This window comes from Halictus rubicundus, chromosome 9 (assembly GCF_050948215.1).
Source record: "Halictus rubicundus isolate RS-2024b chromosome 9, iyHalRubi1_principal, whole genome shotgun sequence".
NCBI classification, from domain to species: domain Eukaryota; kingdom Metazoa; phylum Arthropoda; class Insecta; order Hymenoptera; family Halictidae; genus Halictus; species Halictus rubicundus.
In genome coordinates this window covers 12,242,952-12,387,130 of record NC_135157.1, presented here as the reverse complement: position 1 = coordinate 12,387,130, position 144,179 = coordinate 12,242,952, and the positions used below count along the sequence as shown (strand labels likewise).

General features: G+C 48.8%; 2 protein-coding genes, 3 non-coding genes and 3 pseudogenes across 5 annotated transcripts; 3 read left to right on the top strand and 5 right to left on the bottom strand.

The window, feature by feature from the left end:
• Window positions 1-6,770: 6,770 nt before the first annotated feature.
• Window positions 6,771-7,034, bottom strand: LOC143356993 (uncharacterized). The gene has a single exon (XM_076793108.1). It carries the CDS (start codon window positions 7,032-7,034, stop codon window positions 6,771-6,773), a length of 264 nt encoding a protein of 87 aa, XP_076649223.1.
• A 24,635-nt stretch (window positions 7,035-31,669) lies between these two features.
• On the top strand, window positions 31,670-140,176 carry LOC143356932 (uncharacterized). The gene is made up of 7 exons (XM_076792999.1): window positions 31,670-32,184; window positions 96,051-96,336; window positions 125,390-125,492; window positions 127,505-127,527; window positions 135,901-136,059; window positions 136,493-136,847; window positions 138,956-140,176. The coding sequence occupies exons 1-7, from the start codon at window positions 32,152-32,154 to the stop codon at window positions 139,347-139,349; spliced, it is 1,353 nt and encodes a 450-aa protein (XP_076649114.1). The 5' UTR covers window positions 31,670-32,151; the 3' UTR covers window positions 139,350-140,176.
• LOC143357586 (5S ribosomal RNA) lies at window positions 41,395-41,514 on the bottom strand. The gene has a single exon (XR_013082861.1). It is a non-coding gene; the product is annotated as a 5S ribosomal RNA (ribosomal RNA).
• Window positions 41,988-42,110, bottom strand: LOC143357589 (5S ribosomal RNA; annotated as a pseudogene).
• On the bottom strand, window positions 45,357-45,477 carry LOC143357596 (5S ribosomal RNA; annotated as a pseudogene).
• On the bottom strand, window positions 45,949-46,068 carry LOC143357585 (5S ribosomal RNA). Its single transcript, XR_013082860.1, has one exon. It is a non-coding gene; the product is annotated as a 5S ribosomal RNA (ribosomal RNA).
• Window positions 77,196-77,316, top strand: LOC143357592 (5S ribosomal RNA; annotated as a pseudogene).
• On the top strand, window positions 77,790-77,909 carry LOC143357560 (5S ribosomal RNA). The gene has a single exon (XR_013082837.1). It is a non-coding gene; the product is annotated as a 5S ribosomal RNA (ribosomal RNA).
• Window positions 140,177-144,179: the final 4,003 nt, after the last annotated feature.

Genomic DNA, 144,179 nt, shown 5'->3' with positions numbered 1-144,179 from the left:
GATGAATATAGTAGAATACGCTAGACTCTCTGTACTATAACATACTCCAATGCACTAGAATTTATGTGATCAGAAGAAACCCTCCAACTGCAAAGGGTTAAGAATGATTATCATTTCAATCGAAAAACTGCCTCGATTAACCGGTTCGCAATTTTCTCGCGCGCTCCGTAAACGCTACAACGCATAAATATCACCGGGGACCGGTAACACGCGGAAATCTCCGTCTTCCGATTCGCGTTTCCGGCGAGGACTATCCGAGGGAGCCAATCCGCAGCCCCGATATTCGTTCGGCGAGAAGATCGGCGCTTTCGACACGCGTGTCAAGCTCCGATCTGACGGCGCAGCGCCGCGCCGCCGCCGCCGCGTTTGATTAACGCCCGAGCGCCGTCCATTAAGATCGATTATCTCGATACATAGAAATCCACACTCTATTTGGATGAGATTGCAAAACGGCGCGGCGGTTCTCCCGTAGCCCGTCGGCCTTGAGGAATTCGTGTGGTACGGCGCGCGATCATCCCGGGGATGGCTAGCCGGGAGCGTCGATCGAGAAGCATCGGGCCGGGTCGGGCCGGGCCTGGGATCGGATCGGTCGGGCGTTTATCGTGTCGGGAAGACAAATCGTGAGTCTGGTAATTTCCGTCGATCAAGGTCGCCCGATTGTAATATACGATCGAGCGATCCATCGATCGACGCCCGATTTTTACCGGGAACCGATTTGAATGAAACACACGCCGCCGCGCCGCGCCGCGCCCTTGCGCGGAGGTTTTCAGGCAGCTGGCCAGCAGCCGCGCGCACCAGCCCCGGTCCAATTAGGGTCTAGACGCCGAAGAACCGAAGCAGAAGCCTCTTCTCCACCTCTTTCGTTTCTCCGGCGCGGCGCACACCTGAATCGCCGCTGGAGAACCTCGCCGCCGCGCTCGAGAAGGCGAGAGAGACAAGGGAAGCTTTTAACGGGCCCCGCAGCCTCCTTACGGGCTTCACACTTTATTTATCTACATCTCTGTTGCGCGCCGCTCGCGACGCCCTTTCGGTGCGCATCCGCGCGCTCTTCTCTCTCTCTCTCTCTCTCTCTCTCTCGCCTTTTCGCCTTGCTTCGCCCGTTTGCCTGCCTCCGCAACCTACTTACGTATATGGCGCACCGGGGTGCAAATTATGCATGTCGCAAGTAGCCTTTGCTCGACCCGTGTGTTTGCGGCGATCGTCTTCTTATTGCCCGGAATATCTTAAACCCGTGGATCGGGCCCGCTCCATGGAAATATATGGAGATACCCGGCAGCTTACAAGGGGGAATCGCGGTTTTGAGGATGTCGCGGGAACGACCATGCGCCTCGGCCGGCTTTTCGTGTTAATTGTGGATCGCCGGGACGGCGATTCTCCGTCCCCGAATGATATTATAATAAATGGTTGCGGGGCTGATTCGTTCTTTCGAGATGTTCGCCGATTCGAATGGGGACCGCGTTCGCGGATCTCTGCGCTGTTGCGCGGCGGAACGCGCTCCGCTGACACTCGATTCGAACCAGTTTCGGTGGGTTCGTTGATGTCGACCAGTACCGGATAATCGTAATATCACGTTCAAGTTATAATTATTATCCATAAAACGATGCCGTCGGATTACACAGGGTGACACAGAACAGAGAAACCAGTTCCCCCTTGAGGGGGAAACACCGGAATTATTAACCGTCTGGTGGCGCTTAAGTTATCATTAAGCTTCGATAAAAAATTTATACGTTGCGCGCATGCGACGATAAAGTCTGTCACTGTTCCCGAAGAACACGTTGTTTCCTCGCGAAATCACAAGCCTGCAGATTTTTATGCGTTCGTTTGTAAATTACCAAGGTGCTCATGCCAGTAAGCGATGGAGCGAGAGAAACGCGAGTCTTTCGCTGACGCTGATCCTTACAAAATGGTTCATCGCGGTCTATCGATTGCTATACCAGGAAACCGCGATCGGTTCCGCTCGCAGAGACCACCTTGGTCGGCCCACCCTTACCCTTTCGAACGCATCGATAAAAATGAATCCTCGATGCATTGCGAACCCCATACAGCAACTCGATCCGTTCCCTCGGCTTTTTCGCAGTACCCTCGCGCAGCTGCGTCGCGGCGCGTCGCGCTCGTCCGCGAGGGAAATGTATGCGGCTCGGCGGACATTAACGTGGCATCGGCATAAATTTGTACGCCGCCGATACACCCTGCGCTCGCCGGGGCCCGTCCGCCATTTTCTTCCTGTTTCTCCTACTTCTGGGCCCGTACACGCGAGACCCAGCACGCAGACGCATAAGTCTTCCGTCTGGCCGCGGGGACAGCCAGGGCCGCCTTGCGCGATAGACAATCTGGGGCCCCCGACAATTTTTGGACCTCCGAATAAATCGTTCGTGTGGCTGTCTTGTTCAAGAAAAATTTGATAACGAAAAACTGTTGTGTCTGCGAAAAAGAGGACCTCGAAAAATGCAGCTGGGGCAATCTGGCGCTGGAAGAAAGCGGGGGGAGGTGTTGAGTGTGATGATATACGCAAGGTCCTATACTAAAAAAGATCCTGGGAGTTCGAGGTGCCAGTAAAGTGGAAAGAACACGGCTCAGGGTCCCCGAGTACAGCGACGCGTCCCTGGTTTCTCGTGTATAGGATCGCGATCGAACATTTTCCATGGCGACGTCGCGGAATAGGCGCCACGGAACAGGAACGGTCGCTTGCTGCGGCGTCCAAGATGTCCTTCCGCCCTTAGGCGAAGCTGTACCCGTCTGTTTCGCAGGTTGTCCGGTTTCGACGTTAACAGTTCGGCCGGTGTACCCGCGGACGCATAAATACGTGTAGGCGACGTGTTACCGGGGGGCTCTGGCTACGATCCTGAGCAGTTTTCGTGTCGCGCGGCTTTGTACTAGGACCTGCCCCGTGTAATCGCCTGAATAAATCTAGACGGTCTGGTAATTGGTCTCCGCGATGAGATCTTGTGTCCTATCACGTGTATTTACTGATTGGTCTATCCGTTTCTCTGGGAATTGTCTTTCGATCCCACCTCCGTGGGTGGGATCCTCTGTTGACCGGTGGGTTTGTGCACTCTAGAATCATTATGCCTTGCTATTACTTTAATTACTATGCTCGCTAGACCTTGCTGGTCACTTTCATCAATTTGCTGAGCATTTGTATATCCAGAAAATGTAATTCGGTAGGAAGATTTTAGATAAATTGGAATTTTTAGGTGCTTGTCGAAGCTCTCATCTTCTCTAGTTTTAAGTCTATTTAAAAAGGTTATAAAAATTAGAATAGGAAAGCATTTATCGATTCCTCGCGATAAAGATCAAGATGACAATAATACTTTCCAAAAGCACAGTGTAGATTCATAAAGTCTGCTGGCATCATTTAGCCGCTCCGTTGGCGCGCGTGAGCATAATTTCTGACGGTATGTGTAGCTGCGGTCAAAGTGACGAAACTAATAACCAAAGTCATATGGCAGTGCGAAAAGTACGACGTTCAAAGACTCATTGGAATCTTTAGGTAAAATGGGCTACCGATTACCCCTAAACATTGACATGTTCATAGCGGAACCTAATATTAAGGCTTGTAGTTATATCGATTTGTATTTTAGAGATTGTAAATTATCTATTTGAATAATCATTATATCTTTTAATATTGTAATACTAACCTGTTCAATTGTAATACCACATTGTAAAGCGAAATGGACCCGTTTAAGGGTCTAAAGAGCTTCAATAAAAAAAATTTTAAAAATCTGCTGGCTCCATTATTTCGCCGGACACGGTCGCGAAACAGCGTTGACGTGTTCGAGGCCGACTCGTCGCGAGACATCTAAACATCCGGAGCCGGGCCGGGGGGGGGGGGGACGTCCGCGCGGCGATGAGACTTATGAAAGGGGCCGAAATTCTCGCAAAAAGATGCTTATCAGTCCCGGCCAGCTCTCCAATAAGAGGAGTCCGTGGAACGTGTAACTTCCCGACAGTCGTATGCATCTTGGGAGTGCTCGGCTCGGCGCAGCTACGCCGCAGAACGTCAGAGACGGAGATTTAGAGGCCGCGACGGCGGACAATGCACGACACCTGCAGCACCTCGAAAAAGAAGAACGCGGGATCGCCGGCCTGGGAGAGAGAGAGAGAGCGAGAGGTAGGAACGGGGCGAGTGCAGCGCGAGGAGGACGCCGAGAGGAGTCTTAGGCCTGTTGCACAGGAAGAGTATCCACGATCTGCGGAAGATTCGACGCTCCCTGCACGATGGAGCGGGGCCGTCTGCGATCCAAAACCGGCCGACTATCTCGGGCTCTGCGCGTTTATTATACGCCACTGGCTCCCCTTTTCTAGCAACTCGCAGAATGTCCTGCAGTTTTTTTAATCTGGCTGACGTGAGGATATTTTTGTTCTAAGGATACTATAAAATCCCATCTTCAATTGAAATTTCTTTCTGGAAAACTCCCAAAGGGCTCGGAGACGAGTTAAATCAAATTATTCAGAAAATTCGCTGCGCCTACCGCAGTAGGTCAGACAGGAGAGCATAAACTCGCATAAATTCTATGTTCCCGGTATCGGGCGTAGAATCGATCGGCGAGTTAGTTCGCAGGTGTTACAAGACACCCCGGGTTTCCGGAAAAGAGTCCCACCCGGAAATCAACGAAATGAAATATGCACGGTGCTTAGAACGCGGATACTCAGGCGAACTGTGCAACAGGCTTTAGAGGGTAGGCGAGGAGACAGCGAGGCGAAGGAGGGGCTCGGGTTCATCTTGACGACGAGGCGATGCAGCTTGGCTTCGCCTATGTGTAGCGTGCGACGGGGAGCGGAAACTGGTACCGGTAGCGCAGCGGGGTAAACTCGAGGGACGTCTTAAAAGGTCCTTAACATACGTACACCCGGGAGAAACGAGTTACATCGTTCCGGTGAGAGGCCACGATGCATGAAAAACGCTTATTCAACAAAGGGACACAAATCAAAGGACGTGGCGCGGAGCGCGGACATTCTCCACATTGTTGCAAAGTGCCGACAACGATCCCCGGTTGAAATATAGAGTCGCGGGACTCGCGGGCCCCGTCACGATATCCCCCGGGCTCGAACGGTGGCTGCACAGGCGAATCGTAAATGAAGCGGTCCGATGTTATTCATACGGTTTCTAGAACCTCTGGTCACTGTGCAAATTGGGGTGGAACGAGGTTTCATCTCTGGTATATTAGCCATTGTTTCGCGCCGGCTTCCTGGGACAGCGTCCACTCGAACTTTAATTTTTAATCGCCGCGCATAGTGGATTTCATGCGTCCGCGGTATGCCGATTGTCTGCAATGACATCCTGCCAATAGTTAGGTATACGTGGAGAAATATTTTTCCACGAGATGAAGCACCCCTAGAAATGACTCTCCCCTGCGACGTAGCTTCCTCGAGCATAATCGTGGTCATTTGCATCAATTCTTTGACATTTGTTTGCGAATATGTAAGGAAGCAAAAGGGGGCAACAATTTTTCTTCAACATCTCGCCGTGTCTCAAATATGAAATCAATTGATAATCTGAATAAAATATGTGAACTATTATTGAACACTGCCATCTATTTAGATGGAAGTCTAAGTGGTTGTGGTATTTTATGTTTTATATGCTAGTATCTGAAAGTTTTACAAGCAATGGCTAAAATTCAATCCGAAAGGTGAGGCTAAAGTATCCATCATACTCAACCATCGAAGAGCGACTTCGCTAACGAGAAGATTCATCTCACTTAAATCAATTTGCTGGGAAAAGGTGCGTTTCGCTTCTCGGGAGATGATAGCTTCATCAATCTTCAGCATTTCTGGATCCGCGAAGATTCGTCAAAACAAATATCCTGATGATCATTGCGTATCCCTGATCGCTGAGCTGCTAGGGTTAAGTTCTGCAGCGTGGCATCGCCAAATTACATGGGATCCCGTCCATCAACGGGGACCGAGCTACGAAAACCCGTGGTTTTCGGGACTGGAGATTTCGGATTTTTCATGACATGAAAATTTTTGGATGAATTCCACCTATTTTGCAGAAACGGGCCACTGTGCGAGGGTTTGTGGGCAAGGACGGGTTAGCTGAAAAATCAATTATCCAGCCGGTGGTCGATGGCGGTCGCGGTGTTCTTGTTTTGGTGTGCCCCCGAAAGAGTTTTCGGTAGTTCCGGACCCCCGCTGACGGAGCACGCGGCGACTTCGGTGAACGGTGAAAAGGAGCAAACGCTATGGCCAGCGTCTGGAGCGAAGGGGACGGCGCCTGAAGGAGCCGGGAGTAGGGTGGCAGGATCTCGAGGAACGGGGAGTTTTTTTATCGAGATATTAATTGGACAGCCAATTATATCTTACGCGGCGAAGGCATAAATTCATAACCTTTAAGCTCGCAGTTAAAACGAACCAATTACCGGGAGCGGGGGCCGATGCCGGGCCGGAAATCTGCCCACGAAATTGCCCGCAAGAACTCGACGGCCTGGCGGGCATGATTTCTTCGCCGCCGACGAAAACGATCGTTGCTCCCGGTTCCGTTTCCAGCCCGCGAGGGCGGGGGGGGCACCGCTTATGATCGCGGAGTCATTAACGGCGAGAGGAAAACGAACGGATAGCCGGGGTAATTAGCATTACGGTGACGGGGACGTGTAACGACTCCCGAAATAATTATTCAATTACCAGGGCCGGGGCTAATGAGGCGTTCGTTTAATTTACATTCGTCAAGCGGTAACACTTTGTTGATGCTGCACGGCCGAAGGATAGGTGAAGGGGATCGTGATAGGTTGAAGACATCCCGGTGGGAATGAAGAATGATCCACGGCCGATGATCACAGGCTATCGTCCGTCGAGATCTCGTCGTTGCTGTTGTCGCTGAACCTCGGCTGCCTGATCCTCTGAGTCGCCGGGCTGGCCGGCGTATCCGAGGCAAGGATATAAGTGCCGCGGGGTGTCCTTTTGATTCTTCCCAGAGCAACGCCGACTTTCAGGACCTCCATCACCATGTAGCCCGCCCGCGAGCGAGTTATCCTCATGTTCTTCGTCACGTAGTCCACGATACTGTCGAACGTCGCACCCTCACTCATCCCGGACATTGTTCCCGGCCTCTGGTCCGCCGACACCTGAAGGGGTAGGTCAGTGTCCATTTTCATTTGTAAATCTGTACGCTCAGGCGAAGTTGCGTGCTTAATAGCCACGGTGATGCATGGACTATTCACCGTTATTTCATTCGTTAACTCGCTAAGGACTTTCTGCGTCCGAATCATTATTATTAGCGGTTTGAACGTAAAGGCACTCAAAATCGGGAACGTTTCATCAAGTCCGCACATACTCAAAGAATCAGATTAATAGTTTTTGATTAACGTGCCTGGTCAACCAGTCAATAGTAAAGACGTTACATGATTTTGAATAACCCTGCCAAATCCAAGGGGCGATTTTCCCCGAGGACAGAAAGGGCCAAGCGGGGGCACGAGGTCGGGACCTTGGTCAGTCGTCGGTCATACTAAATTCACTGTTCTCGTTTGCACATCGACAGCACAAGTCACGTGGAAACACTGTGTCGCCCGATAGAGCGGTATACGCTTTTAAAGCCGGTCCCAACGAGAATCACGGCGAGCACGGTTCTAATTGGATTACCCAGCGTCGCTTGCGGAGGAACGCTTGCGACGGAGAGGAAAAACGGTGGTGGACGCGCGGGAGGCCGCCTCGTCGGGAGACAGTGTTATCGGTTTTATGGGTCGTATATTAATCCCGTAATTGAGATATGGTTCGCAGCTGTGCACGCAATGCCCATCACCGGCCATTATCTGCAGCTAGAACTGCCTTCTGCCGACGAGGAGAGGAGAAAGAATCGCCAACAAGTTGCAAATGAAACGTCACCGCGTAGACGATCTCCCGATTACGCTAGACGTCCCCGTCGAACGAGCTCCCCGCAGGCGACATCGACGACGATTGGCGTCGTCGAGTTTAGAGCGGACGCGCACGACCGTCGACGGTGGAATCGCGAAGTTTATGTCGGCTCGGAATCGTCGAACGGGAGCAGAAATTGCGCCGTCTCGGATACGCAGCCGGTCGCAGGACTAATTACTTTTTTGCCGATTTTTTGCGTTGACCTACAGCTAAGAGAGTTCTTGCGGGCCGCGGCTCGATTAGGGGAGGGTATGAAGCAGAAAAAGGTTAATGGGGTTTCGTTTTATGGTAAGATGGCGCGTCCCGATCGTATAATTTTTGAGTCCTACGTCGCTGCTCATCTTCGACGAACTGGGGCCCGTCGGGAACGAACGTTATTAATTACAGGCCGAGCTAAACGTAACGACACGTTCGACGCGGGGAAACGTCGCGTCGCGCTCCGACCGCGCCGGGGTGCTTCCCTAGACTGATGGTAATCGCGGGATGGTGGAAGATCAACGCGGACGTTGATGCGCATTCCGCTCGCTGGCTCGGTCGTTTGCATCGAGGATATCGCTGCTATTCGAATCCGAACGGATTTTATCGATCCAGTGTCTTTCGACTGGGACGCTTAATATCCTCGTTCGGACCGTTCCTGCGAACCAAATGTGACTGGATTAAGCCGTTGCGAACACCTCGATTATAACCAGACACTTTTATCTCCCTGAGAAACCAGCTATAGTTGAATAATCTTGGAATACCCTAGACAAACGACATAGTAAACGCTGAGAACGGCACAATTCAGATTAAACGGACCACAGAGTGGATTTTCTTGATCCGCTAAACGCTGCAGCAGGGATGGGCATTCTTGTCTCCATCGAGGAAACATCGTCATAGACCATCCCCCACCATAGCGGCCACTGTCCCCTTCGAGTGAGAGAGGTTGACGGGAGAAGCAGGCGTTTGAGGGGCAACTTGAAACAATGAAGGGAACGAACGAGACGAAGAGTAAAAGACAGTGGTCTATAACCCTTTGTCCCGTTTTACGAGGGAAAAAGGGGCAAGATCAGCAAACCGGGACGAAGATGATAGCGAACGGACAGTTACGAGACCGCGATGACGAACATTCTTGAGGGGTGTGCGGGTCGGTTCACGGTCGGCGACCAAGCAGAGTTTTTCGTCGAGCGGCAATGGAAGCAGGTGATTCCTCGAGCTAATTGAAGGGCGCCCAGTGTGCTTCGGTAACGTGTAATTATCGGGTAGAACGAGCTCGAGAATGTGGCGGCTCGAGCGAGAATAGAGACATTATTCCGCTGGTATCCTACCCCTTCTTTTCCCTTCCGTTTCTTCAGGGCGAATAGGAGGCGGAGATACCGGATCGGTTGCTCCACTTTGCCTTGTTCCTTTCTAGTTTCTTTCTTGGGCCACGGGGACCGCGACTGCCTCTGCCACCGGCTTTCCGCTTCAACGATTCATTGGGAACGACAGTTGCCATTGCTGTGCTCCTGCCTTGCCTCGGCTCGCTATAGTCGCCCGGATTACGATCTTCGATGTCCGATCGCGTCGCCCAATGATAAACATCGGTAACAGTCGACAGAATATTTTCAGATGCCTTTGTCTCGCACGACAATCTTACTTTTACGATTGTCTCCGATTCCAGTCGCGTTGACATAAAAAAAAAGATCGTTCGTTGCTTGAGCCGAGAGGTCGTTCGTACGAGTCATTAACCAGACCTCGCCGCAGCAAATTATCGCCTGTTCCGGTCGCTCGTAGATTACTTGCTCGATACACGATTTAAAGACGTGCAAAAAGGCATCGGAGATCACCATCTTTCTTTACAGATTCTTTAGCGGTTCCCAGACTTCTTTCTGCTCTTTAGTGAAGCACAACTTGTACACAGCCTAATGACGGCACATCAAGGAAAACAAAAGTGATCTAGTGTTTTGAAAACGTCTCGATGTCGACTTCGAGAGTAGGTAATCGAAAATTTCCACTGAAAATTGTAACCTCTACAGAGCGTTTCAGCAGTAACCTTATTGCTTCGACAAGCAAATGTAATTATCGTCTACTGTTTTCTGTGACCTACAAATTTCGTCCGAAGCATTTCTTCTTATAATGTTCGAGGAACGTCGTCGAGAAAACGGACTTCGCGACGCGTTGAGCAGCGCGCGCCAGGACGGATACACGTCGGAAGGTGCTAAAACGGTCAGCGACGATTAAAAGCGGCCAGTGATTCGCGGAGGCGCGAATAGCTCGAGATACGGTCGGCGATAAGATCGCCGATCGTGGGCGAGAGCAACTGCGCGACAAAGAGACGTGGAAACGCGCGGGGAACGTTTGTCCCGAGACGAAACGGACGAATCCATTTTTGCGCACGCGGGACAGGAACGTTCCCCTTTCCTGGAAGAAATGGTTTCGGGCCGCAAAAACTGCCTGGTGTTCCCCGGCCGATCGTTTCACGCGTTATTACTCCCGAGGAGCCCAGTGTCCGTGCGAGCGGACGGACACACGTCTCCGTCGGGGAACAGTTTTCGTTTAAGATAATGCCTCGCATTGTTTCGCTGCTAATTTATCTTGACGATACTCGCAGGAATCCGTCGCGCGTTTTTTCTTTTCCTTTTTATTTTTTCGTCGGCCCGGAGACATTCTCCTCTTTCTCGGAAGAGTTCCGTGGCATGAAATCTGCCTGGTTTCTCGGAGATGATCGCGACGCGGTATTCCGGTAAAAAGCTTATGATTTCTTTGGTAGGAATATGCAGCACCTTGAGATTTCAGAAGCTGCGATGCTCGACAAATGTCGTTCCCAGAAGGAAGGGGTGGCGCCAATCAATTTTAATGGGATCGTGTAAATACGACAAAGATTGCTTTTGATGGACGTACGAAGAATCGATCAGTGATAACATGATCGTGCACACAGCGCGAATATTTCAGAGCTGCTACTTCGAGGAACGTTCTCACCTCGTTAAGCTGTTAAGCGTAAATAATACTTGATAGTCTCGTATGAAGACGTTCGCATTCAGCCAGCGAGTTGCAGTCAAGATGTCGTGTTATGCAACACCGTGGTCGTCGTGTTATTTCGTAGTGTCAGTTGTTTTAGACACTCAGACATCAGCGCTGCCCTTTCTACGTTCCATTATGAAAGAATCTTCCCATCTAAGGCTCGTCACGCAACGAAAACAGGGAGTGTGACCAATTAACTCATCACTCACGCTAATTGCCTCGACACGATATACGTAGGCGTTCTATGCAACCACGTTACTGGGCCATACAATTTCTGAGAATTAAATACACAATAAACAATAGCTGGCGACCTCTGGCTTGCATCGTAGCAAGTGATTCTTTTTTTGCTTCGGGCCGTATCTTATCTTTACAGTCATTTCTTAGGCGGGACCGGAATCACTTATTTGATTTCATAATTTGATGCGGACATCATGGTCATTTTTCACTGGAACCGAGCCTTTGAAACACGACTTTAGGGTGACCGAGAACCTTTGCGAATTCCTTTTTTCTTTTAAATCCGGAAAATACGAGTTCTTTATTTCTTGATTTTTTCGCAACGGCGGGGTCTCCAGCTGCGAAAGCCGACGATCATAGATTATCTCCCACTTCCTCCTCGCTATCGGGCAACAACTCACCGCAGACAATCGTGCACCGGACGGCAGGCGAGATAGATCAAGCCGCGCGTTCACCGCAGCGCTAACAAATCGGTATTACATTCGTTACGTCGAACCGGGCACGTGGTCGGGCATCGAAAGCCGCAGCGGCATAAACGAGAAAGTAAGCGCGGCCGGCCAGGAGCGGGCGACGGATCGGGAACAGCCGGGTTCCCCGTTCGTACGTGTTCGAGGAACGGAGGGAAGGCTGCCAGAGAGCCAGCCCGATCTCTTCCGAGCGGAGGATAGTCGCGGTCAACCATATAGTCACGGACTATTACCGTAACACCACCGGTTCTTCGTGGCACGGTCCCCGCGAGGAACGCGCCTCCTCGAGATAGAGTCATTACCTCTGGCTCGGAGAACTTTCCACCTGCGCCGCATAACTCGTCCAGGTAAACACCTGTGGCTAGACAAGGAGGCTGATCGGGGCCGGATCGGGGAACGTTCATCATTCGACGGTCAGATATCATCGGTAGGCGTTAGCGAAATTCGAGGGCGTCTCGAATGATCAGAAGGTTCGCGGCAACTTCGGGATTCGCGCGAAGATAAATGAGAAACGCTGCGCGACGCGATGATTCATCTTGATCTCGTCGGAGCTGGTGATTCAGTGTTAGCACTGCGCGAATTGCGGCGGCTATGGTGTACTTCCGGGCTCGTCGTTGCAACAGGCGTGCACGAGAACAGTTTTCTTCGGCGGCGAAAGACGCGAGAAAAGAGAAAACCGAATTGAACGTAATAGAATTTTAGAGCGCCAAGTGAGATACAATCTCGCCGAAACTTTGTTTCGCTGGAAGTCTTTGAAAATCTGAATTTACGATCGAGCCAACGATAAATTCGACTTTAATGATAAACTTTTAGGGCTCGTTCGAAGTGTTTCCCCATCGCCGTTCGCAGCGAGATCACTCGGAGGTGGAGGCGAGAGGACGAGGAAAAAAGGAGCACGGGAACACGGGAAGCGGACGCGCCGATGAAGGTATCCCCTAAATCATCGAGTTTACGTTTATCGGTTCCCGAAACCTCGAAAATGGCAGTTTTGTTGCAACGATGACGGGCAACCGATCTCGGCCTTGGGAATTCGCGAACCGCCTGCCGAAAATCCCGATGCACCTGCGGCCACGGTGACGTTTATTAGCCGAGCGCGGATGTGGCCGAGTGTTTTGAAAGCGTGTTGGATCCTTCGCCGCGCTCAAATCCCCCTGACACGCGTACTTTATAGGTGTAATTACGAGCCTTAAAACTTAAGCCGCGCGTATCGTGACAGCGAAATTGCGCCCCGGACGATGATACGATAAGGGTCTTCGGCCTCATAAATTACCGGCAAGATAAGGACCTCTCCGTTCGCGGCTTTTTCTTTGCCCGAGGAACTCTCTCGCCTGCCGCAAAAATCGACGAACTCGCCCCGATCGCGAGCCACTTATTCCTTTTGACACCATGCAACTTCTGTTCGAGACTCCTTTATGTGATCGACAAGCAGCTCATTACTATGTCCGACTTTTACTCGGAAACGGCGCAAAATATCTTCTCGTTGAAAAATAAGAAATGGCCAAAAAGTCAAAGCATTTTATTCGATGAACGGACCACGGATTTCTTGCATCCATGACAAACGTGAAAAGACATTAGAGGGAATTACTTATTAAGGGGGCCGGCATGGTTTGAAATCCATATACGTATGCAAGGATCAAAATCTAGACAAACTGCCGCTTCAATATTGCAATGAGCAGTTTAGAAGTGGTCAATTGTGTTTCCTAAAAGTCCAATCTACGTCTGTATAGAGCCCGAATTGCGAATTTCTACCTCATCGTGGAGTAATTTGTAATATTCGGCAGAAAATTCGAATTCTGAAGCAAGTATGACGTCACAAGATGGCTGCCGCTGAAAGATTCTCTTAATTTCGAGAGATTTAGTGTTCGTATCGAAAAAAAAGGTTCTATACAGACATAGCAAAGACATGTACAAACACGGTGGTATGCATTTTTAATCGATTACTTACTTATTTAAGACGTAAAATGTCTAGAAAAAAGGCACAGGATAACATAGCGTGACAGTCAAGGCCAAATGCCTGCCGGCCCCCTTAAGATTAAAAGTTCTACCACGATAATTGCTTTTTCGACTGGTTTACATTGAGGTTGATGCACGTGCATAAAGGGAACAAAACAGTGAGCCTAATAGTGGTGAGAAAGTGTATGCAACGCGACCACTTGTGGGTTGAACACGATTGGAGTTCGATTAGATAAGAGAGGAATTTCCGTTGAAGTATGAGGCTCGAGGAAATTGTAATTATGGAATACTCCGAAGGCTGAGATAGCGAGCCCGCCGCTCGGCGAAATGGTCACCCGAGGGTCAAGCCGATCGAATGATTTTCCCGGTGCATCTTTAATCCGTGTATCGGGATTTTTGCCGGTTTTTCCGATTCTAATCTGTTCTATGGTGTTCGCCGGGAACAGTTATACTCGAGCTCGCGGAGGCGATTACGCCGGCATTTCCGATTAGCTACGTTTCCCCGCGTTGCCAATACCCTCTATCGTGCCTTTTCGGATTACCATTACCGTCTAATGACTGCTTTCCCATAGCCCGTGCCGATACCGTGGAATTATGTCCCGCTCCTCGGCCTCTCTTACTCGCGGCGACTCGCTATGCCATGCGATGCCATGCGATGCCATGAGGCGCCATCCTCGAGGTCGGCGTTAATGCAACGATTCACGGTCGCCCCGGCCGTCCTCCACGGTGAGGTCATCGCGTCACGACAGCCGGGTAATCGGAATAGAGTCATTAGCCGGCCGGTCTACGACGCCGGATCGGGATATGTAGGTAAACCGTGCGTGCGGTTGCGGTTTACGTGCGTGCCGCGTCTCCGCCGCGCTGGTGAAGAAAGGGAATGGCCAGCTGAGGTATCAAATTGTGAACACGGTATCGCGGTAATTGCTCCATTATGTACGGCGTGAATCGTGCCATTCCCGCCAGTTCTTCTGCGCTAAGCGACCCGTTTTTACGCCATCGCAGGTCTGAAAACGTCGGATCGACTCCAATTTCTTTTTTCTTCTTTCCGAACATGTTACCACTCATTTTCGTTTCTAATGAGAGGGAAAGAATGTAAAGTGGAGCGAACGATTGTCCGAAATAAAACTATTGAAAACCACCTATGCAAGTGCTCAGTACATACTCGAACTACGTACTTAACGATATTTAAAAATATTTTTAAAATAACATAAACGCAAAGAAATAAATTTGCTAAATTATTTCTCACGTATGCAATCTTGGAGTCTTGATAATCTTAAATTAAAATTAGTAGAACCCGTCATTTTGACCAGAAGCTACGAGCCGAATACGCTTATATTATTTGCGAAATTTAATTCGACTTGATTTAAGTGCTTCCTGCACGTTGTTCCTGTTCATTTGAATAGATACTTATGTTCTCCGTGTGCTGCGCGAGTAATCACGAGGTAAGCATCCAGAACAAAGATGGCAGTAATGAGAGAAAATGACACGATTCCGGCCGTAAAGAGCCGGTTAATGGTTATTAGTTTGAGAAACGGTGTCGTGAAAAAATGTACCTAATTTATTCGTATAACTCATAATCTTATACGAGCAGTGAAGTGGAAGCGCGCCGTTCAGGGACAGTAGCACGCACTATGTCCGTAGCGTTTCGCTTCGGTTCGGTGAGTTCGAAAAACGGAGCCGACCGTTGTGCCCGTCGCGCCCGTCTTCGTCTCTATTTATCCTTTAATTGCCGCGTCCGTGGAATCAAATGACAGTCATTATAAAATGAAAGCGAATTTCCTATGGCCACGGATGCAAAAGAGCCGCCGTCATAATGGTTAGACGCGCACGCACGTCAAACCACCGAAACGATCCCGCGTTTCCGAATCTCGTTCCTGCCATGCCAACAGGAAAAGGGCAATAAACAAAATTGCGACGATAATTGACGTATCATTGCAACCCTGCACCGGTAGATGTATTGAAAAGACATGTGCCCCGCCGTATGCTTTCGAACGAGCCGCCTGTTCTTCCCTGATTATATGAGAAAAATCCACGGTAAGATTTCCTTCTGAAGGTCGCATTCCTTCAGACCGGATAGTCGTCGGCACTTTTTTATTTTTTATGCTTTCAACGACATTCTTCGGAAAGCGGCGAAATTCAAGAATATTTACTCCGCCGACCAGAGAAATCAATTGAAACCGTGTGTTCCCTTCGTTAGTAACCATTTTATTACCGCACTTCGAGTTTCACGGGTTTATAACGCATTCGTGAAAATTTAACGGAGTTCGGGGTAAACTTTAATGAAGCGAATATTCGACCATAAATATTTATATTTGCATAAAGATTCAGAGAACTTTTCCAGAAAGAATCACATTCCGCCAAGAGACGCTCGTCCCGCATGATTTGCACAACTCTAGGCACCTTCGCCGCCGCAGCCACGGCTATCAGCCTCATCTCGAACGAACGCAGGTTTAAACAATTCACTGGCACGACGACCAGGCGAGGATCCTCTCCGGCCGACGAAGTCGCAGAACGAACGACGAGAAACGAACTTTTCCGTGCTCAACCAGTTGCCCACGATTATTTGTCAGTTTCGATGGCAGCGCTGCCAGCGACGCCCTCTTCGCCCTTTATCTCCGGCAGCGACGTCCGACCGGTTTCTCCGCTCGAAAAATACCGATTCCTAGCGTAATAATGAGCACCTTGCGATGATCGCCGGTGTCGTACAGAAAGAAATTATACAGGATGCTTCATAACACGTGCTGCCGTTTCACGGGGCAGATTGTACGGATTTGGGTCATGGAAACGGTTCCTGCGTAAACCGAACGCTAAAATATAAAGGAAAAATATAAAGAAGAACGGAAGAAAATTAATAACACAAAGTACCAACACTAGAACTACCGAGCCCATAAAAATGACGAATTTCAGATTTTTTCTTTTACATTTCCTGAGGTCATAGAAATGATGTAGCAGTGTGTATACATATAGTAGTAGTATATTTCGCTCTCAGTGACCCGAATGCAGCTCAATTTGGCTACATGTATCTCGAACTATCAAAGTATCAACACTAGAACTACCGAGCCCATAAGAATGACGAATTTCAGAGTTTTTCTTTTACATTTCCTGAAGTTATAGAAATTTTCAGATGTAGCAGTATGTATACATATAGTATATTTCGCTCTAATTGACCCGAATGCAGCCCAATTTGGCTATATGTATCTCGAACTGACTTGTTAATCAACCTGTCCATCCACCGTTGACGCGGTCGTTCTGCAACCTTGGGAACGCGCTTGCAATACAGGCCTATACAATGTGTCGATAAACAATTCGCTATTTTTAATCTCGTTCGCCGCGTTTGAAAATATCGGTCGGAAGGTAGTGAAATACGTGCACTCTTATGGAATCTGTGCAAGTTTTTGACGTCCCGAAGAAACGATATTAAATGCGATGGAATCTAACGGATTGCTTATCGGTACGGCTAGTAATTAACTTTTTCCCGTGATATTTTACAATCCCGGGAAAAAGCCGAGGTTGTACAAGACGTTCTACCATTATCCGTCTCAGGTAGCACGCTTCAGTACCACCCAAGATACTTCCAATCTCCGATACGACGCGATGAAACCGGCCAGGTGCGGCCGTCCGATTCGAAGCGAATCCAAATCTAACGCCGTTCCAGGGCATCTGTTCGCATGTCCATAAATTGCCGCGCTATCGGCAATCAAAAGCAACCGGCCGAGTCCGTTCGGCCGGGACACCAATAAAATCGCCTGGATCGTTTACGACCTCGCTAGGTTCGTTGCCGCGGCATCTGTAACGAGCATCGTAATCGCGAACACGACCAGTGAAGGAGGCACGTACGGCGCGGCGGATATCAGCGATCATGTTCCTCAGCGGTGAGAAAAAATCCATCGCATTCCCTGGACGCATAAACGCCGCGATTAATTTCACCGGCCGCCGTTTAGTGTCGCCGGCCGATTTCAGAATTGACGGGACGGCGCGGCGCGGCGCGGCGATCCGCGAAATAAAGAAAATCGAATTCCCGGTGGCACGGGGGCCCGGACTGGTTTTATTAGAACGTTTTAACTTGGCCAACCGGAGCGGGCCGACGCGGCGCAACGTCACTCTCGTTACCCGCTACTGTCGTTCCTGTCCTCGTCAATGTCTATTGCCGAAGGTTTCATAATGTAGACGTGAGGATCCGCCGTACTGTCGCTTTTTTCTCTTGGTCGCATTATTTCAATGGAGCGCACACTGTTCCCGCAAACGCGATCCCGATGCTTTCCATCAGTGCCGCAAAAAGTAAATGCAGTATTTCTGGTTTTGCATTCTCAAAGAATCGATTTTTCGTTTCCTGCGTTCTCTTTAACACTAGCTCTACGAAGCACTAGAAGCGAATATTTTACGTTACTTTATAATAACAAGAAGAATGTGCCTATTCAAGTTTTTCAGCCATCTTTTAGATAATATATACCTAAAGAAATAAATTTGTTGAGTAATTCCACGTAGGTGTATCTTCACAATCTCAATAATCGTAAATTAAAAATATTAGAATCCGTCATTTTGTCGGGTCCCGTGAACCTAGTGTTAAGTACGCGTTGTAGACTATGCGTTCAAAATCCGTAAATCAAAATGCGTAGACGCTCAGCAGTAGCACAGGCATGATTTTTTCCAGACTTTTATTATTATGGGTTTAAAAATAATGCCAGTCTTTGGGAGAGCTGAAAGCGCAGTATTAAATAAAAATAATGTAAAATAGAATCGCCACGGTTCCTCCAACAATCGTTTCCTTCGGTTAAATCACAGGGGTTGTATCCCACACTATTTTTATCATAGTGTGCTCGAACTGTTAGATTGCTTAATCCCGGAATGGAATGGCAGCTTGAGAACAGAATAACGCTTCGATTCCCTTCGGATCGAAGGGAATAGGAGAGTGGCAGTGCGATTGACACGGAGGTCGGGCGAAGGTGAAAAAGCGCGAGAGGAGAAAGGGAGCGAGGAAGACGAAGAAAGGAGCCGAGTAACCGAGTAACCGAGAACAGCGAGGAAGGAAGGAAAGGGAGGCCACCCTGCTCGGGGATTACCATAAACACTCGACGGTCGTGCATGCGCGTTAGCGCAACGCTAGCAAATACACGTGTAAATCCCGTGTTTCAGCTCTTATTCCGCCTCCTCCGGCTCCAGGCCGGGCTCCCTCCGCCGCGGCGCAGCGCAGCGCACCCACGGCCCTTTCGCCCGGTCTAACCTTCCCTTGGATCGTACGCGACCGCCTCTTTCCTGCCCTTTCCCTCGTCCTCGATCGGTCGAGCCTCCTCGTGGTGCTCGTGCCGGTGCACGAACGAATCGGCAAAAAGAAGCCCCGGTGTATCGCGGTCGCGTGACTTTCATGCTCGCCGAGCCGTCTTCCCTCTCCGGTGATCCCGAGCGTACTCTTTCCGCGGCCCAGTGCCGTATTATGACTTAGGCCACTTTCCCGCGACGCACGCCCGAACCGATTCGCCAACGAAATTTTTCCTCTCTGGCCGAAATTGCCTCGAGACGACCATAAAACTAGGAGTGAACCGAATACTTGACAAAGTCTTTTCTAGACACGTAAGTGTTCAATAGAATACATGGAACAAGTGAAATTGTACAAGAAGAAAGATGAGAGATTTTATGCATTTACGAGAAAAAAGGGTGTAATTTAAAACTGTGCAAACATTAGCAGAATTTAAAAATAATATTATTTTCAACTCATTCAACATTCATTTCATTTCTTCATTTTCCATGAATATTCGCAGTCTACTCGTTAAGAACTTCGTGAAACTCGCACAGTACAAAGTTCGTTGAAATCTCGTACAGTTTGACTGTATTGGAGTGTGATGATGTCAGTAAGGAACGTCCGACAAGATTATAAAATTCCTCACTAATCCGGGAACCAACTCGCTGTTCTATATTCTCGTTGGGTTACCTTGGGTTGCAACAGAAAATGCAAATTTGTCGGCGGACCGATGCAATTCCCCGGGAGCACATCGGTGGGGAGCATTAAAACCAAGATTTCCAGAGAAAGGAGCGTCGGCTCGCCTTCTGGTTGCCAGGAATTTTCCCTCGGGAATGTTTCAGCGAAATGAAATATCGTAACCCATCATCGGGACTAGCCCGCGCCATTGTTCTCGATCGGAGCGTATCGATACGGTTCAGCATCTCGTTGGAGCGTTTTAAGTGGGTTACGAATGCAAATCCGCGCGGCGGGAAAATTACGAAACGGCGCGCGGTGCGGTACAGAGCGGAGCGGCGGCGGCGGCGGCGTCGGCGTCGGTGGCATTCCGTATCCATTGGATTCAAAACAGACGCCTCTCCGCCATATATTTCCCCGGGAAAGCATTGTCAGCTTCGAAACGGGAATACAAAAGCGAACGATGAAAGATAGCCGGCAGTCGCCGCGAACAAGTAAAACGCTATTACGCGTAGCTCCGTGAACGGGGCATTAAGGCGAGCGAAATGAATGACTCCGCGCGGCGGAACGCGCTCGAAACCCGTCGCGTATAAATAATCGAACGGTCGCTGGGCCTGTTCTCGTTAAAGAAGCGTAGGTACGCTACTGTCGGGCCAGACCGGGCCGGGCCGGGCCGGGCCGGGCCCGCGCCGCGGTAGGTTTCCTAGATCTGGAACAAACGATCGGCCAAGGAATCGCGCGCGAGCCTTTCCTTCTTGCGGACACGATATCCGTTTCTTCTTGCGCGCCGCGATATCTGTTTCACGGAATTCCACCGTCGCGCGATCGTATCGGGGAAAACGAGACAAAAGCGCGCTAACGCCGCCGGATCGGACGCAATTAGGGGGATCGGCCACACACCGCTCCGCCGATTTGTCCATTCGGTGGTTAATGCTTGTAATTAACACTCGGAGACCGAGCGTGATTTATTGACGTGGCGATCGCGCGCGGACCGGTTGCCCGTTCCTCGAGCCAGCTCGTGACACAAATTGTTCTGCATCCGATCGTCCTTCACGAACATGTGCGAACCTTGAACCTGCTACTTACTTTTTCTTATTTCTTAAAAACAGTAAGTTTGTGAATTTTTGTTTATCCGGTCTACCGAACAGAATCCAGTAAACTGGATACAAGTTTTAAACGCGGTGATCAATTAAAGTTTCTTTAAATAAATGTATTGACATTATTGATCGAAGGACCAGAAAGCTTAAAAACTGTATGGAAATATTGATTATAATCGAATAGGATCGGTATAACGAGTTAGTTTGAACAAACTCGACAGGCTGCTCGAAGCCGTTCCTCGAAGTCGCAAACCCGGCTCCGGATTTTTCCGTTCCGATCGCGGCTTTCGGTTAAGTAGCTTTATTAACCGGTTATTAAAACCGCCCGGTTTCGCAAATGTCGAGCCATCTCGATTTTATCGACGACGCGACGTACGGAGCAAAACGAAGGTGCGAGGCGGATCGTACCGCTCGGATTTTCACCTCGGTGGCCCCGAGATCTTATCGGGGGCCCCGGTGTTATCTGCCGCTGGATCCTCTGTACCTTCATAGATGCGCAATCGTGACGCACCAATTAAAGCCGATGGCCTCCCTGTGCTCGAGACCTTCGGCCACGCGTCCTCTCGCCGGGGAAAACCGTCGGGCGATAAACTATCGCGAACATTACCGGGCACCGATGACTTATTGCCAGACGAGGGTTAACGTATAGTTACGCGGGGCTGTAATCATTCGTACACATGTTATAATTACCGTTGCGTGGCCGATTAATCACGTATGGACGCCGCGGCCGGCCGGCCGGCCCGAGCCCGCATTTACTTTGTTGCGCGGGCATTTCGATCGTGTCGTGGACCGCGCGCGCGACGACCGACGATTTCGTTTGTCCCAAAAAGGCGGCCACGGTTTCGCGCACACAAACACCGAGCCCGCTCGTAATCCCGCCCGCTGTAATAACGGTAACGATGGTTACAGCCTCGTAAATATTCCGCCGTCGCGATTATACATTCCATCCTCCGTGAACATCGACACGGTTTAATCGTGACCTTATCGCGTGTTTATCCCAACTACTATTTTCCCGGTGAATTGTGATCTTAAGTGGACGCGGCGGGCGTTGCTTAAGCTGAACTTAGTGCAACTCCGGCGCTATTATCGTTTATATTCTCGTAAGGCAAACGTGGTGCATGCGAGTGGAACCGAGCAGTATACTGTTGGCCAGTCGCAAAAATTTAGCGCACAGTCTTGGGCATTGCGAGTTACGATCATTTAACAGCGGGGAAAACGCGCCGTAAGATACCAGGCTCCACTAGAACCTTCACTGTCTTGGTACCGCGGTTTTCTAATCGGAGAAACTCCCGAATCATTGTCACCAGACCGGGGCAATTGAGGGGAACACGGTTACCCCCTCCCAGTCATTAGTCACGTGATATTGTCCCAAATGCACGACAGGAAGATGGAGGAATAGCGTCGTAGTAGGGGGAGACAAGTCTGGGGTGCGACCGATGCGGAGAAATTAACATACACGGTTGTTAAATTTCGAAAATTAGATCCTCCGGGCAGTCACGAGGCACGGTAGAGAGACGCAAGAACGATTTCGTGTCTCTAACCGTCGACGTTGATTACCCAGCCGTTATTTCGTTGTAACTGTTCCGTTTGCTTCCGCGCTGTTCGCCAACACCCTCGAGATTCCGCGCGGCGCGGAACCTAGTCGTTTGGATAGGGAAACGCGTTCGAAGTCCGCCTATTAGTCACGTTAATGTGTCGCAATCCGCTCCGCTGGGCGGAGGGAGCGGTTCCGCCACCGGTTACGAAACCCGTTACGATTGTTATTAACGCTTCCCACGCGAAACCTTGTACAATATTTTGCCGGCGCGCCGATACCCGAGCTCGGGTTTCAGTAGCCGCGGATTGCCGGTTAAGTAATACAGTTATTGGACACCATCCCGATTCACCTGCGTGCAAGGTGAAGTTCACGAAGGTACCGGTCGACGCCGATTCGACTTATCGAACGATCGTTCCTCGCGACGCCCACGCGATTGCTATATTCCTGGTCCGAGACCTGAATTTCTAGACACGTTCACTGTCCTGCCAATTGTCTTGTGTAAACTCTATTTCCTTTACAACGGAGATTAATAGTCACTCTTTGCGGACGAAGAATTTTTAACGCATTGTTAACAAGATTTTTGTGCACTTTATACAAGTCTGTTTCATTCGTATAAACGATCAGAGGTATTAATTGTTAGTTGGTAATGACGTTTGCGCCTTAGATTATAATTGAGTTGATTAGAGAGCGAATGAATTGATATTCAGTGCCACTAATTTGATGACCATTTTATGCAAATCAATAGTGCCGGTCACCGGTGACCACCCTGGATTTAATTGCTGATGGGAGTACACGTTAAACGTCGATGGACACCTGTTACGGCTTCTATTGATTTTCACGTATTTTTGCTTTTTGTTGGATTGTGAAGAGATTTTTCTCAGCTGGATTGTGTAAAATATTGAGAGATCAGAAATGTGTACTGATCTTGTATTACGTGGATAGTTAGCAACCTTAGGAAGTAGATACATAGTTCTTAATAACATATACAGTTACCGACATATTTCTTCATTTTCACTATGAATTATTCGATAATGTCCGACCTGAGCCGAAAACAAACACATGTTTTTAACGTGTATGTTAATTCGATATTAACAGTTCATGCATATTGCAACCGGAACGGACAATTTTTCGAGCCGGAGCGTTAATGAACTTGGAAAATGACAGGGTGCTGTAAGCGGATGCACAGTTCTAGATATTTATAGATTCACTAGCCTCGCTGGGTGGCTCGTCCCGTGAGCCGGGACGAGATCGTTTATGGCGACGCTGGTTATAAATTACGTGTACATGCTGTTTAAAATATCGTAATTTGCCAGCATCGAATTGTGTACTATGAATAATTAATACGCGGTCGCTTACTTTATACTTGCTCGGAAATTAGTCGAGAGTGTTGCAGATTTTCTTTGGCCGAACTGTTGAGAAGTTGATGTAATGTGGCAAAATGAGTAGGTTGATAAAGCTTATCTAGCCTGTTATGACACGAACAACTTCGGCACGGCACCAACGTGTACGGTCTACTAAATTATGCTTGCGATTCAATCCACGGTGTCCACCGTCAACTGGTTCTCGGGCTTCCCGGTTTCTGTCCAGACTTCGCTTCAACATCTCTTTCCCATGTTGAAGTCGTTCGGGAGTTTCAAATTTATTGTTCTTCGAGCGCTATGCGTCCGGGGCTTGATTTTTACTCGTGAGACGCCCACGTGAATTTCACGACGGGTAATCACGACCGCGGCCAATCAAAATTCAAATCGGAACCGTTTAAACCGCGACAACCTCGACGTGGTTTTTTGTCGTCCGGGAACGGTCCTGCGTCGTAAATCGTTTATACATATTAATTCAGCCTCGACGACAAAATTTACGACAGACACGCAAATGTTATGTAAGGGGGAGCTGGTAGAACGAACTTTCCATTTTGTGAGCGCGAGATTATTTCTCGGCGGCAAAAATCCGAGAGTGTCACGGCAGAACTTTGAACTGGATCGATCGTTCGCTATTCGAAATTTCATGGAATTTAAACATTTGAATTTGAAATTGCGGAGCGCACGCTCGAATTTTCAAGTTTTACGCTCGCGCAGCACGATTCGGAAATTTGCAAGGTCCAATTTCGTCGGGCCGATCCGCCGTATCTCAGAGCCGCGGCCGCAAACCAGCTATCGATGAAAACAGAAAAATCTCTGAGCGCACTCGAGCCACAATCGAGCCATGCATCTACCACGATCCAAGAATTACGCTCGAAGGACAAAACGAAAAGGTCCGTCGATTCCATTGAATTCCCTCCGTCTTCTTCGCCTCTAGAATCGAGCCGAAGTTGCTCATGCAAGGCGACTCCGATATTAAAATCGAGAGGCACATGGGAAGCTCTCATACGAACGCGCACACACGTGCAAGTAAAGGTACACACACACACACCTGGAAAGATCCTTCGGTTCTCGTCGAATATAAAGAATTTCGTTAGCATGGATCCGCAGACCGCGCGATCCGACAGCGTCGAACAATGGCTGGATTTCTCAATCGTCCTGGCACGTAATCGATTACGGGTCCTTCTCCGCGAAAGCTGAAGTATTATCGGCAGTATCACCGCATGCGCAAAGGTGCGCCCAGGCATTCGGCCAACCTAATTGAATGTGAATCGATGAAACTCCACGTGTGGGATTCGCGTATAATTAACGGCGATCGCGGCGATCGGTCCGGAGGTGTGTCCCTTACGTCATTCGATTTTCTCGCTGGACAAGAGGGATCGGAATCGCTCGTTAGCCAGCAACTTGCTTTTCATTTCCGAGAAGCTTCCAATATATTAGATTAAAGTTCACCGTAGCATATCTCATTATCCTTCCTAGGCGTCACAAGACGGAGGAGGTCATCAGCGGCTGATCATTTGTGGAATCGTTTCGACTTTCTTCCGACGAGAATGATTATCGACTGTGCTATCGATAACCAGATCACGGATTAACGATTCAATGGTTTTATAATTATCAAGAAGCAGCTTATTAAGTTAACATTCGCCGATCTCCCAGCTCCGTTGCGTTCGATGCACCGGAGAGTAGCATCGTCTCCAATCCCTAACGAGCTCTATTGTTTACCCGAGAGTAACATGTGTAAGTACGAGTATCACCATCGAGAGTAGCTTCCAAGAGAAACAATCGAAGAGTCTTTGACCTCTAATGAACTTTCGAGTGCGGTACCCGAGGGAAGCAATATCAGACGTTTGACTTCGGGTGACCTTTAAACTCATCTGCAAAAGTTTCATCGAGGAGGACCAATCAAAATGCTTGATCCCCAAGGAACTTCCAAGTACAATTTTCAAAAGAAGCAACATCTGAGTGTGCCTCAGTTTACCTTCAAAAGTATCTTTGAACAGAGCCGTTCTCCAATTCCTAACGAGCTCCATTGTTTGTTCAATAAGCCCGTATGTGAGTCCGTGAATCACCATCAAGTCTACTTCCGAGAGAAACAATCAAAGTCTTTGACCTTGTGATAAACTTCCAAAGCACACTGCGAGAGAAGAGAACATCAGACCTTTGACTTTGGGTCTCCCCGAGCCTCTGAAATGTATCTTCGAGGTGGACGCTTGACCTCCGCGGAGCTTCGAAGCGCAATTTTCAAGGGAAGCAATATCAGACCTCTGACTTTAGGCCCCTACGTTGAAGAGTAGCTGCGAAGAGTAACAATCTCGGGTCCCCGACCTCCGCTACCTTCCACCTGAACAGTAGCTCGGTAGAAGTAGCCCTCCTGAGAGGTCTCTGACCACCAGTGACTTCGACTGGCTAGACCAGCTCTCACGGAGCCCCGGCGAGTCGACGCGTAGCACGACACGTAGCAGTCGTCGCGACGACGAGCAAGGGGAAGGTACCCCTGAACGAGCAATTGATTTTTTTCCTGGATCATAGCGTTTCCCGTCACTCGAGCCGCATATTGCAGACTTTGAGCGAGCCACATGGCGGCTCGGCACAGGTACACCCTGGCTATGCTCAGGTGTGTTCAACGTGTAACGCGGCCCCGCCAATAAGCGTAACACGACGTGGACGGAACCCTCGCGCCACCCTCGCGCAACCTGCGGAACTCGGACGTTACCGAGCACCATGTGCGCTTCTTCTCTCATTCTCTTTCTCTCTCTCACTCGCCAGCGCACACGGACTCACCTGCGCCGCGTGCACAACACGCGTGCACCCGACTGTGCGTGGATCGCGCATTCCCGATGGAAGTGCACGCGTTGCAGTCGCGCACCGAACCGTTCCACGCCGTGCTGCAGCTATTGCTGTTGCCGGTGCCGGTGCCGGTGCCGGTGCTGTTGCTTCTTCTTCTTCTTCTCGTCCTCGATGCTCGCCGGCAACCCCCCCTCCAGCCCCTCCTCAGCATCGGGGCCGGTGTACGCGCGTACATAAGCAAACCTGTTGTTACCGCTCCTCCCCGCCATTATCTCTCTCACGCATCGGCGCCGATTTTTATAGGCGAGGTGATTCACGAGGCAAGTTCATCAAGTCTCCTCCCTTACCTTCCGTGGGCACACAGCGCGCACGCTTTCACGGGGGATTACAGGGGACGAGTCTACTATTTGTAACCTCGTTTCCACCGGCCCGGGATGGCCTCCCGAGGACCGATCGCACCGGAAATCGCGAAGCTACCTCACTCGCAAACCTGTCGCAGCGCTGCGAATCGATGCTCCGGCTGATATCAATCCGACGATCAACGCGCGATCTAATCTTTGCTGCTAGTTACTGGGAAAGATTTGGAGCTGTAACATCTAGAAATTGATTCTAGGAAGCCTGATAATTAGACCGTGGATTTTTATGGAAAATCAAAATTTTCTGTGTCGAGCTAGATGAGTATTTATCTTTTCTTTTAATAATTTGAACAAGTCCGAAATGTGGTACCTTCCTCAAACCACAGAATCTCGTTCTTTCAATTATACAAGACAGAACCGACCATAATGAGCGATTGTAAACTTGCTGTACGAGTATTTTCGCTCGGTTTTCTTCGCTGTGATTTCCTGCGTCGACGTTTGCTGTCTTAATCTAAGATTATCTGTTTCTTACGTTCGCATAAGTTTCCCAGAACGATCGAAAATTATTGTATTTCGCGAGCGAGGGCTATTAAAAGTGAAACTTCTGTTTTATTTTTGGCGTGTATATTTTATGAACAATTCGTGCACCCCAGTGGCCGTCCCATGCCGATTATGTGGGCAACCAAGGACACGGGGATGGATCGACACATAAATTCGCCCAGCAGTAATTTAATTGCCTTGCACGATAGAAAAGAGGGTACTTAAAGCTGGACCTAACGAGATCCGTAATCCTACACGCGCATTACTATGCTATAAAATCGTAGATAAGTATAATTACGCGTCCAATGATTAATTATATGCTTATGAATAATTAGTTAAATGCTAAATGGTGGTCTGCGGATTTATGGACGAGGTGCTTTACGTCTCATTAAATAATTCATCGTCTACAAAACGTCGCGCGCCGACAGACGGGGAAATCGTTGGAAAAGTCGACGATACTTCGCGTTGATACCGCGACATGTCGCGCGCGGCTCGTTTCTCGCGACGTTATTGCGACAGGTCATTGCATATTGTTCGTATAATTGCGATCCTCGCGATAAGAGTGTGCATACATAACCAGGGTAAATTGAAATCGTTACGACGTTTCGTAACATCCGATGAATTCTCTTTTCCACTTGAATGCTCGTACGAAGAACCGTGTGCAATAAACAACGTGTTTTTCTACGATGTGTTCAGCCCGCGAGAACCATGATACATAATTCAGATTTCTACTTTCTTCAGCAACTCTCTCGACTGTACGCAAGGAATAGCAATTCTTTAATCTGCATGCAATTGCTGTGCATTTTTAAACGGTCGCTAATGCTATTTTTGAAAATTCACTAGGAGCTTCAATAAAATACGCAATACATTTGCTGGATCGTAAGGGATACTAAGAACCTGAAGACCCATTTACCTGCCACGTATAACACCTCTATTTTTGTCAACGAATTTTGCGGAGTAAGAACAAACTAATACTGTTCTAGATCGACTATCATCGTTCCAAATAGGAATAAACTAATACTGTTCTAGCTTCTATTAGACGTCGCGTTGTATAACTAAAAATAATATTGTCTCCGTCTGAAAGTGCCAGACATCGTCATATCATTTCAAAGAGGATTATAAACGATGGAGCTGGAGCAGATCGCGCCCAAAAAAGGTACGAGCCAGAAATTATTGCCTCCGCCTGAAGACGCCTAAGATCGACTATCATCGTTCCAAAGAGGATCACAAACGACCTAGTCCGGCACGGAGCTAGAACAAGCCCGCGGCGAAAAAGGGTACAAGCTCCGTAGAAAATATTCAGCGTCGAGGCGTGTCACGGAGGCTATCAACATCGTTCGATTCGGTGTCGAGAGGAGTCGACTAAAACCAACAATGGAATCAATTTGATCGTCACGGCGAGGACGGCGACACCGGCCGAGGCGGAGACGAATCGGAGGCAAGGCCGAGAGGAGGACAGAGAGCGGAAAGGGAGCCGAGTGGGAGGACACGGCCGAGATACGATATCGTTATCGTTACAGTTAAATCTAATACGGATGAAATTCCAAGCCGGGGCAGCGCGCGTACAAATGGACGCGGTTACGTCCGCGGCTTCCTGCTCCGGCGTTCCGATCAACGGCGACGATCAGCTGTTACGCGGCCCGCCCACCCACACACCTGAGCGAACCTGGCCGAGGTGGTTCGAGCGCGCGTGCACCAGGAATCCGCTCCCGGGACGCGAGAGACGGGACACTTCTTTGTGCCGCGACTATTACGATTTACAGCCTGAATCCGAATGACGTCACGAAGCTATAGTGTAGTCTATTCCGATACTACTAGGTTCCCCCCATTATTGGCACGTTGGTGGGACAATTCTCGGAGCGTGACGTCATCTATTCCTCGGAGGGTGTTTTCGTGATAATGTTCCTCGAATTTAGAAAAATTCGTTTTCGGTTCGGGGCGGCCTCTTCCCTTAACAGCTCGTAATCGATTGCGAACGACGTAACGGTACGACGTAGACGCGGAACGACGCCAGTGCTTACTTACGTACATGTCCGTATGAAATGGATACCTGGACGGCCGTTTCAGCCCGGCGATACCACTTATCGCAGCGTTGAAATCACTCGGCCGATGCGACGGTAGCGCGTAGTAGGTACTATTAGGTTGCGCGCCGGTGGGTTTCGTTATTGTTTTATGAATGAAAATTGAAGATCGGCGCGGTGGTTTCTCTGTTCAATTAAACCGTGTGTTTTATTGCGCCGGCCACGGTAATTGGTTTTGATAATGGTAACCGACGGAATGCTGCTCGGGCGGAATTAAAGCGATCGCGGATTCGATTGATTCTGATACGAGCAATTTAATCGAGGATGCATGGACCCCGGCGGGTTTTATTGCATCGCAATTTGTTTAATGTTCGAGGCTGAAGAAAGATCACTAATTACGTAGGCAACGGTCCGGCATTATACCACGTGGTATTCCCGTATAATCTGCAACAGGTTCGCCTATTTATATTACGTTTAGGTGCGGGATGGCTGTTGAAGTAAGAGCCGTATGAAATTTTCGTTTGATTTCGTATTGTGTTTTTATCGATCGGAAACTATGATTTCAACTTCGGTAATCGGTGGTGTGTGAATGGGCAACCGTTCCTTCGAAATGAAATATGCTTCCACGCGTATGGCGGACGGGTTCGGGAGACGAACAGAGACATCAAAACGGAGGATTATTTCGCTTTCGTCGCGGCCGAGAAGGCGGCACCGTCGTAAACCAGATTCCATTTCTAATATGACAATATGTATTCCAAGAGGACGGCATAATAGAGTTCACCTAAATCACCGGCAGAACACTGGCGGGACGGAAACGAGAACTGGGATTATAAAGACAACGACCTCGAAAGCAAGTCGGGTACGGGTCGGCACGATAATTCAAAAAGGCGTCTAACTCGTACGAGAAACTCGTTTTTATCCCTACTGCGGGGAAAGAAGTCATCCTCCGGTGCTAGATCCACGGAGCTACGGGAATAGAGCCGCTGCTGCCAGACGAAGAATAAATTACCGCGTTTCACAACTTCCGCCGCCATGGGATCGAAAACGTCTCGCTTACAACCACCGCTATCCAGTAGAACGAATCTAAAAAAAAAAAAAAAGAAGAAGAAGGTCTCCTCCGGCGAAGGACACCCCTATGTTCGCCCCGAGAATCAACACGAATTCGAGTAAACGAAAACCCGCATGCACCTCTCGAAATCGAGACTGCGCTGACGGAATTCACGGAACGACGGGCTGCCAGTTCTTGCTGCGCCCGGGAGCGCTTTTGGAGAAACAATGGGAACTCTGGAAAGACGAAAACAATTGGAACTGGACAAAAATGATCCCTTGAAACTCGTTTCGGACAGTTTAAGAGACTTTCTTTCTTGGATTCCAACTTTTGATAACATTCGCACGGCCATTAGACCCGGACATGTTCTGTTCAATGTGAGAGGGCTGTCGAAGGACGAGCCCCCCCGTGGCATAGAAGCAAGGGTTGGTCAATTGACACGAAATGGAACTATGGCGGTGTTCGATCACGCCAGGGCCGCGAGACATCGAGCGTAAAGAATAAGGGCGGCGCGAGCCCTCCGGTAGCGTGCACGCTCGGTAAACCTGGTCGAAAAAGAGGGTGTGAGCAGGGTTAGCGGAGGGAGTCGTGGCCTGGGCGTTCTTTAAGATGGCCGATCTCTTCGCGGCGCGGAATCAATATTGTTGGATTGCCCCGATAACGCCTCGTAAATATAATAAAGCCCTCGGAACCCTTTTGCCTGTTGGTCAAGGGGACGGAGTCCGCGGTGCCTAACAGAGATAATGGTCGAGGCCCTAGGCACCCGGTAGGCCGTTGGAGGGGTTCGGTGGAAGGGCCCCGGAGTCCCCACTCGATTTCCAGGGCTCCGGTCTCTCCTTCTCTGTCCGATCCACGGTTCTCGTCCCACCGGTTCTCTCCCTCTCCATCTGGGCGCAACACGTCCGCGGCCAGAACCGGCGGCCACCGCGCGACCATAGTCAGTGAGATTCAGCCCGAGCCGGCGGACGGTTGGCTCTCGGCGCGTCCTTTTGTACTCGATCGCGCGACTCGCCGGCTGTGTTCTACGAACTCTCTTCTTTCCGTTCAGGACTGTGTGTGTGGTCCGGGTACCTCCGCCACCGGCCGCGGTGCCCCGCGATAAAAACGGAGCAGGCCCGATCGAGCCAATCCGGAGGACCCGTGTAGAGTGTGACATTGTGTCCCAAAGGGGTTCGAGCGGCCGCGTTCAGGATCGATCGGTTCTGCTCGGTAGCAGCCGCCGTCGCCGTCGCCGCCACCGCCGCTCCTGCTTCTAGATACATTGTGCATCCGACGATTATTACCCGTCGAACGACCATAGGATACGGTGGTGCGATACGCAGCGGTGTAGCCGGGCGCAAGAGTTACCCGCGGAGACTTCGACGACCGGTACGAGGATGTCGCGGACCGAGGACCACCCTGACTGTCGTTGTCACCGTGCACCGGTGACGACGATCCTCGCGGCGATCCCGCGGTGAGATCGCGACCCCGCGCGTGTGCGTGTTTGTCTTCCGGGATTCGTGGGTGCCGTGAATCGACTATCCCCCAGCGATCTCGTCGAGCTTTCACCCCGGCTGAACGTAAAATCGAACCAGAAAGTGCTTCAGGTTTTTGTTTCTTCTTCTTCTTCCTCTTCTTCTTCTTCGTCTTGTTTTGCTCCGTTGTATAATCTCGTCGAAGTGTGATCGAAGTGAAGGTGTGTCTTGTGGCACATCGATCGGATTAAAGATTCTTTCGTTAAACCGGAGAGAATTGGTGTTATGAAGCCGAGGAGGGTTACACTTTTCGAGCGGAAACGAGGAATACTTGAGGAATACTTTTAGTGACGAATGTTCCGCGGTGTTGCGTTCCGAGCGATGATCCCGCGGATGACAGCGGGTCGGCCGATGTCAGGTGAACCAACGAACGCGTGATTACCCGGTGAACGAGGGGGAGAAGGCGATTGTCGAGAAGTGCGATCCTGGTCCGATAGTAACGCGCGTGTGCATGTTGCTACGCTTCGCACGACGCCCGTGGGAAGCTGTACGAATCACGGATTTATGCACGCCGGAAATCACAGCATGGAGGACATTGTGAGTGCAGTCATATATTTTTCTCTTCCGCGAGACGCGGGCGCTACCATTAACCCTTGCCGGCGAACAATTACTCGATAAGACGTCGCGCAAACAGCCCGAAAAATTGTCCGTTTAACTAGGTTACACGATTTGCTATCGTAGTACTGTTTTACATTATCCGCGTCTGTTAGGGACGACCATAAACCGGGGCGAATACGTATTGGAGCAAACGCTGCAACGAATCCTCAAGGGAAACATATACATATCTTTTTGCATTTGTGAATGCTTCTGAGTGCTCCAATATTGCTGCTAGTGGACATTTTTTTTCAAAGTGCTAGAATGCTATGCTAACGTGTTTCAGTGAAAATCAACCCTTTGCACTCGGAGCTGTTCTAACTCGAACACCAAACATTTCTTCCGACCTAGAATTTTACTATGATCTTTTTTTCAAAATTAAATACAGTAAGACTTTGAATAATGGTATAGCAAGTTTTAGTGGAGCCTCGGAATCGCCATTCGAGTGCTAAGGGTTAAGTTATTTAGTCGGGAAATAGCAATTTGATAAAATTTAATAGACACCAGTGTGCATCGAAGCATTGCACTTTTTGAACATCACTGAAATACTTTTCTAAAACCAATTTCAACTTGAAACCGGTAGAGACTTGATACGTTCTCACCGGGAAGAAGATTTTTGTAAAATCCACAAATTGTCGCAGAAATTATCGACAAGAAAGTTAGGCGAAATATGGCTGACTTTTCGCGTCGCGACCCGCCGAACCAGCCGTCTAAACGTGGTAATCACAGGGCACCGCGAAAATGATGTACGACCGCCGAACGCGGCATAGTTCGTAATTACGAGACGAAAATTGCGCAGGCGTATAAATACGGCGGTTGGCTTGGAACAAGCCGAGTAATTATTCGAAAACAAACATGGTTACGCGGCGCGACTTTAGAGCACGGCCACGGTTGTTTGATTATAGATGCTTGAACCCTCGACTATCTTAAAGTGCTCGAACACTATAATCATCGAGTATTTAGACTGTCGCTTGACGAAGGTCTCGGCGTTATGGTAACTCGTTGGTAGGAGATGCGAACGGTTAACATATTCAGACACGGTAAGTCATGGCGGGAGTGGACCAGTTATCAAGCCATTATCGATTTGTATAGTAACCAAATTGGGGGGTCAAAGATGAATCGTGTTCGATCTTCCCGATACGTAGACTGCGAGTTGTGCATACTAAAAGTTTACTGCATCGATTGCGACATACAGGCGTTACAAAATTCTTCTAGTGTAATTAGTATTTTGTGTTTGAAGATTTCCCTATATTCAGCCACTCGAGGCTTTTCGAGCATAATTCAATTGTGGCTACATTCGGGGTAAAACGAGAATTCATTAAGGAGTTCTAAGATAATTTTCTCCTAGGCCAAGCTCGAGCGCTGGGGGGGGTTGTTTTACCGTTTTTGCTAATAAGATACGCGGTCTACCGGTATGTCGCGCGCGTCGGCGAGCTTAAGTAAGAAGTCCAGCAAGGTCTGCGGCTCGCAAGGTGAATCTTTTTGCGGCAGACTGATGGGATACGATTTTTGGCGTACAAATGGTGGAAGTAACGCGACGCCGGGTACTTAGCGCGGCGCAAAGCGAAACGAGCCCGCGGGTCGGCGCGTCGGAGAAATCGCACGTGGGAACCGGCAAATTAAAGCGAAAAGAGGAGGCCGGAGCCTCCTCTCGCGGTGGTTGTACCTGCCAGAAGTACTCTGGATGGATGAGCGTCGACGCGCGTGACAGCCGGCGTATTAAGGCAGCGACAGACAAATTTCCGAATCGCGCCGGCAAAAAACGCGTTCGCTCGCGGAGACGAAATTCTTCGGGCGAAGAGGGATCGTCGCTCGGTGGCTCGTTACGCCCCGGTCGATTAGTCTTCCTTCCTTGCCGCCTGCTACACGCGTGTGCAACCTGCTCTCCTCTCGCGTACGCTCCTCGCGAGGACGAGCAAATTCATTAAAACCGGTTCATTTAATACGCGCGCGCATTACGCGCTCGCAGAAATTCGAGAGGGACGGGGAACGAGCTCGTTCCGCGACCTGTTGCGGCCTCCTTGATGGACGTAGATCTCGCGGCGAGATCGAGCCCCGGTCCCTTCTGGATCCCGAATCGACCCTTCGCAGATTAGAACTCGATTCTCGGGGCCCACCGGTGGCGAAACCCTGGCGCTAGATCCACCCGATCAGTCAAGATCATTGGACTCGGATAATTTCGGTTCGGACCTAATTTATGCATCGTAGTTAATTCGCACCACTAGTAATACTGTAAGTACTTTTCTTGGTATATGTGTGGTCAAACTTTTGAAATATTCTTCTTCTTCAAAATACATGGGGGTTCAACCAATCTCTATTTTGGAATTTCTTCTGAAGTTTGGGAATATATACATGGTTATTTCGCACAAAAATGGCCAAAAACGGCGTCCACGGTTCCGATTTCTCTTATTTCGACTGTTCCGAAGAAGCAGGATCCAATCCAGAGGTCCTCGGCGGCATTGTCGGGTCAATTAGTCCTGGGAGAGTGTGCCCGCGCGATAGTTCTCGGCGTCTTTCTGCCCGAACGTCGGGGCGTGTTCGCGCACGGCGCGCTTATTAGTTCGCATTGGTCGGCCCTCTCGCGCCTTGTTCGCCGGGACAATGAGCCGGGGATTGCATATTGTTGTTTATATTTACGCGCCGCGGCATAAATCTTCGTTTAACTCGCATTCAGCGGACACACGAGCTCGCGCGCGGCTACTCCCTCCTCGAGGACTCGCGCGAGTACCTACATGCTGAAGTCGAATCGCTCGCGAAGCTCCACCGCAGCGGACGCGTCGCGCTCTTCGTCACGGATAAAGCGCGGTCTTCATTAAACCTAACCCCCTTTGCGTGCCGGTTGACCATTAAGGACCAACGACCGGCCTACGACTAATTTGTACTGTAAATGAGATCTCGGGGATCGTAAGCCCCGTGAAACAACGCCGGTGCCGCGTCCGCCTCGGAGAAACTCCGAGCGGCATTCCCTTGGGAATTTTGAGGCCGACTCCACGCTCATTTGGCCCTCGATTGTCCTTCACGGGGAGTGCGATTTTTTTTTTTTTTCAATGCAATTAGCTTCGTTTTTTCGATCCGCGGGGGGCCTCGTAGGAGGCGGTGCCGGAGGTGGAGCGCCTGCGCCAGAAATCACACCGGAGCGAAGCCTTGAAGCCATAATCAGTTTTCGGCTGTAAGAATGGGATGGTCGACAACACTAGATTTACGGGGCACTAAAAGTTGATATTTCACATTACTGTATAAAAATAAGGAGAATCTGTCTATTCAAATTTTTGGCCATTTTGTATAGAATATGAAGAGAAATAAATTATTATTAGACCACTATTAGAAGAGAAATAAATGTGTCGAATAATTCACAGAAGGTTAAGATAACCACTTAAATTAGTTGCCAGGAGTTAAAAAATTAAATCCTTTAGATAGCTAGATAAAAATTGAAATAGAAAAAGTAAAATGACATCTCTAAATAATAACTGAGGACACCACCTCCAAGATCAGCTACGTACCTTAAAATGGTGCAAAGGTAATATATAATATGGTATACGTGATAATATTTCTTGACGAAAACATTTCAAAACGCTTCATAACATTTGCATTCTAAAATCGGGTATTTCGTATACAACAAGCTAATACTGCGTGACATTGTGCCGCGCGAGAAGATATGTTGAGGGTAACATTGTAATGGAGGAATAGACGAGTCCATTGAAGAACGGCGTGCAGAAGCAGCATTAAAATTCGAATAGCAATAAGAAATCCCGGCAAACATTTCGACCCGTCCGACAGGTTATTCTGGTGTCAAAGAGTCAGCTTCCTCCAACAGCGCAGAACATCGTATTTAACGGACGCGTGATCCATCGAACAAGGAACGGTCCATTGAAAGGCTTTCTACCTTTGAAAGCAGCGATCCTGTCGACAACCACTAACCGACGTAAACACCGTAATCTTCGAATCATCGAAGTTCCTAGAGAAAGTCAGCGCGCGGATAACGCGCGAGTGACGGCCACGGGCTGTGAAAGCGTGAGTCCGGGTCCTGGCGGAACCAAAAATTCCCATACGATTCCTCTCCGTTTAGGAGGTCGCGGGAGAGCGAGACGCTACGGGATTGACGCGAAATCGGCCGATAAATTAGCCTCGCGGAACAACTCGCTGGGAGGAGAAATACTAGGCACGATATTCGTAATTTTCGCGACGGCAATTTACTGATAGCTGTATTCTCCGTGGAGAGCTACTCGTGGACAGGCGAAATATTGCGCACGCCTCTGCGTCCGCTCGCCGCGATATAAATGCTCTTGCCCGGGAATAGGTGTATCCTGATCGGCCGGCGAACATAAGCAGGTAGGTCGCTCTCGGTGGAAATTGCTTTCGGAGCGATCGCCGAGGGTAGTCATCAGCAGTGTCTCTACCAGCTCTTATTCCCCTATCCTTTCCTCTTTCTCCGCCCCGGGTGGAAAACTGGCAAAATCCGACGAGGCTCAGCGATTGTACCTATGTCTTCGCTGAAACTAATGTCTCAACTCGCGGAAACATTACACGAGTATTACCTGGCGGGAACGGGATCGGGATCGGGATCGTCACGGAGAGCGTTCCCTTGTACTTTGAAAGTTCGAACGACCCGCTATCGTGTCATTATCCGCGCCGATTTAGACGTTTGTCGTTCGAGCGTGTGCGCGCGCGCGAGCGCAAACGTGCTCGATACTCGGATGATTTCGCACTGTGCCATCATTCTCTTTGCGAAATCATCGAGGTGGGAAGACCCGTCGGGCTCTAAAGTGACTTCCTCAAAGAACCCGGCTCTCTTCTGTCCGCTTCGAGATTGCATCTTACGAGTTCCGACTTGTTTTAATGCTGCTCGGATTTTCTACGACTGCTATAGCTATCATTTACCTGACTCGCGGCGGAGATAAGTGGTATTAACCCTGGTACGCTTCCCGGAAGTCGCACAGATTCTCGGGTGATGATGTTTCGCTCGTTTCGCTTATTAGCTCAACTGTGCGGTTCAGTTGTCGTTCCGTTTTATAACGTCGAATTATGATGCGATCGAAGAATTGATAACATAGGATCGAGTAGGAGTTCCACCGATTACTCTAGATTACCTTAAGCTTCGTTAAATCCTATACATTACAGAGAATAAGCAACACTGGGAATTACATTGTTTTCAATGCTGAAGACTCGGTCAGGTTACAAGAAAATGGATAAACAAAAAACTACACTGCAAATTGCAAAGTTTTACGCGAGGTGTCCGAAGAAAGAAATACGACGGCGTGTGCGCAGCTGGGGATTGAATGAAACATTCGCGGTGATGATCGTCAACAGTTTACGGACGATGCGCACGTATCAAAGCCACGCGCCGATCGTCGCGTATTCCGCTCACGCGTCGCATAATCGTCGGGCTTTTGTTCGCGGGAACGTCTACGTGTAACGGTGCGGCGATTACGCTTCCGTTTTGATGTTTCCGCGAGACGAGGATCTAACGCGAATTCGCACGGGAAAATGGGGTAATGGGAAACGAGGAAGATTAAAAACTTCATTCAACCCATTCTCCCCTAAATCCGGCGCGGCGGCGAAGACACAAACGCGCCTCCGAATTCTGATCCGAATCGGGACCGATTCTCTCCTCGCTGGTTCCTCTCCCTTGTTCCTTGTTTTTCGCAGCCCCGGTGTCTACTCCCGTCGCATTCGGAATTCACCGGGGCGATCGGCGAAGAGGAGGGAGCAGGCGAGAACTCGCAAGATAAATCTTGCGCGCGATCTGCCTCCGGGAACATCGTTATCCGCGCGCGCACGCACGCATGCTTGTCCTCGTCGCACGAAAATGGAGCGTCGCGTATCGGGTTGCATCGAGCAAGGGTGGAACAGCGATGGGAACGACCACGTGGATTGCACGCTGTCGGTAATGGGGGCTGCTCCGAGGGTGAGTCTCGAGAGCGAACTCGACAGTGTGAATTAAAATTCATGCGAAGTAATCGGCGGAAACTATTGTTGCAGCGAGCAGTCCCTTCTTTCATTGGACGAGTTTCAGTGGAAAGAACGGGGTCGGATGAGGAGGGGGTGCTTTTCAACCGATGATTCGATGATGGATCGTTTGAGAGATTATCAGGGGAAAATATTTTGCGGCGAAGCTTTGTGTTCTATCAGCTTTAGATGCTTAACAGGTCATCTTCAAAATTAACCCTTTGCACTCGGCGCTATTTTCATTCTAAAACTAAAGTTTTCTTCCGTCTTAGACTATTTTCATTTTATTCATACGAAACTGATCCGATTTCGACATATAACATTTAAATGTTTAGTAATCTATGAAATACAAATTTTGTAATGTAACAAACATTTTGAAATTTTTTTTGTAATTTCTTTGAGATAATGCCACAACAATTACCAGTGGTGCTTCAGAGTCACCACTCGAGTGCTAAGGGTTATTATCTGCAGTCTTTTAAGATTTTTAGTGAAATACGTCCTGGTTAAAAGACTTTTAAAACTCATTTTTTCTCTGTTATTTTGTTTTTTCAAGTTCGTCAACCGTCACGTCTCCGTAAGCAAAGATACATTGGTTCGATTTAGTTCGGGGACACGTAGGTAACCTTATCGCGGCACACCCTTAAACTATCTTATCAACAGTTTGCTCGGCAAACATTGCGCGACCTTTTCGAAATACTTTCCGTTCCTCGCCTAAACCTCGGACCCTCTTCATCCGATATCAAAGAGACATAAATAAAGATTATCATCGTGTTCCTCGCCTAATCTGTTCTCGGTATTAAGTGGAGGCTTTAAAACAAATATTTCACCGTGGAATACACTGCGCGTCCCGAGACGAAGTTTCAACAATGTTTAATCCCGCGAAATCTCTGGTAATACGGTTTCCGAGCAATTCGATGTTTGACTGCGTCCTATATCACAACGGTCGCGAGCAGATTCGCTTTTATAGCGGGCAGAACCGTTCATAAATATGAAACGAGTCGGCGGTCGGTCGCGCTAGAAACCAGCGGGAGTTGCCACTACGGGGGTTGCTGCGAACGCCTTAGAACCAGAATGCCGTTCATAAATAATTTATCCGCTTAGAAAGAATAACTGTATGCGCCGCGTACTCGCTCCTACGCTTACCGTCCGCGAGCCGTTTCGCCGCAAGAACTCGACTCGTGAATGATCCCCGGGGATGAAAGACTTTCACCGCAAACTTGAATGAAACTGGCCGTGAGTGTAAAACTATCGTTGTTACGAATGTACGATACTAAGTAATCTTTCACCCTGCATGTATTTTGCACATCCCAAATTTGGTACACTGGATATACTCATGAATCCATTTTTAAATCTGAAGAAATAATTCAAAGTGTTAAAACGTGACGGTGTAAAATGAAACACAATTTGTTCATTTAAAGAGTGAAGGAAAAGTAGGTGAATTATTATCCGACTATCTTCGAAAAAAAAAAAGGAATAGCCATCGCAAACGTTTCTTTACGGCCCGTTAAATATTGATTTCATTTATTGCATTTGGCCCATTTATGTTTACAACGAACACGCAAAATCCGGTTGAAATTGATGTGTCGTTCTTTCACCTTCGTTACTTCTTCTTAATTACGGCGAACGCGGAGAATGTAATTACCCGGGTTCCGGCACGGCCGAAATTGCATTGACCCCTCGCGCCCGGACACCTCGAATCATTCTTTGCTCCCCGGTGGGGTTAATTACGCCAACTGGATTTAATTATCGACGGGAACTCGGACAGGCGGTCGATTAACCGCGACACAAATTACACGCAGTTTAACGATTGAAAATAAATAGAAACTGGAGTAGGAGTGGTCCGTGTAACGTATCGATGGGAGAAAAATGGGCCTGGATCACGCGACGGCATATGCCGCGGCGAACTTTATCACCGTGGATCACGAACGGGCACGGGACCGTCGAGTTGTTCCGTTTCGTTCCGGTATCAGCCCCTAATCATAAGAATTTTCCGTGCATCTGGCGGTGCAACCGCGCGCAACCATCGAGCTTTCCCTCGGATGCATTTCCCAGCCGCTGCGCTCGAAAACAGCTGCGTCGATTCTCAGAGGGAGGGTTATGCGACATGCAACAACGCACATCGAACGCAACCCCGCCCTCGAATTGCGGGAGATCATTAGTATAAATAAACCGGGGTGATATGACTGTAATTATTTGGGTTGAAGCTGGCCCCGGTCCCCTTCACAGTGGGAATAAACTTTTGGTTGATCTGGGCTTTCATGCCCTGTGCATGTTCTTTTTGTGCTTTTATGAGAATAATATGCTTGGAAGATTTATAATAGGGTCGGTTTGATGGAAGAGAACAATTGTGTTGCGTGTGGTGCTAGAGCCGTAATCGTAGAGCGGATTATGTGTGGTTTTGGTTTTTGCGGAGGTTGCGGAATTTAATGTTGAAATCGATTTGGGGATATTTAATGGCGTTTACGCGAGAGCGAAAGTTGTAATAAAATCTCATCTACCAGGAAAATAAAATTTTATTTAATTCCAGCTTTTCGAAGTCTTGTAAAAACGTAATTTTGCATAAACATACGCGGGGAGACCGGCCACGGGTTTCGTGTTTGAGATTTATGAGATTGCTTTGCAAGCCTGAAGCTCTTTTATTGCGGGACACTTTAACGTGTAGGTTATAACATGTCGAGTCGGCTATCATTCGTGTATTGTAACGTGAAATACAAGAAACCTGTTTTCGCTGTGGCGAAGAAAGAACACGTGACAACCTGAATTTAATTATTCAGCTTGCGGTAATCATGACAGAAATTGCACTGATTTAGAAATCTGTTTACGGTTGAGGTGTTACACGAGCCAGTTACACCGTTATTATAATGTTATTGCATCGCATTACGTAAATCTAATAAAATGTATTGAAATGATTTGGCCCAACTGAAACGCTTGCAATATATCTAGTATGTAACTACTAATTTTATTAGACATTAACGCGCACCTCGCTTCCTGTCCGCTAACTCACGAGAGCGCCGAGGTGTGATAATAGCAATTAGACTGCCACTAGGCACAAATTGTAGTATACACCTACAGCCGCAAAACGCTCGAGCGGCTCTTCTGCAGAGACGCCGTTTTTTAGAAGTGCATACGACCTAACTTTGCTCCTAGCAATTTTAGCGCAAAAAAGCTATTGATGTGAACAAAAAGTGGATAAAAGTACAAAAAAAGAGCCAACAGCACGCGGTGTTCCCAGGCGGTCACCCATCCAAGTACTGACCACGCTCAACGCTGTTTAACTTCGATGATCGGACGAGAATCGGTTCATTGCAACGTGAAATGGCCGTTGGCGGTTACAAACATGATAACAATACGATTTTCCTTTGTTCCTCCTCTCATACCCCATACCGTGAGCCCTAAGTTGAGCAATAATCTTGACAATTGCCAGAACCCGCGGCCCAGTCATAAAGGATGCACCGACACGGTCAATTTGTACAACTCGGGGAAAGGTTTTCTTACTTTAGCCTTCGGAACATCTGGAAACACTTTCACTCGCAATTTTTCGTAAGCTCATCACGTGTTGTCGAAAAACGGCAGGGTATCCTTGACTGCAGCCTTGACTTTTCACATTCGAGACACCGAGTACATGTACTTCGGAAGAACTTCCAGTGGACGTTGCGTACTTTTCATGAAATCGAATAACGCAGTTTGTTTAAGAAACTTGTGTTTAGCGGTAAAAAAGATTGTTGAAAACTCATTAATGTGAGAAAGAAATACACGCAGCTTTTCAATCATTTTAATGGTGGACAGAAATAAAAAAAGAAAGCCAACAGCACGCGGTGTTCCCAGGCGGTCACCCATCCAAGTACTGACCACGCTCAACACTGTTTTTTAACTTCGATGATCGGACGAGAATCGGTTTTTTGCAGTGTGAAATGGCCGTTGGCTGGGTGATAAGGTTCAAACTACGAATTTGTAAGAAATTAGAAACGAAAAAACAATCATCAATGCGGGTTAGGCAACTAACATGTGTACAATTAACCCATTCATTACGAGTCACGACTACAGCCGGCATCCACGCGACGACCCGTGGATACCATCGCCGACTGTTCGCATACTCCACTATTCCACAATAGTCTGATTAAAATCACACAGTATATGCACTACTTCTTATATCTACACAAAGTGTACAATCGCGGCCGGCTGTTTCCTCCAGAGGGACTGTTGAGGATATGATAGGAATGGTGTTTCTCTTATCACATAGCACAGCGTTAGTGAATAACGAACTTTCTTTAATATAAAAAACTTGGAACTGTGAACATATTATATATGCCAGGTATGTCCTGCCTAAACCGACTCTTTTGTCGAACTGACTCTTGGGCGGACACGCAACTAACGTCTCCCCCACTCTCGTCTCGTGCCGATCGTCATTTCATCTCCCGATCGTCATTTTGACTTATGACGCACACGTCCATTAGGCTTTCTTCAAGTTGTTACATTGTAACAGCCAAAGCGACGCCGCGCCGCGCCGACGCCCCGACATTCCCGGATGTGAGTTCTGCTTACAATGTGACTACTTTATTTCAACAGGGACCATAAGTACGGCCGCGTGTGCTGTGTATCGAAAGGACAGAAGGCAATTGGAGCTTAATTTTACGCAGTTGATAGATCCGTGCAAATCGAAGAGACTGTCGAACTGTATGATTTAAGGTCTCATTTTTCCCGCGTGTTTCACGCAGCGGAACAACCGTCGACGATAAAACCGCTCTAATGCCGCGGTAACAGGTTCGGGGCTCACGGCGTGGCCGAGAGATTCCCTCTAAAAACCAGTTTCATCGAAAGCTACGACCTCAGGTGTCGTCCTTTTTACGATCGCCCCCGTGTAAATCCACGAATCCTCGGAAACACCCAATTCGACGACACAACGTCGCCGCCGGGCAGCGTGCATATATACAATGAAAAGTGAGTCACCGTCAAGAGCGGGTGAGAGAGGGAAAGAGAGAGCGGAGGCGGTCGGTACTCGGGTTTCCTCCGTTGGGGGCTGCCGCTAATTGGCAGTTATTTCCTATCCGACGTCTACCGGCGTCGCCGTGCACGCAGCGGCCGCGCATGCATATGCATACGAGCGGAGAGTGCATCTCTGGAAATTCTTGGAGCTGGACGCGCGCGCGACGGTGCACGGATTCGCGCGATAGCGTGCCCTCCGCGACCCCCACGGGCCGAACACCGGAGGAACACTGGAGGAACACTGGAGGAACACTGGTGGAACACAGGAGGGACCTTATCCAGTAACGTGCAACCGATGCACCCGCGCCGCAAGGGCCGCGTTGAAACCGCGGATCTCTATTTACATATCGCGGTGGCCCTTTGAACGCTGACGACTCGATAACACGGACACGACTGTTCTCGCGGCTGCCTTTGTCGCGATCCCCGCGGATTGAGTTGGAAACCGCGGAACCCGGGATTGCTTAACGCTTCGCGGTCTCGCGATGATAACCGGCCGAGGTTTACGCGAATTCACGCTCACGGCAACAGGAAATTAAAGGAACGTCTACAATCTGCATCGCGGATTGTTCGGACCGGAGACGCCGCGACGGGTTTCGTTAACGGTTCGACGATTTTTGCGAGTTCCCAGCGGTTTTTCGGTCTCCGGAATGCTTCGCTGCTGCGAGGCGTCGGTACCATCAGAGAAACGTTTTGTTGCCGACGTTGTAATCTCGTTCGGTACAAGTAGAGTCTTAGAATCCGGTGAATGTTGCAAACGCATTGCTGAATGGCGAAAACTACCTTAAACTGCGAAGCATTGATAATTGTAACCTAAAAGAAAAAGAAAGTACTAGATCTACCTAGTGTATCTCTTGATAACACGAGACTCGACTAGGAACATTCATTTTTACCGGAAGAAATCTTACACAATTTGTAAAAAATGTGTGTTTCCTTATTGCAATTCGTACCTTCGTTATATGCACGTTTAAGGTAATCAATGAAAGGAATTCGCATAAAGATTCACAATCCATACCCACCCGTAGCGATCGAGTATCGGCAATGCGCATCCCTCTACGGACATCTGCGTTGGCAAAGAAAACGAAACAGCGGATCCGGCGATGATAATTCAAGAGGCGCAAGCGGTTTCGATAAATCACAATGCAACTATGTATTCCTAATTCGAAAACCCGCGGCAGAATTCGCGTCGACACGGCGAATTTACGATCGTGTCGCGTCATGACCGGTGATATATCGGTAACAGGATTCGCTCCGCGCCGTCGCGGGAGGGGAGTCGAGCGGTTCGTGCAATTTTTAAGGTTCGCGTATTAACAAAAAGCACGGGGGGGAACGGTGTTACAAGAGCCACCCGGCGGATGCATGCATATTTATGCGCGTTTCTTTTCGCAGCGCTGACGGCTTATGGCGGACCGCGGATCATCGCGAGCGAGAACGCCGGATTCGCCAGCAAGAAACGCCATTAGCCGCCCCGGGAAAATTTATCTTGCTCGGCGGCGCACGAAGTTCCGCGGAATCGGCGCGGAGGCATCGCCGCGGCGTTCACTCTTAATCGCGTCATTATCAGCAGTTAATCATTGTCGGTGCGCTTCGCGACACCTGCAGCGACTCCGGCGAGCTCGTAGGCGTTGGCGATCACCTCGGGTAGCGAGATTATTACCGGATTCCTCGTTAAATCATTTCAACGACTTCCCAATTAACGGGATTGACGCCTGCGAGCTTGGCGAACGGCGCTATATACATAGCGCGTAAAACTCGAAGCGCATAGATTTTATGTGGTGTGTAATGGTACCTGCAGCCCTCTGTGTTGTTGCTGTTATTAATAAACTATAGTTGTCACGGTTGTTCGCGATCGTTACATATTTATCGAGTCTATAAGCAATCGAACGAACATTATTCGTGGGAAATAAGTGGCCCCTGGACGCATCGAGGTGTTGTCTCTTGCTCCAAGGATTCTTCAGAGCGAGGTGCATATGAAATTTTGCGGAGTTAGAATAGTTGTACAAATGACACAAGCAATTGATAAATGTCTACCGCATTCTTTCTCTAGAGGATATGATAAGAGTCGAGTTCTTCTAATCTTGAAACAGAGATTAGCGAACAAAGAAACTTTGATATTAAAATAGGAACGGTGATATTACAGCAAAGAAACTATCGACAAGAATATTGTGAGCAAAAATAAAAAAAAAGAGAGCCAACAGCACGCGGTGTTCCCAGGCGGTCACCCATCCAAGTACTGACCACGCTCAACGCTGTTTAAACTTCGATGATCGGACGAGAATCGGTTCATTGCAACGTGAAATGGCCGTTGGCGGTTACAAACATGATAACAAAACAATTTTCCTTTGCTCCGCCTCATACCCCATACCGTGAGCCCTAAGTTGAGCAATAATCTTGACAATTGCCAGAACCCCCGGCCCAGTCATAAAGGATGCTCCGACACGGTCAATTTGTACAACTCGGGGAAAGGTTTTCTTACTTGAGCCTTCGGAACATCTGGAAACACTTTCACTCGCAATTTTTCGTAAGCTCATCACGTGTTGTCGAAAAACAGCAGGGTATCCTTGACTGTAGCCTTGACTTTTTACATTCGAGACACCGAGTACACGTACTTCCTAAGACCTTCCAGTGGACGTTGCATACTTTTCATGAAATCGAATAACGCAGTTCGTTTAAGAAACTTGTGTTTAGCGGTAAAAAAAGATTGTTGAAATTCGTCACTGCGAAAAAGAAATAAACGCAGCTTTCCAATAATTTTAATGGTGGACAGAAATAAAAAAAGAGAGCCAACAGCACGCGGTGTTCCCAGGCGGTCACCCATCCAAGTACTGACCACGCTCAACACTGTTTAACTTCGATGATCGGACGAGAATCGGTTTTTTGCAGTGTGATATGGACGTTGGCTGAAATGACTATATTCGTAATTGAGTGATGTGCAAATAACAGTACTTACAACAATTTTTGAAGAAACGGATCAGTCACACAAGTCTGGGTTATCATAAAACTCAGAATCAAGCATCACACTCCAAGAATTCACAAATAATCGACAGAGAACATACTATGCCTTCCTGTGGTCGATAATTCTACGAAGAACTAACTGCATCCTGCGTTGCAGTCGCAGGCCAGTCCTCTGGCTTGCGACGTAGTATTGGGAAGGGTCTAATTTATGACACCTTGAAGGGTCGACCATGCTTTCCCGTTCCGAGTCCCGTGGTGACGAAAGCCACACGAAGCCAATTTGTGGATCTGTCTTCACTCATGCTACGTTCCTTGTGGAAAAAACGTTTCCGCAGACAAAAACCACGGTTTTTTCTTCGGTATTTCCTATATTCCTCTTGTCAGTTCAATTATTTTATCGTTTTACCCGGCACGATAATAAAATAACATTTTACGAGTCATACTTATCGTTTGAGAGCTAATCAAATTCTTGATTAAGAAATTAAAATTCCGTTGCATGTCGACTTGGCGAAGTTTGCTTATAAAAACTGGAAAACGCATTACATCCGCGTTCTAATTAAATCAGCTTATTCCGCGTATATCTGGGAATTAAACGCTTTAGCGATAACAGGATGTGGAGACGTTCTATACATAATACGGTTGCATAGGTGCACCCACAGATATCCGAAGATAAAGCCAGGCGGCTACGCGGAGGGCTCATTAAACATTCCGATTCGCGCAATAATTCGATGCTGCGCGGCAGGTTATTACGCGAAAGAGCGTATACCGAGCTAGGCTAATTACGCGCTGCTTGCACCCTGGCCCTTTCACGTGTGGTTTCCGGCGTTTTCACGGCTAAACGAGGCGCAACCGGCACAATGGGGCCCTATTATCCGCGAAATACGTACGGACCAGCACGAAAACAATTCGGTGTACCGGTACCGATCGCGCAGTACCGTCCGCGTTACGCGACGTGCAATCGTTGTTAGATAAATCCGGCCGCTTCTTAATTAGCGAATCGGGTGTTCGGCCGAGAGAAAATGGAGGCAAGGAAGCTGTCTCGCTTGCTCGCACGCTCGCTCGCGCCGCAATTCACGGGAACGAGGAAGAGATGCGACCGTATACCGGCTCTCTCATGCATTATGTATAGTAAGGTATACACCCGGGTGCCTGGACGCCTAGGAACATTTAGCCGGCTACTCGGACCGTCGGTACAAGCCACCACACCGGTACCTGCATTTATAGAAGTACGCAAATTGGTTGCAACCGCCTGGCGCGAACGCCTTCTCCGCCGAGCCGGCGAGAGTATGCGACCGAGCCCGGGATCGTTTCCAACGTCCTCCCGTATAATCTCGTGGGGATAATTATAATTGTTAATCGCCACGAGGAACGTGGAAACCGGCGATCTTCGAGGTGTCGCGATCCCCTTGCTATTTATGACGACCGCGCGTCCATTATCCGCCGGGGGATTTAATCGGGTCGAGGACGATGTTGTTGTTCCTTTTACAAGCAGCAAGCTACCCCTAGTCAATGGAATTTCGAGGATGCTGCGATCTTCTCGCTCTCTTCCCTCGAACCCGAAAGCTTATGGTTGCGAAAAGCGTGGGACTATTAACGGGGAATTATTTCTCTATATTTTTAGGCTGCTATGAGCAAAAAATGTAGGAGCACTTCGAATCCGGAGAGCATAGAAATAACCAATATGACTTTCAGTAAGAGGAATCTCAAGTTGTTGAATTCTGTTCGAAGGAATCTTGTCCGTGTAATTGATTTTAGATCAGACGCGGATTAAACGTGACTCGAATCGAGAGTCTAATAAAAGCCTCGACAAACCGATTATTTAACTCGACAGGTTCGCGTGTACGCGGCTGGAGCGGTTTCCTGTGAGATAGCTGATCACCAATACGAAACGCTCGCAACATTGTATGTGCCCCCCCCCCCCGTCTGTTGCAGGGAATACGAGCATTTACACAAAACCCGTCATTAAGAGCCTCGCCTCTGCAACACACGATGATCGTAAGAACTTCTCGCATAATTCTAGTGCCTCTTCCACGTCTTCCTTTTTCGCCGTAGAGAATGAAAAGGATTCTGAATCGTTAAATTTCTCGCGGGTCTCCCCGCATGTGCCAGCAATTAAGGGGAGCTGGCCAATAAACGACATTTCGACGTACAATTCCCGAATGGATAAGTTCGCGCGCGAAAGCCGCGGGAGTACGACTTCATGAATTTATGTAAAACGCGGTCCGTTATCTCCGCGGTATATGCTTATCGGTCTGTGATAATAGAGTCATAAATGAGCCCCGCGGACCACTTACGAGGCCTGTTACGCGCGTTGCATAACGAGAAGAAAGTGTGTGAAAATTCTTATGCCCGAGATATCGATCTATTGTGCACTAGTATGGGAATACTCAATTAGGCCTACCCTAAGTGCTTGTAATCCCAACGAAACGGCCGAGATGCTAGAGAATTCTAGGCTCTGTTAAGATCTACTATTTCCGTGAAATATCGCCCTCGGGTCACAAGTTACCGATCAAATTAGCATGCATTACGCACCGCACTCCCACGTATCAATTTTTCGTTACAATTTCACGTTAAAACTTCCGTGACGTTTCATTCTCCCGAATATTATAATATTCACTTCCGCCTCTGTAATTCCGGTGCTTTGTATTTACGAATTCCGCGGTCGCAACGATCCCATTTGTCGCGCTTCCATTTGGTAATCTCAATTGCCAACGTCCCTAATCTCTGCGCCTCGAATTCCTACATTCCAATTCCTCGGTTCTCCGTCCCGTACGAGCCGGTACAACGAAACCACATATTCCATTCAATTCAGTACGCAGAATTGATTAGTCAACCGGGTTGGACGGTGCCGTATCTGTTCGCAAAGTGGAACAAACGAACAATAAAACTGCTTCGACGTTGCGACACAGCCACCCCGTGAAATGACGACGATCAGCGTAAATTTCCTTAATCAGATCCCGTCCGGGACAGAAACGCATTGTTACCGGGCTCGACGTCCCCCCGCCGTTTGATATGCATCATCTACCGGGGGCCGCGGCGAGTTATTCCGATCGTAAAACGATGCGATCGCGGAAACTCCACGGCCAAATGCAGAAATGCGTGAAATGGAAACGCATTGTTGCCCGCGTAACGATTCCGCCTCTTGTGTTCCCGTTAAAAACCATAATTTCCCACATTACGAACGGTGGAATAGCGTCCGCGCGGATTCGTCGTGCATCTCGGCATTCTCATGCGATCTTTCGGACAAAGCGCGTGGGCGTGTGTCTTCTTCTGCGATCACTCGTTTGCGTTCGCCAGCCTCGCTATAGGTGTTCCCGGTGAATATAAAGGAATTGGATTTTCTTTGCGGATCTTCCTGCGCCCGTTCTCCCATCGCCGAGTCCTTCGAGCGTTATGCAACACGGCATTGCGTTTCAGAATTTTTCATCCTTTTCTTTTTAGAGAAGAGAGGTCTCACACGTAGATAGATTTGATACGGTTTCGTATTTTCTACTCAACGAACAAGAGGTCTTAAATTCTTTTGCTTGCTTAGAATTACTTGCGATATAAATTACTGTATAAATTTCAACATGAATCAAGTTCGTCCGCTGGGAGGTGTTCATTCGCAGGTAACAATTATCATTTAACACCGAAAATACCAAAGAGTCCTATAGAAGTCCGAGCGACGCGTTAATTGAGATCTCAGAACCAGGGGGCTATGTATTTTGCTCTGAAACTGGACGGAGCCAGCACAGCGCCCCACGGGGCAATCCGCAGCCACGCCTACCTGAAACACCCGTGTGTTCAGCCCACTACCACCGTCGATTTATCTTGGCTATATATTTCTGGATATTTTACTCCCGTAGACCCGAAAATTTTGTGAAAAGTTGCGTCTAAGGTGCCTGTTAAGTTCAGATGAACCTACGTAGAATCTGCTATCAGAATAGCAATTTTTCTCGTGGCTGAGCTCCGAGGCTATCTCTCGCAGTACCCGTTTGCGACTAGCAGTGCATCCTCGAAGGCGGAAGGTTCTCATTAATCACGGGATACGTTGAAATATACGAGTCAACGCAGAAATGAGACGCATGGCTCGCGAATCGACGGTCTAATGGTAGTGCGGGGCGCGTGAGCGTCTCGTATCAATCGTTAGCTGGCGCGCGATATGCGATCAGCGTCAGGGCGTAGAATTATTAGCTTTATCGCGTATGAAATTAAGACGTAGGCAGCGGTTTGCCGGTGTTAGTCCGGGGTCTACGTGCGTCGACTGCGCTCCGAAGGTGTAACACGTACAGCCCCGTATTAGGGACGGGAACACGTGTATGCACGGTGTTTTTTCGTGATCGGTGCAAGCACGTCCCTGAAGTCACGTTAGCGGTTGCCATATAAACCGAAACCGACTCTCGTTAGCTCTCGGCGCAGCCACCGTTCGCGAGATTCCACCGAACCCCGGCCGCCGCACGGTTTTTGTCCGAATATAATTATGTTGTTGGTTTAACGAGCTCTGATTATGACAAATGAGGTATTACAAGTCGGTTCGGTTGATGAGTACCAGCGAAAGAGACATATTACAGGAGACGATAATCTCTTCCCGGGAAAAACAGCCACTGCCTGGTTTCCATCTCGGTTTTCTAAACTTTCGTTCTTCGTGCGTGAGGTTTTAGGTTATGTTTTCCTGCCCGCCAGGAAATTGTTACCTACGGGGAATTCCATTGCATGAAATGAGACATCCGGGAACGTGCGCGTTTCTTTTGTTGATACAAATGGAAAAGTGCTGCAGCGTTTTGCAAACTACCGCCTCGTTTCTGAGGTAATGGCGGTTTAGAGGTTAACTTCTGCGGCACGAAATTCGAACGCTAAGCTTCGACGGAACGCCAGACATAATTGGACGGAGATTTAGGTTTCAGTTCTGCCTACAAATGATTAACGATTTCAAATCTCTTTGACAGCGTCGACATTCTATAATAATGTAACAATTGCCATTCTGAACAATTGTGGAAAACGTTGAAACATACCTTAGACTTTGATATTCTCTTCTAGCAAATCACATAAATTCAATATTGCGGTTTGACTATTCTTTTCGACTGGATTGGCGAAATGCGCGAAGACGCTCTGCTAGTTTCACAAATATACCCTGTGTTTTGTAAGTATCATCATCACAAACTCGTCTAATTGTCTCAAACACTTGGTACGATCGATCTAAACAACTTTGGAACTTTGATAGCACAATACACTTCACAATAACATACAATAACACTTTCATGATTTAATTGAAGAGCACTGTAGCCATTTTGGTGCATCGATCACGTGGCGCAAATTGAGAGGAAACAGTGTGAAATTGTTGGTCTCCAGAAAGTCAACATGGCTGCGCGCAGTGCAGAAGGCGTTCGGCGCAAGAGGCGGTCAGTGTCCTTTAATTAACCGAAGAAAACGTATTTACTGTACTGCAACTGGAATTTCGAGCTTGCTTAAAGTAACCGTCCCGTGCCAGACAATCTCTCCATGTTTGCGTTTATGTGTCAAAGCCTCTGACGAACGAGCGAAGCCTGTCGAAGAAAGACTGTTGCGTAGGCACAGTTCGCGAGACTAAAAGAGATTCCACTGTTTCTATGGGAATCTGTAAGTTGCTGTAACAAAACTTCCAATCCGTCTTCGCAAACCAGTGAAAGGTATGTCTCAACATCTTCAACAGTTCTTTTGTATACAACACTCAAAGCGTTGTTTCCTAACGTGTATTAGCAATAGGTTATTCCCGTCGTGTATAATATTCAACCCGTTAAACTGACAGTTGTTTATGAACAAACAGATGTACAAACGTAATTAAAGACTTGCAGAATGTGGCTGAAAATGCTAGGATAGAGTTAGGTGGTTCCAGAAAATACTTTAAAGACATTTAATATCAGCTGTTCTAGGTAGGTTGGTAATATCTGGGAGTACAAACGAATTCCACAATGTTGTAGAAGGTTTTGAGATGAAAGAAAAATGCTTTGATAGCATAAAGATTAATTGCATAAATGCCCAAATGATTATCCGAATCATCACATTAGAGAACGTTCTCTTTTCAAGAGAAAAAGTGAAGAGGTTTTCGGGCAGTTCCGTATTCCTAGAGCACGAAGGCTGCTCATCAGGGTGTACGCATCGCTATCGATCTTCTAACACCTCTCGCATTCCAGGAGGAGGAATTGCAAAAACGCTCGACCCTTTTACTACCCCGATCCGCAACCCCTTGTAAATCTCCGTCGAAGCTTGCCGAAGCCCTAGCCCAGATTCCAACATTAACGAGTGTTCGAGCACTCGTAACCCGAAGAATGCGCCACAGGATAATGAGGTGAGTATTAGCGGCGGGCATTATCCTGGAAGGTGAAATCATTCTCGGCCGGAGGAACGCAGGTCCAAGATTTCCTCCGGAGCGATTAGCGGCCGAGGCACGAGAGGGAACTTCCTTATGTCCAAGGGGGCCCTCGGATGTTAGGGTTCGCACTTAGCCCGAGTTAGGCGTTAGTTAAGCCGGCCAACGGCGATGCTGAAGAGCTGGCCAGCGGCGAGCGTGTTTTCGCTCCGCTTTCCGCTCTTCTATTCGCCGCGATCAGAAGCCGCGAGCGTTCCTTTCCGCGCCGGAAAACGTTGTTCCGCGGCGCGAGCGAAAGGGAACGCCGCTTAACACGCGGTATATTTATACATCATCGTGCTCGTAAACCGTTTCGAAGAGACCTGCTCGAGGATAGACCGTGCTCGGCTTTTTCAACGACGCTCTGCTCGGAAACGTTTTACAAGCGCCACGGCTCCGAGCTCCCCGGGATCTTCGGTGCTAAATTAATGGGCTCGAGGTGGTCCGTTCTCGAGGAAACGCAATCCTCGTGATTGCGAAACTGGTCCGAGTCATACTCTTCGAAGTACTCACTGTTTTGCGCTTGGTTCTCCTCCAAAATGTTTTCTCAGTGTACAGCAAAATACTCGCTCTTACAATGTCGGTATTCCCTCTACAATTGCTAGCTCTTATGCGTAGCTTATGAACCAATACTGTTTAAAAAAACTTGAGAAAATGAAAATATTGTATTTATGTTTTAAGCATTCTAAAGTCTGCTTTTCAAATTGTAGCTACGAACTCCTGGATGCTCTTAATCTCTTACAACAATTTCGGTCTTCCTTTGGTCGAAAACATTACGGATTTCTTTAATGGTATAGATCCCAAAGTCAGCTTTAGAGCGTCTCATTGTAAACTAGCAGACTTCCAAACAGGATTTAGCGCTAGACAGAAGAAAGAGATGAAAACAAACGATACTTTGCCAGGCAGAACGCCCACGCAAGACCCCAGCCAAGGTCACGTCAAGTTCAAGGGGGAAAAAGGCGCCTGCGATGCTACGGGGGACCGATTGAGATCGATATACGGTATCGAGCGTGTAAAGAGACGGCGTCGAGGGCTTGATGTTTGTAGCTCGCGTTTATGGTGACGTTAAATAGTAATGGCATCGTGGCGAGGGTAATAAACTCTATTAATGAGTTCCGCTAATGGCGCTTGGCGCTTTGAGACGCCGTGAAACGCGCCGTACTTTGTTAGTCGCACTTAGCAAGAATCGCGTAGAATGGCCGAATGGTCGTTTTGCGATTCTTTTTACGCTCCGTGTTCCGCTCGTTCTTCGGTAGGAAACGTGATCTTTCTCTCCGTAGTGGTGTATGCGATCAAAAATTGTGCACACAAACAATGATGATCTTCGGAATTTGATCTCTCCTGATTACGGAATTAGTGTGATGCGTTTAGGATGTATCTATACATAAAGATAGCAGTATAAGATGAGAACGAATTAATTGAGGACGTAAAATATAACGAGGATAATCGTAGCCTGGGAATCGACATTATTGCAGTTCCTATTACGCAGATTGAATAGGTTACATAGAATGTTGAAAGAATTCTATTAAATATTTTGTTACATATTAAAAACGTATATGCTATTACAAAATATTGCTAGGTGTAGCTATCATTATAGAAATATCATTTCATTACGCAGAATATTGTTCTCGTACAGTCTCGTTACACTTTGCAGCTTCTGTGTGCCTCCGTTGTTGATTCAATTAATTCTCGCGTCAAATGCATAAATCAGCTCATGTTCATCCGTGATTTGGATGAACGTTTCCGTTGATTTCGCGGAGCTACGCGACGATGATTCGCGGAGGTACGCGACGATGATTCGTGGCTCGGTTCCATCGTGAACTCGTGATCATGCTCGCGCGGACTATTACTATGGCGTGCAGGTTCGCGGCCTACCTTCGCACGGTGTTATTTGCTGGAAACGGCGAGATCGAAACTGGCCAAGGAGCACGGAACCTCGCGAGGCGATTTACGCGGATGGATCCCGCGATGTGGGACACCGGCGAGATTTCTTGATCGCACGTAACTGCTTTCCATGACGGCCGATTACCGATTTTCATACGCGCTTATCCCCCCCGGGGAAAGGTGAAATCGGTGGCCAGGTGATACGCAGCGTCAGCTGGAACTCGTTCCGTGCGTGCACCGCGATGCGTGATGATCAAAGTCCTGTTATTTTCATCGTATAGGAGGATTCATTTGCGTGTTAATGCAGGGATACTGAATCTGCGAAGATCGGGCAACATGTGCCGCGAGCTTTCTGTTTTTCCGCGGATAGATTATAGAGTGGATGTAATAATTGTGTACACTGTACCCGTTCGCATACAGATTTTCAGGAAAGTCATTAAAGTACCGAGAAAGGTTAAACTTTCTATTGCAACGAGCTCCAAACGTTATCCGCGGTGATTTGCGACACGTTTCTCGGTGTATTTCGCCTAAAAAATACACGATCGAGGAAAGAGAAAATCGTTTGAGGAAAGGTGGACAGAAGACGATCACGAGATCACGCGAGTGTAACCGCAACCGGTCGATTGGACGGAGACGCGAGTCGGTATAATTCGCGGAAACGGATTATTGAGACATCGCGGAACCCATTGATTCCCGATGAAGATGTCCGGTGGTTAACGAGAGAGATGAATAGGTGGCTGGCACGGGGTCCGGGGGGAGCAGCCCGCAGGAACCGCAGAGGAGGCCCGGTTCCAGGGCCCGACAAAGCGTTCGCGGAGCACGAAACGTGTACGAAGCACGCCAAACGTTCAAAAAATAAATTGCTCGGTGCAAGCTGGGCGTCTTTCTCGATGATGGCGTGGCCGAGGCATCCTCTCGTGCTACCCGGAGCGAAATCGTGCGGATCGGTAGGCAAATTAGGAGACCGCGAGGCCCGAAGGCGCGACGGCTTCTAATGGAGACGTTCGTGGGACGGGAACAGAGCGAACCGAGCCACGTGAGACTGAAACGAACGAGAAAGACAGCCAGATAGAGAGAAAGAAAGTGAGCGAAAGAGAGAGAGAGAGAGAGAGAGGGGGGGGGGGAAGAGCAAGAGAGGTGGGCCGCTTTGGGCGAAAGGACCGTAGTCGTTTTCCCAAGCGAGGTGGAAGAAGAGGATGAAAGGAACCGCTCCTGGCTGGACCACTGAGCAACGAATAAAAAGGGGATGCGGAGCCGATTCGTAGGTAATTCGTTTCTCCTTTTCGAACCTGTATTTAGCCTCTACGCCGAACTCCTTCCCACCTCGACCCATCCCACCCATTCTCATTCTCTCTTCGTTCTACACGCGCGAGCAAATAGAGGAGGAGCCCCTCTACAGACTTGAAGCGATAATCGATCGGGGAAAGGTTCCGAACGATCCCCTCTTACGATTTATTGGGAGACGCTGGAATTGGAATTTGATTTGCGGGACTGAATGATTTTTCTCGATTCGGGAAAAATTGGTCGAATTTACTGGGTTGAACCTCGTAAAGAGTCCGTAGGATTTTATGGAAGTGTATCTGTTTAACGATTGGCATCAAATATCCTTTGTGAATGCATTGGATTCCTCCATGTATTCATTTCTGTTAAAAGAAGGAGAAAGGAAAAATGTAATGCATTTTGCATTTTATAGAGCACATATGTGTTTGTTTTATTTAACTTAATGCCACTCGGGGAACAAGAGGGCTACGTGTTAATTTGTTATATACAACACGGATTCACAAATGTCGGCAGCACTCGCTTCTGGTTTGTTGTTCCACCGTGCTCGAAACTTTTTTTTTTTAATAACACTTGACCTCGTAAAACCCTCTTGAAAGGAGAGCAAAGTCTCCGGCCGGCCGAATCAGATTATTTAACTCTCAATTCACAGCCACTTGTGGACAGACCAAGACCATAAATGCAACGACTCTTGTGTCACGTAGGAACACGTTGGACACATTTCATACGCGACCGCGTTCCGTCTCGGTGTTTACACAAACGCGATCCCTCGAACCCTTTTTTGGCCGGTCCCCTGTGGCCGAGGAACATGTGGAAGGACGACCATGGTCGGTTAAAATATCGTGAGCAGCTGTCTTCTTATAAACAGTACAATTTAATGCCCCAACTTTCGCCGCGTACCGCACGGCAACGGAATATGAAAACGCGGAACTGGGAATTACCCCCTGCTATCGTTGCTCTAAAATTATACTATTCCATCTCACCAGCATGCTACATATAGAACAAATAATTGTTCCAAGCAATCGACCTTCCTCTCTTCACCGAACCTCGAAATACATTTTATTCTGATTTTTACTGAAAAGCTGTTTTTTCACCGGCTCGCGTTATCGTGCAGGATGTTACACAATTTCCAAAAATGCCGGCAGGAGTTACCACCGAGTTTCCAGTACCCGCGGTGCCATAAACTTCGACGGGTATCAGTTTTTTGGCGAAGTAAGTCGTTCAGATAAAACAGAGGCCGAACCAGTTCGTCCACGGGTTCTTCGAGTTTCTCTTCCCGAAACGGAGCCACGGTCACGTTATTTTACAGTCTCATAAGAAACAAAGTCTCGAGAAACGTGCTGTCGGGAACGATCAACCGCGCCCGCGGCCGAGCCGGAGGAATCGAAATTCCTCGAGGACAATTTTCGCGCAGCGGAACACGCCGTACCCGCCGGCCGACAAGCGTTCTCGCGAGGGAAACACCGCTTAAAAGCCGCTATAAAAGGACAGAACGCGGCGCAGGACAAGCGACGCGCGACTCCACTTAAAACCCCTTAAAAAGAAACAGATCCTGCGAGGGGAGCGAGCGAGAAAGAGGCAAAGTGAAAGAGAGAGAGAGAGGGATATTGCGGTCTGTCCGTGCCTAATTAGCGTTATCAAGGCTCGTCGGGAGTGAGATACGACCGCGCAATCTTTCTCTCTCCCTCTCTATCTATCTCGAACCAGGAACCAAGAGCACGCAGGCGTCCGGTACACTCGAAAAGGACACTCGAGACCGTTTCTGTTCCCGCTGATCCCGCTTAACGAGAACTCTATCTCCGAGAGGAGGTTGGCCGGCCCTCCGCGTCCTCCGAGGTTCGTAGAGTTTCGGGAATCCGGCGCAGATAATGGCGACCGTAAAACCGCCGTAAAAGCGCCGGTAATCCTCCCGACCGCCTCCTTTTCCCGCGAGCACCGTAAATGCGCCGGCAGCGTCGTTTCCACGGTGGTGGCTCGCGCGGAAATCACCGGCTAAAAAGTCGGCTTCTAACGCGAAACAACCGGCCGTGCAGCCCCGGTTTCCTCGCTTGCAGCTCGCAAAATGGCGGGTCGAGGACACTGTTTACGGTGCCGCTTGCGAACTGTTTCTGTTCACTGAACTCGCCGGCGAGCCCTCGGCCTCGTTGGTGAAACGATACTCTGTTTGCCGGGAGAAAGAGAAATTGAGTCTAATTGGATGTGGGACGAAAGTTCTAATGATTTTAAGCGATCCGCCGGCGTGACAGCCCCTATGAAAATTTCTCATGGTTCAAATCTATTGTGTAATTAAGCGAACGTTGTGTTCGGGCCACCTCGACATTCCTTTACTCGACCACGTTACTTCAACGCTTCAACTTTCGTTCGTTAAATATGGAGATTGCGGGTAATACCGCGGAGGAGAGAACGCGAAGATGTTGCCGCGAGATACGGGACAGCATAAAATGCAAACCTAACGATTGCTAATAGCAGATGCTGCGCGAGGCAATCGTTGGCTTTATTTTTATTCGATCAGATTTGTTGGTGGATGCACGAGTAAACTCGATAGAATAAATGTGAGCTAGAGTAGAAATTGCAAACATATTTCTTCGTGTTCTTAAGGATTCTATCACACTCCAAGGATACTAAAAACCTCGTTGCACCCTTTGAAATTGTTGAATAAAAATTTCATAAGCTCGTGCGTGTTTAGTATACTCGAGGCCCGATAGAATCCACGATAGGTTTACCTTGATACCAATTTCCCGGGGGATCGCCGCATAAATATTAATATGTTGATAAAGATCCGCGCGTTTGATAAAAAATGAATTAAAGGAAGCGTCGTATGCAATGCCGAAGCTCATCCATTAATCATGATGCAACAAAATGGTGGCTATCGGCAAAACCGATCGAAGAATCGGCGGTATCCGAGCGGCGCCCGCAAAACGGTAACACCGTCGTGGGCTCGCATGTTCTGTGTGTCCACCGGTTCGAGAGCGGGTCGATCTTGCTCGCGAAGATCGGGCCACGGTAACGGGAGAAAAGGGGGAGAAAAATCGGCGATAATCGAGGTGAGAAGAAGATCCCAAGGGGCCGAGAAGCCCGAGATCGGTTCGCACGATCTCCCGGCGCACTTGGTCCGCGGGAGTGGAGGGGAGCCGGCCCGAGCACCCCGCAATAAATATCCCATTAGGAACGCTGTGTTATGGGTAATATTATGTTAATTGCCCGTACGCCCGCCACCATTACGCATGTTTGTGCGGCACCACTACACGGGGAGGCTAGCTTTTGCGGAGTATAGTCGCGCCGCGTACCCAAACCCCGATCCGAGATTCTAGAGGAGAATTCCGAGGAGAAATTATGGTAATTAACGTTTCTTAATCCCCTGCGCGTCGGTTTACCGCGCGATGAATTATTCAAGCATGGATTATCGACCGGGATCGAGAGGAATCCGTGGATAATTTCGATGATCGATAATTCGCCGCGGTAATGTCATAGAGCACGCCACTGTCTCGGCGATATTCGACCAACACTCGCGGCGAATTATTAATACATTATAGACACGTGCAACCGCGCCTCCATTATTCTATCGGTTCGGTTTTGAGTTCGCATCATTTTCAGATCGATCGCGATGCTCCGCTCACCGTAAACGGAAACTCACTCGACGACTTCTCGCCTGAGAGACCTTCCGCAGTCTTAATAAAGATATTCTTAGTGCTCTGTGACTCCCGTGAGCAAGGGACTTCGCGATGCGATAAGAATCGTCGAATTTAAGGAGCGATCTTTTATGGTTGAACGCTGACGGAATTGCCTATAGTCGTTTCTACTTCCATCGGTAGGTACCAGAACGTGTACCGTTCGGCGTTATTCTCCGGCTCGGATACCGATTACGGGGGCATAAATAGCATGGATTTGGTATTTAGCCGTTTATGGGTGATTAGCGGATGGTTATTAAAGGTTTTATCCGATGCTTCACAGCATAACAGAATCGTTGCCACGCATTCTCCGTTCGCGCAGGAGTTCACGGGTGATATGGAAAGTATTCTCGCGGAACATTAATTTACCGGTTCGAGCACGTTCCGAACTTGTAGAAGGAAGTCTCTGTACCCGGAGACTATAAAACTGCATCGAAGAGAGACTGGATTCTTTTGAAGTACGCGAACCATGAATCATGTCGAATCAAGTGGAAGCTGATGTTTATCGGAAGACGTTGCGCGTTCCTCAGAGTTGCACGCATTAGATAAATGAGAATACGTTTTGCATTGTATGGTCGATTCACAGCGGTAAGAAAAAGTGTATTCTTTCGCATGCCAGTCTCGATAGGAACTGGGTATCAGTGTTTCCTATCGGTAACCGAGTACAGTCTTTTTCCCGTATACTTAAACACATCAGCGATAGACGGAACGTCTCGCGTTCGATTAAATTCTTCGACGCTCTTCTCCCGGGGAGAGAAAGCGTTTACGCAAAAATTTTCCACGGGCAAGCCAGCCGATCGTATCTCGGGGCTCGCAGGAATAAAAAGGAGCAGGGTTTCGCTATAAAAGAAGATCTAACCGCGCCCGACGTCCGAAATAAGGACCTCCAACACGATCCGATCTGATCATCGAAATTCCGTCGACGGGTGAGAAGTCTCCTCGAGTCTTGAAGAAACCACGGAATTCTTGCATATATATACATTTAAACCGAGCATCTTGTGCGATCAAAAAATGCACGGAAATGAATGCAAAGCGGCGAGGGAGAGTGAGAGGGGGGCCAGAGAAAAAGGAAGAAGATCGGCGAACCAGAGTGGAGGAGGTCTCGCAAGAATCGGAGACACCGGACGTCGATGGGCCGCGCGATAGATCGGCTCGCGCACGGGTACCTGCCGAGGTCCACGGGGGATTCCTAATTCCCATGCAAATCAGCCAATTTATTTGGCAGACCGGCCTCGAACGATTAGGCTAATGCGACCTGCTAGCCCCACCGCGGACATCCTCCGCTCGTAAAATCGTGTTCTCCGCTCTGCCGAGACTTTAATTCGCGGCTCCTTCTGGCACCGGATTGGCCATGGTGGTCTCCGCTTGATCAACAACGATCGCTATACCGATCTCCCTCCTTCTCGCGCGACATCCGCCGACCGGCAATTACCGAAAATCACGCGAAAATGTCCCTCGCCGCGTCGAATACATAAACACAAAAATTCCGAACATTTCCAATTTTCATCCCTCCTTTTCAAGCCCTAAAGATATCCTCAGGATCGTCTAAATTCTTGCGTGCAAGTTCACTGGTAAATATTTCCAACATGCTTCGTCTCTTGTGCTAATCAATTGGTACAAATATTAGACAAGGCCTCGCGTGCTAGATTACACGCACAAGACTGCATTTTCAATCTGTTGCACTTCAATTCACGTTGCAATTCCTTGCGAGGGTCCGAGGGGCGTGATTGCGAGGCAAAACGAAATCGGAGGAGACCGATTTTTCTCGTGATAGTGAAATCGTTGCGTGTGCCGTTGGCAGGCCTGTCCCGAGATTAGAAGTTAAGGTACGCGATTGAAATTTATGGCTGGTGCCTTGTCCCGCGATTTAACCGAAGGAGATCTCTCGCGATCGGCAGCCAACGCGAGCCGATCGACGCCCACGCGGGGCCCCGCGATCTACCGGCATTCCCCAGGGCCCGCGAGCCAGGAAACGTCGACCGGGAACAATGGACGGTACCGGTGATATTCTTAAATCAGAGTCGCCGATTAACGATACCCCCGCCGGCCCGTTATAGAAAAACAAGCCGAGCCGGCACGCGGCCCGTTCCACGCGGATTCTTTGATCGCTAGGCGTTCGTGGCTCGCCAAGAGAAATGTCTGCCTCGTCCCTCTTCGCCGAGTCCGTGCATTCGGATTATACTCTTGTCGAATATGATGTATGAAACGACGTCCAGCCGAGCGTACACGGGCCTCCTCGGAACATGTGATACACATAATTTCAAAGCCGATTCGGGACGCATCGGTGAAACTCAAAGAAAAACCTTCTGGATCGGTTGGACACGCTCAGAAGTAATATTTTCCGTAAAAAAAGACATCACACACGATCTCTGTCGAGTAGACTATTATAAACGCTAAAGTCCTGAAGGGAGGTGAGAAAACAATGAAAATGTAAAAAATACAACACGAAGAAATCAAGAAAATCATGTTTATCGCAAGAACTCTCAACAATGTTCACGTTGGAAGACGATGAAACAAACATTTAACACATTCACGGCGGGATGTACCACCGGTGGTACAAATACAACTGCCAAAACACGGCCGCGTTGTGAACGTGTTAATGATTAATTTGGAACGAAAGAATTTCTAATACTACCAAATTCTGCAAGCACAAAGAGCTAGTTTAGTATTGTAAGAATTATTTTGAGGTGTAGTATAGCAATTTTTAGTGTACCTCGGAGGGAACAGTCGAGTGTAAGGGATTGGTCAAAGATCGACTAGTTTCCAAAAAGAGCTATCTCGTAGCAACGAGATGAAAAAGAAAACAGGGCCGCGTTGTGAACGTGTTAATGATTAATTTGGAACGAAAGAATTTCTAATACTACCAAATTCTGCAAGCACAAAGAGCTAGTTCAGTATTGTAAGAATTATTTTGAGGTGTAGTATAGCAATTTTTAGTGTACCTCGGAGGGAAGAGTCGAGTGTAAGGGATTCGTCAAGGATCGACTAGTTTCCAAAAAGAGCTATCTCGTAGCAACGAGATGAAAAAGAAAACAGGGCCGCGTTGTGAACGTGTTAATGATTAATTTGGAACGAAAGAATTTCTAATACTACCAAATTCTGCAAGCACAAAGAGCTAGTTTAGTATTGTAAGAATTATTTTGAGGTGTAGTATAGCAATTTTTAGTGTACCTCGGAGGGAACAGTCGAGTGTAAGGGATTGGTCAAGGATCGACTAGTTTCCAAAAAGAGCTATCTCGTAGCAACGAGATGAAAAAGAAAACAGGGCCGCGTTGTGAACGTGTTAATGATTAATTTGGAACGAAAGAATTTCTAATACTACCAAATTCTGCAAGCACAAAGAGCTAGTTTAGTATTGTAAGAATTATTTTGAGGTGTAGTATAGCAATTTTTAGTGTACCTCGGAGGGAACAGTCGAGTGTAAGGGATTGGTCAAAGATCGACTAGTTTCCAAAAACAGTTATCTCGTAGCAACGAGATGAAAAAGAAAACAGTTCTTTTGGAAACGTGTGGATTTTTCGTATATCTGAACGAGTACGGAAAGCGGTTGGTCGTCACCTGTTGAGGGATAAAATGGCGGCGAGCGGGGCCGTTTACGACATCGATTAAACCGTGTACCGATAGAAGAGGCCGATAGTGTGCGCTAGGCCCGAAGGTACGGCCGATCCAGTTCTCGGTTTCTGCGTCGGCTAGTCTCCCCAGGCCTCTTTCCACGTAGCCGGTGACGCAGGGTCCGAGGTCGTCTGCGATGCCTCGCGACCCAAGATCGAATGTGCGATCGAGTGTGTAAGTGCGAGAGCAGGCCACCAGCAGAGCTCGGACCACCTCGACCGCCGGTGCAGCCGGCGCGGCGTATAGCCGCCCTTCTCCCTCCTTCCCATCCCTCTCTTCTCTCTGTCTCCCCTACTCTCTTTCTCTCTCTCTCATTCTCTTTCTTCGTCTCGTTCGTTCTCTTTCCCCCCAATCTCCTTCCTCCCTCTGTTCTCCCTTTCGAGCCTCGCGGACGTTCCTCTTTTCTCCGGGCGCGGTGCAGCCGCCTCGGCTCAACTCTCTCGACGAGAGACCACGATCAAAAAGAGACGCTGAGACCCGGGCCTCCTCTCCGACCGCTGCGGAAAGAATGCGTGGGCCGGACATAATGATTCGGACTTTGTCGGGCCGGTGGCGAGCCACAGTCGCCCTCGTGAAACTAGATTAAACGGGCGAGTGTATAAATATTCATGGGGCCAACCCCCGATTTCCGGGGAAACGTATTCTCCAATAGCGGCCCGTGGTTTCTCGGATTGTCTGGATCCTCGGATCGTTTCGGGGAGGAGTCGTTTCGCTTCGGTTATACTCACACCCTCGTTCCCTCGCATTGTGTTTTTGACGAGTCCACTTCTCGCTGCCGTGAGCAGCTCTGCTTTGTAAATCTGCGGCAACCGAAGTGGAATGTGCGGATCTCTACTTTCGAAAAACGTGCGATTCCGTTTCCTTAAACTGCCTACTCTGCTAGGAGATACCTGTAGATTTTGTCACAGTGTATTCCGGTGTTATAAGTCAGCCCGAGTCCGCAGAGTGAAGGATCATCAGATGCTAATCTCTGGTCAGGTATACGCCGCGGTGGTTCCCGAGCGTACGGCGCGGGTCGAAAGTATTAGGACGTTTGACTAATGAACGGGACTAATGAATGTCTCGATCGAAATCAAAAATATCCGTGACTGTCCCGTTCCCGCATTCCAGTCTCTTTCGGTGAACGATCACGGCGTGCGCTCGCTGGAGCGTTCCGCCGACGGTGACTCGCGCGGAAAATTATAGGGCTCGCAGGAAGATTCTCGCGACTTCGCGGGATCGAAGATATCCTCGACGCGGCGAGGACTCGTTACCCGGGTTGAAAGTCTGCGCGGATAATTCGTCGTGTTACAAAGAGGAAGCGGCGCAATCTCCGATCGCGGCTACGTAATTTCATCGGGGGAAGAGAGTAACCGTTAATGACTCGAAAACGGTTTCCCTAATGAAGCGCATAGAGCTCGCGATTTACGCACGCGTTGCCGTCGCTAACGAGAGGTATAACTCTCGAAAGTAGGATACAGAAGGTAGGCGATCAGTTTTCCAGATATCCCGTGCGCGGGGAACAAGAATTTTCACGAGGCTCGAGAAACCACCGACTCACGAACCGGCAGCGCCGTGTCGCTCAAAGTAATCGCAGAAAAGGGCCCGAGCTAGGAGGAAGTTGCTATACGCTCTAATCACGGAACGGCCCGATGGGTTTCCGCGTATCCGATCATCTCGAGGCGATACACCGGACAGGGGGCTGATTAAAACGGTGAAATATCGTCACGATCTCGCAGGTGCGCCCGTGCTCGTTACGTAACACAGTCCGAGTGATGCCCACGACAAGATTGTAATTACTACGCCTAACGAGGCTGAGACGCGATCGATGATCGCTCGTAATTCGGCTCGCAACTTCGACCAGAAGCAATGCGACACGCGGGGCCGGATACAGTCGGGCCTCAAAGACCCGAGCACAGAAATCCGGGACACACAATCTCGTGCTGAATAGAAATCAGCCCTGAAGCAAGAAGTCGAACTTTTCCTTTATTTATTAACACGGTTGCTACGTCACGGATACGCGACGTCCACAATCTCGCAGTTTGCTTGAAAATAGGCAAATTAATTTCTGCTGAGTTGTTGCCGAGTTGTTTTACTACTTTATACAGGAGGTACGTTGCATTTCATAAAACATTTTGATGACGAAGATAGCCTTTATTTTAACTTGTTTTTCTTTTTTAATTTCTCAAATCGATCGTTGGAGGGAATTGCGATGGAATCCAGCAAAGAACTCGAACTGTGGGAAATGGAGGTGCTCCAGTATTCGAACTGGAGACCTCCCTAATCTGCATATAGACCTAACCTACATAAGCCAAGGGATTACTGGATCCAAGGACACAAGACTCTCTCTGGATCGAAAGATCTCTGGGCTTCAACGTATAGATTCAGGATTCTTTAGCTTACAACTCGATAGATGCGATCGCCGGCTAGGAAGTCTTTTACGTAGGTCGTGAAGAAAGTGGGGTTAGGTTCTTCGACCGGGATCTTTGAAATTAAGACTGTTATTCCATCTTCGCTATAAAACTTACAGACGCGAAGGATCGCCGGTATTGAAATCAAATCGCGATAAAATTGACCACAGCAAGATCGACAGATTAAACGCGGATCGTGCTGGGAAGAAGAAGTACCTCAATGGTAATTAACTAGTTCTTAGCAGCTGCAAAGAGGATGACCTAGCTCCTCTGACGGCGTTGACCCCGCGGAACTGAGATGCGAGTCAAAGATACTAGAACGGCTAATTAAAACGTAGGTAATGCGAGACCGAGGGATTTCCTTTGGTCATCGGTGTCTGGGGATCATTAAACTTATTCTCGGTCTTCTATGATTCTAACTAACTATTATCAGCGCCACGAGAGGCTCGCTGCTAATGGTACCTATTTATCGAACGATCTAACAAATTCCAAGAGAGACCATTTATTTCGAATCTTTTTCTCGTTGCCGACGTTGATCGGTGACCAATCAATTAAACAGTCGGAGACCGTAAGATCGGCGCAGAACGCATAACGACACAGTTTCTTAAGTAGCGCGATAGAAGCGCGCCGAAGAGCCACGGCACGCATTCTCGGTCGCTACAAAAATGGTCTCCGTCAAACGGAGAGAATATTGAAAGCGGACGTCGATGATTTACAGTCGTCACGTAAATCTTCTCAGCTCCGAAAGGGCTTCGATAGGCATCTTAAATCCTTTCCGGAGCTCGAACGTGGAACGTGCTGTTAGGGGCTTAAACGTCGTCCCGGGCGAAGTTGTCGCGCGCGGAAATCAACTTTGACAGGTCCCGGGGCACCTAAAAACGCGGGTTCTATTTTCGGGAGAGGGAGCGGCGAGGAAACCCGCGGCGAACGTATTTTTACGGTCCGGGCGGAGGAGCCACGTCGGCTATAGTATTAGCGACAGATGCGTACCCCGAAGAGCCAATTTAACGGTTGCCACAAAAGCGGATCGAGCGAGCCGGAGGATGCGTGCAGCGACTCCGAGGTCGCGCGAAGAGAGCAAAACGAACACCGCTCAAGGGGGGACACGAGGGGGAACTGCATTAAATCTCACCCTCTTCTGGCACCCTTGCCCCTATGCACCGCGTCGTGTGACGTGTATCGGCCTCACAAAAGGAACCGACCTGATCCGCGACCTAGAAGGGAGACGAGGACCACGTACAGGGTGTCCCCTTTCAAACGATTCCCCCCGTGGTCCACCTTTGCTCACGAACCCGGGAAAACTGAAACGCGTCTTAGACAATGCCCTCGCGGCTAACGTGCACGTTTCGGTTGACTTTTTTCCCTTCGAGGGGCGAACTTTTTGGAGAAAACGATTCTCCGGTGAGAACTCGGGCCGCGTCGCCTTGAGAATTTTACTAAATCGCATGTTTGCGCAGGTGACACGGCAGTGCATGGATTTTCCATTCGTGGGGAGCACTCGTGCTGTCAATCGCTTACAAATTGTATTGAGAGTACCTTTTCAGGGTCTCATTTTTATTGACAATTTTGAAGAAAGCGGAGGTCAGTATTCACGTGATAATCCTTGCAAGACGAATGCTTTTTATTCCATATATTCTTGAATATACTTCTTCGAGATGAACGTTGATATTTTTGGTACAGACTACTAGAAAATTATAATGTTTTTAGCTCTGGATCAAAATGAATATACGAACCGCAATGCGTGGGTTAAACCGTATCGAACTTTCCGTTCTACTGAAAATGCACTATAAAACGTTCACCGTAGCTGAAGAGCTGCGATCCGTGCATAGTGTAAATATTACCCATCAGTTGTCAACGTGTCAATCAGAGATGGCGAGCGGTGTTCTCTTTAAAATTTGCACCGGAGCGGAGGAATCTGAAATATCGAATCCCGTTTCCCACGCGGGGCTCTTCTATAGCTTCCCACCGGTTGTCCGTCAAACTTCTAGCATGGATCGCTCATCGAAAACACTCTAAACACCGGCGTGCACGTGCACGCACGAGGCCCCGGGGATGGAGGACCAGAATACGTACTCGCGGTTGACCTATCCCGACCCAGCCCTTTGTAACGTCGACGCGTCGTTGCAGCGCTGGAACGTCGAGGATGTCCCCCCGGATCGCCGAGGGGGAGCACAATGGCATTGCTCGCGTGCAGAGATACGCGTCCATTCTCGTCGCTCCCTCGAATAGATACGTTTTGCCGGGCTGACGTGCACGTACACGCCTTCTACGGATCTGGACGGACGGAGGAACGCGTGGACCCGACGGCAAACACACACAGAGAGAAAGAGAGAGAGAGAGAGAGAGAGAGAGAGAGAGAGAGGGAGAGAGAGAGAGCACGTAGGGTGCCCGGTTTGTCCTAGCGACCCGCTAGACCAGCAACACACGTGAAGTTTTTGACGTGGAGGGCGCTCGAAAGACGTGACCGGGCACGCTGATTAGGAATTCGGAGAAATGTTTGGTGTACACAGAGGAACCAGATCTTCCGAAAGTCTCAATGGAGTCTTTGTTCTTTGTTGGGACGTTACCCTCCACCGGGATGAAATATTTAACCCCTTGCGCCGCGAGGTACCCTCAGACAATGCCTAGGCACACGACTTTGCTTCACGTAGGTCGTCATTGCCTATTTGGCATAGAAACCGGCCAGCAGAAGAAGAGGTATTCTTGGAAAAGTGTACTGACTTGCAAGCTTGTTCATCGCACCAGGTTCTTGTAAATCTGTGAAGCGCATTATTCTCGAAAACGTTCGTACGCACAACTCTCTACATTGTGAGAAGTCTCGCATGTGAAGAGAGCATTCCGCGAACACGGCTCGGAGGAAGCATATTGCAAATAACCCGGAGGAGATGCCCTTCATGTAGAGCGGCATACCGAGAACTCATCGAGAAGTTCAAGTCCGAACACCTCGGCGGAAAAAACGCAGGTTTGCCGTCTAGCGATCTAACAGCCGGACGAGCATCGGGAGACCCGAAACGTCAGGAAAGCGTGTGTCCAGGGGAAGCATGCGGATCACGCGATTTCTCGAGGTCGCCGCTGGCGGCCCGAGTCCCGTTGATCAAAGCCGGCATCCTTTGACGCCGGCCAATCCGCGGTACGTACGAATTTAAAGGATTTCGTGAAACTCCGTCGAGCAGGCGGGAGAAAGAGAGCGAGAGAGCGACCGGATCGCGTCGTTGCTCTCTCTCTCTCCCTCTCTCTCTCTTGCTCGCTCTCTCGGAGCACAGCTTGAGGCAGGATGAAGACGTCCAGAGCTTCGTGGCAGCTCAAGGTCTGCCACTTCTCCCTTCTCCTGGGAACGCTCGCTGCCCTCTCCTTCGCGGCTTGATCTCGCTCTTTCCTCTTTCTCGCTCGGATTCCTACCTCTCTCCGGGCACTCTGGGCTCTCTCGTTGTCTCTGACCGTCTTTCTCGCTCTCCCACACCCTTCGTCGTTCCTCTCGTTCTATCGGTTCGTGCCGCCCTCGGCGGTTCGGCGTTCGCCGGACGAAGACACCGCGATCCCGAAGGAGAAAGAGGAATACGGGGGGCCCGGGCACCGGCGAAAGGGTGAAAAGGACGAGCGAAGGTGAAGCCAGGCGGAGGGAACGAGAGGGATGATGACTAGCAGAAAACAGGGAGGGGGCAGGAACCCAACCGACTGAAATAATAGGTTGCGCCTGCGCGCTCATTAACCTTTATACCCCGGCTGGCTACAAGTACCACCGACCTTCTTCGTCTCCTTTCTTCTTCCCTAAGCGATACGTGTCTTCTGCCCTCCACCAAACCCCCTTTCCGCCTCGGTAGACGATACGTGTGTTTGCTTTTGCCATGATCGGGCACACATGAGCCGCCGATTTCTGCCGTTCGACTCTCTCTCTCTCTCTTTCTCTCGCTCTGTCTACCTCTTTTTCTCTCTCTCTCTCTCAGCACCTTTTGTCGGGACCCGCGCCCGAATCGGTGAGCTGCCCCGATCCCACCCAGCGGGCTCACCTTGAACACGGGATTATGACGCGGACACGCCGCGGGAGTCGCGAGATTTTCGGGGGAATCTGTCCGAGCCGAATCCCAAATTGAGATGTTCAACGGACCGGTGCATGCCCGGCTCGCGGGGGGCTGGACCTTGCCCGGGTCACTGGAGATTCGCTAATGATCCTGCGGTCACTATGTGTGCTAACCGGAGACCTACACAGGAAACTTTGTTGCCGTTCGAACACTCTGCCTCTTCGTTTACTGCTATCGTTGACGGTGCTATTTTAACTCCTTCCTGTCGGGTCACTTCGACACGTTCGGTTGGTCGTGGTCGTTGCTTTTAGCTACGGAATTTGTTGACTAACTGGCTTAGCGGACCAGAAGTCTTTGATTTATAAGGAATAATACCGGACCAGGGTAATTGTTCCAGCTATTTAAATAAAATTATATTCTACGAGATCACACATATTAACACTAGAACTTTTAACTTTTAACTATTAACACTAATTTTTTCTTTTACAATTACTGAAATTGTAAAAATGTTTTCATCGGAAATTTTTTAATGAACCTCTTCATTGAAGCACATATTATGATAAAAGTTGTACGAAGTCTGAATGAGCACAGTCTTGTCACTGTTCCAAAGCAATATACGTCAGTCGCATTTATTGCTCGGTCGTTCTAGTGTTAAACACACATATTATTTAGTCTTGTTGAGATATTTGGTAAATCCGAAAAGTATGAACTGTTGGAAATACCTTGCAGCCCCTATACAATTTCGAAAAAGGGATTCGGTAAATTGCGAACAGCCCAGCACGAAGATTAAAATATTAGCATAAACAACCAAGGACACAAAATTGCAAACACTGACACGTGTCCATCAGCAACATGTCCTTGCTCCAGGCACATGGTCAACAATGGATGAAATTAGGTGAAAGTGTTCGTCCTTCGATCTTCGCCAATTTGCTGCCGAAGGCCGCTACAATTTGATTTTATTTTTAAATGACCGAGTCAGAATTATATGCGTCTGCTTCCATAAACGTCGCTCCAATTGAGTCGTTTAACCTAATAAAAATGTCTTCATGGCTCATTCAACAAACACCCTTAATTTAGATCTTCATGGTCAAACGGAAAATAATGCTTCATTCGCTTCTTTCATAATCGCTGGGCAGATACAAGAGAAAAGCAACGCACACACAGGTAATTGGTACCGGTCGAATTAAGTAATCCCGAAGGCGGTTCAAAAAATAGTAAATCACACTGAATGATAGCTCCATTTCCCCCAAACATTTAACTTTATCCGTTCCCTCGGGTCAATTTTCACATGTTTCCATCGATTCTAAATGAATAGTAAATGAATTGTTCTAGAATAATTTGATTTCAAATTTATCTCCCATTTCGCTTTCAAAAAGGAAATTTACAAAGCCAATCGTTCACCTTTCCGTCACATTGATTTTTGACCACTGTGTCAGGGATAGACTAATCTGAGAGAACGAGGGACGGATGAGGGTTAAAAAGCAACCACTTTGGACACCACTTTCGACAATAATAAATTACATCCGATAGGCCCGGTCTTTTCAAGACTGTACCCGTCGTTGCAGTCAATTAGAGCTCTCCAAACAGAGCGAAACAACCAGCAAAAGGGATTCTGCCGCGAAACGAGGCGAAAGAGAAGCGATTCGGGTTTCGATGGCGAAGATAATTCGGAATCGACTCTAGTTCGGCGACGGCCGGGCATAAATTAACACCCGGGTGTGCGGCGAGTGTCGGTGGCTGCTTTGTTCCAAATTTAAAGCACGCCCTCGAGCGCTCGCCATTAATTCCGACGGTCGAGCCGGCGACTCGCGTCGGTTGATCTGGATTTTTCGAGTCACCGGAATCCGTTCGACCGGGCTCTGTTTCGGAATTCTCAAGAGAGAGAAAGAGAGAGAGAGAGTGAGAGAGAGAGCAAGGCGAGGCGCGACTAATGCGATCGCGGACGGTTCGAAGACGGTTCTGGGGACGGTTCGGGATCGGTTCGAAAGAGGGTTCGTCGGGCGCGCGATGGGGCGCGTGTGCGTGGACGAAATGCAGGAGATTATGGTCGCGTAGGCCCGCTCAGACCCGCTCAGGCCCGAGGGCGGTATCGTCGTCGACGAACGACGTGTTTACGGATTAAAACGTTTCGTTCCCGTCGGCCTTCTCTTTTCGGGGATTATGAGCGTTTCGATGTTATGGGCCGGCCCAACGAACCAGCTCCTTATACCGTCTGTCGTTTCGACTGACAAACGTCCGATCCTTTCGGATCAGCCGACGGCTACGAATTCGGGGAAGCTTCCCTTAATCGACGAAAACGAGCGCCGCCGAATCGATCTTAAAATTGTCGACGGCGGGATCAGGCGACAAGCTCCGCCATTTCGGTGCAGCACGAGATTTTCTCCAGTAATGAGTCCCCGAGAGAACAAAATATCGTTCCTGCTTATCGAAGATCACTGGATTTAGTGTTCGGTACCTGCCAGTGTTTACCCTCTACGTAAAGTAATGTTAATAGCATAATGAACATGTCTCACCTCTTTATCAAATGGGAAAGAAATTGTTTCGAACAGCTCGAGAATTAATTGGAACAGTTTAAAAGGCACCGAGGAATATGAACGACGTGTCGGTCGTCGCAATAGACGAAAGAGACAACGAGCGAATCTTGTTCACCGCATTCCGCCATTTCCATTCTCATAGGAGGTATGAAAAAAATGGGCGCAGTTAATGCGGCTGGAATTTAATGGATGCAGAATCTCGGATATTCAGCGAGCGCGCGGAGGACCGAACGACGGATATTTATCTACTAGATCGACGGTAAATGTCTTGCGGAATATCCTGCGGACGCAGAAACGGCGCTGTCGGAATGCTTGCTCGCGAAATTTATGCGACTTCGGCCGGGCTTTCTCATTCCGCAGATTTTCCTCGCGCGCACGGGCAAGATTCATAGCTGACTCCCAGCGCGAACACGACTATTCCCAATTACCGTGGAAAATAACTGTGTGAGAATATGAGAATAACTCATGCGAGAGACTGTCGTGGTTTCTTGCGAAAATTTTTGCTCGTCAACGGTAAACAATTCGAGGCAGTCCCCCCGTAGAACGTAGGACCTACCTCAGCTGGAATAAATTTTTGCTAAAAAAAAAGAAATTTCAACGGTACAAACAAGCTCGTCTATACGTGTCACAATATGTATGAGCAAAAGCGTCTAGACCAATCCGAACGATCGATCAACTCAATCAACTAGTCCACCATGTTGCTCCTATTGGCATGTCAGCTATCGAGACAAATAATGAACAAATCAAAACCCTTTTTTTTCCTACCAATCCCCTATCGGCTTCCACCGATAGCGGGGCGGACCGGCCAAACTCCGCAGGCCTCCCGGTCAGCCGAACATAAATTCGCCACAAAAGAAATCAACCGATCTCCGGATCGATCGATTCAATCGTCCCTCGATAGTTCGACCAGGGCGTAGAATCAATCACGAACCACCGGCTCGTCGGATTCCACGGTGCTCGATCGTTTATCGCTATCGTCTATCGTTCGATCGTTATCCGAGAGGGTTGGAGCGCGAAGACACCAAGAAGAGCCGGGCCTCGGTGATCCGGGCGCGCGTTCCACGGTGGCGAAATTCGTAAGGATTTGATCGATTCCAGCTATCCCGAGAACCGACGAGACAAAGGAGGCGCGCGCGGTAGGAAGCTGATCGCCGCCGGTCCGTTTCGTACGCTCTTTGCCTGCGCGCCTCCACCTGACAGAGGCCCACAGATTTATCACCGTGCCTACCCGAACCAGATATCATCTCGCCTCCACCGTCCTCGTGTCCCGTCATACGTAATCCCGCCGCTCCGACAGCTCATCTATTTATGTGGCATTTCTTTTCTCATCCCGCTCCCTTCGCCTTTTCTTACTCCTCGGCCCGAACCCCACCTCCTGCCACCGCCTCGGCACCCCCTGCCAGGTACTGAACCCTTTACCCGTCCCACCGATGTCCTCCGATCCTCCTCCAGACTATGCCAAGCCCCATTCCGCTGGAAATTCGGCTCACCACTTTCCTACCTTTCCTTCGGACTCGGCCTAGAATTGTTTATTAGCTCCCAGGGGATTTTCTAGAACTAGATCTGGATTGAGATTAGATCGAAATCCAGTTCGGATATTTTCGGGAGAAGTCGTTACACCAATTTAAACAATTTTAAGCAATTTATTGAGAGATTCTGAACTGTTGATCTTCGGTTTTAAGAACACTATTAGAAAATTGCAGGAAAGAGTTGAAGAGTTGCTTATTGGTTTTCGTAGGGTACCGTTTCATTTTTCCGCCATCTTGGTATCACAGAAATGAGCCAAAAATGCTTTTCGTTTCTTCGAAACGGAGTGGGTGACGTCTACCCGAGGATGTTCTCTGAGTCACCATAAAAATGTACAAGTCGCCGGAGAAAAATCACTTTTCCGAATGTCACATTAAGTATTTTGATGAAAGTTCCTGTCCCACGATGGGCAGGCCCACGTCAATCTTCGATGGTTCTCCATTTTGATTACAAATAATATTCCGTGGGTGTGTCCTCTGCGTAGCGTTGATAGAGATCTTCACATTTCATCGTAAATCGATGTAAGGGAAATGGAGGAAACGATCGGTTCATAGAGATTTGACAGTGCGTCCACTGTGACTAATAGATGTCCTCGGTCTCCGGAGAGTCCGTCATCAATATTTCTTAGTGACACTGTACAACACTCCGTGGCCGCGTGGATTCTTCCTGTCCTACCAGCGGGGACAATGTACTAGCAGGATGGACAAGCTCGGTTTTGTAGTAGGAGGAGATTCCCGTGACTATACGAACACGAGGTCGTTCGGATAACAGGGGCTGTAGCCGAGGTTTCTCATTAATTGGTTCGTATAAAAGTGGTGTACACGATCATTTGAATATCAATCAACTTTATCGCCGCATTCGATCGACCGAGTTTTAAACTCCTAACAATCTCCAACGTAATTTCCAGCGACCCAATGGAACGCGCAACGAGATAAAGCGTTCGGAAATTTCGTGATGCAAGAAAAAATTGCATGGGGAGCAGAAATTCCTTTTTCGCGCGATACATACGCGTTTCCGCTGTCTGTTCGCTGTATCGAAACGACCACGGTCCACTTTCACCGGCGGCTTACTACGTTTCCGTTAAACGCCGTCATCTTTTAGGCGTCGTTTCACGATTGGACAGTTATTAAGTCGAATCGTTTCTCCGAGTGGCTTGTTGCCCGGCCTAATCTTGATCGAACACGAATATGTAGCCGGGGAAAAAGAGGAATTTATTGCGTACGAGGCACTCGAAGCCGAGCACACGGCGTTGCAGTATCTCCGAAAGATCAGCTCGAATATGAGATATCGCGGCGTCCGCAGAAACTGCAGCGTGCGGTCGTTAAAGATGGCGGTGGCGGGTAAACGCCGGGGAAACAGGTAGCCGTCGACCTTGCCGGAAACAATGTCGACGAAACGCGGCAGTTAGGCTCGATTTAACAGCGGCCGAGCATCGAAAACGCGCGGCCGCGGGCTCTGCTACACTTGTCGAAATGTCATAAAATACACGCGACTCCGATATTAATGGGCCGCGAGACGTGTTCCCGAGCCAATAAAGATTAGGAGCGCCATTATGCGACGGATAACAACATTCTTCGTCGGCCGGCATCTCTGTCAGCCGTGTCTCTCTTGATGTTTCTCTTAATGGGCCGCGTAATGGCGGCCCCGTGTCACGGCTGATCGTTTACAAATGATTCGATGCGCCTGATCGTCCCTCGGGGACGAATTATACGGGCAGATCCGACAAATCAGGTGTGGCGATCAAGTGCCGGCGATGAAATTTTAATTAACGATCGATCCGGCCGCCTACAGCCATTACGCGCGCTCGAACGTTCCCGCGATACGTTCGTGGATTCGGCTCGATAATAATTATGGAAATTGGCCAATTTACAGAGATCCGAATTAAGGAGAAATTAAAACAGTCGTAATTAAAACGGTATTAAATGTTTCATTGTACCAATCTTTAATTCCTCGCTTTAAAATATTCCAAAATCAAGATCAGCGAACACGTGCGATATTAAAGTCACGGGTTAGTCCGAAGATTTAAAAAACAGTGTAAATTTACAAAGCCGAGACGTTCTCAGTTTCACGGTCTCTCATTATGATGACGCGAGGCATTGATTAATCGCCAACGAGCTATATCGACTTCAAGCATGAAAAAATCTCGGAACAAGTCGAGCGGAGTCGAGAACGTGGCGGTACCGGAAATAGGGGAAACCAGGATTCCGAGTCCTTTATTGGCGAGAAACGAAGTATGAAAAATATGCGTCTCGATCTGCATATCCGGGTACACGTTCCTAGCGTTCCCTATCTCGATCGTTTCCGAGAAATCTACGAATTTCCCGTCCAAATGGAACGTTTCCGTGTCGAGGAAACAGACGAACTTCTTAAGCAAATGAACTGCTGGAGGGTGGGAGCTGATGAGAAGGCCGCGGACGAGTTTCGTTCCATGAACGTCGCTCACGTGCTAAATCGCATAATCTGCCGGGGATCTTCGACGTTCGCGATCGCTGCGCCGTCCTTCCCGTTTAGCATCAGAGGATGCCGGCTGTCTGTCAGATTTCTGACGATGAATCGCGGTCCAGGAGAGATGCCTTCGATGCCGCGGTGATGATAATCGCAAAGTTACGGCTAAATTCACCTCGTGTCGCTTGGGAACCGCTCTGAAGGGCCATCGACAAGATCGTTTTGGAATAATTCTTATCCGAACAGAGCTGCCTAATTTTGAGTAATCATTTGTTAGTTTGCGAATCGGGTTGCTATCAATATAGAAAAGTCTATGCAGAAATGTTAGGAGATTGTTAGGACATTATTAATCGGAGAAGTCTCAGATGAGATTGAAACTTAGATTTACAGAGAGTTTAGTATGCTCTTATTCAAGAAGATTGGACAAGACATCAACTTATCAATTTGCGATGGCCGAGCCGCGTAAAGAGACACTTAAGTGCAGCGGTTCGAATCTAGGAAACGTTTTGGATCGGCAAAAACGGAACGAGACGGAATATTTGAAAGTAATTGGGAGGAAAAAGGAGATTTCAGTGGTAGAGCTAATGAAGATCCGCAATCAACTGGTCGTCCGTGAGTCGTCCTGCACACTCGAATCACATTTCTTCGTTAGCTGAAGGCCATTCGCATTCCTCATTGTCCGCTTCTCCGAGACGGAGCGCATCCTTTAATTAATATTCCCCGGGTCTAGCTCTCTGCCGGGTTTAATTACACTGTTGGACTCGTTTTTTGTCGCGCATCGTAACACGAGCGTGGTGGGGGCTGGTGTACGCGGCACAGCAGAAATCAAAGGGCCCATTATCTCGTTCTTACCCACTTTCGCGAGTAGCAACTGCACAAGGCCCCGTACGTAGCGTTGTTGCACGCCGGGGCACGTGCATTTCCTACGGTCGCTGAAACGCGGGAGACAGCCGCATTAAGTCGCCGGTATACCGTAATCAATGTCGGGAGAACGCGAGCCGACAAACGATAATAGCCGCTCGAGCGGATCGAATAGACCGAAACCCTATTCACGAACATCTTATTTTCCGCGCGTGATACCGGCCACGCCGAGCAACGGAATCGTAACGACAGATCGAAATCACCGGTCTGCGCGCTAGAGAACCGCTAATCCTTGCTGGGAGTTTCGATCGATTGAATTGTTAAAATTCGAGTTGTATGTTTCATAGAAAATTAGGCTTGATACGACGTCGTAAACCAGAGGACTACTCCGGGACTGTGGAGTTTCAAGATCATATATGCGCATTTCAACATTTCTTTTTCAAAAATTGACGTCACGTCGAATTTCTTTCGCTTTGAACTCCATCTTCCCAGCCAACGGCTATATCACGTTGCAATGAACCGATTCTCGTCCGATCATCGAAGTTTAAACAGCGTTGAGCGTGGTCAGTACTTGGATGGGTGACCGCCTGGGAACACCGCGTGCTGTTGGCTCTCTTTTTTTATTTCTATCCACCATTAAAATTATTGAAAAACTGCGTTTACTTCTTTCTCGTAGTGACGAGTTTTCAACAATCTTTTTTACCGCTAAACACAAGTTTCTTAAACAAACTGCGTTATTCGATTTCATGAAAAGTACGCAACGTCCACTAGAAGGTCTTACGAAGTACATGTACTCGGTGTCTTGAATGTAAAAAGTCAAGGCTGCAGTCAAGGATATCCTGCTGTTTTTCGACAACACGTGATGAGCTTACGAAAAATTGCGAGTGAAAGTGTTTCCAGATGTTCCGAAGGCTCAAGTAAGAAAACCTTTCCTCGAGTTGTACAAATTGACCGTGTCGGAGCATCCTTTATGACTGGGCCGGGGGTTCTGGCAATTGTCAAGATTATTGCTCAACTTAGGGCTCACGGTATGGGGTATGAGAGGAGGAACAAAGGAAAATCGTATTGTTATCATGTATGTAACCGCCAACGGCCATATCACGTTGCAATGAACCGATTCTCGTCCGATCATCGAAGTTAAACAGCGTTGAGCGTGGTCAGTACTTGGATGGGTGACCGCCTGGGAACACCGCGTGCTGTTGGCTCTTTTTTTATATTTTTCTTCGCAGTTCTCAATAAATTTGACAGAAATAATTTCTTGAAATCGCGGTGGACTTCGGTAAAGACAAATGTTCAATTCTTCGTGAATATATTTCCTCTTTTTTCAGTATTCTGTATTCGTATAATACAAACATTTTTAGCGTCGGTCATAAATAGCTCAACGTTCCCGCGACACAACGCTGCCAGAAGTTTGACTATTCAATGCTAATTACACACAAGTTCTGCTCGACTGATTGGACGTCGAGCGTGACTTTCTCGATTAACTGCGGAGCTAATCAATACCTGTGACTGGTAAATTGTGGTTCATTGTTAACTAGCTTAAGGCTGCTTGCCAATTAGTCGGTATCTCCGGGTTACCAATTAGAATTACCGATACTTCGAATTTGCCACGGTACGAGCACCTTCGTTCACATCGCTCTAACACAAGATCCTCACCCAGAAGAGTGTACTCGTTTTTAGAAAATTTTCCTCGTTATCTCCTGAATATCGCGTGACCGGGAGAGCACGCGAAGCAACAGAAACTATTATCATTGCCATCGAGCGACGACTCTACCATCAGGATTACCACTTCGCGATATTCTGAATGAAAAATCACAATTCCCTAGAACACGGTCTGGAACGAAATAGACGCGAATCGATTAATCCTCTATAAAATTCGCCAACACCGACGAACTTCCTTTTGCCTCTTCGAACTCTCTTATTCCCCGTAACAAATTTTCAATCTCCCCTTCCGTCGAACTAATTACAATCGCTCGGGCGCGATCTGTTCATGCGTAGCGGGAACAGCCGCGGAGCCGGTATCCCCAGCATCTCCATTACATTGTAAACGTCTCGAGACAGCTTTGATCGCGGAACGGTCTCAGATAAGAGCCGGCAAAGTCATCGGGGGACTCGCCTGCCGGAATCGCGAGCGTTACGATCGACGGTGCACTTTTATAAACTCGTTACCGGGGACCGTATCGCGTCGCGATCGCCGCGTTAGGGTATCCGCCAGTCGTTTCTGAGTTAGGACGCGGCGACGGCGCACGGGAGGCGAACATTAAGAATCCGGTTCTGAATTCAGCCCGACGATGATCCGGGACCGGATCAACCACGACGAAGACGACGACCACGACGTCGTCGGTGTTGGCTTAATAATGTTCCCGACACGGAATCGTAACTTTGCGCGAGAGGATAAGAGCACGGTCGCAACGCAGCTCGAGGAGAAGAGGTCTACGCAACAGAGAGGGTAAACGATGCTCGAAGAGGGCCCAGGGGAAGCGGAGATCGCGGTGAACGAGGGAAAGAGGAACCTGTTATTTCGGCGAGGCTCGAAGCCGAGGCGAGATTACACGCTGTCACACACCGTTCCTCGTCCGAAGCCTTTCGGCTGGTCTTGCGCGTCTCCTCCCAGCCGATCCTCTACCTCTCCCTCTCTCTCTCTCTCTCTCTCTCTCTCACTTTATTTCTCTCTCCCTCGGCTGTTCCCTGACGGCGTTCAAGGGGGAGACGAAACGCGGACGGCCGATCGGGCCAGCATCCCGACGTCTTATTCGCGCGATTATCATCGCTCGTCGATTTGCGTTTCGTGGCCCCCTGATCACGCTGCTTACCGCTTAATGCGGCCGTCTCTCGCTTTTAACTGATCGCTCCGTGTACACGCAGACACACGCATACGGTCCGCCGGTCGGGTTAATTATATTTCCTACGGGGCCCGCGGAGGGCCCGCGAACGACCCGATCCAGTTCGTTTAATCGCAATTAACGCCCGTTATCGACGCCCGGGACCGATCGCTCGCTCTCTCTCTCTCTCTCTCTCTCTCTCTCTCTCTCTCTCTCTCTCCTCGCCGCGACAAGTCGACGAACTTTGTATCCGCCGGGAGAGAGAGCCGATCACTCGGCGACTCGTTTGCCGAACGCGACGCGCGTGTCCGATGCTCGGTCCCGCTCTTTACGGGGCATCGATGCAATTTTTTAATTTGAACGAGGTACTTTGAATAACGACGCATTTTAAGCGTCCCCGGTTTTACCGGCCCTCTGCGATGGCATCGATTCGTATCGGTCGCTCTCGAGCTGCCGCTGCCTCCCCTCTTCCCTTTCTTTTTGGTTTTGCGGACCGGGTGGTGACTTCGGAGAACTGCGGCCGATCGAAACTCGCCGAACGACTTCCTGTTTCATATTTCGCGAAACCGGAGTTTTCTTGTGTACGCGGGGAAGCTACGTCTTGTTATCTCTCCCGACACTCGAGCGTACAGTCGCTGAAAGAGTTCCGTTGTCAATTAACACCTCAACCACCGGAAGCCTATTAACCCCCATTGCGCTACGATTTATATTCTACGATTACGGTGACTAGAAATTTAAAAGATTTCACTTCCACTCATTGGGCTGTGTGCACATGTTCATGGACCCGGTGAAACAGCAAATCTCGCGAGATCCTTTCTCTCCGATCCAAGATCAAGACTCCCGATTCCCCCAGATCAAGTTCTCCAATAGATCAAGTTTGCCCGGTATCGTTTGAAGGCTATTTTCGCGAACGGCCACCGCAGAGAGCGAGCCGCGCGGTGAAGTTTCACTTGCTCTCGTTTCGCCGGCGTCGTAAAACGAAGTATGCGCTCTCTAACAAGCGTCTCGGCCGCGACAGTTAACCGCGTCGCGGGCATATCGCTGTTACGCGTTACGTAAGGTCGGGGCTATCAGCGCGCGGCAAACAAATTACGATCGAAGCGACACGAACGATCTCGATAGGAGAGACACGGTAGCGATCCCGGCCGTCGACAGACTTATCGTCGCGTCATCGATACGTTATTACAGAACGTTGTCGCCGTTCGCGGCCGCGCGGGGACCGATCGCGTAATCGTTTCGCAGCTTGCGGACCGCGATACCGGATGGGATCATACATCAACGTCCCCGGGGCCTCCGCGCGCGTTATTGTTTCGGTAGCGATAATTTCGCCGGGCCGAAATCTTGATTAAGACGGCAGGAGGCGCAGCGTGGGGGAACCGGCGGGCCCATATTTCACCGATCAATTCCTCTGTTCGGGCCCCGCAAACGACGCCGACCGCGTCGCAGGGGAGGGACTCTGAAAAATTATGTTTCGCTTCGCCAGTCACGCCGTCAAGGAGACTCGAAAGCCGGGCACGGGCTGTGCTAGGGCTCGCTTTCAGTTTAACGCGACGCGAAACAATAGCTAGCTACAGGGGAGAATGGAGTAATGACGGTCGCTTAAGCAATAATTATAATACAATGAAAATACGGGGTGAAATATTTATTTAAAACACACGTTTCGCAAACGGAAATTATTCATTTATTCGTACACTAAAAAAAGCAGCAGTTTTAAAAAATAAAAATAAAAACGATGTCTTTGAGCGGCATTGTGTCTCGATCTACCGAATATCGACGATCTTTTGATGAACTCTGAAACGCATTCAGACGTGCATACAACCAAACTGCCATGATTCAAAGCCGTTTCCTAAGACGTATAATCTGCGAAATCGCATGTACTCAATCAAAGTGTCATGCTTTTCGGATGCAGGTATTTATTGCCCTCTCCAGACTGTATATCGTAATAAATGATACGAGGGTATTCACCTCCGCATGCCTTACGTTTCTCAGAGATTATGCTGCATGGAAACAATCTTAACCCTCTGACGTACAAGTGAAACGAGACTCGATCCGACGAAAGATACTGATAGACTGCGGATTTTATGCATTTATCACAACAACGAGCGGGAAACGTACGAAACTGAAAAATTAGATTATTTTCATCTCGGTGGAATCGTTAAAACAAAAAGTAAGTTTGCCTGTTTAGCGGCAGACATCGGTCACGAAATTGATTCGTAATAATTAGAGGGAAGCTGACCGTCGCGATTTGAGATGCAAGGGTGAAAATCGGTAGCATTCGGACAATCGCGTCGATCGGAAGTAGTGGACACGGTTTTCTGCGCGTCGGTTGGTCCACGTATCTCGAATCGGCGTGTCTTTCTTGCCAGCGCGGCGCGGCGCGGCGGTTCCACGATGACGACGATGATATCGCGGCCCGCCGATTCGCATGAATACCGAAGAATCAATCACCGTGGCAAGATCGGTGGCCCAGATACCGGTGGCCGCTGCACGATCTAGATTCGCATCGGTGGGCCACGCCATTGAAATCATAATAATGCTTCGATCCATTATTATATAGCAGCCCCTGCGAACGGAATACAGATGTCGTCCGCCGCCGCCGCCGCGCGGCTTCCATGCGAATGCTTTCGCGGTAATTGATCCATCTCCTCCGCTGTCGACCGATTTATCAGGGTCGACGGTCGCCTCGAGGATCCTCGCGAACAATTAATAACCGAATTGCGTAACCCGGTGATCCTTTCGGATAAAGGCTTTCGGGTCGATTGCTCTTTTTAATCCCCCGAATTCCTCCGCTACGAGCCGACGGTCCAGATTAAGTAACCGTGGATTCGGTCACAGTTCCCCATTTTCTATTTTAGATACACCGTCAAATTTCTCATTTCTCTCCAACTGTATCTCAATTTGTTAAGATTACACGAATTCAATTCAGTCAAGGTTTACGACACAGACGTGACTTTATTTTTGGGAGAAAGCTTTTCTCGAGTGCGTTTGGTTCTTTATTACTACCAGGAAGAAAGGCTCCGACTTCTTTCCGTGGCCTAATAGTAATGACTGCAGCTGTCTGTTTTGGATTTTTAAACTCTTTCAAACGATTAAAAAAGAAAGTTCACTTTTGTCTAATTTCCGTGTCCTATAACAAGCTTAGAGAAAGGTACCCTCTATCGATGATCCTGCATCGGAGAACTTGTTGGACCCGATCTTCCAACGATGTTATCATTACCGCTACGATTTTATTAGTATTACAAGCCCAAAGACTCGAGTATCCCGTGCAAGCGCCGCCGAGGACGTGTTTCTTATCTAAGCGTTCGCACCTTGGACCGTGTACCGTTCAGCACGACTAGACAACCTGCCGAAGCCATCGGATCCTTTCGACGACCGTATCATCGGGATGGTACAGTGTCGACGGAAATTTATTCTGCTAATGAACCCAAGTGGAACACCCGGTACAGACCACGCGGACCGAAAAGGTGGCGCGTGGACCGGTTCGAAACCACATTCCCCTCCCTCTCCCCCCCCATCCCCACCCCTGTGACAAAAGTGCCGAATCATTTCGGTGCTGTTCCACTGTCAACGTTCGAGCAGAGAATCTTTATCGACGGGGGACTCGACCGGTGAAACCGCACCTGAACGATACCTCGATATCTTACGGTCAATTAAGCGGTCATTGTGGCCGCTGAATGTCCCGATTCTTCGGCCTCCTAAGAGATCGTTAGGCTAACGCTGCGGCCGTTCAGAGGGAGGATGATGAACTCGCGGCCGAGGGAATGTTATTTCAGATGGCCGGGTATCGGGGGGACACGTGATCACGCTATCACGATCGCAGTGGAACGTGCCGGTCGTGTTTTTTGCTGATGTGCATCGTAATGGCGCTTCCTGTACTCGCGGATCTCTGTGATCGAGATGCTGACCTGCACTCGTCCGGAGCTACAGCACAAAAATCTTTTACAGGTCTTGTGAAATGCATAGTTTCTGTTTGTCCGTCAGCTTCATCTTGCTCCTAGATAATTCTGGTACAATAACCCATGGGGACTAAGCTTGATCCTTCTCGATGGTTACTAACGAACCATTAGGCGAAAGAAAATTACGAACTTCGAGGCCGGTTTCGTAGATGTGCTTAGAACCTGTTGCTCGGAGTCACGAGGACCGGAGACATTCCAGATAGCTGAAGACACATAGACAACGTGATCGGACTTTCTCAACTGATCAATGTTCATCTAAATGAGATCTTCGCCGAAGCTGCACAGCCCAGAAGAAACTGTCGCCAGTACTTCGGGCACAAATCAATCGGACGACAGGATTCAACGAGATCAAGGTCGGAACGAACATCACCCTGCTGCGTCAAAGTTCGAAGTATATGAAAAATGCGGATACCAAAGAGGAGATCGAACTTTGGTCGAAAACGAAGTTACCGAAGACGGAAAGCGGCGAGGGGCGGCCAGGTGGGACCGCGTACACGTTCCTTCCGCAATTAAGAGTGATTTACAGTGACCCTTTGAACCCGTAGCGAAGGCTTCCTGAAAACATGGAAAACACAGAGTCGGCGTAGGCTTCCGCGGGGTTCGATTCAGGTCCATCCGGGGAATTCATAGGCGCATTAGTTTCCTGTCTTACGAGAAGCGTCCGCTCCGTCCGCGAGACATCGAGCATTTGCTTTGATAGCTGGGTGGAGGTTCTTATTTCACGGTTATACGGTCGTCGCACGGTGCCGATCCTACGGGTCCACCGCGTGAATAACCGGCGTATGGTGCCGTATGGTAATCGCTACTCGGATTCCTCACCACGGGTCGCTGGACCATTGCGTTTCCTAGCAATAAATTGTCGGGCCGAAGCTCCGCGTGATACGTACAAGCTTCCACTCGACGGCGCGCTTTGTATCATCTAATCTATGGATCCGCCGTTAAAAATCCGAATGGCTGGACTCTCGCGCGCGACGGACACCGCATTCCGACAGAATTTCCCATGAGTGCTTAACCGGCCGCCTAATCGCTTCCGCGACGTTCCCGAATCTCGCATATTCGCGGAAACCGCTTGTAGTTCGCATCAAACGACGATCCCCGAGATACGTACTACCAACAGAGACTCGTTAAGTCGTTTTATATCCAGCAGGTTCACGTTCTACCTAACTCCTATAGCGTTTTACCGTGCAAACGAATGTTCACGTTCGCCTAATCCATCGGGAGGGACATCTTCTTACCATGAAAATTCATGTTGCTCCGCGTTTCGGATTCCGCTGAATTACGGCGGTTCAGTTTAAATTCGAGGAGAACGAAATGGACGCGGAATGGCGCGTTTAGCCGGCGCGTAAATGCAAGCTTTAGCACTCGCACCCTGCAATCTCAGATTTTCTCCTCGGCTCAACCGGATGATACGGCTCGACTGGCAATCAGCCACCGACCTTACGCGGGGCCGTCCGGTTCGTTTCGGTCCTTCAGGAACGTCCGCGTCTCGTCGACGTGTTCTCTCGTCATAGCGGGTCCCGATTCGCAGGGTATAATCACGGGAGGGGTCGCCGGGCGTTACAAACAGCGGCGCGTCACGCGAACCGGCCGAAGTTAGCGCCGCTCACGAATCGCGGGACACGTAACGTTCGTCCTCCGAGCAGGAGACGAAGATGGGTTCGGTGAAAGCTCCGATGAAAAATGCGAACGGCTCGGGACGTTGAAAGCCTGGAGATTCGATGATTCAAAGTCATTAATGGTCTCCGGAAGAATACGAGTCTCAGTTTCCTGAAAAATTGGAAGATAACTTTCACGTGGGACCTATACTCACAGCTGGCACCGTATCTTCGAGTTTCCAAGAACTGCGAATGAAGAGATCCAGAGAATTTTGGTCCGACGGTTTCAGCCGCTGAACGACTAAATAAAGACTTGCTCCCCTGTGATCAGGACCGCTAAAAATCTGAAAGCGAGGAGCAAATCGATAGACGCGCGCGAGAGCCGAGCGGAAAGCGGGAACGAGGATGATTAAAGACAGCGGATGTCGTGGAGAGAGGCCATAGCGTCGAGAAGTGGACGGTGACGAGAGAAACCGCAGGTTTCGGGTCTCCAGGCTTCGGATGGACCTTGTACGTGTAATATCCTGGCAGAAACGAGGGGGAAGGAGGGCGTCAGAAGCAGAGGGAGAAAGAAACCGGGAGGAAGGGAAGCGGAGGATCTCTTTCCCGTGGTTGGGCGGAGTGGGTGGGGGCAAGGTGGATCGCGGATTGAGTCATTATGCCTGCTCGGAGGAGACCACAGGCTTTGATGCGGGAACGGCTGCCATCGGCTCGTGAAAGGAAACCGACCGGATGATTCAACGTATACAGACGGACAAAGTAGTCGCGGAGCTTACTATACGCTGCACTCATCCTTTCCCCGCTCCTATTCTTCTTCGTCCGCTTCGTCGTCAGCTTCTTCCTATTTCGCTCGGCGACCCCCTTCCAGCCTTCTCCTTCGATCGTTTCGTGGTCGTTTCAACCATGCGATGCAATGGGAACGGAGAGTTCGATCGCCGTGCGTCGGTTAGTTCACAGGAGCTCGAGGATCACTTAACTCTGCGGATATTAATCGCAAGGATCCTCGACGTTCCAGGTTCGTAGAGGACGAGAAAAATTGACGTTCTCCAAGCTGCTTCGAAAGCTGTTAAGATGTTAAACATTGTTAGCGCTAATAGGATCCGGGAGTCTCTGGTTCTTGTATTTTCGTGATGCATGGTAGCTTCTGCGAGGATGTTATAGTATATTACCAGCATAAATTCTGTAACAGGGTACTGATCACACGGTAATATATTTAATTTTGTCTGCAGAGTTAAAATTCGTTCTTCCTGTTCGCATTATAAGCGTAACCGCATACTTGATTTACGATGTCGTGAAACTAAGTAATTCTCGTGAAAAAAGTCTATGATGCATACGCCGGCATTTTAGTCCTCGCCGAGCGCACACGAGGGTTCTAATTACGCGATAAAATATTTAATTTCCTCTTTAAGATGAAGTTTCGAGGACAGGGTGACGGTGGCGTCCCTCGATCTCGTATTAGCATATTAATTACACTGTACACGCATGTATCGTCGTATGATTTACTAACTGGTCGTCTATAACTCTAATAGAACGCGACTGATCCGCCATTGTGCGAGTCTCGTCCCGACGACGATGATAGTTCTCTTGGATCGGATCGGCAAATTTTGTGACCATCAGCGATTCCACGAAATTGATCATTTCCTGTCTTTTCGTGAACGTTGATAAAGCGGTCGAACTCGTTACCGGGAAATTTATTAACGCGTTTGGCGATGCGACGCGACGCGACGTGCGCCGACCGGCCGGAAGGAGGCCGGTTCGTTGGTTTTTCGACGCGTAGGGAATCGGTATTTCTTTTTTTCCTTCAAAGCAATTAACGTTCTTTCGCGATACACGCCGGTGTGTTTGTTAATGAAGAATCGCCGCGCGCCCGCTATAAAAATCGATCGATCGTCGCCTCTTTTCCCAGAAGCCCGATAACATCTCCTCCTCCGTTCGTCCGCCATCTCTTCTTTCCCTCCTCCCTTTTCTCCCCGTGAGACAATAAAAGTTAGCCGACTCGTTACGCGATTGTTAATTAACGGGGCTCTCGGCGTAATCGTGCGGCGATACGTAATGAAAATGTCCGTTTTGTTTATGCCGAAATCGGATTTTCTTTTTATTGGCCAGACCGCGGCCGCCATCTTTATGCGTTCGAAGCACGCACGGCTTTTTCAAAGACTTGCAAATCGCGACATTAAACGGAACGTACGACAGTTTTAGCGCTGATTTACCGAACGATCACTTACGTCGATCGAATTTCATTCGATTCCGGCTCTTCTCATTTGTCCACGGGGCTGTAAAACTTTATCGGTTTATCGAGAGGAAGGATAATTTAGAAGCAAATCCGAGCGCCGCCGTCCGCCGTGAATTAATGAATCTATCCAGAGATAGTTTACGATGTTAATAACGTAGCGGGTTCTTTTTACATTTCGACAGCTATCCGCCTCGTTCTGTCGTCGTCTTTGCGACACGCGTTTCGCCTTTAACGACAGCAATGCCGGTCATTACAGTTTGTCGAAACCGAGTTCTGCCATGTTAAGTGACCAGCTAGCTCGAATATTTAATTAACCGCGCTGGTAAACCTTGCGGCAGATACGGCCTGACACTACTTGAAATTGTGGAATGCGGTAACCACATTAGCCGATCGTAAAATTGACAACGGCGAAGATGAGTTCATTCCAGGAAGACTCGCAAAACCAAGTTAATTACCACCATCGTGCGGCCAGGGCAAAAACAATTACACGAAAGACAATAAAGTCCGGTAAGAACCTTAATGGACGAGCTGTATATGTATCTGTAGAAAATCCACAATCTATGAGACAAGATTGCTCGACGTTGAATCTTAATCAGCGTAATTATGTGCAAAAACTTTCAGCAGCGAGTACTATAATAATCTGACATGGGAATCTTTGCAAGAGAAAAATTTCCTACCTGAAACAAAGTCGAGTGAAATGGTAATTTATTTCCAAAATGATGTAACAGTGTTCTTAAATTCTTCCGTTTTTACTGTTTCATATTGTAGGTATTAATGTTTGTGATAAATGCATAAGAGTTTTCTTATGGTCCCGGCACACGCGTTGATCTTACAGTTTGCTCGACGCCGAGTCAAAATGGACCCCGGGGCAGCATTTTACAATGCTGCTAACAGCAGAGTCGAGGAAAGGGTTTGGTCGTTTTAAGACGGATCGCGCACAATGCGCATAATATTATGACATCGTGCCGGACCATCGACGAGTTTCGCGCCGGTGCCATTATGGGGCTAAGCCGCCACTGGATTTTTATCTGTGGTCCCCAAAGCCGGTGTAAGCCAAACGAGCTGACAAGTCGACGCCGAGTCGCTAGAGAAAGGAAGATTGAGCGTAGCAGGCGACAAATACAAACGGACGGGAAAAGGCCGCAGGTATATTATGTACACCGTGGGCCCGAAAAATCCTTGCCCGGAGCCACGCGATCGATTACCTGGCCCTCCTCCGGGGACCGTCTCCCGGGATCTTTTGACAAGTCACTTCGCTCGACTCCGGGCAACCTTCTTTCGCGGAATCGGCTCCATCGCTCCCGGCTGATACCAATCTTGCTAACATATTGTCGAGAGCCCACGGGACTCGCCGCGGTGAAATGCATATTTCTGCTGGATCGCGTGTCGCTTCGTTCACGCTCGTTTATTTTCCTCTCGTTTTTTCTTTGTCTTCGACCGGCCACGCCGTGCCACCAGGACAAGTGGAAATGTCCTGCGGCGTCTCGGAATTTATTTACCGTTCCTCTTTCCCCGGTCTTCTCGCTGGCCTGCTCTTATGCAACCGTGTTGGGTCCTTGATCACTTTCCAACCTTTCGTTCCGGAAAATCATTCAATAAATTATGTCCCCTCGCGTAGACAACTGGACACCAATTTCTGTATTTCCTTCAACGGTTCTTTATCGCCTGGTCGAAACGTCCCCTTCAGGTACCCATTTTCTAAACGCTGTTTTCCATGTACGCGAAATTCTCAGTACAAGTATAATATTCTGATTTTACTACCAAGTACATATTTCGTCAGGTGTAACAGGTTTGGCGATTTTGTTCAGAGGTAATGGAAAACCTGTTCTCCAGGGTCTGACAGCACCTTTGTCAATCAAAAAATTTATATAAAATTCATTAGGGCGCATACTCATTACATTAACCCTTATGGATTTTACCCATTTGATATTGACTGTTATAAAATTGATAAACGAAAGTCAAGTTAAATTTCCAAATTAAAATTTAATTTGAAAATTAAACAGTTAGATTCATTGAATAACTGCCAGTTAAGAAATTGCGAATGGGTGAAGGGTTAGAAATACCAGGCGAGTATTAAGATATCGTAAAACTCGTAGTGGAAAAATGGAGAAGTGCAGCAGGTGTCGCGATAGGACGATTAATCAAGGGTGGCGCGGCGATGCGCAACGGTACTTGAATATCGCAAAATGAAAAAGGGAACTACGAAACGGCGGAGACGGCGTTCCATGTAAGAAACTCGCACGACATAAATAACCGGCGTACAGTTAGAGGAATCGCGAGTAGAGCGGCCGGGATGCCCCGTGAAAGTACCAAGTTCTCTCTTCAAATTACGTTGCAAATTACGAACCCCCGCTGCTCGTAACGGCGAGACCCCACGCGTGCCTTGATGCATGTAGCGCCGCGCGACTCCCTCGCATTAAGCTGGAGAGAGCTGATGAAGTCTTTCGTACGGAGTCTCTCGACCGGGTCGTTTTTTCACCCCCTCGTCGCGTTTCTCACCGAGTTGCCAAGCGCAGGCAATCCTCGCCGCGGAGAAATTCTTTCTCGGCCTCGGCCTCGGCCTCGGTCCGGCACGGCTCGTACCCGACGTGTTCGACCGTGAAGCTGCTTAATCGAAAACAAATGTACGGCTGATTCCCTGCGACTTTGATCGCGGCTTACCTAAGGCACGCTCCTTAACCCTTCACGAATCAATTTATCTTGGGAACGCTCGTTCCGAGTCTTCCGTCAACATCCGTGCGGCACCCGCCGTACTCTCTCGGAATCGAGAGGCGCCTTGGCTGTTTCCTCTGGATCGTAATTAACCCTCTTGCGAATCACCGCTTGGTTTTTAATGGTCCGACTACTGGCAATTGATGGACGTTCACTGGGAATTATTGTCTGGTAGTTCCTTCTGGGACTGTTGTTTTTCCCTTCGATGTTGTCTCAGGATTAGGAGCTTGATCTTAATCTTGTTCGATGAGCGTCGGAGAGATGTTAACCCTCGCAAGACGGATGCTTTCGAAAGATGGAAGGTTAGAACGTTTGGCGCTGGTCCGAATTGGGCTAGCCAAAGTTTCCTAGTTTTCCGCGCAAACGTTCAGTGATAGATGAAGACACTGAACGATAGAAGAGCCAAAGGCTTTTACCAAGAGTAAAAAAGCGGGACTTTGGTGGTAGCGTGCTGGAGACATCGATGCCCGCACAAGACGGGTAGCCGCCGCGCCGGTTCCAGGTCCGTTTTTCCAGCGGCCGGCAATTAAGCCGAATCGGTGCTCGCGGCCTTGCTGTACGCGGAGGAAGGGTGGAGGCAGTGCAACGGGCATGTCAGCGTCGCGTTCATGCCTTTCCGAGCATCGGAATTGAAGAATTTACGAGGCCGGTCCGTCGAGCATTTGCCTTTTCACCGCGCCTCCCTTAACCGTTCCCGAGCTTCCTCGTATCTCCTTTAGCCGGTCTGGGCCTCTCCCTCGCGTTCCCGCCGAATTTCGTTTGGTCGACGTCGAACGAGCATACACCTATCTCTCTCTCTCTCTGTTTCTGTTTCTGTCTCTTACTCTCGTTCGCATCTCGTCCATCCATCCATCCGTCCATCGGTTCGTCCCGCAGCCGCGCGGATTCAATGTCCATGCAAAGTAAACGGCGGCCTCGAAACGGCTGTCAATTATCCGTTATATACGGCCCTGGCCCCCGAACCCATTCTTAACGACCCCTTAAACCTGGCCACGGTCCAGCCCCCTCCCCCTTTGGGTCCGGATCGCGCCGAAAACTCTCTGGACGTGGCCACGGGAGGACCCACATCGATCCGACGACGACGACGACGAACAGGCCCAGAAGGAGGAGGAGGCCACGACGACGACGACGACGACGACGAAAACGAGCGACGGGAACACGAACGACGTGGAAAGACGAAATTGAGGAGAAGGAAGACCGGCTGCGAACCGGGCCAGGGTGGAGAGAGCGGTTTCCGGGAATCGTTTGGTATTCCAACGCTACCGCCACTCGCGGCACCTTCCTCCTTCAAACCGTGGACAGATTCCTTCACGGTCGCCGCAGAGAGAGGCCACCGATACACAGGGACCGGGGACACCGCCTCTATAGCCGCGCCGCGAACTGTGTCAGAATTGCAAATGGACAGCGAGCCCGGCACCCGGGACGGAACGACACAGCCAGAGGAGAAACACCGCTCTCTCGCTCGTCCCGTGGAAACAGGGCGCGAATTCCTGCCTGCCTGTAATCCTCCAAGATGGATTCGTGCCGGCCCGCAGGAATTCGAGGCGGGAACTGTTTCGGGAAAGAATCGGTGGGAAAAGAGCCACCGATTCTGCCAAGCGGACGCGCGGCCCTTTGTCCTAGAAAACCAGACCACTTCCTGCCCACCGAGCGTTATTTTATGTGGGCGAGAGGCTAGAGGGCGTCCCTCCGGTCGGAATGTAGATCGAAACACTTTGATCAAAGTGTTGGGCTGCTTGAAGAAATGACTTTGTTGTGAATTCCCTGGCCGTCATCCTCCTGGGGAATGCGATCGTTCGGATGGTAGAGGGAGCATTTTTTGATCCCATCGTACGTTTCGATTAACGGAACGAGAAGGCCCCGATATATTATTGTTCGTTACCGCACGAATTAGGCAGCGGATGGTGTTCCGTAAGAAGCGTAACTCGGAATTAAGAATAATTTCCGGGCGATCGTACGCGGACCTAACGAATCTTTTAACTGGTCCGACCGCTCGAGCTAACGTGGAACGACTAAGCCGCCGAAGAGAATGTCGGGAGTTAACCGGTACGAGGCATCATCCCCTCGCTCGTAAACGCCAACGCCTCGTAATTATAACGATACGTTCCGTTCGAACGTAACGAGCAGACCGGGACGAGATTGGCGAGTCGTGGCTCGCAGGTTTACCACTTTCGAGCGGCTCGTTACGATCATCTCGTAGAATCGCAAATCAATCAACCTCGCCCCGGTCTTTTCAACGGGTCTGACGCGCGACCAGCGATCCTGGCCTAGTCATTTTCGAATTATCCGCGTGCTTTCGAATTGTCGTCACTCACCGAATGGGACTCGTAGACTTCGAACCGCTTCGAGGATAACTTGTCCGACGTCCGTTGGCGCGAGATTGCGGTTAGGCGTCTGGCTGGTGTCGATTCTCTTTGTTCTTCAGGCTCAGATCGTTCCACGATCGATCCTGACGCGGCATATGTATCGCTGGGATACTCGAATTTGCTCGGAAAATTGCACCGATCTACCGGTTGCACACTGCAAATTTTCTGACAGAGCGAACGTGAACCGAGATTCCCGTGAAAATGGCCGACGATGCGCGACTGTTCCATCTTGCGGTCACAGCACTGTGCATACATGGCGTTAAAAATGAAACAATGCTGAATATTTAAGAGTCAAATTATTTATCTAAATTACAACTGAAGATAGGATAAGGGTCAGCTTTGTGCCTCGAGGTGGTACGAATAAAATCGGACATTTCATGCAGGGCCCGCTCTAGCGGTTACGACGCCCCGGGCAAAAAAACAAATTGCCGCCCCTTTTTAAGCACTAAGCACCGCGCTGAACAAAATGACCTTTTTTTTTAGCAAAATTGTCTGGCAAAGGGTAGTCTGAAATTTTCTATTAATTGGGTATTTAACACATCAATATTTTTCTCACACTTACAGCCAAAGCCAAAATGGCGCCCCGGGCAAATGCCCGGGTTGCCCCCCCCCCCTAGAGCGGGCCCTGATTTCATGTGCAACAACCTAATACGATCTTGTCACTATATAAATAGTTGCTTGTGAAACGTATTCATTTAAAGTTGGTGATAATTGTTACGTGTCATTGTCGTTGAAGAATATATTTGAAAATCTAGGTGCAACAGTCTCAATTCTCAGTGGAGGTTCTTAGAAAAATATTTCGGAGGGTTCGTTCATCTCCCGGTCGGCAAGGTGCGCGTAAGAAAAAGATTGATACTCGTGATACTGGTTCGAGGATTGAGAGGTTCTCTGGCTAAAAATTGGTAGGATGACTGGAGGCTTTCCGCGTAATTTCTCGGGGATTTTTCCGTCGACCCAGGTGGCTGGTCCGCTTTTTCATCCGTTCGCGATTGAAAGGGGCCGAAGCGTGTAAGGCCTGGTGATTCGTCGAAGGCGCGTCGTCGCGCGGATAATGGCTTATTAACAAAGCGTTGGCCAGCCGCGCGAGGAAGTGACAGAGCGGTCAGGGACCGTGGGGAACGAAAAAAGAAGGGCGATGAGACGAGGATGATGTTGGTCAGCGAGCTAGAAAGTGAGAAGGAAAGAGGATCGAGTCCTGACGCCAGGAGTCCAGTCACGGGTTTCATCGACGGCTTCGAGAGGCGGAGAGGGCGAGAGGAAGAGAGAGAGAGAGAGAGAGAGAGAGAGTAAGAGTAGGGTCCTGGCGCACAACGGAGCTTTAATTACGCCGATATCACGGTAATTAAGCCGATCAATGCGTGCCATTGTGCGGCGACCGCGGGGCCCCATCGGCTCTTAAGGCCCATCCATAATCACGGTCGAGGACCCCCTTCGTTCGACACAAAAGCACCCCGTCTCGCGGGACACCAGGATATGCGGTGCCTGCGCCCGGGGATCTTTACGAGTGACTTCTTTTTTGCGGAGAAACCATGACAATGGCCGGGCAAAAATTGACGCGTTCCGGTGCGCGCGATTCGATTCGTTTAATTGAGACACCGGCCGATGTGTTATTTTTGCGCGCGCGGCCCCGTCGGAATGTCAGCAAGGGTGGGAATCAGGAAGTCATCAAAGTTACATTCATGCTCGGATTGCGCCCGAGAGTCCCGACGGATTCAGCATTGTCCACGTTGATGCTCGCATAAAACTCGCCTCGACAGTCCATAGGTGGTTTAACGTTTAATGCACATTTAAATACACGGTTTCGACGCGATCCTTAATCTCTGAACGCGCACCGTGTCATTTTTTATCCGTACCGAGACGTCGCGCGTTCTCTTTGTAGCAGTTACGTGTTGCACCGTCGAGATTGGCATCGAGCGATTGTTTTCGCCGTTGTCGAAGACGTTATCGAAAAAAGAGCGAACGAGTTGCTTAACCTCGAGGCATAGTGTTGCACCAGCTATAGCGCGCTGTGCTTCGACAATCGAAGCGTCCGGTGGAAAAGTTCAGAATGTTCCCACATGGGTCGTTTTCTTATTGCCGGGATCCGGAATCAATTATCCCGCGTGCCTCTCGCGAAGGACAAATTGTAATCGCGAACGGGTGCAATCATCGAACATTTCTGCAATTTAGGGGACATCCAGTGTGAAATTCGTAGCTCAGGGCACGGCTGATCTCGTGTCCGATCGTCGTTCTCCGGGGTAATTGCAGCCCGATCGGAGCGCAATACCAAAAATTCACCGAAAATCGCCTCCCCCCGGAGCGTATCCGCTTCAGGGAGGTTTGCGAGCCCATACACGACAATGCTGCGCTAATCGAACGGTAGAACTTTATAATTTTCCGCACGATATCTTCTCGTAATACGGCTCGGTTATCAATTACCTTATTAAATCCTCCAGGCTCTGGGCCCTTCCTCTCGTAGCCCAGATTCAAGTTCTTCGAGCCCCCGGGAAAATATCTTTCCCACACTCCCATATTCGCGTAATTAACTACGCACGAAATACTATGCATTTCGTGAACTGTTACGAGCATTTGTTTCGTTGCTTACCTTCCTCGTTAAAATATCTTTCCGAAAGCAACATTTCTCGAATACGTCTTGGTAACAGCGTCGGTGGAGCACAAAGAGTCGGAGTTACAAAAGAGGACAATATTTTAATCACCGTGTAGAACTTGAGAAATCCCTGAGTGGGGTCTAGAGCATTCCACAGGTGCATCATCCGACTCTGGATAGCCCTGTGCACCGCGGAGAATATTTTCGAAACTGCGTGGTCATTGTTCCATTGTGCCCTGTGTCCCAATTACAAGAAACGCTGTCAAGGTCGCGTCTCATCGACCCAAGAAGTTATTCAGCCTCCGATGGCTCGACGAACGCTTGGTCACTGTTTATCGAGGTTCATCCCGCGGGTAAAACTTCCGTGGTGGCGAGAGAGAAGACGATACCGAAGAACGGTACGGCGGCGGGGGTGGATGATTTGTTTGCGGCCGCCCTCAGCGTTCTCTCTGTTTGTAGTAGGAGTTAGGCGAACGAAACCCAGTCTCCCCGCAAAGCGCCGCTTCGGGGAACGAAATAACTCGAACGGCACCGCTTTTTACTTTTTTCCCCGCCGCTGTTTGCGCCGGCGTTTCACGAAACATGAGCGGAAGAGGATCATCAGGCCGTGCTCGCCCGCGATCTCCTTCTGTCGTCCAGGACAGATGCGTACTTCCAGTGGGGAGGCACCGTTCTCGTTCCATTAACCGTGTTTATCCGGAACTGTTTGCAAAGTTCAAACTCTGCCCTGCAGAAGGCGAGCAGATCATTCAGCAGCCTTTTCTGGAACTTTTCGTGGCTACTTTAACCTTGATTCCCAAAGAAAACTGTTTTCCATTATCGACCAATCGCTCGATATACCCTACTGTTACATAAGGTCTAGATATTTTGGACTCGAGCTTGTGTTGAAGCAACGTCTTGAGAAAGAAAAATACTCGGTGTTCTGCTCTGCTTTTACCAAAGATGAGAATTTGTGGAAAATAATACGAGAATCGAGCGCGAAAATTCTCTGGGAGCTGCGTGACGTGAAATATGTGAACGTGGTATTGGTTGGCGTATAATACCCCATTATAAGATAAAAATGTGTACGTTTCAGGTGACGGTGGTTAGCACGAGCACGCCAAGCACCAACACGGTCGATCCCAGCGTTAACGACATGGACTGGTTCGCCGGCGTAGCCGAGGAGGAATTGCTGTATTACACGGGCGTCGGTAACGACGTCGATTCCCTTTGGGCTGTGATAGGAAGCTTCGTGCCGCCGCCTCCTAGACCACCTTATTTACCGGAGGAGGGTGTCACCACCGACGGACTCACCACCTGTGATTTGTGTTCGTGGGCGTGGAGGAACGACAGGCATTCCTTTTCCCTCGACGGCACTCTCGGTAAGTGTTTGCTACCGTAACTTCCTGCTTTCGACGCGGCCGATTCCTCCGCATTCAATTCCGACGTTTGTCACCTGGAATCGTCGACCGCGCTCGAGTAATTCCCACGTAATCGCGAGTACCGTCGTCCTAAACTTATTCGAGTTTGTTGAGGGGTTATGTGGAAATAATTATACAGGAAGACGGTGGACGAAATATATTTAATCGGAAGAAGCCGTTGTCGGAGGTGTCTACAAGACGGGCGCACAGTTAGAACTAAATGCCCAAATGCGTACCTTCATACCTGAAGGGAGGACGACCTTCAATAAAATAACGGGGAATCAGGTATTTCCCAATAACCTTGGGATGTGGGTTTTTCCACAGGGTACGGTAAAAGGCCTAACGTTCTACTCTAACAGAGTTGTCTTTAAAGTTTCTTCCCGAACGAACCCTGAAAACAGTACTCGGAACAATATATCGAAGAGGAATTTTAAAAATCGTCTGAAGAGAAGTGATTAAATACTACCTAATAGGAGTTGTTGATCCAGGGAGAAAATTCCAGCACTTTCTTAAGAACGTAATATTATTATTAATCGAGGGTGGTAGACAACGGCAGCGAGACGAACTCGGCGCGTCGAGCTTCCGAATAAAGTAAACAGCTTTCAAGTTGTCCTAAAAACCGGGTTACACAAAGGAAACAAATCAGCGTCTGTCCAAACGGAATTAAGAGCGTTTGTGGAAAGTATTTTCTTTTCGTCGCCGGACCGAGCGTCCCACAAATCCTCTTGATTCTTGTCAGCACTTGAGCGGATCTCGGGAGAAGGGTTGAGAAACTGTAGCCGTTAGTCGACGTTGGTTGCCGCGTGATTCCTTCTGTACATACGCCGGGCGGTTGTTTGCGCCCTGTTTGCTCGTCAAACAGCTTTTCTGGTCTAGTGGATCCTCCAGAGGAGTGGGACTTTTCATCGTCGGTTAGAGACGCCTTGGCCCCCGGTAATCGTCGGGATGACTCGTGAAATATTTCTCGCGCGAACGAGCGAACGAGCATACGCCTGCGTGTGTGTGTTTTTCGAAAGTTTCTCGCGGTTGATTGCGGCCTAATCCACGCCTGCCGGGGCGAGCTTTCGCGACGGTTTATTACACGATGTAACGATGTACAACAACTGGAGAAAATGATGCCTATTATCGGGACCCGGCTGCGCCCCGGCTCCGGTACGCCTTCTCTCTCGCTTCTTCTCTCTTTTTACACGCGAAAAAGGGGTTAGCGATTTCATTACAACGAGAGTCTCTCTCTCTCTCACTCTCTCTTGCTCTCGGGGTCGATGGTTAGGCAGCTGTGGATACGGTCGCGCCACGTTTGCCAACCGGGACGGCTATTAGATGGGTGGGGGCGAACCAGGCGAGCTTCCCCATTAGCTTGCCCACGAGCCGGCCCCATTAGCTTTCGATGACGACCAATAGAACGTCTAGATACGGATCCCGAAAGCAAACACCGTCGTGCCGAGCGAAAAGAGTCGACGGTCGCAAACGAGTCCTACCAAACGATCGATCAATCCTCGGTCGGAGGATCCGCTATCTCGCGGCTACATAGTTTCGAGGAGGAGCAGAGCCGGATAACATTCCCCGGACGATGGATTTCGTCGCGCGGTACATTAACGTCGTGTCCCACGAAGCTGTTGACGATGTCATAATCGATACCGCCCGAAGACCGGTGCTCGATACGCGATAAAAAGAGACGAAGGAAGGTGTGCGCGCGCGCGCCCGTGTGTGTCCGTACACCGTCTTTCAACGTGGCCGGTCCTCCAGGTCGAAGGTCATCGGCTCTGGCCTCACCATGGGAGGCCCGAGCTCCGTGTCTGTAAAACTCCTCTCCTCCTCTCCTCCTCTCCGTCTGTCTCGGCCCTCTCGCCCTGTCCTTCATTCGATTCGCGCTAATTCTCGTGACGGACAAATTAAGACAGATAATTCAAGGGCTCGCCCTCGGTGCGGCCCGACCTCCACATCCGGTACGCACGATTCGACCAATCGGAGCGTTCGACCACTCCTCTGGCTCTCCAATCAACTATCGTGCTTGAATTTTCGTTTTTTTTTTTCACTGGAAATCTCGTACGGGATTTTTTAATGCATTGCACATTACCGGACTGCGGATCTTTGAGCAAAGTAAAAATTGTTTCCATCCGTTGTGAGAAACAGAGATGAAATAGAAATTTTTTTCATTTGTCACAAATGCTTAACCATCAATGTTATGACAAAGAGGAGTACGTGCAAATTGAAGCAGTACGGACGACCGGATGGTTAATGGGTACCATAAGAACGGCAGAATTATACGGTGGTTATTCTAGACTATTAATTCGTCTATCAACGCTTTGATTGCAAAAAGTAGCAAACGTTGATAGACGAATCGGGAAGAGTCGATGAGCAAGAACTCGAGGAAAGAGGAAAGAAGACTGGAGGAAGATGGGAGCTAAATTGCTAGGGTTGCCGTCTTATGCAACGTGATCACGACTGTCGAGTATTGCGTAAAATGGCCGCTTTAATGGTACCCGGGAAACCATCCGTTTAGAAGTGTTTATTTAAAAGCAAATACCGCACTGGTGATAACAGGACGCGAATAACTGTGTAACGTGGGCCGAGTTGATCTTTAAACTGTCAAGATATTTGAAGATTGATACTAATGAGTAATGGTTAGTTGGCTATAAAGTCTGCCAGCTCGTGAAACCAGTTACGCTGACGAATTGCTAACTGCGTACTTCGATAGTGATTAATTATCTAATCGTAAATTAAAATTCAATCTCCAGAGACCTCTTGGACGACAAAAAATTTATACGACTTCTGCGTATAAAATCTCCGAACACTTAAATGTTTAACATACTCGACCGATAACGCGAATTCCGTGGAAGTGATTATCATCTCTTTCTTTTCGCATACTTTGCGGTAAAGACTCTACAATCGGCGAATTTTTTCACCTTTAAGGACGACGCCTGGTCGTCGATTTCTGTCTTTGGATTTTTCCGGCCCGAAATCCTGTCTTAGAACAGAAGAAAAATTGTATTGAAGCTCGAGCGATTGTTTCCCATTACTGGGGGGACTATAGTTCGCTTTAGGTTAGAATTTGCATACACTTCCACGGTCTGCCGATCGCGCAGTTTCGACGAGTGCGAGGGTCGGCAAGCCGTTGCAGCTCGATCGAAATCGAATCGCGACGGGACGAAAGTGCTGGCAGAGGCCGAGCTCGACATCCGGTCGAAGGAATTCGGCCAATCAGAACGTCGGAAAGAGGTTCACACGTACGCGGGGGCACACGTGAGTTTCCGCTACGTGGCAGGGTGCCCCACCTCTGCTCGGGCCCCCGTTCCTCTCTTCGCTCGTCCTCCGCCTTGTTTCAGCCCCTGCGGGCCCCATCGGCACAGGCACGCATTATCGCCATTACCATGAATTCCAGCAGTTATTACGCCTCTGTTGCGCCGCCACGAAAATGGCGGCCGGGCGCATTCTACCGTGGAACGAGGAGGGCTCACGACCCCCGCCCTCTTTTTCCTCCTGGCGCCCATACGCCGTTGAATATCCGCTCCGAGCCGCAATTAACCATGGACACCGACAACTCCTAAAAACTCTTCAACCGTCGGGACACCGAGAACAAATAAACGTCGGCGTACTTCCTGCATTAACCGTCCGAAGCGCACAGAACAGGCTAGACGCTCGATAATGTTGCACGAAACTCGTTACAGCAGATTGCTCGATATTACCGATTACACACGGCGTCTCAGGACGCGTGGTACAAGCGAACATTAAGCGATTCTATTTGCAAAAATATGCGACAAAAAACGATTAACATTTTCTAGGTCGATCCATTCGTTTTTGAAAAGGCGAGTTTCAAAGTTGAACGGATCCGCGCGTTCTAGCGTTCGCGAGAAGTAGAATCGGAAGTGTAAGGCTGAAGTTGTGTTTCATATAGTTAGGCAATTGCTACGAACAATATTTATTTAGCAGTCGGAGGGTCAAAATCGAGCGGTCTCGATCGTTACCGGCGCCGCACGTGGACGCGTCATTCCAGGAAGAGCGTCGGGATGGGACCGAGGAGGGCGTCGATGAACAAAATTGAAATTTATTTCCAGCGAATCGAACGGTCCTCCCGCGAGCGCGTGATGGATGACCGGTAATAAGCTACGCGGCCGTGTTCGATACTGTTATTAAAGCGATAAATCACGGGGGCGAGGGCGTAGTGGGAGGGATCGCCGGACGCGTTTCGTGTGCCGATACGATCGCCGGTTGATTCGCGGCAGAAACGCCATTGTCTCGCCGAAACCGCGGCAATTACGTCGCGAATCGCGCGGATAAACGGCGAATTGCGGAACGGCTCTTGACGGGGGGAGAGGTCGAGGGGGGCTAGCGGGGAGGATCGTGGCTCCTTAAAGAAGGCTCGCGATGGGGTAATCATCGCGTCACTTCGTATCTCCAGCGACGTAATAATTACGCGATCGCGCCTCCGTCTCTCGAGCCAGCGGTTCCCGGCCGTCCGAGGAGGCGGAAAGCCGAGGAACGGAACGGAAGGGACAGAGAGAACTTAATTCGAGCTCTCGAGAGCTCTCTCCTCGAGCCCGGCAAGCTCGCAGGAATCGTCGTCGACGACGACGACGACAACAATTGCGTCTACTCGCTCCTGTCCGCTCGAGAGGCTCGCGCGAGTACCACTCGCTACGACAAAAACCGCGGCAGCGCTCGACCGACGACTTTTTAGACTCTCCTCCAGCCCCGAAGGCTTTGTAAGTGTTGATCTTTATGGATAGTCCATATCCTATCGTCATGTAAATCCGGTTGTTGCGTAAGCTCAGGGTTTCAATTAACCCGACACTCGTTCTCGAAAAATGAGGTATAAGAGTCGGTATTATACCTTTAGAGGAGTTACGCCCATAATATATTGTACGACGAAGGATAAGTACGGTTATCAAACTGCATAAAGGTCGGTTCGCGCAGCTTCGGGAACCACGGTGGATTGTAGACGAAGGATGCGCTCGTGGACTACATGCTCGTAATTAGTTGAAGGAAGAGATCGAGCCAGGAACACCAATTCAGAGCACCGTAAGGGGCCTGGCCGCGTGTGTCATTTTCCCGGGCGCTTCGTAATCACGTTAATACGTCCCAGTTTAACGGAACAACGTAATCGCACGTAGACCGGCAGTTCCTGTAATCAGTACGGAATACCAGCGGAATAAGCAGCACGCAGGATGCTAAGTAGACGGAATCAGCTCGAGGCGGCGCATTTCCTGTCGAGATCGCCATTATTTTTGTTACCTTTGACGGACAGCTACACAGCAGACGTCCGAGCGACGAAATTACACGCGATACTCAGAGCCCGCATCGACTTGTAAAATTGATAAATACGTGGCAAAAAGGAACGGTAGAGGCACAATGTTTTACAACGCGGATCTTCCTGCGAGTTAATTAACCGTTTAAAACGGTCCATCTCGAGAGTAATGTTAGACTCGCGTCGAACTAGGAAAATACCATTTTAATGAAGTCTCTCATCTGATACTCGTTAAAAGATACGAAAGTCGATCTACGGCGTTCGTTCTCGGGCAGAGCAAGAAGCCCGGTCAAATTACACACGCGTTGCGCGGCGGCTACACACCAACTCATTCGCATCTGAAATTACTGTTAATAAGAAACTGAAAACATAAATGCAATAATTCCGGACGTTTCTTTTTTCTTCTTGCACGCGGCGAACGACCACGAACGGAGACGGTGGAAGAGAATCGAAGGGGAGAAGAGGTGGACAACGAAAGACAAGAAACCGGCGCAGCAGCGTCCCGCTGTAGATCGGCGTCGCCGCGTGAGGCGCCGTTTCAAACGCGGCGACTCGCCACGCTAATCACGCGATGCCGCTCGAAACGAACCGAGAGGGAGAGACTGCCAATTAGAACGCAACGCAACGTTGATTGTAATACAACGTTGGATTACCTGTCGTGCGCGGCGATGATGGAAGCCGGGGCCCCTCTCGCGCAGAAACCGCCACGCGGACAACTTCATCCCCTTCGCAGCGAGTGGCATTTATCGGTTCGGGAACAGGCCGCGCCGCTTTGTCGTTTAATCGGCCGCTCGTTAGGATATCCTTGCGCCCCGAAAACCGGGGCCCATCCTCGCCTGAGTCATCCTTTTAATTCGCGTTACTTGCCCGCGGCTACGTATATTCGGATTGGCCCGATCTTATCTCGGCGTACGCGTATACGCCCGGATACCGGCCACGTAACGAGGGCCTCTTCTTCGCCAACCCCCTTCTCCGACAGCCCCCCACCCTTTCATCGGGGCCCGCGCTGCCCTGGACTTCCTAAAGTCACCAAAAGCTTCGGCACCGGACACCGTTTACGCCTTGCGAACATGGCCGCTAGATTAATGGGGCCTTCCCGTGTAACGACAGTGACTTTTCAGAATTTCTTTTCAGAAATTAAATTTTAAATCCGCAGTCTTGAGCTCAAATCGCGTTACATTATACTATAAATGTGCAGGTCCGTAAGCTTACGAAAATAGAAAAATTGCCCTTACAGGTCGAAGTGAATTATACGGGTGTACCGAAAAGATTTGCCCAAGTAATTGATCCGGAGATCTAATCGGAGGATCCATCTTCCTCGGTGTTCGTTTTGCCGGGTGCAGCAAGGATGTCGCATGCCCGCTCGTCGAAAAAGGAGCAAGCAGGTTCGCGCCCGGCCGAAGTGCGAGCTCCGGAAGGATGCAAACGAGAGCGGGCCGTTCGTGCGACCGAAAATTTTTCGAGAACCCTTCCCGGGGCCCCCAGAGCTTTTATACGCTCCCGAGCCGCGTACTTTTAATCTCGGAGTCGATCTCGCCCACGTAGATTTATTGGCGGCGGTTCTTGCGCGCTGCAGGGCTACCGTTGCGCGCCTGTGTGCGCGCGCGTCCCTTTGATTGCGTGCACCCCGATTCGTTACGTATTCTCGTATTTATCGGCCGCTCGCGGCTAATCCACGCCGCGCCGAGGAATTGTTTTCGGCCGAAGAATGCGAATATATTCTCCGTCGGACGGACTCGCGCGACCCTTAAAAGCGGATATTTAAGGACGGCGACGCGTCGGGAATTTAATTAATAGGAGCCCGAACAATAGAGACGGGTCCCGTAGAGCATCGCTGCGCCTCGCTGAAATTACTTTCTTCGGTAACGAACGACTTAAATTTTAATTCTAATTTAAAATGAAACAAGTTTCCCTCGCAAAAAGATCCGTAATCCTTTCCCACGAGAAATCTTTTCCGCTACGCGGCGAAACAGTTAGTTTCGTCCATTCGCACCTCTTATTTCATCAGGGAACCCAGTCAAATTAATTTGCATCCACAATTGGTAAAGAACCCGTACAAGACTCGAGCCTTCTAAGAGTGTATATTAATTAAATTCGAAATGTAGCACACGCTGAATCATACACGAAAAACCGCAGGACGGAGAGACAGTGTGGGAAGGAATTGCGAAACAGACAGAGATCCTAACGGCACCGATTGCCGGACGATTAATTAACCGGCGGGGCGAGTTAATAATATGTAAATAAACGGCTCTCGGATAAAACGCGTGAATCATTAATCCGCGCCGAGGAGTGACCGGTATAATAGCGCCTTTTAGCATTCGATACGAAACACCGGGATCGGCAAACGGCACGCTGCGCTGCCCGTATCTATTAGTTCGCGAGCGGAACGGTTTCGCAAGCGTCGTTTCTCGTCGCGCCCGAGAGTCTAACGATGATTGGAACGGAATTAATTACTATCTTGCCGCGGGGCTATCGTGTTGACAGTGCTCGCCGAACGAATTACCCGGCGCATAAATTACGCGCAGCGTAACTTCATAACGAACTGTGTAAATCATCGGCGAGGTGTTACTATAAATTAAATCGCGCGATAATTGGGGCTTCGCGATTAGAGAAACTGGCTCGCGCGAACGCACGCTATTTTCCAGTCTCCGCTCCATTTACGCTCCGATCACGCCGCGATTTTAATTAGACGCGGCCGAAAGATATGTTTCAACTCACTGACCGGATTGTCTCGACGCCTCCGCGAACAATTTTAGTTTCTCTCCTTGTAGTCTGCGGAAGTTTATGCAAATTTACGATTTCACGAAGATGTGGCAATCAGGAGAAATTGTATATAAAGCGAAATTGCTGGGAGAATAAGCCAGAGTAATTTCCTTTTAAAAATAGTAAGATTCTATTTCAAATGCTTCGTAACATTTGCAATATAAAATGGAACATCTCGTGTGCAACCAGGCACATTATATTTATCTGGACGACTTTATAGTGCCCGAAATAAAGTGAACAGACGCGAGACATAGACTTTGTATCGCTATCGAGCATGTGTCCGGAAAAGGCCCGATCGACTTAATTCTAGCCTGTCAATGGATGTTCTCCGGCGACAACGATACTCCCGAAAGGCAGGTGTATCCCCTTTTCGGCGTCCGAACCCATTCCCGACGATAGCGCGGGACACTTAAAGTTCTCACGAAGGCTCGCACTTAACAAGCTCTCTCACCGGGCTGGGAGTTAGAGGCCGGGGCTACGTTGATGCAGCGACCTACGCGATTTCTCAGCGGTATTTCGAGTAATTAAGATTACAAGCCGCGCCGATTATTCGGAGACAGACTGTCGCGCGTGTCCCATCGTCCGTCCGACGGGACACGGTCATCCTCGATGGCGTCCGGCTTATCTCCGCCACTTACCGAACTATGCCCGAAGTTAGGCCCCTTATCTCGGCAACACGGGCCAGTCCACCGTGGTTCCGGCAACATCCGCGTTCCACCGTTTCTTTCTCCCTTTTTCGCCGGCACCACTGACACACCACCGGTCGTTTAGGAATTCTTGTAGCCCTTGGGATGACCGGCGTGGAAGCAGCCTCCGTTATTTATCCCACCGTTTTTTCCCTTATCTTGTTTCACGCGGCGGCCGTGATCGCGCGCAACAGAAAAGAGTTGTTAACAGCCCCGCGTGTATCGCTACATTAGAACCGATAGAAATACCACCGAGCGACGGTGACTCATTTCCAGTATCCAGGATGTTTCTGTGTGTGTGTGTGTGTGGGTACGCGCCGATCATCCCCGCGACTCGTTAGCTAAAAGCCACCGGCCACGACGCGCCATTTATTCCTGCGCCATCCGGCCACCCAGGCAACTTTTTCTCGTGACTCGTTTTCCTCAACTCCTCGTCCTTATGACACTGCAGGGGGGAGAGTAATCGGCCGACCCGGTAGGCACATGCCCCGACTGATTGAGCCGTTCAGTTTGCTGGAGGATCCCCACCACGTCGCGTCGGGCTGATACTCTAAATGGCTGATCCCTGGAACTCCGTAGATACCGCTCGAATAAGACATAAACTCTCGGAAAGACTGCATTACTGGGGACATCGAAGTTGGAACACTCTTCCCTCGTAGTGCCCCATTAGCTGCTAAAGCGAGACTTCATGTTTCTAGTAGGTTCACTACGAATACCTATGAATTTGTAGAATAGTGTCTCCGAGTGGATCGGAAAATTTCAGTTGGATGACGACGCGCGTTGAAATCTCCCGGCGATACCGCTCGCCGCGCGTTCAAGTCTCCGGCCCGAACGCATCGAAATCACTCGAACAACGATCGATTGCTGCGATAACATCTAACCTTTCTCGCGCGCAATTGCGCAACCTGCTCCTTTCATCTTCAATAATTATATAAATATACCGCGAACCTTCACACGTTCGAAATTATTGTTCACCCACTGCCGAGGGATCTTTCAGAATGTCCTTAGTCATGGACCGTAGACTTTCAAAAATTATGAAACTATCGCCGGGTGACACAGTGCTCCATCTACCTCCAACAATTATTTTTGTTCATAGCACGGTTGCTAGAACCGAACTTTGTTACTACTTTTCATGCAAAATAAAAGTTGTCTGTACTAATTGCAGGGCACACATATAAGACTGCATAGATATTTATTTTCTTATTAATTTTAGCAAGTTGGAACTCGTGATATAGCTTTACATTTTTTGAATATTTCATCTCGCTTGACTCACTTTAGTCACAAACACACAAAATCCGCAGTAGTAACTTTTAGGGATTTTTAGAGTTGACTGTTCGGTAGTCAATGCGTTAATCATCCGAGTAAATGTAGACATGGATAAACATAAAAATCGTCTCTTTTCAAGAAAGTTCTGATCATGGTGACTGCGAACGAGCGAGGACGTGGAAGCCGATTTTCTGACGAGCGCCGACTTCTCGAGCGTTTTTAAAACCGCTTGTTGAACAAACCAAAGCGTCTTTCACGGTTCTCCTCGCTACGAGACACGAGTGACGCGGGTGATCGGCACTCGAAAGAGCATAGACACCGAGGCAATAGAGCCATCAAGACATAATTGCTCCTTGAACCGTCGAAGTCGCTACAAGCGTCCCGAGTGACGCGTCGAGGTACAATGCCCGCTTTGTTTCCATTCCGGCCTCTTTTCGACTATTGCTGATTACTCCGGTGGCCCTTGAACGTACTCGAGCGTACATCGATGCGGCGAACCGTCGGCTGTCTCTCTCTCTCTCTTTCTCTCTTTCTCTCTTCTTCTGGCAGAGGATAAGGGGAACCTATCCAGTCGGTTCTATTCTTACACTTTTCGCCGCAGCTCGCCGGGTACGAGAACCTGACGTTGACGTGTACCAAGCGGCTTCGCGCGGGTTCTCGCCAGCGCCGGTTCGCGTATGGTTGACGTAGAGTATGAATGATTCCGTTAACTGGACGTCACCACTGACAGCTCACTGGTTATTTCTCAGGAAACGCTGGAGGGTGCTTCGAGTGAAGGCTGGCTTCCTTGAGAATTCGGGGCTCCTCGGAGAAAATGAACTCGCGCATTGTGAACCGTTCACCTTTCTAAATTAAGCATTCAGACTCATCGAGGGTCACTTCATCCTCTGAAACATTCCCCCCAACCTTCACCCTGGACATACCTCGAACCCTCATTTTCACTAAAATGCTCTGAAGAACTGAACACGCTCTTCTAAAAATTTATTTTCGATCATTATACGCCTCCCGGGCGAAAATTCGCCCATTTTTTAGATCAAGTCGAATCTTTTATTCCTCTGCGATCGCGTTGCATTTTTATTGCTTAAATTGGAAGAGGATCTTCTGTACAACCATTCTTGAGGAGCTATCAATAAACAACAACACGTATGATTAGAGGTAATTCGACGTAACGCAATTAAATTTTTCGATCGCGAGGAATATTTTCGAACCAGTTTGGACGTCTGAAAAACTGACGCGTATCGTCGCGAAGATCGAGATCCATGTTCAGCACAGGCTCGGATCTCGCGTTGGTTTATCGATCGATGCGATCGCGGTGCGGTTCGATAACCGATCGAGTAAATGTGACAACCGTGATACCGACGGTCGAGGCGGGACATAGAACCGCGAAGATCGGCCCGATAAATACACACCGGTTCGCAGAGAGATATGATTTCATTCGGACGATCTCGGATCATTTCGAACGATCCCCCGGGTCCTTAACCTCTTCGTTAAGCGCGCGGCATACGGCTCGCACTGAAAAGCTATCCCGATAGCGCTACATGGTCGCGCCGCGGCCGTTAATGCACGCTTCCCCACAAATAGGGCTCTGACGCATCGCTCTAATGCGGGTAATTTATCGTGGCTGCAGAACTTATTGTACGGTATCGCGTAGAAAGGCTTTCTTGATGCGCGCAGTGCGCTGGACCGTGCACGATGCCCGCCGTTCCTCGTCGCTTCAAAGACCGCTGCGCAATCTACAACGGGCCGCGATCACTTCAGAAGGAAATCACCGGCGATCCCACTGTTCGTAGAAACTGCAATTAGTAACAACCCTGATATCTAGATCCCTCCTGCGCCGCGGATCCTTTATGCATCTGTAGCGTACGAAACTTTTCAGCAAACAACAAAACGCCGAGGCTCGATGGAATTCAACCCTTATCTGCTCCGACGGAATTTCGCGATCCTCTTTACGCCATCGAATATTTCCATGTCCTGCGGAACAAGCAGCGTCATCAAAATTTCAGAGTGAATCAATCGATATTCAGTGCGTTAACGCGTTAAGAAATTCCATACAGTCTTTGCCTAGCAGTTACTGCATAAAATACAGTTTTATTAATGCATATATCGTGTCAAATTTTCAAGAAATTATTGAAATATTTAGTAAGCTATTTCTGCGCCAGCTTCGGACGCCTGAAGTTACCGAGCCGTGAAAAGAAGCACAACGTCGTCGTTGACTATGAAGTAGGTTTCTCGAGTACGCGGCGAGCATAAGCTCTCGATGTTTTGAAGATTGATGCTTTCGTCCCCCGCGTGTTCACAGAGAGACACGCGTAGAAGTCAGTCGACCGTTTCACTGTCAATTCGGCTGTCTTTCTGGCCACACCTTCGTAGACAAAGAGTCAGAAAGAGAAAGAGATCGAATGGAAGCAGCGGCCGGTACAGATGGGATGACGGATAAATCGATCGATCGATCGATCGTTCCTCCCGTGATGGATCTGTTCCCGGTCCGTTCCTTTATTCTACCCCCTGCTCCACTCCGGACGCATCCGCGGTGTACACCTTACACATATTTTCAATCACGATCTACGATCCGGAGCTGTATGGCTTTATCTCGATTATAGTTTCGAGATGGCAATTGAGGCGGCCGTAAAAGCAATATAATTCCATCGCCGACCGTCCGCTCGGTGTATAATGACCGCGCCACGATACAGTAATGACACGATTGCCACACCATTAACACAGACGTTGATTGTAGATTAATATGACGTAATGTAATGTCCAATTACATAGTTCTCGCGCCACGGGGCTGAAGGGATCGGGTCCCTTCTTTTCAACCTTGTTTCGCGGTCTCTAGCGACACGCTCGATCGCTATAGCGCGGTACACTTAACTGATCGATGCGATAACAACGATTGCATGTTCGTTTTTTTTTTTTTTTTTGTTAGGCTACTTAATCGACAGAAAAGACGCGTTCCATTTGCTCCGTCGAAAAATTGAGCAACGCCGAGATTGAGAAACGTATGTGCAACGGTATAAAAATCGATCAACTTTCTACTATTGATTCAGCCTTTGACTCATGCTTCTCGCATTGATTCATATTTTACGGAGAAAATCATTTCTCTCCTCTAACCGGAAACTCCAGATATATTTAATTAAGTTCTATCAATTTCACTGTTCCATTTCAATTCTGGTTAAACACGACTAACTTTTTAGAATTTTTTAAATAGAAGTAGGCTAACCCCCGGCTGACTGTATAATAATACAGCTATGTTAAAGAGGTCCGCCGTCCGAGAGTGAACGTAAATGCATTTATGTTGCACCTTAAGATTTGGATTTTCTTGAAATATACTATAAACTAGAATAAACTTTTGATAGAACAAAATCAGGGCGAACACAATATTCAATAATTGTTATTTGACTTTTCTGTGTGTTACGTTGAATTTCGTTGTCGAATTAGGATTGTAACCGACAAGATTCCGGAAGTGTTTGCATATTTTGGTGAGAAGCGATGGCGCGAACGTGGGAGCCATTCGTCTCAGGTCGATCAGAGTGGTTTGCTCTTCTGATTGACTCGTTACGGCCGTTAACTAAATTAGTAAGGTGGCGCGTTGATCGAACATGCGTCGCCTAATCGTTTTCGGGGTAGCGATCGACGCGGGTCCGGTGATTTACGCGCCATTATCGGAGTCTGGCTCGCTGGATCGTTCTCTCTCGTCCAGGGACAGAGGAGCCCGAACGATTAGTGGTGAAAGTCTCTCCGCGTGAATTACGACGTGTCCGAGAGGGAAGCGTGGCCCCGGCCGGTAAGCGTCGCGTCGGTGCACGCTTGGCGACTTCTAATTTTTCGAAATGCTTACTCGGGGCCGGCTGGCATTGTCGGAAATATTATCGAAGCCACCGAAACGACGCTATAAAGACGCGAGTTAACGGCCCCCGTCTGCCAGCGAATGGAACGTATTTCGGTAATTAACTTCGTCACGTTCACTTCGCCGAAGTGGTTCGAGGGATCTTTTATGATTTTCCTGCTTAATACTCTTTTTCGTCTCCCCCCTCTCTCTCCCCCTTTCTCTCTCTCTCTCTCTCTCTGGTAACCCTCGGCCGATCCTTCCGTGCTGATTCTCCATAAACGCCTCCCGCTTTATGCTCGATACCGCGGAAGCTAATTTTATATTTAACGCGCGTTAGGAGCCGCTTCGCGAGTATTGGCTGAATTAATGAAGCTATTCGATGTCACGGAAGAATGCCGGGAACAAATTCAATTTTCCTTCGACCCGTTAAGCAGATCGATCTTTAATTCGTTCCGCGCACGGAAGTCGTAATTTTTCGACGCAATTTTGGTCTCGCCTCTACGATACAAAATCCTGGTTCGAAAACTGTTGCGGAACATTTCGGGCGACCATTATGCCGACCCTAAACGCCGAGGAAAACGCCGGGGGAACAGGTCCCTGGCGCTGCGCGACACACGAGCACCGCTCGAACGAAAAGTCTACAATTTCGTCGATCGTCAAAATAAGCGCCGTAAATCCTGAAAGACATCCGTCAGCCGTTTTCGGAACACGATCTGTTTACACGAGCATTTAGGAGCCGGGCTTAAATATCTTTTGACATCCGAATAGCCGGGTGCGCGGCGCTGAGTTCCCGGCGTCCCTCTGGACATCGTTGCGCGGGCCTCTCCCAGAGCTCGTAAAGCCGATGTAAAAGTGATTTGCTGTCTGTCCGTCCTCGAAATCGTCGTCGTATATCTTCTCCACCCCGATTATTTCCATCGGGAGGAATCCGAATTCGAAAATACATTTTTCTGCCGTTTATTCGATTTAAATACGATTTATCGTGCCATTAAACTTCCACGCTCGCCGTTGCTTCAGTGTGGACGATGCTTTACGGCGCGATTTTGCTTCACTATGGTTGTCAACATTGCGGAAATCGATGCAACGCTGGACATTAACGAGCTCCTTACGAAAATGTAATTTTGTAGAATTTTCGAAGAACATTTGGAATCAGTTTCTAAGAAGCTTGATATTATATTTAATCCAGAATATTTTTGCTACGTATCACATTTATCATGTTATCCATAGAAAATTGAGTGCATTTATTAGCAATTAGAGGCAAAGACATTTTGTATCGTAGAAATTGTTGTAAATTATGGTATAGTAATTTTTAGTCTCAGAGGGGACAGTCGGAGTTAACACTAAACGTACCACCACCGGTCAAATGACCGGTTCCAGATTTTTTATTTGACAATTTTTGAAATTATAGAGATGCTTTCATGAGCAATGATTCGATAAATATCTTTAGTAGAGCATTGCAATAAGAACCGCGCAAAATCTACATAAATTAAATCTTGTCATTTTTACAAGGCAACATGTTACTGTTACATTTATAGCTCGGTACGTTTAGTGTTAACACGTCGCCCGTTGCAGTAACGATTCCATCGAGCGATCTAAGTCGACGTCGAGGAAATTAGTTGTTGTTAATGCAAAGAGATTAACGTCGAAAGTAAAAACGCAAGGACTCGTCCGGCGCATATTTATGACGAATAAACTCGAGATTGAATCTTATAATGTCCGCAGGTGGTCGACATAGCCGGTGCCCGGGCCGTATAGTTAACTTTCGGAGATTCCGTTTTAAAATAAATTCGACGTGGCTTTGTATCGTGAGTTTGAGATACGAGGCAATAAAGCGGACGAAACGAGCGGAACATTGTAGCCACGCACCGCTTACGTAAAGACAGAAACGGGTCGAGATTAATTCGCGTGCTCGGTTTGGGTTCGGTGTGCTCGAGCAGGCTCGCGAGGAATCCGCGTCATCGATTAACCGTCCGGGAGGGAACGATAAAATATCGTTTTATGAATCACTGTGTTTCGGGGCCGAGCGGAGCGGAGCGGCGCGTTTATTAAGACGTCCCCGACGGTTTCCGTGGCCGCGTAATTGCTCAGGCATGCTTGCGGTTTCCGTGATTTATCCCGTGTGACTGTTTTCAGCTGGTAGTCCGGACCAGGCCCGGATAACGCCGTGAATATATAATGAATCGGGCCCGAAGCTGCCGCGGGTATATTGAGCCATCAGGTAGAGGAGACAGCCTATCGAGCGGCGCTCCTAAAATTCTCGATCGCGCGCGGCCTTTTTATTTACGACCCGGCCGGCCGACTAATTTCTTGAGTAATCGCGCGAAATTTAGTGTCACCTTTTAAGGCGAGACGGCCGGGACGGCCGGGAACGCCGTTCGTGGAAAGGGGAACGGGCACGGAACGCGCGAAAGTGTTCTTTCTTTGCAATTAGCGTTTTCTCGGACGATCGTTAATTCCCGTCGAACCGCCCGCTCGAAAATTCAATCGGTTTCCGAGCAACGGCAAGTTTATTGTTATGAGCGCGGGGTACGGCGAACGACTTACCTGGGAATTTACAATTACAGTGGGATCTCGATTAACCGAACCTTCGACGTCTTAAGCCTCTACTTTCCCAACACGCTTTACACGTAAATGGCGCAACCTAAGACGATCGTTATGCGACGCTGTTTACTGCACGAATTAATAAAGATCGAATCTAATTATTCCCGAAGCCATCTTAAGCGTTGCTATCGACTGAACCTCGCACTGTGAAGGCTACTACTACCATAAATGTTGCTGGCGAACACGGTAAAGGGGTAATCTGGTTTTCGCACAAATACTTACGAATTTTTTCCAGAAAAACTGCTAAACTCTTTGCCGTGGGATTTTGTATTTATTCGATGTATGTCCAAAAAACGGGTCTAGCCGCGGACATATATCGGCCAGGAGATACTCTTTGATCCACGCGACCTTACTCTTACCGGCGTCCGAGGTCTCTCGGGTTTTTTGGCCCATCACGAGGTATACCCCGCGGCAGTGGGGATAGTTCTGGGACTTTCATCAGCTAGGCACGTAGGACATATACAGAGTAAACACTGTACGTGCGAATTTTTAAAAAGTAAAATTAATTCAAAAGAATTGAAACAAATTCTTGAAACTAAAAGCTGTATAGGACGTTATCAGACTCCATATTACATCGTTTAGACTGGTCCCAGAGCAAACAGGGAAGCATCGCACGACGACCACCGCGAACGGATCCACGATCCCGCGGCCCGTCGCATTAATCAAGCGGGCAATTAGCCGGCGTAACAGAGAACTCCTTGAATAATGAATCGCCGTGTCCGGTCTTCGGCTCCTAAACCCTTAACCCCGTCTCTCGGAACAAAAGGATCGGGCGCGATCCAATTGCCCGGCCTGTTTAAGGAAGTAGTCGGCCGCTCCGAAAAACCGCCGGCCGATGAAATATCCGCGAGAGCGGGTAATTGTCGGGTTTCCTTTCCTGCGGGTCCGAGGCGGTGCAGCGGCGGCGGCGTTCGCAGGCTCGCCAATGCCGGACAGTTACAAAGCGGTCGATTAACAATAAAAACGAGCAAACCGAGGATCGGTGAAGAGTAACAAATAGCGCGATCGGCGCGGGCAGCTCGGGACAGCGGCGTTCGAGGCCGGCAGTGCGACGAGGAAGGGAAACGGCAGAGGTACCCGGGGCTAGGAGCCGGGGAGTCGGAATCGACAGAGATAAGAACGTTCGATGGCAGGGAAAGAGTGATTTAACAGCGGCGAATCGCGGATTTCGCCCGCGGAGCCGAAAACCGAGGCCGATTAAAATTGCTGCGGTGCCGGGAGACGGCTCAATTATCACCAGGCGGACGTGGGCTCGCGCGGCCGTGTGAACAGGTCGGACGCGCATGCGAACGCTCCCAAACGCTCGCAAACGCGCGCGCGAGCGAGAGAGCGGGCAACCGAGCCGGCCGAGACCAGGAGGAGGCTGGGAGCCCCGAGCGACCGGCGCCGCCTGTCTTCCCAGATAAATTATCGTTGTTAATGACATATTTATTGGCCGTACGCCGACGGATACCGGGAAGCATCGCTCGGTATAATTTGCTGATTCGAGGTAACCCCGATCCCTCTGCTTCCTCTTCTTCCTCGACCCCTTTCCTGTCCCATCCACTCTCCTTTTCGATTCGATCCTCCGGTTCTTTCATCTCTTCTGTCGCGTCCACCAGCCACGAGGCTCGTCCGGAAAGTATAGTAAAAACCGATTGCTCGTGGCAGCTGCGCGGTCCCTAACGCGTTCTGGCCACGTGGAAGCGCTTAATTTGCATCTAATGGGGCACGTGTGTGAACAACATTGCTCTACTCAACTCACTCTCTTCAAAAAAACTGTGTAGTCCACGATAAAATTTTCCAATCTCAAGGGTACCGGCAAATTTAACAACCTCCTCCATCTGGTCCAGACCTTGCAGACATTTCAATTTGTCGGTAATTAAAACCTCTAGATATTTTACACAGAAATCTTTCATTCTAAAAAGTAAGAACAGATCGAGATATTTTCGAAACAATTTTAAAACATTTTTAAAAACATGAGGGTAGTACTAATACGGGTGCAACAACATTGTACACCAAATATATTTCAAACAGTTCTCTTACCGTTCGTTTTAATGCATTCGGCCTTATTTTTTACGACCACCGTATTTTTCTCAGTCGGCTGCCGCCGTTTCGTTTCTCCCGGCCGAGTTCCGTTGATCTCGCCGAGACTGATTAATCGAACGAGAGACGCCCCCGAGCGACCAGAAAATCGCGAATACACCGATCGAGAGGTGCGCCGGTGCAAGTAATTGTGGGGTTCCACGTGTGTCCTGCGTGTGTGTACGCACGTCGAGCGTCGTCGAGACGAATTCGCGCGAGTCGAAACGGATCGGGGCGCGTGGACGTGTAAAAAGCGGCGGGTTTTTCGCAGAGCTCGTTTGTCGCGCACCCGGCACTCCGACCGGGTAATTAAAGGCCCGACCGCCGCGGTTTTAATTAATCCGGCCGGCCATTGTTTGGCGGTGGTCGTGACGAGACCGAGTTCCTAGAAGTCGACCGGTTTTCTTTTTCGTTTCCAATTTAGAACACCGCGGTTCTCAAGACCAAACACTAATTTCGTGATTTCCGTGGGCTTCGACTAGATATCCCGCGAACGAGTTAATACCGCCATCCTGGCCGCCACAGTCAGGAGACAATTAGGTGTAATTAACGAAATCAAAATTGAAAATAAAATGGAAAATTCTAAAATGGAAGCTCCTCCTCTTCTAATAAAGGAAATACAATTTTTACAACAAAGTCCTTTTTATAGCAATGTCGAAGGTACGAGGTCCACCACGTAACAATTCTAAATTTTCAATTTGTTCGTAGGCAATAACAGTTCGTAGGTCGAAGGATCAAGATCTTCGAGCGCGCGAGAAGATCAAGAGTTCAAGAGTCGCATGCTCGAGTAGAATGCAACAGTAACAATGATTTATACGGTATTATCGAGGCCCTAATGCGGCGCTATTTGAGCGTCATCAACGGACAAAAATACCGATCGCAAATGTTAACGTCATCCGCGTTGACGATCCATTCGCGACGCGCTCGCGTCGTCGACAATGCGAAAAAGGAAGGAAGGCAACGTCCTCCTTGAATTCCGGCGACGCCGCACGCATTCTCCTTTCATGTCGCGAAATCTCCCCCCCCCCCCCCCCCCACCCCCGCGGAACCTTATCAGGACACGCGAATCGTCCCTTAATGATGATTAATGAGCGTCGCGTACGCACACAGACGACGCCGCGGGGTTGCGTAACTTTCGCGGTAATTAGCGGGCACAATCGTAACTCAGCGATCTGTTGAGACGCGTCGCCTTTCGAACGGTATTAATTATTTTGTCACTGGCTGAATACCGACTACCAGGCCCTCGGCGTGCCGCGGGTGTGAATCTTTTTCTTTTTGTCTTGTACACCGGCGCCTGACAAAGGTGAAATCAACTCATTAGGAGCCGAGCATTGATATATCTCGAGACATCGGAATGAGAATCGTCATTATAGGCGAAGCAAAATTAGTAGATGTCTCGAGTAATTGTTGTCTAGAGAATCTTGATGCACGACGATTAATACGTACCGCGGCGTGACGCGATCAAAGTGCTCTTTGTTAAAAGTCACGTTTTGTCTAATCGCGTGCGCGAGTCTCTTCAGAGTCTCCCACGATCGGTACAATCACAATTCTTGAATATATTCTACTGGAAATATATTTTAGTATCTATTATTATTAGGCTCCTGTTGATTTCCTTCAAACCGAAACAAAATTCTATTTTATTGCTGTCAATATGTGACTATTAATTCATAAATATTCTTAGACTTGGAAATAACGAAATATGCGAAGTTCCAGTGCAAAATATTTTTATGCAAACATTTCAATATCAATAATATTTTGTGCAAATATTTGTATGCAGAGAATTTTCTTCGAATGACAGTAAAATTCCTTCCCGCTTGTAACAACGCGATCACCGTTCCCTAATCAAGCGTTCCCCGAAATATGGAGGATCGGACGAAATATAGAAGAAAAATGGAAGTATGGAAGAAACGGTTCGGGCAGTGCGATGTTCGCCAAGCGGAAATAGAGTGAACAGTCGTGCAATCACTGGTAACCGCGAAGTTCGACCGGGCCCCGAGGAAATTGGCAATGCGGTGCAAGCTGGTAATTCGATTGGATAAGTCAGTGCCCCGGAATAAGGATGAGCATCATTGTAACAAAATAAGATTGCTACCGAATAAAGTTGTAATCGAATCGCCCGGGACCATGCTGCGAATCGTTCTCCTTCGCTTCTCGTTTTTCTTGTGCGCCGGTTGTCGGGAATACGGGAATGATAATAATCGATCCCCGTCGGCCGGAACAAATACGTGGAATCGATTCGATTAAATTTTACCGGACAGAACATTATCCAGTCAATATCAAATTAAAGAAATGAGAGGTTGCGCTTGCTGTCCCGCAGGAGATGTGGACGCGGTTTAACCTCTGTAACCGCTCGGTAATAAAATAAACGGTACCCGATTATGTGTTATCGTATCGAAATTATCCGAGCCATTTTCGTAGAGATTAATCAGAAAAGATGGTTTATCGTTTTGCTGGAAGGTCTGATGGATCGTCTGAGGTAGTTGCAACAACGAATGCAACTTTTACACGCAAGAAGATGTCTATGCTTAGCACAGCTGTCCTCGAGAAATTACGGGATCCTCTCAATCAGACTTTTCAATCCGTCAACCGCCTCTCGCGTGCTATTCAAGATGTTTCCATAGTTGCAAACGCAAACGCGCGTAACGATAAAATTGCATGTTTACGCAGTTTTCAAATGGATAGCTTCTCTGTGCCATTTAGTAAAGAACAAATTCTGTATATTCGTACTCTCTCTCCTCTCTGCAAATGAGAAACGCTATTAACACTCGATCTACCATCGTCGGTTAAATGACCGTTTTCAATTCTTGTATTTCCTAATTATTGAAATTACAAAGAAACATTCGTGGGACATGGATTCAGTAAACTTTGTCCAAGTTTGTATTGGAATATCTCGGAAACGATAACAGTTGGAGAAATAGTTTAAACAGAAAAGTTGTGTAATTTTTTACAAAGAATAGACCTGCGAAAGTAGATTTCAAATATCGCTAGTTGTTATTAGCATCTTTCAGGAAATTCGAAACTGTAACACAAAACTAATTTGTGTGCTAGCAATTGAAACCCAAAATCAGTACGACACCGTGAAAAAATAATTTTGCCTGGATAGCGCCAAGAGTGGTCGAACCAGAGGAAGGGATCGACGGATATATCTTCGAAAATGGAGCCCGCAGAGGCAAACGCAGCCGATCGAATTTCGCGGGGAAGCGGACGGAGAGCGGAGAATGGCTGGAATAATCGCGTACCGTAATTGCCGCGGGTTTTTTAGAAAAAGCGCGCGAAGAATGCGGCCGAAAGAAGCCTATCTCGATATACCTGTGACTATACTGCTTGCTATACTGCTTGTCTATTTGCTCTTGGATAATCTCACCATTCAAGCTGAGAAATGAAAATTTATATAGTTCAAATTTAAGTGAGAGAAACGACGACTCTTTTTCCACGACTCGTTTTCCTCGTTCTTACAATCCGCAGGGGACAATAATTGCGCCATCGGTAAATATTCAAGTCCCTACTGGAAATAAAAGAACCTCAAACTCGAAGTACTACTTCTCTCTATCTCGATATACCTGTGACTATACTGCTTGTTATACTGCTTGTCTATTTGCTCTTGGATAATCTTACAATTCAACCTAAGAAATGAAAATTTATATAGTTCGAATTTAAGTAAGAGAAAAACGAGACTCCAGCTACAATTTTGCGCAATTATATTGCTCGACATCTCTGATCTCTTTGGAAGTTCAAACCGAGAAACAAAACTTTATATTCGTATAATACATTTATTTAAACACACTTACAGAACAGTTTTGCAATTGATTTTTGTTCCTCAAGCCCTTTGGGGGCCCTTTCAGAAGACCAGTCTCGATTCCTATAATGAGCTCGCCAGATCGTCCTTGGGAAGGTGTAGTCGATAATCCGAAAGAGCGTTTCGGCACAGCCAGTCAAATTTTCGATAAGTATCGCGACGACACCGATGATTAATGTTCCGGCCGGAATTTCGATAATCGAATCCTCGAGTACGCCCGGCGGTACCGTTTACGATTCCTTGTCGACGTTAATAGGTTTGCGTAATAAATTTCGAGAGGTCTCCTCGATGGTTTCAATTTAACACTTTCGATCGATGATCGCGCGCTCGTGGAACTTAGGCCGATCCTGGCTCAGGTCGAGCTCATTCACCGAAACCACGTAAACGGACTTTCATTTCTGCGACCATTGAGTCACGACATGTTCATAAGTTTCCGTCCGTTCGCGGGCAACGGCGTAATTACTAATTTACATAATGACCGCAGAAATACGGAGAGCTCTTACGAGATGTTCGTTAACCAGCTGGATAGCGATGAAACTAAAGATAAATATATTTTTCCCGGGATATACCGTAAAAATCTTTAATTGAAATCTAAGGCGGATACACTGTAAAACGGTAATGACCCGTTTGATGATTGACAGGTGGGTGCAAGGTTCATCCAAACCGGAAGAATTGCAACATTAAGCGGCGAAATGTTCCACGAAGTGTGGGCAAAAAATTTAGTAAGCTGCTGGGCCTTTAACATTCGTTCTTTAACAATCCTTTCTCTTATGAAATTAGTACATGTTTACAACGCACAATCATACGAGTAATGTCTTAATCGAATCTTAGTAATACTAACATTTCTGAATACAATCTAAGCTGTTACACAATTGATGAACTATTTTACAATTTTAGGATAAAACGCAGGCTCACTAAAATTGCCAAAAATTTTACAAACTTTTAGTGATATGCGATACGACAGATACATTTTGCTTGTTAACAGATTTTTCTTCTTTCTTGCTTCTTCGTCCACCTCTTCCAGGGTGGTCGATCGTCGAGCATCTTTCCTCGAATTCCTTCGCACTTCGCACCTGTTCGCGCCTTGTCCCGCGGAACGGCCGATATTCGCATAAATCCTGCGAAGCATAAGCGCGAACTCGTTGCGTGTCGTGCGTGAGCGTCGCCAGTGGCAACGAACACGTGTAAAATCGGCTCGGAGAATGCGTGTACCGGCGGCGGCGTTCACGTCGGCCTACGTGTCGGCCCCCCATGGGCGATTACAAATCAAAAACTAGTACTCCATCGAGCCACGAAATCGCATAATCGACGCACTCATTCCTGCCTCGAAGAAAACATCAACCGCATTATTTGGGCACCGTTGTGACACAGCCTTCTAAACATTCCGCCACTCTTCCCAAATTTTCACCTTTATAAACTGTACTTTGCGTATACTAATTTATTTATTTTGTGGACCGCGGATCTTTATGCAAATTAAAAATTCCCTAAAAGTCCCCTGAGTGTCCTAATTGAAAGAGACAGGAGCAAAAATTCCTTATTTTAATAATTTTAGCAGGCTGAAGATAATATATCGGTGTTCCCCAAATTTTTAAAATCTTTTACCGTTTTAAATTTAATATTCATTTCCGTCATAAACGCATAAAATCCGCGGCGTAGCGATAAAAGTGTCGACAGATTAAAAATATGAGAAAGGAGGTGAAATACATTGAGAAATTGGATAACGATATCGTCCGGAACCGTTCGAAGTTATTAAGGAAATAAAGTATTTGAAACGAGGCACAATCAAATTCCTCGCAGATAGGAAATCTTAAGAGACTGTCGACGCTGTAACGAACGAATCGAGGAACAGGTCGTCGAGGGTATACCGAATTTGATAAGCCGGAGAAACCCGTCGAGTCGGCGCTGGAAGTGTTTCGTTTTATCGATGAAAAAGTAATATCGAGCGGTGGAACGAGTTCGTCCGGTAGCTTTATTATACACGTACGTTCGAACGGGTATAGAATCCTCGCGAGCAGGAACGCGTCTGGACTTTTTGCCCGTGAGAGCAACACTGTTCGGTCACTATGTTTCCACTTTCTGATCAAGCAACTTTTAATTATATCCGAAGCAATATCTCAGGAACGCCAGATAGCGGGGTCCGGCGCTGTGGTCGGAATACGCAGAACGCCTCTAACAAGATTAAACGATCGTTGAACACCGGAGCGGAGATCCTATGTCGCTTCGATCACGCGGCAGTTAATGGCCGATCAACGACCGGCCTGAAAACGGCAAAAGGACGAGGACGATCGCGCGTTAAAGCACGATCGAACGATCGCGAGGCTGGAGCAAACATCGTGGTGGACGGTTGCGGTTTATAGTCGTCGCCGGTACACCCTGGCGCGTTGGTCTATTTTCCCCGGTGGTGGAAACGCGTCGCTTTGGCGACCGTCACGTTCCCGGACAAGAAGTACTAACGTAACCGCGGGTACGTAATCCCCTCGAGAAGATTCCGGCCTTGATTGGGAGGTAATCCAATAATTAGCGGTCGTTTCGATCCAATTACTTGGTTAATTGCTGTGCAGTATTCCGAATACAGATTGGCGGGTATTTATAGATCGCAAAAGATCGGTGAAACGTAAGATTCCACACACACACACATAGGTTTTGACGCCGTGTAACATATCAACCGGGAATTCCGCCGACGTCGTGTACGCGTTATACAAATAAACGAGACCGAGCAACAAGGGAGCGAGAGAATCCCTACAAAACTATTAACGCCGCTTCTCCAAATCGATTTACCCAACAACGCGTGAACGCCCGACGGCGAATGGGCCGCGCGCGGGCTGATCGAGTGCGTTGCTCCAGAACAGCGCGAAATCGACAAGCGTAGAACCGCTCGAACACAGCAGCGAGCTTGTCCGTTTCTGGTACGCTTGGCGCGTTTCTGATCGGGAATCCGAGATGGGCCTGGTCCCCCGAAAATCGAACTGCTTTCTTTCTTTCTTTCTTTCTTTCTCTCTTTCCCGGTCGACGTCGTCGGAGCAACATTGTAACCCGACGCACCGGGCGAAATCTTGTTCACGGGCTCTCCCAGCCAACAGGAATGATCCTAGGTGGCCGGGGCCGGCGCGCGAGATGATTGATAACTCTCTTGTAACGCGTTATCAGCCGTGGCGTGCACGTTGTTATGTTCACGTCAGGAACGTGACGCTGATAGACGGCCGGCGATCCTCTCTCCTTTGTCTTTCAGCGTCGCCTCGTCGCTCCGCGCTGTTTCCTCTTCGCTCGGTGGTGGCTCCGCGCGACCTGTTGCCGTTAATTCGAACTTACGTGTCGGCGTGTTAGGATCTCGTCCTTTTTCCTCGATTCGACACTCTCCCCGGCCGTGTCTCTCCACCTCGGCGAAGCCATCCGGTGTCGTTTAATGGGATGGAAACGGATTTCTAGAGCGTGAAGCCTGTGATCTCTCGGAATCGAGCAGATGGGGACGGACTGGAAAAAGAACACGCAGTTCTTTTGCAGTCGGGAACACCGTTCACCTGGAGTTGCCAATTGACGAACAGAAACAGAGAAAACAGGGTTCGGTACTATACAGGGTGAGCCGTTAAAACGTGTCAATCGACGGTCAACTCGATGTAAAATGTTTCCCATCGTGGTTGACCTGCAACGATCCTGAATGACCTTGAGTCGGAGGTCACTGCGCGCGCCTTGGAACGTTCTATTAGATAGTACATTGTACATGGAAAAATGTATCATTCCATGTAGAAATGGAATTCATTCTCTTGGACTACGGAATGTCACAGTGGGACCCTTCTAGAAATTCTACAAAAATTTCCCAGGTGAAAATCAGTATACGGAAAATCTTACCGAGGTGTCAGAATACCCACTCTGCCATTACAGAGGCGAATTTTTTGTTAGAGGTGTGCGACGACTCGAAAATGTCGTGTCAGGACGGGTCGAGAATTTTATTCGGGATTGGAACGAGTTCCCGAATATTTCGGGATTTTTGAATACATGGAGAATCCCGAAGATTTTTGGGATTCCCGAGCATATTACAGCGATTCCTCTATATATGTCGCCAAGGCCCGGATGATAAACGTCGCGGTATTATCCCCACTACCGCGGGATATACGCTTCGAGCCCCGAAGCTCGAGAGGCCCCGGACGCCGAGGAAACAAACATGGCTCGGGTATGTCTCCTGGACGATACATGACGCTGGTAATACCCGTTGACATATATCGAGATATTCGGGTTCTCGCCTCTAGTTCTGTTGATCTCCATAAGCACTCCGCTCGCTTCCTTTCCTGGACACGCCATCGCCTTTTTGGGACGATGAAAAGATTTGATTAGTCGTCGAATTCGTAGGGAGTGAACGCGATCTATTAAATATGATAGGATCTGTTCGAGGCAATAGCCCCCGTGGCCCAGACGATTTATCCTCTCCCAATCATTGATTACCGGCGAGGACCGAGATCGGAGAGCTACCTACGTAATTCATCCAACTTGTTCGAATGTCATCCAGGACAGGGACGAGGAGGTCGGGGGACGAACAAAGGGCCTGAGCTGTTAGCGAACAGCTCCGAAACAGCCACGTGAATGGAGCACGACTCTAGCCGGTTGTCCGATCGGGCCTTGGTCACGAGCGAGCCGCTCTAGCGGTGAATTCTCAGGGTCGAGCGCCGGCAGCGGATTACAAGCGGCCCTCTTTTACTCTCGAGCGAACCCTTTCGTGTTCTCCCTGTCGCGAACAATCGGAACATCGACGGGCTCGTTTCTGCACGAGGCGACAAATACAACAAACCGAGCACAATAACGCTTTTAGGGTTATGGAGACTCTTACGAGTCAATATCGCGTACGAGGGGAGGATCGGAACTGGTTCCGCGGAGATTTGTAACTTCTTTTTTCTGCCGTACCTGCGTGATGACCGAGGTGGTCACGATAGGGTGCTTACGATGATAGAAATCGAGGATCGCGGACGCCACGTTTCGAAATAACTTCCTGGCTAATCACGCTGGTAACGCGTGTTATCATCGGCTAAGCGGAACTTATGTATCTGTTATGCGAATTCCTCGTGACACGTATATGGCGGCGCCGGGTGATCGAGACGGTATCGTTCGCCTCTGCTCCGGCTCGATCCAATGATTTCCCGCGAACCACCCGGACATGGTCATTTAACCAGTTCTCTCGGTCCGTTTGTCCCGCGATTCTCACAGTTCGCGGGGCCGTCGGATGCACGGGGCAGCCAACGTGAGCATCGGCTCGCTCGCGACGCTCATTAGCAAGCTGCTTCTGCCGATTCCGCGCGATATCTTAATCCCTTAATGAAACGTTTCTACTTGATTCCTAGTTTAAAGGCCTGGTCGCGCGAGCGTTCTCCGCGGAACGGGTCGACGCGGGCAACGTTACCGCCGCCGCGTCGCGGCCGTAAATTCGAGCGAAGGTGTAATTTACTCGGAGCAAAACCATGTCGAGAGTGTGGCGGGGAAATTCCTATTCCGACCGGATTTACCCGATGAAATAAGAGGAATTATCATTCTCGAGGCTATTTTTTAATCTGTTTCTAGAATCCGGATTCTCGAGTGCCTATATCGGCATTTTCTTAATTAGAGCACTGCGCGTTTTATTATTTTCCTTCGCGGGGTGATTTCGCTACTCTGTTGCTGTTGCCACCTTCTTTTATAGCCGCATCCTTTCGCCAACAGGAAACGCGTCGTGTATGATTTCCCATTAAACTCTGGAATTTTGGAGCAAATAAACCTCTTCCGTCATTTGCGGCGATCTTTTTTAATGTTTCGGATTAATATCGAGCGTCCAATTATTGTCCCTCTTCGTGAGTTTTATTATGAACGCATTCGATAAACTTGCTCGAAAGGAGACCGAGACAGAACCGTGCGCTTTCGAACGATATATCGCTTCTCGTTTCTTACAAAGAGAAATCGTAATTTGTCGAACGGCTCTGGGATTGTGTTTTAACGGATAAAGTCGGAGGATAATGCAGAAGGAATTCGGCCGTTCGGGGCCGTAAAATAAGGGGATTCGTTGCGCAGAAGTCGCAGTATCTCCATTACGTCCACGCGAACGATAATTTCGTGTCTCGTTACACGCGAGGGCTTGGGCCACGGTGAAAAAGGGCCGGCGAGGGTTTCGGTAGGTGTGCTGCAGAAATAATACCGAAGCTCGCGTAATAAAGCTGCGGGCGTCCCGCTGCGCGAATACCGGACGAGGTGAACGCGACCGCGGCCCAATTACCGAGCGTATTCGCGCGGCCGCGAACCTAACACGCGACCGGCTGTCTGCTAATTTATCCGGGACCATTCCCGGGGCCGTTGTCGCAGCGGGTGTGCCATGGTAACGTTCGGAAGTAGTCCGTTCGCGTTTGCGGGACACCGTGGTAAAATCTTTCATTTTTTTATTAATTAAGTGCGCGCCTATGGGACCCTCGGTTATTGAAAAGGTATTTCTGTTCCGGAATGCCGCGGACGGCCGCCGGAATGGATATGAATCCGTGCTCGATCGAGGTTTTATAGTATCTTTATTACGTTCATAGTATTTATGTACACCGCCGTTAAAAGATATTCCGATCGTTCGCGATATTTACCGACCGGAGACGGAATAAATGGCGTCGCCCGGTTTATTGTTTTATTAGCATTAACGTGCCCCTTTTGGTCGCGACGTTTAACGATCCCGGACCTGTATGAATCAGTCGACGGGTGTTTGTTAACACCTACTGCCTGCTGCGGTTTAGTGCATTAACAACGTTGTTTTTTTTTTTGTTCGTTTCTTGCAGAAGCACCTGGAGAGCTGGGCTGGGTGCTCACCCTCGTGATAGTGTCCCTTGTGTCGGCGGGCATCGGCGCCGTGGTCATGGTGACGCTTCTTCATTGCCGGAGGTCAGTATAATCAGCACGATTTCGTCAACACTTTCACCGCCGCGTCGGTCGTTTACGATCGACGCCATTCTCTCTTGTGTCAAACTGGAGATTCAATTTTTAGCAGGGTTATAAAAGTAATTGCTATAACGAATCTTATTCTTTTGCTATCCTGATATCATGAAGTAAGTTGTTCCGAATTTCTGTGACTTTTACGAGCGCTAAAAATCGATTTCTTCTCTTCGTCATTTTAGTGATCCTAGTACGTATATTCACGATCAGATAGACACCGGTGATTAACGCGGAACCGTTAATAATCGTGGATCAAATCGATCGAGATAGGTCCCCGAGGATCAATGTCCGCAGAACCGTTCCCTCTAAAAACGATCTGCCCATTAACGAATTAATCAGCCGATCGATGACTCGGAAGCTCGGCTCGCGGGCGGCTGCGCTTAGATCATCGATTCCGCCCGGTCGAATTCAATCACCGGATCTCGGATTTATCGGTTCGATCGCGGAATCTCCAATTGAAATATGAGATCACAAACACCTGCGCGGTCTCGGTTTCCACGAGATTGCCCCTCGAAATCCATACAAAGAGGAAACCAACCGGGCGGCGATGCATCTCGATACGGATCGGCGATCAGGCCGATCCGCGAAACGATCGCGGTTTAGCCGTGGCCGAGTCTCGATCGTCGGCCGGATCGATTCCCTTAAATTACCGCCTACCCGCAATGCATCAAAATCGAGGCTGGCCCGATCCGTAATAAGGAGGGCGAACCGGTTGCTAACTAGATCGATCGATTCGCATCCCGGTCGGTCGTGTGACAGTGCAAAAAACCGAGGAGGAAACAATGAGCGCGAAAAAAAGGCAGAGAGAGAGAGAGAGAGAGAGAGAGAGAGAGAGAAGAGAAAGGGAGAGGAAGACGAAGGAAAGATCTCCTCGCGAAGGCGCTACAACGAGGCGACTATGGCCGACCGTTCGCTCCAGCATGACGAGAAATCGCCTCGGATCTTTATAGCGATCCACTTCCTCCAACGATCGAGACAAAGACTCGTATTCAGAGCGCGGTTAACGCGAATTTTTCTCGGACGTCATATCCCCGCCGCGCGTTGCGATTTTAATGGCCGGTTACCGCGGTTGCACTCGAGTGACGATACCGACGACCATACAGACAGAGCCACTTAAGATGATCATCTCCTGGACCTTTTTAAATTCACGGCCCGCAAAAAAGTGGTTATTGTACTCGTATACTATATTCACCGCTTGGCACCGCGCTTCAAGCAGCTTTTGGCATATGAAACGCTCGCGGAGTCGGCCATTTATTTTATCGCTGCTAGGCCGGCCAACTTTGGACGTTTATAGCGTTCTATAAAACACAAACTTCGATAATACTCTCGGGTAATTCAACCCTCGTACGCTCCTCAGGGTGAGCATTCACTCGTTCACTTCTTGCACACCGTCGAATGCTTGATCTCGTTCTGTCTTGACACTGGTTTTGCGGAGCACCAAAACTGACTGTTTTACATCATTTTATTCAACCCTTTGCACTCGGCGCTATTTTCATTCCACAAAATTAAATTTTTCTTCCGTCTTGGAATATTTTCATTTTATTCGTACGAAACTAATCCGATTACCACATATAATAATTAAATGTTTAGTAATCTATTATATAGAAATTTTGTAATGTAACAAATATTTTGTAATATTTTTTGTAATTTCTCTGAAATAATGCCACAATAATTTCTAGTGGTGCATCAGAGTCACCGCTCGAGTGCAAAGGGTTAATAATATGTTAGTGACGTGCATCTTTAGAATCTGAATAATCGTAGATGAAAAATACTGGAACGCGTCATTTGGCCTTGAATTGTTTCCGAGAAGCGTATGAGTGTTCCATGTAGGAACTTCCCAAAAAAGCCATGAACCTTGATAACAATTTGTTGACAGTATGTTTGGCATTCGCGTTTTCTTCTTACTAAGTAGACGATGGTATTTCCCTTTTCTAATAGATTCATTCGTCTTTATGTTACAGGATGAAGAGCGCCGGTGGCAGAGGTAAGAGAACCTTGGCAGACTATTATAAACCCAGTGTTCTTATGGTTCCCTTCGGAGTTGTCCCGAATTGCGCTGATTAATACAGCTAATAGGATTACCCGTAAGCTGCTTATCGAGGTTAGGGTTAATGTTCGCGTGTACACGCACGGCTGTTATTACAGGCATCTATCGGAACGATTACGTTTTTTCATGCATTTCTATTCGAAGTACAATAAAATTGCTACGTTGTCGGCTCAGACATCGACTGCGAGAAAACTGGTGAAAACCAATTTAATACGTGCGTTTCTATCGAGAGAGAAAAAAAAAAGGCCGGGTTGTATACCTGCCGGAGAATATACTATTCGAAGCGCGCGGCGTTGATCAATCGGATAGAATTTTAAATTCGAAAACACAAGAGTCGCGCCACCGGTAACGTATAGTTTGAATGATTACGGTCCAATTACACGAAATTGGTACAATAGGCACGCCAATCGAAGCGTGTCGAGATTGTAGTCGTAACACGCTGACAGATCATATTCGAAATCATTCATAATTACACCGAGCCCCTAGCGGGATATCGATTCCACCTATTCTATGGTTCCCTTGCAGCCCGTTAAAATATGATATCCGCCCCTTAATAATTCCCATTATACCCCCTTTTGTGAGTATTCCCTGTAACCTTATCTGTGTTCGAAAGGGCTCGCCACGTGTGCCCGAACCATCGGCAGAAAGAATTCCAAAATGGCAGCATTCCAGCTTCTTAGTACTCGATAATTTTTACTTTTGTTCTGAACAAAATTCTCCTTCTCAAAAAGGAACAAAGGTGCGCGAGGCTATCCGTCGCACGGAGCAGAAAAGATTGCGGGATCGGCATAAAATTTTGTCTTGACTGCAAAATTCTTGTGCTTGAAAAGAAAAAGACACTGAAAACAAACGCAGGCTAGGCAGGGCTATCCGCCGCTCCCACGAATCAGAGAAGTCTGCAGGATTGGAAGATCGAGCAACGAGTAATCCACTTTGTAGAAAATTCCAAAATGGTGCGGTTCTAGCATCTCAGATCGTAATCCGATAAAATTTTGCCCCGCATTGAAAATTCTCGTGCTCGGAGAGAAACGAAGACTAAGCAGGGCTATACGTTCGCTCCCACGGGGCAGAAAAATCGAGCAACGTGTAGCCAATTAGGCCGAGCAACCTGGCGCAGCTCACACTTCCAGCAACCACGGCCCCTGGCTTCCCAGAAACTCAGCAATCGAATCGATCTTACTCCGAAAGGGGAAGCGAATACTGGCAACACGTCTCTGTTGCTGCCATTTCCTCTTGTCAAGGTCCTCGTACGTATCCGGATGTCGTCGGATCGGCCGGTTAGCAGTGAGAAGATTCCCGGCAGCCCCCAGAGAAGGAGAGAGAGAGTGAGGGAGACACACGGGGGCCTCACGGGGGCCTCACGAGGGCCGCACACAGGCTCGCGACGTGCCGCGTCGATCGGTGCAAACGAGAAGCATAGTAGAGCCGTGGCGTCGAGTGTCAGCGTCGATTGGAGTTTAATTAGTTCGCATAATGAAAGCCGTTCACGGGCGGCGTATGCGGCCGTGCTACCGGTGCGCTCTCGGGAGCACGTAAAGGGTACCAGGGCGACGCGACGGACGGCCGACATAAAGGACAGTGAAACGCGTCTAATTAACTTTCTGATTTAAAGTCACCCGCGGCACGATACGATCAACGAGCCTGGCGCGCGGAGCGGCGGCGGGAATCCGCCTGGGAGACCAGAGACCGGCAGAGAAACAGAGAGGGAACGCTCGATCGTGGATCGGCAGGGAGGAGGGCAGGTTACTGCCGGACGAAGGATACAAGGGTCACCCGAATTAATTATCCGACACTCGTTTTACTGAATCACCCCGGACTCACTCGTCGATCTCCACCGATCCACGATTTGCCTCTTAAGTGCCCTTCACACCGAGACCCCGTGATCGGTCTCGATACGGCTCCGATCGGCCCTCGGCGCCATTCTCTCGGCCACATTCTGCTCCAGGATCCGATGCGATTGCCATCTTTCCTTTTGCCCGTTCTCACAACATATTAGAAACCCTTTTCGCAATATATTATAAACGCTCCTCGGAAGTGGATACCGGAAACGAACACCGCGTTCATTGAAGAGTCGATTAAATTGAAAATTGAGCCTTCAATATTCATTATTGTCATTTGGCCGATCAAATTGCACCTCAGCCGCTTTCTCTCTGCTATTTTAACGATTCCAGCAGCCAATTTAACGGGAGCCCCATTAATTTCGATAATATCTTTCCTTCCCAATAGAAAGTCGCATATATCCTCCGCAGATTGGAGAAGAAAACGAAAAAATCCGGAGAATTATCCACCGTAATGGCGAACCGTCGGAATCCCTGAAAGATCGGCAATTCCCGAGGAACTGGAGACTCATGCTGTCCGCGTGAAAGGCTGTTTGGAGGACTCGCACGCGCACGTCTTCGCGTCAGCGCAGCGTCCGGAAGTCCTTTCCATCCATCTAAGTTTCTATCAATTACACGAAAACCACGGTCCCGTCGTATTCATCGTCGGGGTTTATTTACCCGACGTCTCTATAAACTTGTCAGCGAACGAAATTATAGTTGTAGCCTGGGTACGGGTGTAATTGGAATTCAGCTTGTAGAGCCGCGTTGTACAAGCGCGCGTAGGGTTCGTTAAACGAGAGGCGATGTCGCTTATTGAGAGACGAGCAATTTCATAGCGCGCTCGCGAAGGTTCCCGGCGAGGAGGAGAAGAGGAAAAAAGAAGAAGAGGTTACGGGAAAAGGAAAGAATCGCAGGAATTAATGAAAGTTCGTACGAAGCGTACAAGCGCCGCGCGAATACCGGCGGACAAGAGAGGCGTTAATGGACGGCTGAAAGAGGCTGCGTTGCGCGGTACAAAATTAAAAAGAAGGACAGGAGGAGGGGAACACCCGTGCACCGCTGGATTCCCGTGCGATCGACACAATGGCGGTTCGAGGGCCGGGCAGAATAGGTGAATCGAATGCGTTAATCGGCTTATCGCGCGTTCCCCAAGACCGATACGCCGAATCAGCTGCTGCACCCTGAAAGAGTCAACGACGGGATCCTGTGCGTCCGTTGAATGCACGCGTATTCTCCGCGAGGGTTTTTACGCGTCTCGATCACGCCGTGGCAAAAGGCTCTTAGCGCACATCATTTCGTTCAGAAAACGGTATCAATGAGACTCGATTCTCGATTTTTAACCCTCCTAACCGATCGCCTACGTTACCATCGGAGGATCCTACGAGATACAAGCGATCGCCAGTCCTCTCCGTGCTTTGAAACAACTTTTTTCAATCACTAAGAAATTTTTAACGCATATTTCGGATTGTCACGAATTTTATTGGGATCGCGAATAAGTTCGGTTGCGGTTTCAGTTTTTAACAGAAAGTACACTGATTTATTTATGTTGAGATCCAATACAAGGATGTTGCTTACTTACTTAACACGTTAAGTGCCAGATATCAACCCCAGAAATTGTTACAAGATCAGATTAATTTAATTAATGAAACCACAACTAGAAATTTAAACTTTTGAATTCGAAAGGCTCCAATCAAATTCGGTTTATCTGGATATCTCATAATAAAAATGAATTTCCTAATCCAGTAAAAAATCAGTGGCAGTTAACGTGTTAATATTCCTCTGTTTCTAATTGTCTTATAAAATAGTTTTAATATTGACAATGCGGACATGAAAAGAGTTGTGCAGAAGTGTTTCCACAAGGTATAGAAAGTAAGATTGAAAACGTACAGCCACATCTACAATTTACAGGGAGTTTGTACACGCAACTTAACAACTTTACAATTAACCAGCTCAATCAGCCATTCATACTTTTACCGACGAACGCACCGCGTCAAACAATCGCGTACCACAGAAAATTACCCTCACATTCTTCTACACCTCCAACTAAGCTTTTGTACGGGATGGTTTCGCGGAGGGGATCGGAAGATCGAAAGATCGATTTTCAAGAAAACTCAATCGAAACCTTTCATCATCCACGAGGTCTCGTGACGGGGCTCGAAACGTCGAAATTACCGGAGCACGTCCGAGTCGCCAGTGAAAGAACATCCTGCGCTCCGCGGCAACAAGTCTATCCCCAGGGAATTCCACAAAAAACGCCGAGCCGAACGTATAATTTTCTCGCTTCAGCGAAAATCGTTCCGACATAACGACATCGAGAAACGAAATCGGGGTCGCCCGGGAATGAGTCCGGGCCTGGAAACAGAATCCCTTCGTGTTTTCGAGTAGAGAGCACCGTAAAGAAAGAGAGAGGGAGAGAGAGAGAGAGAGAGGAGAGAGAGGAACGCTCGTCCCACACCCTGCTGCGCAGGCAGGCTACGATTTTCACGCGTCCCGTGTTCCCCGGGCTAACGCATCCGTCGTCCAATTAATATTCGAACCATCTAATCCGGTAAATCACGCGGGTTAACGCGTCCACGGAAGGGCGACTCGACGCGACAGCCTGGAAAAGGAACGGATCCGATTACCTCACCTGGTTCGGTAGGTGGGAACGATGGCGTAATCGCGGTGGAACCGCGTGCCACGCTGTGTTTCGTGCGTGGTTTCCTCCTACCAGCCTCGACGAACCAGGATAGATAGAAATTCCGTAGACGATGGATCTCTCCATAGATCTTTCGATTTAACGGAGTCTTCTGGTCTGAAACCTCGAGAAAATCGATTTTTCCTTTTATTCTTAGAATCTCTTGGGATAAGAAGAAAGTCTATATTATACTCCTCAATGTCGATATATTAATCACAACAACAAAAAATTTCATTTCAATTGACAGGAAATTAATGACGCGCATACTTAGTAGACCCTATTCAAATTCTTCGTCACGAGTTTGACCCGATTTTACAGTAACCCAGATTTGACATTGACTTTTCTCCAGTAGTCCCCTACTTTATTGATCCCGTCACACTCATTAACAAACTCACAATTACATGGTACGAGAATAAAACTCTAGTGTTTCTATAATTGGTTAACAGAGCTACCCGTGGGACTGAAAATGAGCTATACAGTGAATTCTCGTTACCAGTCAGTTTTTCTGTTCTGGTGACTGACTCTTAGACGAAATCTGAGGTTGCCGCCTAGCGTCGCATTTGAAATATACAGGTCACGCTGGAAACCTAAGAGTCACTTCCGTCTACAAGTCATAAAAGCCTATGACTGCTAAGCGCTAGTGACAAGAAGACTGAGAAAATGTCTTTCTCCGATACAATCGACCTTCGGCCCCTCACCGCGGTGGTGTGGGTAGGTCCACTGACTCCAAATTGTGAGGTTGGCACTGACTCGTAATGAGAATTTACTGTATAATTTTGTAACGAATTCTGAAGTAAAACACGAGTACGAAAAGTTCAGCAATTCCCGGAGAACAGCAGCAAAGCGTGCACCGGCCGTGGAGAGAAAAGGACGAAGGGCAGCGCGGCAACAGTTTACCGGGCAATTAGGGTCAAGGGCTGGTCCAGGGGAGGTTGCGAATCGGCGTGCCGATAAATCGACACCGTCTTATTTACGATAGCAATAAAGGAGCGGTAACGTTTGCCGCGGAATGCTAAATCGCTGGTTGCGAGGCGTGTGCGTGCGCCTCGGCGCGCGGCGCGGCGCGGCGGCCCGAGCCAGGCCCGACTGGCTCGAATGCCGGGGGACCCCGCGCCCGACGATAAATAACGCGATTACACCACGCTCGTGGACGTAATCGATTGCGCTCGGTCTTCTAGGCGGTCGCGCGCAAATGAAGTCGCGCGACCGTCCGCCATGATCGAGTACCACCGGCCCAGTCACGGTCTGAATAGAAGGTTGATTAGGGTCGCGCGAACCGTGGAAAGGCGTAGCCCGTCGATTGAAATCCGCGAAAGATCGGAAACCCGCGATCGAGGCACTCGAATCGTCGTAGCCAGCAATTATATTATAGTTAGCATAACGAGGGACAAATTTCCTCCGGTGTCCACTCGCGCATCGCCTTTTCTCTGCCGGGAAAATACCTGCGAGCTCCGATAATGATTCTGGTTCGTTAAGACCGGAGAGACGTGCAGCGAACGATACCTGTTTATGCATAGTAAGCACACAGACACACGCGGTGCATTTAAAAGGTTCTGGGAAGAACGTAGGATTGGTACATAAATAAGTAGCGAATTTTATTGGTTGATTTTTCAACTACCGGAAGCCTCGGCGATTCTCCTGGTTCGAAGTCATCTTTGAATCTTCTGTCATAGAAGTTGAACCATTAACGGGTAGCTGTGTCCCTTCAATTTTTTCCTCTGCCCTAAGTTAACGTTTCCGCAGTTCCAGGACGATTTTACACGAGACACATATTCCCAGAGATTCTTACAAAGTCAGAGTAATTTAATTAATGAAAGCGAGACTAGAGATTTTCAGTGTATTACAGGGGATGCTGCTTCAACCCTTTCGAATTCTAAAGATCTCAATAAAATTCGGTTTATCCGGATATGTCACGGTAAAAATGAATGTCTAAACCTAGTAAAAAATCACTGTCAGTCATATGTGGCTGACATGTTAACACGTGGCATGTTAACACATGTTATTCATGGTAGTCGACCACAAGATGATCAGCAGAATGTATTCTAAAAGGTCCAATTACCTGCAACAAGTTGCAAGGGTTTCCGTCTAAAAATTCCGCATTCGCCCAGCGATTACTGGAAAACGCCGCAAAAGCGTGCGCAAAAATTGGAAATGCGCGAGACCGAAAAAGGGCTAGTTAGCCTAGCAATTATATAAAAACGGGGGGTATTACTTTCCGGACGACCTTCGGAGCGGGAATTACTAAGCGCGCGTGAAAAGCATCCGGGGCCGGGCCCGCTCGCGTCCATTACGCGCGGACGTCTGGCATAGATCCTAATTATGTAAATTGCGGTGTAACGTCTTGTTATAAATACACCGGGGCAGGCGGGGCGAGTAGCGGGAAGGTTGGAGGGGAGGGAAACGACGGGCCACTAAGCCGGCAGAATTAAATTTCTCCTCGTGCACGTCATCCTTGCTTTTCATTCCGAGACGTTAGAGCGCATCAGCGATTATCCTCGCGAGCTTCTCGGAAGGCGGAGAAGAAAATAGCGTCTAGACCGAGCCACGCCGGGACGGTCGCAGGGGTCTGGACGGAAAGGAACGGAACGGAAAGGAACGGAGCGGTGCGGAGCGGTGCGGAGCGGGCTGCGTGCCTCCTGCACGGTGTAAGGGCACCGGCGATAAAACGAGAACCAGTCTCTCTATCTCCTGGCAAGTGACAGCCGCCAAGCCGCGTCGTCGTCGCTGGGCTCTCTCCTCGGCCTGGACACGACGAAAACCAGCGCGGCGGGAACCCGTGAGCGGAGAACGAGGGAGGACGGTTGCGAGAGTCGTACGTGCGCGGGTTATGAGCCGCGCGACCATGCGAAAGAGAGACGCGCCGCGCAGCCCATGGGATTCCCATAATCTCGTTTTTTCACCGCGGCATTCTCATGCCTACTTACCGAGAGGCCGGGCGGCCTCTCTGATCTATGAATTCCGAATTCTTTTTATTTTCTCTCCCTCCGTCCTCCGTCTTCGTGTCCCCACACCCCTTCTTCGACCAGATTACTTCTTCCACGTCCTCCATCCCTTCCTGCTATTACGCCCCTGATCTCTAGCTCCCTCACTCTCTCTCTCTCTCTCTCTCTCTCTCTTTCGGTTTCGCCATCCCTACAATTCTCCGCCACGTTTCTATGAGAGCCATGACGGCCACGATGACGGGTCCACAATACCGCCATACAGAATCCGGCCCGCTTTTTTTCTTCCTCTTCCTTTTTCATTTCTCTCTTCGTCCCTCCACACCCTGCCACCGGGGCTTATGTCATAATGCGCTGATTCGAATACCTACCCGTGCGCCATATACACGGTGTTTCCGAAAAGCGGTCCCGGCCTGGCCTCTGTGAAATCTTACCGCGGTTTTTCAGACGCGGGTTCGGTAGGACGATCGATCGCTTTGGATCGTTTTTTAGGGGAATCGTCTAGTTTTCTTGCTAGAATGTCGTGCTGGGAGAATGCCAGGATTCGAGAAATGGAAAAACATTTTGTAGATTCCATAAACAGGTCTAAAAAAAATGCATTTGAACCGTTTTAAGTAATAAGGTCGATGCAATGAACATTTCGGGGCATTTTTTGACCCTCCCCGACACCCTGTACGTAGGAACGACCCTGCGCAGGACTACGCGTGAGCGAGTAGCGTAACAGGATTCTCCGTGCGAGATCACCTGGCACTTCGCGAGCTTCGTCCCCGATTTGCGGGCTCTCGAGCACGACTTTCGCGTACGATCTCGCCAACGGATTTTCCGGGGCTGAGACTCACGTGGGAGTGCTGAACCCTTTTTGTTTCTGTTCCAGCGGGTTGCTGCGGCGTTGGCGTCGAGGACACGAACGGCCAGGATGCCGGCGGCGCGGCGGGAGGAGCCGGAGCTGGTGGCGGAGTGGCCGTCATACCCGATCGGCCACCTCTAGAATTGGACAAGCTACCGCCTTACCATGACGTCGCGCCTAGTCCTGGTAAGTTTGCCCGTTCAACACCTAATCGCCCGTTCCCAATGTGATTGACGAAAAAAGAAATACAATTTTATCAATGAAAGTTGAGGAACAGTTAACGTGAAAAACTGGGACAAATGATAAATATCTCAAAAAAAAAAAATTGTACGGTTTGAAAGGCCTCGTAACACTAAACACAACTTGTAAAAACCTAATTAATCGAGTAAACCTTCAGCAAATGGCACGCGTTCCAGGAAATGTATCGATTTCTCTTCGAGGTTACGCTTCGGTTTTCACACAATAGATTCATGTATTCGGAATCAATTCTGGATATCGTCACAAACTACTTTTTTGTTGATACTTTGAAAATTGGACTTTCCGGCATTGTCGGGGGAGGGGGGGGGGGCTGCGAAGCGGCGTGAGCGATCTGAACCGTGCGATTTCCGTTTGATTCAAGGGCACAATGTGTGGTCGTGGCTGGGATCACGACGAGGCGGCGGTACGCCAGGAGTCGTCACGACGCCTCTGTCGCTTCCGCAGCACAGACGGGCGATGAATCTCCCCGTGGAGAACCACTACACCCACATGCAAACGGACGAGGCCCTCTACGCAGAACTGGACTCTCAGGCCGCGAGCTACGCGAGCGATCTCCAGCTACAAATGAGAGGAAGCTCGACGTACGGTACAACTTCCGGCGGACAGGACGACGAGTACCACGAGCTGGACGCCGCGAGGTTACATCGTCATTATGGCGGAGGCAACGAGGACGGATCGTTGCAGAGGGACACGCTACGCACGCGGCACAGTAAAAGGTAAATTAGTCTTCGCAATTAAGTTTTCCGATACGCTGCGACCACTATCTCTCTCTCTCTCTCTCCCCGAAGCGGGACGCGTTTGTTACACGCCGCCGTCGTGGCAGCTTCTCTCGAACACGTATTCGTTGAATCCTCCGAGCTCCGCGCTTCAATAATTCCGGATCGATCGACCGGCGTGTTCGAACGCCTCTATTTTGCTCTCCGTTCCCTTCTCTATTAAAACGATTCCGTTGATTGTGCGTCGATAACATGCCGGCTGAATAGTCTATTACAGTGGATCGTGGAGTTCCTTTTCAGCCTGGCCAGAAAATGCGAGCTAAAATCGATATGTAATCTCGCGCCGTAGTTCTTCCAGCCAGGGTTCTTCCGACTCGCGTTTCAGATTGTATCTGTACGTCTTGCTCGGGAACATTGTTCCGTTTGTACCTGTTCCCTTGCTTCTTCGTTTCCTACGCACAACGTAACTCCTGCCGTCGCCGATTATGATTTTAACGATACTCCCGAGTAACCACGAATATATCGTTTCAGTCGCGAGAACGGCGAAAGATAAAAATGGCGCGGAGAGTTGAGACAAGTCGGAATTAAAAGGAATTTTATTACACCGTACGATCTTCCTGCTAAGTGATTCCAAAGTTTTACCCGGCGACGCGCGACGCTCGGCTCGAAAAAAAGAACCTTATCGTCGGGGTACAATTTTTGCAGGGGGGGGGGGGATGTAATGGAAATGCAATTTATTCTTTTCGCCGCAGATAATTCCGCGGTTAAATGCTTCCAATTAGTAACGCTAAGGTCCGCGCGGAGATGGCCCAATCGTTCGACAAATGATAACCGGAGAGCTTCGTGTAATATTCATATCGGAACCAGCTCTAACAAAAAACTCTCTAACTTGGTTTCGCGCGGCGAAGGATAACCAGGTGCGCAGCCACTCTAGATCGACGTTCCCATAACGCGTGAAAGCACCGCATTACGGGAAACGAGATTTGTTCGAATGCACCGTTACGGGAGCACCAGTAATCGCGATGTCGACGCGCATTCCGGCGACCCGATCGGGCATAATTAAGAGAAACGGACAATCCCAGTCGTCTAATATCTGCGCGATCGGTGCGTTTATTCAGAAACGCGCAAACCTGTCGGTCGGCCAGGTACTAGAAACCTGATTCCACTTACACTCCCGTTCATAAGCGTCGGGACACCGTAACGCGAGTCACGTATCCTCAGCCTCGCGATATTTCAAGCCAACTGACCATTCTGGACCGTTTATTATTGTCACTCTTATCGTAAAAATAAACAATTTTACCTTCATCTTCTTCACTTTACCTGTTCACTTTTTCTTCTACTTTAGTCCCAAGTAGTTGGACCAATGTGCAGCAAGAATCACAAGATTGTGTTGTTGAACACACAAGTTCCAAATTAAGGAGCTGGAATTTCATTTCTCGCTTATGGTACGCTCACAATTGGGTTGAAAAACTTTATGTTAACTTAATTTCGTATACTAAATACATTATTCTCTCCACGAATCTCCTATTTTGGTAGGATTTTCAGTAATTGTACTGTACCAAAAGGAAGTTGAAACATCTTATTTTACACAACACGAAATTATTAGGTGACGCTACTGGGGGTGCCCTCTTGGTTCACGATTGAAATTGCTATATTAAAAAATCGCGAAACAATCGCCGGTAGGTAATGTGCTGCTAGTTGAAAAAGTATGTTTTTGCTGGACACCTGAAGAGCCCTATCTTGCTCAGAATTCACTGATTCAAATATCCCAGGACTTTTGGACGGGAGTGTAGGTCGTGTTTCCCAACAGCCGCAGCGTCCTCGCCTATGCAGCAGGTGACAGAAAGTATGCAACTCGAACGAAATCTTGCCAACGCTGCGCAACACGTATCCCAATATCGAAAATCGCTAGGTTGATCCGGTGCTCGCGCATCAGATAATCTCGAACCCTAGAAAAGAAAATTACAGGGGACAATGTCAGGGTCGCTTAGCCATCTGGAGCGGAGAGCTTCCCGATCCTGCTAGTCGAAAGCGTAAACGGACGACATGGTGAACGCGCGAGAACGGACCGATCGGCGCCGGCTAACTTCGTAATCCGATCATTTCAGGTTACAAGAACCGGATTACGAGATGTACGAGAACGGGCCGTCGACGCCGGTGCCGCCTGGTCAGCTGCAGCATCATCACCATCACCACCACCACCACAACCATCACCTCCATCATCAGGAGCTGAGGATCGGCAGCAGGAACGGCGAGCACCCGTCCTACCAAAACACCGCGTACACCGGAAGCGACGCGGAACCGGACGGGCCGACGCTGAGCAGCGCGCCCAGCAGCGCGTACTATAGCGATCTCAGCTCGAACTCTGCGAACCAACAAATGCCGGCCGGAGCGTCCACCAACACCGGCACGAACCTGCACGGGAACCAGCAGGGTCTGGAGACGCCGCAGTATCGACTTGCAGCGATAAACGAGAGTTCGGTGCCTTCGGACTATATCTAGGGGACCTTGAACCCTGACCGGACCTTCCGGTTAGCGTAGAACCGGAGGACAAAGTCTCGGGAGAACCTCTCGAAGTGTTTTATGCTCGACGTTGTGACTAGAGGATTCGGTATGAAGACCGTGGCTCGAAGGAGGAAGACTGAAGATGCCAGGACTCAGGAATAATTTTACGCGAGCGAGAGGCTTCGATGACTCCAGTGCGAAGCGAACAGTGGACCGTAGATTAGAAAGTAACCAGGTGTCCTCGATAGCAGACCGATATAGCAGCGATAACAGAGATAGCAGTGCCATACTCAGAGACCTCGCAACGCATCCGTCTTTTTCCACGAGGAAACGCCTCGCGTTCGTCGACGATTCGTGTGCTCCTCTCGAAAGAATTCGGATAATGGTTACATACCGACAAGGACGCTGCCCGCGTGACAAAATTACAGGTTACGGTACCGCTGTTATGAGTGCTCCGCAACCATTCTTGTTCACCGCGAGGTGATACAGGTTCCCGATGTGTTCGTTTTTCTCTCGTTCGCCGGTCGATCCGGTGAATGGACACGTCATTATGCATTTATTAGCGAGGATTACGCAACGGAACGTTCGACGGGGCTCGCAAACAGGAAACGTCACAGGTGGACGTTTAATAGTCATGTTTCTCAGGGAATGGACTGTCCACGGGGAATTATCGGATCGGGATCGGCGGTCTAGATTCGCCACAGTTTTTCCATCGGCCTGGCAAAAAACTGTTCGATCGAACAAGTCAACCGTCTCTCGCGGTAATTATTCACTGGACGTGGGATATATTAATGGTCAACGCGAAGAAAATGATAACAGTCGTCGCGCGCAGGTGTACACGTTCGTGCCCTTAAACACGAGAACATCGATACGTAGAGGCGTTCAATCATCGCCACAGTTCCTATGTGACGACAACGTTAAAAATACTCGAATATCTTGACACGCCGATTAATTATTTTCTACAATTTTCTGGTTTTAATATTCCGGAGAGCAAGCTCGATCGAACCTGTTAGGAGTTAATAGGTACACGACGACCGTGGCCTTGCTATTTTTCTCAGTTACACGATTTGAAAAAACAGTAAATTTTACAATTGTTTTGTAACTATAGCTTTGCCATTATTCTTTAGCTCGTTTAGACGAACCAGAAATCCATTCTCATATTTTTCAACGAAGAATTTGACATTAATAAATTGAGCCTGTATAACTCTGTACGTAACCTTGCAGTTACCTATTTATATTTTTCCAACTTTTTATTACGTCTTTCTAATTGAACCATTTCTTCGTCACAATTTCAGTCTTTTGGCGCTATGTATCTTTTTAGATCCTTTTTGAAACGTGGAAAAATTAGAGTTGTAGAGGGTCAAGTATCCAGTTCGTTTCTCTGATGGAATGTTCATCGATTGTTAAGACAAAATAGCTGCTATCGATGCGCAGTATGGAGTAGGTTTCTCTTACGAAGAGGACTGCGGCAAGAGCGTCTCACGCGATTCTTCATCGAGGAAATGGTTTCCAGCGGCCATTTGATTCTGCTCCAGCCATAATCACCGTGCCCATTAGAGCCGTCGACCTATCGCTCCCGTGTATCGCGTAATTAGCATTGTTCTTATTGCCCCGACGCAGAACCAGGAACACCTAAACAATGGATCACCGAGCATTATCCGGCCGCTACCGTCATTAATCGGTTGCCGGCGTTTGTTCGCGAACGCGGAATAGCAGGGTGTACCTTAATCAGGCAACGGGAGCGGCGGGAACACGCGAAACCGATGCGAATGAAGTCGTTTTCGTGGGACAGGTGTTTCATAATTTGACGCGACGGAGCTGCCAGTTAAGGCCCGCGGCGGTGTCCTTCGCGTTCGCGTTTCGAAATGTCGATCGCAGCCATCCTTATTTCGCACGATCGAGCACCTCTCACCTTCTTTTTCTCCGTTCGCCACGATTTTCTGCAAATTTGCTCTTCTTTTTCTCTCTCTCTGTCTCTCTCTGCGCAATTACGTTTCAAGATGTTTTTAATTCGCCGGTAGATTTGATGTTTACGGGGCGACGTGTCATTACCACGCGTTCAAATCACCGAACGGCGTTAGCATTCCCCGCGCGTTGAAGTCTCTCGCTTAGTCGGTCTATTAAGTCATTAATTCTCGCTATCCTCGTTTACGCAGTAACGACTTCTCGTTTCTTGCGTCCTCAGTCGTTTGAGAGATTGCTCGCTGCGTTTAATGAAATCATAAAATCAGGCAAGCGGTTCGCGTGCACGGAACAAATTTATCGTGCAGGGTAAAAACCGCGATACCGTGTTCTTTGCGTGGTATGCAGAAAACATGTAAATTTATTTATTAATGACCGCACGGCGAGCGAGATTTCTAATTTGACCGTGTGGAATTTTTACGAAGACGTAAAGACGTAAGCTGGCTCGAATCATAGATCACGGAAAATTCGCGAATTAGACGGAGCGAGCAACTATAGCCAACAAAGCCCTAACGAGTTCAAGACGAATGGCGAGTGTTATTCAAATGAACGTGGCAGGGGTGTTTCGCAGCGTCTGCGAAGGTATTCGTCACCGAATCGTTAAACAGGAGAGAACCACGGGCCTCCGCGGGGCTCAATCGTTTATCTTCGAACCCTCGTTCGCGACGGTCGAGTTAATTCGTTTCACCCGATTCGGCAGGACCCGGTTTAATCGTCGCCGTCGTGTCCTCTTAATTACCTTCCCTCGGACAGTCCCGATTGTTCCGGCGACAGAACACGAACCCGTGGAGACGTTCCACAACGAGATTCACTGTCGCGGCACCGCGTTCACGTCTTTCATTTGTGTCTCACCTGCGCCGCGCCTGTCCACGCCCGCTGAACACCTTTGAAACTCGGTAATTCTACCCTATAAACTGGATTCCTGTAATCCTCTTGCATCTTTTATTCTTTCCTTCGCACCGCTGCGCCGGCAGGTTGCATTCGATGAAACCAATCTAGCGCCCTCATAACTCCTCATATGCCTTTCGCGTGGAAAATATTTTCGTGGCACTGTCTTTTATCTGATCGAAAGCCAAGAGCACTCGTCATTTCATATTTTTTAAAATTTGGCAATTCTTCTATTACGCTTGTCTGGGTTTACCTTAAACTCCTTAGCCACGGACCAGAGATTTTGAAAAATTAGAAAATAGCCGCCGGTACATAATCTGTTAATAATCTTACCTTCTGTAACAAATACACTACGGATCCTTATGCATTTATGGCTTATAAAATTTCCAAAAAATACTGTAATATAAAATTCCTACAGAATTTAGTACGATTTTGATTTATTTCAAATCTACGAAGGTCACTGAAAATTAGATTTGTCTCCGCTTTCCTAAAATTTGCCGAGAAAAATTGAAAATTGCATAAACATCTAGTGATAAATTTTGACACACTCCTCGGAGTCAGTACGCAGTACAGACGTCGTTCCTGAGGAGGTTATCATGCCGTGGCAAAGGGGGGATCGCATAACCGCGGCGGAGGATGTGGTTAATTTTCGATCGCGTCTCCGGGAATCGTTGGCGAGCGGCATTTTTCTGTTAATTGCGTATGCCGACGTAAATTACGCGGGGCCAGCTCGAGCGCATAAATAACCGCGATCGCGGTGGACAAAGAATCGCGGCGCGGGCGCCTCGTTCGCCGAAAACGGTTTCCGCGGCGCAGAATCATTCACAGCTCGGGCCGGTTTGCCACGATGCATCGCAGAGAGCAGAATGGCGAGGGGGGGATCGTGGAGCGTGCAACAACAGATGCAACAATGCGCTCCCTCGCGGCCACGGCAAATAATTAATTGCGGCCCCCGCGGTCACAATGGCGATAGGGAGAGCCGCAGCCGGTCCGGTTCGGGTCGCCGCGGACCGGCATTATTTCGCCGAAAAAAATCCCACGAACGCGCCACCGCGTGCGCCGTGCTCTTATCGTGGCCCGTGTTACGCGAACGGGAACGTATTATGGAATTCGTTGGTTGCCCAAGCTTAATTAAGGTCCACCTTCGTCCGCGTCGCTTCGTCTCTTCCGCATTTGCGGGCCGGGCCCTGTGTACACCCCTCTCTCTCTCTCTGTCTCTCTCTCTCTCTCTCTCTGTCTGTCTGTCTCTCTCTCGCAGCCGTTCCGCAGCTGCGCCGAGAAATTTATGTCGAAGCTTGAGGGGATCCTAGAACAGGCCTGAGAAACACCCGAGGAGACGAATCGCGGAGGCTGCGCGTAGTTAATTATAACCGGCGACGTACGCGCAAAAACAAGCTCTCCGATGAGAAGGTAGCGCGCGAAATTCTGCTCTCGAGGTAGCTCTCCGCGCGTTGACACTTGTTGCCGCCGGACCGGTGGGCGAACTCCTTTCACGGCCAGGACAATAGGCTCATCGATCGAGATCTGATCTAGTCCGACCGAATTTAATCGCATACCGGCGGAACTGTCGCGAAGTCGATCGAAATCGTGGTACACGCGTCGAAAGGGACTCCTCGGGTCGAAATACGGTCAGAGGGTGGAGGAACTTCACGATGTACATGGCTTCGTTTTCTAGAAAAATGAATTTGAAAATTGTACACGGAACAATTGCAACGGCTTGCAGTGGAAGTCACATGTGTTCGTTTGACATTCGAATTTCTTGCATTTCGACTTACTTCGAAGTGGAACCACGAGGGTCCTCCGCGTGTACCGCGAACGTGATTGTGTATAATATTGATCAAACACTGCAAGAAGCTTAGGAATCGAGTATTAATCTGAGGCGCCGCAAAAACTGGTTATATTCAAAATATTGTTTACACTGTTATCCCTTTGCATTCGAAGCTATCTTAACTCCAAACATTTCTTCCGACCTAGAAT

Coding starts and splice junctions, on each gene's coding strand:
- LOC143356993 (XM_076793108.1), bottom strand. CDS start 7,034: ATGTCCGGGATGAGTGAGGGTGCGACGTTCGACAGTATCGTGGACTAC.
- LOC143356932 (XM_076792999.1), top strand. CDS start 32,152: ATGCACGCCGGAAATCACAGCATGGAGGACATT. Junction 127,528..135,900: donor GAAGAGCGCCGGTGGCAGAG/GTAAGAGAACCT, acceptor TTTCTGTTCCAG/CGGGTTGCTGCGGCGTTGGC. Junction 136,060..136,492: donor TGACGTCGCGCCTAGTCCTG/GTAAGTTTGCCC, acceptor GTTTGATTCAAG/GGCACAATGTGTGGTCGTGG.